At 28.5% G+C, this 142,761-nt stretch overlaps 2 protein-coding genes across 3 annotated transcripts in view; both read left to right on the top strand.

The window, feature by feature from the left end:
* The first annotated feature begins 34,270 nt into the window (after positions 1-34,270).
* On the top strand, positions 34,271-93,160 carry LOC111685919 (protein dead ringer). Of its 2 annotated transcripts, none has more exons than XM_023448203.2 (11): positions 34,271-35,148; positions 59,156-59,319; positions 59,472-59,622; positions 59,822-60,086; positions 60,243-60,343; positions 78,705-78,777; positions 84,003-84,186; positions 89,944-90,091; positions 90,168-90,655; positions 90,760-91,397; positions 91,553-93,160. In XM_023448203.2, the coding sequence occupies exons 1-11, from the start codon at positions 35,074-35,076 to the stop codon at positions 92,023-92,025; spliced, it is 2,760 nt and encodes a 919-aa protein (XP_023303971.2). In that variant the 5' UTR covers positions 34,271-35,073; the 3' UTR covers positions 92,026-93,160. The 2 variants fall into 2 exon arrangements, with proteins under 2 accessions (XP_023303971.2, XP_023303970.2); XM_023448202.2 differs by having other exon boundaries at positions 90,757-91,397.
* Positions 93,161-112,815: 19,655 nt separating this feature from the next.
* Positions 112,816-142,761, top strand: part of LOC111676465 (high affinity cAMP-specific and IBMX-insensitive 3',5'-cyclic phosphodiesterase 8-like) — a 42,255-nt gene continuing 12,309 nt past the window's right edge. Inside the window, exons 1-2 of the mRNA XM_046954075.1 lie at positions 112,816-114,023; positions 116,953-117,005. The gene's annotated coding sequence lies outside the window, so the exon portion shown is untranslated. The remainder of the gene's footprint in view (positions 114,024-116,952; positions 117,006-142,761) is intronic.

Genomic DNA, 142,761 nt, shown 5'->3' with positions numbered 1-142,761 from the left:
AAGTAAATGCATCTGAAGATGAATGGTTCGAAGGCAGTAGTCGTATATTTTCCAATTCTTCAAGATTTTCTTCTGCATTTTCTGGATTAAAATATTGTTTGTCTTTGTGAAAAATTAAGAAGTTGTGCAGAACTACTTTTGCTAAAACTATTTTATCAACGTTCTTTGGGTAAGCATTAATTGAAGTGTGCAGAATTCTCCAACGGTTGGCGAGGATTCCAAAAGAAATTTCTATTCTGCTTCTAGCTTTTGACAAATTTTTATAAAATTTTCTTTTGTCTTCCGGAAGGTGTTTCCCCGGATAAGGTCTCATAAGGTTTTTTAATAGTGGATACGCATTATCTGCTACAAAGTAGTACGGAAACACAATATTTGAATTTGGTAATGATCTAAGATTTGGAACGTCAAGTTCATTATTATTCATAAAAAATTACATCACGAAATAAAATATAATAAATGTGTATTATTTCAAATAAATTTCTTGTACATAAACAGGCATAAAAGGATATATTTACTTATACGAATTGTCTTACTTATACGAAAGTCCAATGGTTTGAGATATAGAAGGTTTTAAATTTTAATGTTTTTAAAAATATGTGTGCCAAAGACAATTTACATGTACATATCTGTTCTAAAATGTATTAAAATATTCAGATTACATAAAATTTTATTAGAAACTTGAATGGAATATACCACTTTCAAAAACAATTCTCTAATTTAAAATTTTCTCCTAAAAACTTGGAATTAAAGGATCACATTTGAATGTGGAGTTTTACTTATTAGAAAATCCATAATTTAACATTGATGTTTATTACTTTGTAAAATGATTCCTACGACCTTTTCAATAACAGCGCTTTTGAGACTTCAATATTGTTCTCGTTGGCGTTATCGTCCAATATAATTTCTTCTCTTGGGTTATCGAAATTCCCAGAAATTAAATTAATAACACTAAATAATTGTTGATTTGTAAATATACATGCCGTAAATTGTGTGTATAGAACTTTTAAAACACAAAACACTTGTAATAAATACAAAAAAAACTTCTAAATTACTGAGCTAAAAGTGAATGATACCGAAATAATAAAATACCCAATAAACATCGATTCAAACCTGTGAATATTTTTAAAAATTTTCGTAACTAAATAATGTATTTTCCAAATTGTTTTCAAATTTTAAAGTTTAGCCTTTGAAATAAACATGATAATTTCCAAAAACGTTTAAAAAAATACAATGTGTGATATTTATAAAATTTTCAAAGTTTTGTTTGAATTGAACTTAGAAAAGTTTCTTTCAAAAAATAAATTATTTTAGAAAAATAAAAACAGAACATTTTTTCTACAGCAAGGGAGCGAAAAAACGTTAAATATAGGAGAAATAATCGGAGATATAAAAGAAAAATATGCTAAAATAAATGAATGAATTTTTTATTTTCAGGTGATGTAAAAAAAATATATGAATTTTGCAATAGTTAGCATTATAATTAGGGTTTGAAATATGTATGAAAATAATAATAAAGAATACTTGAAATACGTTTGAAAATTTTTTTAGTTTCAAGCTTCCCTCTAACCTTTTTTTAAATTTGAAATACATTTGAAAAATACGTTTGATTTCTAACTGCCTTTTTGTTTGAGAAGGCCATAATTTTCCATTTGAAAACAAAATTTTTCAAATTTGTTATCAAAGGCTATGTATGAAATTAGAATAGGTTTTCAAATACATATTTACATCATTTCAAAGGTTTTTGCTTATTGGGTAAAAACTTCAATCATACATAAATAAAACCAAAATTCCCATAAAATTGCGTTATTCGTACTATCGAACAGAAAAATTGTGTCTTTATTTTGCCATTCGTGTTATTGGACATTCGTAATAAAGAGGGTACGTACTATTGGACGTCCACTGTATTTTTATCCACTCATTTTTGTTAGGATTTGATGCATATATTTCATGGAGGCTATCCCAGATGACTTGACACGTTTCATAAATGATCTCTCTCGTTGTAGAAAACCCTATTTTGTATGCCCAAGCCAATACTTGGAAATTGCATCCGTGGGCTAGGTATCTAGAGTGTATAAATATTGGTATATACATTTGTATGAACAACATTATTAAAACTCAATACGTACAGTATTGTTATTGAAAACTTTCTTGAAAACTTCTGCAATTTTGGTTTTAGTAATGTAAGCAACCAGGGTACACTAAACAGGTATATGCATCACTACAACAATACAAAAACAACATGTATTTTGTTTTTGTAATTGTATGAGCTCAATGTCAAAATAAATTAAAATATTTTTTGATGTTTGTCTTTTAAAAAAATTCTTAATTTTATTTCAAAAAACATGCAGTGATTTTAAATGGAATTTTAAGGGATATGCATGTTTATATACTTATATTAAGGTGGATGCTATTGGTAAATGTTACAGAGGAATTGGCAGAGGACCTGACAAAAGCAAGATTTTGGAATAACCTGATTTGTGCCACGAAATTTGTATCTTTAGCTACAAAAGTTTGGCAAACGAAAGTGGGCGAAAACGGGCGCAATACTAAAGATTGTTGATATCTGAATTGGCCTGATTTGTGCCAATAAAGTTGTGTTGTGGCTACCAAAGTGTGGCTAAAGACAACAGCCTTCTCAACGTGCGCAATACGGGGGATAGTTGATATCTGGAATGACCTGATTTGTGCCATTTAAGTTCTATTCTAAACGGATGAAGTTTGGCTAAAGACAGAGGACCTCAGAAAGGGCGCAATGCGGAAGATGGTTGAAATGTATTTTTTGTGCAAACAATATTATTTTTTTACAAACTAAACATTTTAAATTTTTTATTATTAAAATTTTATTTTGTTTCAAATAAACAAAAACATATTTTGACAGAGAAAAAAAATTATCAGCTGTTCGATTGCATATACCTGTTTAGTGTACACTGTAAGCAACATAATATATTTAGATACCTCCCAACCGAACTTCGGTAAATTTGAAAGTTCGGGCGAACCCGAACTTTGTTCGGTTTTCAAAGTTCGGTAAACACGAACTTTTTTCTTAAATGAAAAACTCATTTATGATTAAAAAGTAACAAATTTATAACATTTAAAACCAAAATATGAACATCCGCAAGATTTATTGAAGAGGGTCTTTAATTAGCAATTGGGTCAATTATCAACTAATTCCGAATTCCAGAGAGTGATAAATTTCTAATAACAAACCATTTTTGTGAAATGCATATATCTTAATACTTTTATTTTAGGGTTTTAAACTATTTATTGACAATGATATAATTCTTTGTAAGAGAACGCAGAGAAAAAACATGGTTGTGGTTAAAATTATGATTGTAGTCTAAACATATTATCGTCGTTGTAACAATTTTAAAATATCATATTATGATTAAATACCGTCGAAATATTTCATCATGATATTTTTGTATTTATCATAATATTGTTATACATGATCATTTTATTATTCAAGGTGATCAAAATTTCGTTTTAAATATGTATCGAAATCAAAATGAATTTTATCGAATTAGTAAAGTTACAGTTTCTAAAAAAATAAAAAAATATATGTATATAATATGTATATATGTATATGGGCATTTCCATCGTGACGAACGTGACCGTCGTACGTTTTAAACAGATGAAAAATATATACATACATATATATTTTTTAAAAATTCTTGTATTTTTATATAGGGCTTCAATAGCTCTATAACTGGTCGGAAGAAATTGAAAGATCTTAATGGCCCTAAGATATTAGTAGTTAAAGTGCGTGACGTGATGTGACAGAAATAGAAGTTGCTTATTTCTTTTTTGACAAAAATTTAAAAATCTGCGAGTTTCACCTGGCTTAAAAAATAGTGCATCTGGTAAAATGAATTGATTATCAAATTCACAAACCAATTTTAAAACTGTTAATGATGAAACAGAACTGGGGCATAGCGTTTTTTCCATTCAAATTGGCATTTTTTGAAGTCGTAGAATGCGCTTGTAAAAATAGATTTTATTTTGACAGCGATTATTTTTATGCTCTCATTTTGAAACTCCCATACATTTTGTAAATAAACTAAATGTTTTTGAAAAATTAAAGGAAAGAAACAAGATAAATTAAAAAAATCGTTATTTTTTTTATAAAAAAATCTAATAATATTATTTTAAAAACTTTTTGATGAAATGAGTGACATTAACGAAAAATTAATAGAAGAGGTGCAAAAACACGATTGCATATATAACTTGCAATCCCATATGTATAAAAATTTTTAGTGAACTTTTTTTTTAATACTTAACTTAAATAATGTTTTTATATTGATAAATGATGATGCATGGAGAGGGTGGAAGAGTATCCGCGACGCTTAAAAAAGGTACAAGCAAAAAGAAAATCAGCCTTGTAAACCTTACAAATACGCTGACAACCTACGTTTTTTAGATGATGTGAAATGCAAAAGGAAGTACGAATAAATACGCATTTGTATTAACAATATAAATACATATCTATGTATGTATACTTTCAAAACTATATCTAATGTGCCCGACTTATCGGTGGATACAACAATCGATGAAACTGACACTGAATTCATCACAACAACATCATTAAAACGGAAAAATAAACGAGAGGATATTCAAAATCAAATGGAAAAATTTTTAAATAAAGCAACAGAATCTATTGAAAATATAAGTTCAAAAATTAATCCAACTGCACAGCTCTTCGGAACTTTGGCAAATAAAATTCAGGATGCTAATCTAACGATGCAGCAAATTAATGAAATTGAAAGCGCGGTTTGTTCATTAATTTATTCAAAAATAAGTGAATATGCAAATTCATAAATATTTGACCATTTTTTTTAATTGCATTTGCTATATTACTATGTATCTATTTCTTGTTTGATCCCTGATAAAATAAAATAAGTTTTATTATTAAACAAAATACAGAACTTTTTATTTATAATGTTACTATATTTGATAAATAATTCTTTAAATTGTCCCGTAAAGTAAATGCATCTGAAGATGAATGGTTCGAAGGCAGTAGTCGTATATTTTCCAATTCTTCAAGATTTTCTTCTGCATTTTCTGGATTAAAATATTGTTTGTCTTTGTGAAAAATTAAGAAGTTGTGCAGAACTACTTTTGCTAAAACTATTTTATCAACGTTCTTTGGGTAAGCATTAATTGAAGTGTGCAGAATTCTCCAACGGTTGGCGAGGATTCCAAAAGAAATTTCTATTCTGCTTCTAGCTTTTGACAAATTTTTATAAAATTTTCTTTTGTCTTCCGGAAGGTGTTTCCCCGGATAAGGTCTCATAAGGTTTTTTAATAGTGGATACGCATTATCTGCTACAAAGTAGTACGGAAACACAATATTTGAATTTGGTAATGATCTAAGATTTGGAACGTCAAGTTCATTATTAATAATTTTTTTCCAAAATTGCTCTCACGAAATACACCGCCATCACTTTGGCTTCCTAAAGCTCCGACATCCACATACGTAAAAGCATAATTCGCGTCACATGCCGCCAGCAAAACAATACCAAAGAACTTTTTATAGTTATAAAATAATGATCCACTTTGTTTTGGACTTTTGATGCGAATATGCTTCCCGTCTATGGCGCCCAAGCAATGAGGAAGACCGGTTTCTTTCAAAAAATTTGAAGATACAGTGGACGTCCACTAGTACGAATTATATAGTGTCAGGCCTTTCGTAGTACCGAAATATTCGTATTACTGAACAACACATTTTGTATGTTTAAATTCAAATAATACACATAAAATATTGGATTTTTTATTTTTCATAAAAAATTACATCACGAAATAAAATATAATAAATGTGTATTATTTCAAATAAATTTCTTGTACATAAACAGGCATAAAAGGATATATTTACTTATACGAATTGTCTTACTTATACGAAAGTCCAATGGTTTGAGATATAGAAGGTTTTAAATTTTAATGTTTTTAAAAATATGTGTGCCAAAGACAATTTACATGTACATATCTGTTCTAAAATGTATTAAAATATTCAGATTACATAAAATTTTATTAGAAACTTGAATGGAATATACCACTTTCAAAAACAATTCTCTAATTTAAAATTTTCTCCTAAAAACTTGGAATTAAAGGATCACATTTGAATGTGGAGTTTTACTTATTAGAAAATCCATAATTTAACATTGATGTTTATTACTTTGTAAAATGATTCCTACGACCTTTTCAATAACAGCGCTTTTGAGACTTCAATATTGTTCTCGTTGGCGTTATCGTCCAATATAATTTCTTCTCTTGGGTTATCGAAATTCCCAGAAATTAAATTAATAACACTAAATAATTGTTGATTTGTAAATATACATGCCGTAAATTGTGTGTATAGAACTTTTAAAACACAAAACACTTGTAATAAATACAAAAAAAACTTCTAAATTACTGAGCTAAAAGTGAATGATACCGAAATAATAAAATACCCAATAAACATCGATTCAAACCTGTGAATATTTTTAAAAATTTTCGTAACTAAATAATGTATTTTCCAAATTGTTTTCAAATTTTAAAGTTTAGCCTTTGAAATAAACATGATAATTTCCAAAAACGTTTAAAAAAATACAATGTGTGATATTTATAAAATTTTCAAAGTTTTGTTTGAATTGAACTTAGAAAAGTTTCTTTCAAAAAATAAATTATTTTAGAAAAATAAAAACAGAACATTTTTTCTACAGCAAGGGAGCGAAAAAACGTTAAATATAGGAGAAATAATCGGAGATATAAAAGAAAAATATGCTAAAATAAATGAATGAATTTTTTATTTTCAGGTGATGTAAAAAAAATATATGAATTTTGCAATAGTTAGCATTATAATTAGGGTTTGAAATATGTATGAAAATAATAATAAAGAATACTTGAAATACGTTTGAAAATTTTTTTAGTTTCAAGCTTCCCTCTAACCTTTTTTTAAATTTGAAATACATTTGAAAAATACGTTTGATTTCTAACTGCCTTTTTGTTTGAGAAGGCCATAATTTTCCATTTGAAAACAAAATTTTTCAAATTTGTTATCAAAGGCTATGTATGAAATTAGAATAGGTTTTCAAATACATATTTACATCATTTCAAAGGTTTTTGCTTATTGGGTAAAAACTTCAATCATACATAAATAAAACCAAAATTCCCATAAAATTGCGTTATTCGTACTATCGAACAGAAAAATTGTGTCTTTATTTTGCCATTCGTGTTATTGGACATTCGTAATAAAGAGGGTACGTACTATTGGACGTCCACTGTATTTTTATCCACTCATTTTTGTTAGGATTTGATGCATATATTTCATGGAGGCTATCCCAGATGACTTGACACGTTTCATAAATGATCTCTCTCGTTGTAGAAAACCCTATTTTGTATGCCCAAGCCAATACTTGGAAATTGCATCCGTGGGCTAGGTATCTAGAGTGTATAAATATTGGTATATACATTTGTATGAACAACATTATTAAAACTCAATACGTACAGTATTGTTATTGAAAACTTTCTTGAAAACTTCTGCAATTTTGGTTTTAGTAATGTAAGCAACCAGGGTACACTAAACAGGTATATGCATCACTACAACAATACAAAAACAACATGTATTTTGTTTTTGTAATTGTATGAGCTCAATGTCAAAATAAATTAAAATATTTTTTGATGTTTGTCTTTTAAAAAAATTCTTAATTTTATTTCAAAAAACATGCAGTGATTTTAAATGGAATTTTAAGGGATATGCATGTTTATATACTTATATTAAGGTGGATGCTATTGGTAAATGTTACAGAGGAATTGGCAGAGGACCTGACAAAAGCAAGATTTTGGAATAACCTGATTTGTGCCACGAAATTTGTATCTTTAGCTACAAAAGTTTGGCAAACGAAAGTGGGCGAAAACGGGCGCAATACTAAAGATTGTTGATATCTGAATTGGCCTGATTTGTGCCAATAAAGTTGTGTTGTGGCTACCAAAGTGTGGCTAAAGACAACAGCCTTCTCAACGTGCGCAATACGGGGGATAGTTGATATCTGGAATGACCTGATTTGTGCCATTTAAGTTCTATTCTAAACGGATGAAGTTTGGCTAAAGACAGAGGACCTCAGAAAGGGCGCAATGCGGAAGATGGTTGAAATGTATTTTTTGTGCAAACAATATTATTTTTTTACAAACTAAACATTTTAAATTTTTTATTATTAAAATTTTATTTTGTTTCAAATAAACAAAAACATATTTTGACAGAGAAAAAAAATTATCAGCTGTTCGATTGCATATACCTGTTTAGTGTACACTGTAAGCAACATAATATATTTAGATACCTCCATTCTCGTTGCCTTAAAAAAGTGTTCTTCATCCTGGACTTTTATTTGTTCCATACGCGTCTTAAAAAATCCTATGAAATCTCGGGTCAAATTAACCGGCCTCACCCACCACCTTCGATTACTTCTCATCAGGGATTCCTCGTACAGCATGTACGTATTTATTGTAGTTTTTACAATGCTGGATATATTTTTAATCACGTCCATGGCAGTGATTACACTCATTTCATCTGTATATTGATTTATATTATTTCCTTAAAAATTTTGAAAATAATTTTTACTTTTCACAAATGTCATTCTGAATTAAAAGATGTATTAAAAATGACAGTATTTTAAGTTACTCCCAACGACTTAATTATGGGCCATTTTTTTCTGACAACGTTTTTGCTGTAAGTTACGGTCGTATTATGTTTCGGGTCAAATTAACCGGCCTCACCCACCACCTTCGATTACTTCTCATCAGGGATTCCTCGTACAGCATGTACGTATTTATTGTAGTTTTTACAATGCTGGATATATTTTTAATCACGTCCATGGCAGTGATTACACTCATTTCATCTGTATATTGATTTATATTATTTCCTTAAAAATTTTGAAAATAATTTTTACTTTTCACAAATGTCATTCTGAATTAAAAGATGTATTAAAAATGACAGTATTTTAAGTTACTCCCAACGACTTAATTATGGGCCATTTTTTTCTGACAACGTTTTTGCTGTAAGTTACGGTCGTATTATGTTTCATCATTTATTATTATAAAATACTAAATATTAATGTTAACGCTTTTGTTTCTGTACATTTACAGAAACGAACGAAAATTATAGAATAAGGGTATTTGATTCAAAGTATTGAATACTTCTAAATTCCAACTAAAAAGTTATCGGGATAAATCCTGTTCCAACTGACGAACGTGACATTTAAAAGAAAACCGAAAATTTGCCTTTTAAGGATCTTTATCTTTTTTATATTTCTATGTTTTAAGATAACTATTATTTCAACAAATGTTTTCCGATAAAAGTCCATTTAAATATTAGGCTTTAAAATAATAAAAACTATTAAAAACAAATGCTACTAAAGGTGCAAAAATATGCCTGAAATATTATTGTAACTTTTAATTCATCATAGTGGTTAAGCAAAGTTTTGGTGTCATTAATTTAATAAAATTTGAATCTTTTTCTATAATACTAGAAGTTAAAATTTTATTTTTGATTACTTTTAGTTTTTGAGCCAAGGTGGACTTCTCGGTGGAAATGTCCACTTACCACAATTCGCAAATTTCACTTTGCCGATTTATATAAAAGTTTGCTTCATAAAAAAATTAAGTATAATTTCATAAAAATACATCTTATAAAAACGGATGAAGTTTAATAATTTATAAGCTTCCATTATTCATGACTTTTTAAGGGTGCATTAAAAATTGAAACTTATAGATTATGTACATATTTTTAAAATTAATAAAATTAAATCATACTACATACATATTATATACAAAAATAGAGTTCATTATATACACACGTACATCTATTTAAAATTATAAAATTAAACCCTAAAAATGTATGTAATTTTTAAATAATTTTTCTGTATTAACAAAGTTTAAACAAATTTAAGCAATAATCATTACATATGCTGATGTTGTTTACTTGATTTTCAAAGACCAACTGAGAAAATAAAAGAACATAAAAATTAAATTCCCTTTTAAAGTACAGTTGACGAATTTCAAAATATAAACAGGTTTGTACATAAAAACAATTCTCTTCAGATTATGTTCTGATTTATCGGATATTATCCGAAAGCCATTTTATATTTTACTTCAGAAAATGTGCATACTATTCTCCATTATGTCTAAAGAATAATATAGGAATAAAAATAAAATTGTCCTTCGCGAATGTGCAGATAAGTCGTAACAATAAAATTCCATTTCGACTGATGTTAATCGTTTAATACTTCAGAAAATGTGGAGAAAAGTCTAATTAAAAGTTTGCCATTATTCTGTAAAATATCTAAGGGAAATTTATATTATTCGTTAAAAATTCAGATAAAGTATAAGAATTATTTCATAAAATTTCTGACATCAGACATGTCTGAAAAAATTGTTTACTGGGAACCTTCTTCTATGACAGCTCAAATGAGACTGTGTAAATTTAGTAACGGCTAAAAATCACTGTGTATATGAGTTGCCGATCGTGGCTTTAAATACATTTAAAAGCCTGAAAAGAATCTATATTTTAGAAACAAAAAATATTTTTTGACATTAAATTTTTGTTGTTAACACTAACTTGTGTAAGTTGTTTTGTTTTTAATAATAAATAGGAGCAAGTGAGAATACGAACCTGGGACTTCGATTTGTTAGTTAAATGTTCTACCCTCTGCAGCACTGCTTAGATATTTTATTGCGCGTCAAATAATGGTTTTCAGATACATAGTTAATGTTGTTTTCTTTTTTTATAAAACACACGCAATTTAAAATAGGTAAGAAGTTATAGTCGTGCGAGGCCCACCTATACGAATAAAATGTGATTTAGTTTTCAAAATAAAGCATTTAAGTTGAGTTATACCTTGCCTCAGATATACTAAAGCCATTTAATAAAACTGTGGATATTAAAGTAAAATTTTGATGGGGGCTTTTTAGAGGGGCTAAGGTCAAATGAGGCCCTATAATTATAAAATTCATCGCGGTCATCAAGACTAGTATAAAACTTGGTTTGCAGCTTTTTGTCGAGATACGAGTATATTAAACATAATTGTGAACTTAAAAGCCCTATTTGGTGGGTTCAGTTTTATGGGGCCTAGGTGAAATAATGGACCGATGTTAACTATTTTCAATAGGCTTCGCCTACAGTACCATAAAAGATCATGCTAAATTTCATTGAATTCTGAATTCTTCCGATTGGTGGGTATAGGACCAATATTATTGTGCGTTACAAACATCAGCACAAACCCAATATACCCTGCGCACAAAGGTGGTGACTTTTATTCAGATTAAAAGAAAGTCATTACTTGAGTACCACAAAGAAAAGCAGACCGCAAATAAATAGTCATTGAAAAGTATGTGGAAGTACAACCCATTACCGAGTTTTTGCTAGGACACATTCTTCTAAAATGTTTATAGATAAATTATGTCGAAAATATTTAAAGAAAACTGGAGGTTGAATTGGATAATTAACAATTACCTTGATTTTGCTTGCCAAATTTATAGCTGTTTAAAATAATTTAATTTTTAAAATCGTTAAAAATACTGGTTAAGCTATTCTCAAACAAAAATTGTGCCCAATTGTGCATGTTAAAATAGTTATCGCAAATTTCATATTTCTAAAAATACACTGATATTTCGAAACATTATTTTTATTTCTTTTGCAATTTATATCAAAACAAAAAATTTTGCCATATATTCAAAATATTTTGCTAAAAATCATCGAAATTAGGAAATACGGGGTTTTTAAAATGAGCATTTTTCGGCAAGTGTTATTATTAATGATATAAAATAAATGAAATAAACATAAATAAAACGAGAAAAATAATATGTATGTTTCCGCATTTTATTCGAAAATTTTTTTAGCCATTCCTTTTTATTTCATAAAAAATATTTTTAAACAAAACATAATTTTGCTTTGATTTTTTTCTTATAAACGTCAAAAAATGTGGTCTGCCGACAATTGCTTAATTTTTATTATTCGCTCGCTCTTTTTGTGTGATTTGTCGACAGCAGTTCCAATTGTAATTTAATTAAGCATTTAAACTGTATAATAAGTAGTCCGACTTTCACATATAAGAAATTGGTCTCTCACATGTACGAGTGCCGTGTAAATACGGCTCCCCTGTGAGAAATGTAAACTTGTCAAAACACTCAAAAAAACACTCGTGCGAAAAAATTACGATTAACCACAACAAATCTCTAATTTTTGTAGCCACCATCAATGACTTTAACGCCCATTTTTGGTATTGAAAATTCGAACAAATTTCAAATTTTTTATTTTGAAATGGTGTAAATGTGTATGTCAAAACATATTTAAAATTCATACATAGCCTTTTAAAGCAAATTTAAAAATTTTTGTCACTGAAAACTAGGAATGTCAAACGGGAATTTTGATTAAGAAATAAGCAGGATCATTTCGGCCTATTTTTATATCGAATTACATTATTCATTGGGTAATTTTTAGACTATCGCATATCTAAAAATAAAAAGTAAGATATTATGACTTAGTTTTCATAATAAAGCAATTTATTGTTAAAAACTAATTTTCTGAAATATGCTTTATATTGGGACTTCCCTCAAGCCCCCTGTTTAAGGCAATAAAATTTGGAGGATGAATTTACGGTTACATAAAATGTGTATATGTATGCTGAATTTCACTATGGCACTAGTCCAGATATACGCGAAGAGCCACCTTAAGAGCTCTCTGGTTTCTCTTCATTTAAACGTACGTACGTCATTCTCTTAATTTTGAAGTCTTTTGATTGAGATACACACAGAGAAATCTCTGATGTTAAACATGAATATAAGTTCCTGTTTCCCGAATGTTATTTTATCTGAGTGAATGAAAATTTTAAAAAAAGTTTAATCTTCAACACAAACTCCTAAATAAATGTAATGTCCGCTATTATGTTATTTCCTGACATATAAGCCGATTTCCGGCACGAAATTCAACAGGGTCTTCAAGGCTAACAAGCGGCACAACTAAGTTTTTAGTTGTGCCGCTTATATTATTAAACATAATTATGAGCTACTCGTTGCAAACCCACTAAAGTGGTGTAGGGTATAAAAAGGACAATAAATAGGCATTGATACTATCAAATATGGGTATATCAGAATCTATAATGGCAGACAACCTGTTAATAAGATGGCGAGATGATAATTCTCTTAATTGGGTAAGAGGACACGATATATTACTGGAAATAATGTTGCTAATAGCTTGGCAAATGCCTGAACTGCGATGGCTATACTTGATATAGACCAGTTTTGTAGTGTTTCCCAAGCGGCCACTAAAAAACATATATCAGATATTCAGCTCAATACGGTTGGTAATATGAGTGGTGTATCTAGATTCTAAATTCTAGAAAGCACTGTATTTAAATAACTATTTTATTATATTAAGTACTTTGAATTAATTTGTTTTCCAAAAATTTCTCAAACAAAAACGCAGTTAGAAATCAAGTATATTTTCTAAATGTATTTCAAATTTAAAAATGGCTAGTCGTAAGCTTGAACTGAAATTTTTTCAAACGTATTTTAAGTATTCTTTATTAGTATTTTTATGCATTCTTCAAACCCTAATTATAATGCTAATTATGTATTGCAATTTTATAGATTTTTTTACATCACCTGAAAATAAGATATTCATTCACATATCATTTTATCTTATTTTTCAATCATATCTCGGATTATTTCTACTATATTTATACCCTTCCCCTACGTGAGAAGGGTCATGCCCGTCTGTCTGTATGTATGTTGAAATCAGTTTTAAGAAGATCCCAGATTTTCAATAATTCTGTTAGACAGAATCTTAAATAATTGTGTTGTTAAAAACAGCCTGGCTTAAGTTAGAAGCCATAAAAGGGAACTTTTTGTTACTTTTTCGTTTTCTAAAATGTACTTTTTGAATTTTCTATTATATTGAACCTAAAAACATGAAATTTAGCTAGATAAGAACACATAAAATTGGACTTTTTGGTACTTCCTTGAATTTTCTATAATATTGAACCTAGAAACATAAAATTAAGTATGTACATTGATTCGGAATTAGGTGAGAACTTTTTGGTACTTTTTCGTTCTGCAAAAGGTACTTTTTGAATTTTTTATAATATTGAACCTAGAAACATAAAATAAATAGTGTGAATTTGGTGAGAATCTATAAAAGGGAACTTTGGGTTACTTTTTCCTTTTTCAAAAGTTACACTTTTGGATTTTCTACAATATTGATTCTAGAAACATGAAATTAAGCATGTTGAGCCCGAAGTAAGTGATGTAAAAAGGACTTTTTGGTTTTTTAACATACCATGGTGAAGGCTATATATGATTCGGTACAAACGAATATAGAACTCTTACTTGTTAACGTTTTTTTTCGCTCTCTTTTGTAGAAAAAATGTCCTGTTTTTATTTTTCTAAAATAATTTATAAAAAAAAATGTTCTAAGTTCAATTAAAACTCAATTAAATTTTATAAATATCAAACATTATATTTTGTTAAACGGTTCTTGTAATTATCTTGCTTCTTTGAAAGGCTACACTTTTTAATTTAAAAACAATTTGAAAATTACGTTATTTAGTTAAAAAATTTTCACAGGTTTGAATCAGTGTTTATTGGGGTGTTAGGTACTTTTTCACTAACACACAGACTGTTGTCAAAGAGTCGGACTACTTGTTACACTTTAGTTTTTAAGATGAATAAAATGTTTAAATTTTAAGTTGTGGAATATTTGTTTTTTTTTAATATCACACGATTTCCACCTAAAATATGTAATTTAATTTCAACTTTGTTGTAAAATTAATAAACACAAAAAAAATCTAAATTTGATTACAAGATTCTTGAGAAGTTAGCGACCCGTCCTTGTTCATGCGGGAAGGGAATATATTTAATTGAAAATAGCTATTAGTTATTTAAAGCGCCTTGATACGAAATTAATTTTCTCAAAATCAACAAAAAATTATTACCCGGCCATAAAAAACGCAAAATTGTTGTTACATTTGTTTACAACCATATTTATTTCCTACTAAAAGTATTAATGAAGTTATTATAAGGATTTTTAAATGTCCAAAGCCTTGTGGCTCTTGTTTCAAAAGCTATGTTCACACCTATCACATATTTACTGAAAATGTCGTGACCCCTAAAAAATCGACATTTGGATTTCCTTTAAACATATGTATATATATTTATTTTCATGAACGTAACATATCTTTGACATCAGTTTAGAACGTCTTTATTATTTGTTTCGACATTATTTGTAATTACAAAAATCATTTAGAATCGAATGGAAATTTAAAAAAATAGTGGTTACGTATATCAAATAATTACGTGGTTTTCCGTCAAATATTTGATAGGACTGAACGTACCTTAAAGGATGGTTCTATAAGTTATTAACCGAGAGTACAGTTTTGAAGTTAATGAAAAACGCTGGTAATTTTTAATTTTAAAAATTTTAGATGATGAGAAAGTTAAGAGATAAGATGCTAGTGGTCTGCAATTTTCGACATACATGAGTATGTCGAAATCATCATTCTACACTTTTACATCCTGATATTCAATTTTATTGTTTTTAAAATCTTTTTTTATTCAAATTTTAAAATTTTATTTTCATCACAAAAAACAATTCAATATTTGCGTTTGATTACTGTCAACGTATTTTACATATTTAAGATAAAAATACGTTGTTGATATTTACATTAAAAAAATATGAGTAGTTCACCGAATTTTAAAACTGAATTTTAAAACATGGCAAAAAAATCCTTGTCAGAATTTGAGAAAAATGTGTTTTATCCAAGAATCTATTTGGGCTCTAATGATAGTCACGTTTCAAAATATCATATAACTTATGTACATACTGTACATATATGAATGTAGTTTATTATGGACCGCACTAATAATGTATGTATGAACGTATATAGTCGTGGAAGCGTATATGAATCTATGTTGTATTTTCTATGATGAATTAAACCTAACGGATGTCAGTTTATTATTTTCTAAACACATACACAAAACAAAAGCAAACTGTTTATATGCCCAAATATTTAAATAGATATTTGTCGGCTCAACAATACCAATTATTGTTAACAATCATTTAAATATGAATGAGGTGTGAAATTGCGATTGAAAAGTATTAAATACAAATACATACTATGTACATATGTAAGTATATGGATACATGTTTACGTACGTACAAACGAAAATACACTCACAATAACAAAAAAATAATAACAATATTTGACAGGAAATATATTGATGACGAAACGAGAAATCGTGGGATTTTTTCTAAAAAAGAAAGAATATGAATTAACGTAATAACAGAGTTATTAATGTCATATCAACAGGGTGAGGCTAATATTAGTACCGTGTTTAAAAAGAAATAAAAGGAATGAAACTTTGATTTTCTTGGGCGATGATACCATATTTTATATCCCGAAAGATTGCTCATGTTGGTGGATTTAAGTACAGAACAGGTTTAATAAAATATTTATTATTTTCTAAATCGGCCCAGTAAAATATTTCCGAATATGGGTAATGAGTATTGTAGAAAATGTAGTTATTTCATATATTACTTGGTAATTAGTTGTCGTTAGTAATAACGTTAATAAAATGATAAAATAACCTTTTAATGGGGCATTTAGTGATATAATATAACTGTAAAACCATTTTTGAATCCGGAAAAGTCGGGTAAGCAGATTTGTAGCCAGTCATTTTTGATCAATAAGTAGTTATTCACCCACTTACATTTTTTCAAAAATTACTTGCCTACAAAAATTTTGCTGGGAGGTTATTTTTAACCGTCAAAACTTCAATTGAAAAAAGTTTCAAACATTATTATATTGATTGTTCACAGAAATAAGTTTCAGCACAAATATTATGAACTGCTTTTACTGACAAAAGTTAATAACATTTAAGAATAACTATTTTAAACTTGATAAATTACAAATATTTTAAATCAAGGGTATTAGTTTTAAAATATTTAAAATTTATTGTTAAAGTATAAAGTGGGGAGGGTATATTGGGTTTGTGCTGATGTTTGTAACGCTCAATAATATTGGTCCTATACCCACCTTAAAGTATACCAATCGGCTCAGAATCATTTTCCGAGTCGATTTAGCCGTCCGTTGGTCCGTCCATGTTAACCTTGTAATCAATCCACAGGGACGAAGCCTATTGAAAATGGTTAAGATCGGTCCATTATTTCACCTAGCCCCCATACAACTGAACACCAAAAAGGGCTTGTAAACCTTTTAATCAAACTCGTAATTTTGATGATAATTCAATGAAATAAATAAATAAATAATAAATAAAAACAAGTAAGAGTGCTATATTCGTCTGTGCCGAATCTTATATACCCTTCACCATAGTGTATTTTAAACATAACTGATCTTACAGTCTTGTTAATAAAAACATTAAAAAAATTTGAGTCGATTTAAGCCGAATGTTTCGGCGGCGGCTCAAGCAACTAAATATAGTTCGGCGGCGGCTAAGCTCCGACTAGAAGCCGGTCGATTTCGACCTCTGATTCATTGCTGGTAAACATTGACGAGACGTAGATTTTGTTTTTGTTTATCGTAAAAAAAATTGTTTTCAAAAGCACTTGGGAAAAATTTGTGTTAGTTTTAAATTTCAAACTTACATTATTCGCATAAAAATTATTGTACAATAACTCACAATCTACTCTCATATAATTGAAAACGTTTTAAATACTTTTTTCTATTCATTAAAAAATATATTTGCAATACAAAAGGGAATATTATTTTATTTTAACAAAAAATGCAAATCATATTTTTTTGCTGTGTATTTTTTGTATGTTTGGATTCCAAACAAAACAAAAAAATATACAGCTGAATAAAACCAAATACATATACACACACACATGTAAATCTTTTTCTATATTCAGTGTTGTTGTTGCTTTTATAACAATTTTTTGATGAAATTTTCAGAGGTTGTCTCGGATTTTTGTTCATATCTCCGTTATTTACCGACCGATTTTGCTGATTTTAAATAGCGATCTTCTCGAAAGCATGTCTAATAGAATTATTGAAGATTCGGATTTCGCCGATATCTGGGGTCCACTAAAAACTGATTTCAACAGACAGACAGACAGACGGACATGGCTTTATCTACTCCGCTATCTATAAGGATCCAGAATATATATACTTTATAGGGACGGAAAATTATATTATAGAAATTACAAACGGAATGACAAACTTATATATACCCTTCTCACGAAGGTGAAGGGTATAATAAATACATGAGATTTGTAAGAAATAATCCTGCCAACTATGTTTTTGATGAATATGAGCTTGAGATTGTAGATAACTTTTTGGATCTAGGAGTTCTACTTGCCTCCAAACTAAATTTTATTTCGCACATAACTATGACGGTTAATAAAGCTAGAAGTGTACTTGGTTTTATAAAACGGTGGGCAAAAGAGTGTAACGAACTATTGTTCAATTCAAAATCGATGTTGTAGCGTTGTATGCGTTGTATGTCAGCAGCTGCTACAATAGTCATAACAATGTTGTTGGTATTTTCTATCCAAAAGCTCTATACAACTCATACGACAATTTTTCATATGTTTTCCGAATGTTGTAAGAAATTTTAGTGTTGCCAATTGTTTATTTCAACAAACGATTCAAACGATTTTAGCATAACAAACGATAAAGTAGTAACACTGAAGTCAGAAACAAACAGCTGTTTATAAAAACAAAAAAACTAAAAATTTATTAAATTTTAAATTTAAAATGTGGAATAAAGAAAATAAAAAAATTGAAAATTCAAAGAAATTAATTTGGTTTATTTCGCATTTTTAATTAATTTAATATTTATTGATTTTTTTCTTTTAACATTGTTATGTGTATTTGTTTTGATTGTTTTTTTTTCATTGAGAACATAAACTTATGACTTGCTGCAAAGATCTGTTCATAATCACTGTTACTACACTTTAGTGATACAATATAAAACTTGATTGTGAATTGAACATATGTTGAATATCTCGTTAATTTACAATATAATTACTGGTGATATAAGCTCCAGTTTTTTAATCCATAATATTACGTTTAATGTTCCTCAACGTCCGTCACGTCATTTTCCCCATTATGAATACATTTTTTTAGATCCAACTACGCTAGCGCTGATCCATTATGGGGAAAGTTAATTGATTTTTCTTTATCAAATAATGTTATAAAAAATAATGTAATCATTTATTTAAATTCATAGTTTTTAGAATTAATATCATGTATTATCACTTAATATGCCTGCAAGGAATATTTACATAGGCAAATAAATAAATAAAATTTGGCATATGATCTTCTATGATACCGTAGAAGCCTATTAAAAATCGGTCTATTATTTCTCCTAGCCCATATACAACTGAACCCGCCGAATAGGGCTTTTAAGTTCATAATTATGCTAAATATACGCATGTCTCCACAAAAAGTTGCAAAACTAAGTTCTATACTAGACTTGATGACCTTCACGAATTCTATTATAATTGGTCCTCGTAGCCCCCATGAAAAGCCCCCATCAGAATTTCAATTAAATATCCACATTTTTATTTAACAATAAACGGCTTAAGTATGTATATCTGAGGCAAGGTACAATTCAACTTCAATGCTTTATTATGACAACTAAATCACATTTTATTCTTGTAAAAGGTGTGGGGTATTATATGGTCGACTATAATATCATACTTGTTTTTTATTTGTTAAATAATGTTTGAATTTTTTTTTATAAAAAATGTCCATCTGTAATCAAACTACAGGTCGTAATTTTGGACATAATTCAATGAAATGATTTTACTTGTAAACAATCAAACTACAGGTACCAATTTTGGAGATAATTCAATGAAATTTGATACATAATATTTTATGGAACCGTAGACGAAGTCTATAAACATCGGCCCATTATTTCACCTAGTCCCCATACAAATGAACCCGCTGAAAAAGGCTTTAATTTCATAATTATGTTATGCAGCAAAACCAAGTTCTATACTAGCCTTGATAACCCTCATGAACATTTTAATTATAGGGCCTCATTTAACTCTAGCCCCCTTAAAAATTCAACTTAAATATCCACAGATTTTTTTTAACAATAAATGGCTTAAGTATATATTATAAAAACCAAATCACATTTTATTCGTACATAGGTGTAGGGTATTATATGGTCGGCCTCGCCCGACTAATACTTCTTACTTGTTTTTATTTTCCAAAATTCGCTAATATTGGATTACTATTTTGTTACTATGTTAACAGTATAGTAAATAGTGGACTTTTATGCAATGTTAACCATTTTCAATAGGCCTCATCTACGGTACCATAGAAGATCATGTGACCGGTTTTATTGAAATTTCTTCAAAATTGCGACCTGAAGTTTGATTACAAGACACGGACAGGTGTTTTAGGGGCTAGGGTGAAATGAGATCCTTTAATTACAGAGTTCATGATTGGACCAATATTATTGTGCGTTACAACCCAATAAAATATTTTCAAATTTTGGTAATGAGTATTGTAGGTAATGTAGTTATTTCATACATTACTTGGTAATGAGTTGTCGTTATCAATAACATAAATTAATTGTTTTGAATAGAATTTGTAGTCAATTGTCTATATCGTATGTCCAATAAGGAATTAGTTCTTATTTCTAAACGTAGTCGAATTTGGAAATTTTTTCAAGAAATGTTGATTGTGTGGAAACCATTCCAGATAGAATGATAAAATAACTTTTTAATGGGGCATTGAGTAAGAAAATACACTAGCAAACATACAAATAACTGTAAAACTTGTTTTTAATCCAGAAAAGTCGTGTAATGAGATTTGTAACCAGGTTTTTTTGGTCATCGTCGAACAGAAATAAGTAGTTATTTACCCAAAAAGTAACTATTTACACTTTTCTGCAATATTACTTACTACTTACGGGGTAAGTAAGCTGGGAAACATCAGCACAAACCCAATATACCCTCCACACTAAAGTGGTGTAGGGTATAAAAACAATAAAATGGCTAAAAATTCGCAACCGCACTCCTTTTCTCTTGTAACCAGAAAACGCAACCGCATAAGCATTTTTTATATTTCTACTCTAAGCCAAAGAACGATATAAAAGCGGAAACGGTATTGTCTTATAAGGACAATTATGATATCATATTTTATTACTGAAATCGATATTGCTACAATATAAATTGTGAAAATTATATGATTAATTTATGGAAAAACGATACAAGAACAATAATCAATAATCACTATCATATAGTGTTATCGTTTGTTTTATTGGGACAGTACAAAAAGAAAGCTAATACATTTGTGTTAGAGTTTTTTAAGATTTTTGTATTTCATATGCGATTTTATATAAAACTGGAATAATAACGAAATACTGAATAAACACTAAATAAAAACCGGAACATTTTCACTTTTTTAGCAAAGAATAATTTATACAGAACAGGGCTCTAACATACAGTACTCTTCAAAGTAAATTAATAAAGTAGCGACATCTTTTGTTGTTCAACAACATCTACAACAAACACATGTATTTTGATTTTAAAATAATTTAAGATTTGTCAAAATAAAACAAAAATTTCCTTTAACAATATGAAATTTATAACACTTTTAAACTACTTTAAAAGCACTTTTAATTCACTTTTTTAACTTTTCATAAATTTTAACAAATAGCAAAACACAATTTAAAAATGGCAACATAAACAATGTTACAAATTTTCAAAATAAACTTTGACAACTTGTTTCATTTATCTAGTTAAAATGAAATAGTTAGCTGTTCAAGTGATGCTACTTTATTAATTTACTTTGGTACTCTTTTGTATAATAAAGAACTTCTGTTTTCTTTTATGAAAGTTTTTGGATTGGTACTACGGTTGGCGTAATTATTTTGTTTAAATTTTTACTCCTTCACGCATTTTTTGATAGACCGAAAACTGGTGAACATATTTTAAATTCAACTTCAGTACTACAGGAAAATAAAGATATGGGGAATTTCGTGTCAAGTGACTTTGTGTCAAGTTTTATTAATCTAATTTAAACATAAACATTAATTTTTTTCAAATTAAAATAGATTATTTTTGTGTTTATAATAAAAAAACCGGTTAACCTGTTTTTTATGAATTTGAAAAATATCAACCGTTTTTTTCAAATATCAACTATTCGAAAACCGGTTTTTAGAAAATGTCGACTAATCAATCACCCTAGCTACTAAACAATTTTTGCCGAATGTTGTATCCAAATTCTATCAGAATTCGTTCGGAGTTGCCGGTCAGAATTCGGTGATGTGAATTCCTGGAGAAATTCTGAAGGATTTTTTAATTAAAGTCAGAAAAATAACGGATAAAATATATGACACTCTTCCGACAGTACAAAAATGTGATCAAATATTATAAAGTCTGATTAATGTCGAACAGATGATTGATGTCCGACAGTTCATACAAAAGTATGATCAAATCTGAAATGTCTTCCGAAGTTCGTAAAAAAACTATTCTGTTCATCATATAAGAAAATTTATTTTTCTATATATACACTGACACAAACAGTTGTGTCAGTGTATATGATGTCAAAATTTTGAGATTTTTGCATCACCGATAAAAAAATATTTTTACTTGTAAAAAATTCAAAAATTAAAATTTTTAGTAATTGATCTGAATATTATTTATATTAGCATTTTTTATATTTAAGGCCATCTTGCTATTTAAGCCTCCAAAGTTTTGGATTGGGTATTCAATGATATCCCTTGTTTGTTCATTATGATGCATTAGAAGACGATATTTTTATTTTTATAGTAATTATTTCATTACTATAATTGCAATCCTTTTCGGTTCACTGTCATTTTTAAAAACTTATAGCGTTTATATTCGATATTTAATGACGATTTCAAAAAAGTAATTTCTTTAAATGCAAAATTAATAATATTTGTACTAGTAGCGAATAATTAAAACAAGTTTTTTGATTTTAATCTTATATTACACACTTTTAAATACTATATACATATAAGCATTAAATTGTGACCCATAGAAATAACTTAGCCTACATATCTGTTCCGAAATTGGTTATTGTTCAAAATAATAAGATTTTTATATTAAATTATGTTCAGTTAGTGGTATAAATACGAATTGAACATAAAACATGGTTTTTATATCGGGTATATCAAGGCATGATTAGTAGCATTTTTTATACTTTGTAGATCGGAGGATTTGAAAAAATTGTTTAAATTAAAGGAAATATTTGGAATTATTAAATTTTTCAAGTATATGTTGTAGGTCTTCGGAAATCGGAGTAACATTTCGGATTATAAGAACTTACTATATTCAAAATGGTGAAATCCAAGCATATCACATTAATTTTAAAATAAAAACTTCAAAAGTTAAAAATTCAACTTCTAATGTGCCATTTGGAAGGCCAGTGCCGCCAGATCCAAAATCCGGGGTCTAAAATTTAACAAATTTCGTAGAAATGAGAAAATCTGTTCTACTGTTTATTTCCGAAGCAAATCGGCCCAAATTTAAAGATTACGATTTTAAAGGCGATTTTCCAAGTTATTGTTAACATCATTAAACCAAGTGTATACAGAAATGATCTGTATACTTACTTTTGTGACGTTATTTTTGCACTTTTTTAACTCCGCCGTAAATGACAACTCAAATAACAATGATATCAGAAAAAAATAACAATAATTATCATAATTATTTTTTAAAATGTGTTACTTTTTTGTTTTCCTTTTTAATAATATCCTTTTTTATTTATTTTTGAGATTAACTGTATATAGTTATTATATTGTTTGCTTCGGATTTCCTCCTTATTAGCATTTGCTTTCTTAATGAAAAAAAGGTAACAATGACGTCATTTTAAAAATACCCATATAGTTTTTATACAATTAGCAAAATAGTTGTAAACTAGAACTAGTTTCATTCCGTTCTGATTCCCTTTTATTCAGTGATTAAAAGAGGGGGTTTGAAGAAACAAAAAGCGGGATTATGAAAATTGTCATTAATTAAATCCGAATTTAATTAAACTTATTATAAAAACATGTATGTATAAAAACTAAACCGAATCGTACATACCCATCATCAAAATCTTATACCATGTTCGGCTTCTGAATGAAGATAATCAATTAACTCACACATTCGTAATTCGTTTTGACAGTATATCGCCATGTTGTTTTTTTCACTCATTATTTTGTCATTTTAACAAATTAAATTATATATTTTCTATTTATTTGCATTTTATTATTTGTATCCAACCAATGAAAACAAACAGCAGATTTTGATAAATACTCGATAAAAATTAGAGATGACAGTCATTCGTTTGTAATGCATAAGGTAATTCAAATTGAATTACGTACAGCTTGTGTAATTCGCAGTAGAAAATTTGTATGGCGAATCATGTAATTCAGTACGTAATTGGGGGTTGAATGATGAATGAGAGCGTGAATTACGAATAATTGCATCATATGAACGGGGTATTAGCATACATACAGTGTTGCCAACTCGTCCAAGAACAAAAGCGTCGTGAGTCAAAAATAAGTAAAAATATCCAAAAACGTGTGTAAAAAACACCATTTATAATTTCGAATAATTTTACAAAAACCGTGGACTTTCAGTAGCACGAATGCTCTTCATTACGAATGACCAATAATACAAAATTTTTGCATTATCTGCTCTATATTAAGAATAGAGGTAAAATTTTTCTATTCGGTAGTATTAATATTTCAGTATTGTCAAGTATTCATTACAAGTATTTTGTGTTTTTAAATGTCATAAAAACACAGTTTTCCACAAGATCATTATCCAAATTAACTATTAGATTTTCTTATTTTATTTAATTGAAGTCTTGATGATCCGATAAAAAATATTGAATTGGATGATTAACCCAATGAGGAAAGTCTTTTATTTATTTCTTATACTAACTCCGTTGAGAACAATATTGAAGACTCAAAAACGCAGTTATTGAAAAGGCTGTAGAAATCAGTTTACAAATAATAAACCTCGATGTTAAATGATGGATATTGAATAAGAATCAGTACCATATGCAAAATTATGCATTAATTTTATTTTAACGGAAAACCTAACTATTAAATATTTTTTTGGATTTTGAAAATTATAAAATGGTTATTTATGATTAATACATCGTTTAACAATTTGTTAAATGTTTTACATTATAAGAAACCCGTATGGAGGGAGTTACGCATAAGATTCGTATATGTTCCTGTATTTGTAAAATCGTATGCTTTATTTTTAATTTCTTATATACTTGAAGATACATATCGTACACAACTCTATACCAATACAAATGTATTTTGATACTTAAACTTTCATTTGTTTCAATTTCTTTGCCCTTCTCATCATGTACAAACAGTAATTTATCTTTGAAATAATTAATCAATGTTCGGTTTGTGCTTAAATTTAATGTGAGTAGTTAAATAGAATTCCTACAGTAAAATAAGGATTGTTAATATATTAAAAGAGAATATTTGTAGCAATTAATGGATTGTTGAAAAATAATTTATTTAATTATCCATTTGCTTTCTGCATCTGAGTATATGTAGAGCACCATAATAGTTTGTCTCCCGATTTCAACTTTATTAGTGAATAACTTTACTCAGAAATTATAAAGTATTTTCAATTTATAAGAGAATTTCTAATACGCATGAACTCTTGTTGTCAAGTGCATATCTTTTAAAACCCACTTAATAAAATAAATTTAAATATAAAAAAAATTTAGTAATAATCAGGTTTCACTATTCGATGCACAGCATCCATAATAATGAGCAATAGTAAGCAAATTCTTATTAAAAATCCATCATCCATCAAGTTGTAATCTAGTGGCTTGACTGAAAAGTTTTACCTATATTAAAGTAGCCTGCCTATTCACCATATATCAACCCCAGATAAAATCTATGGAAAACAGTTATTCAAAGATATAGACTCAAAAATTGTCCTTTCAGGTCTAATTGGAAGGATGATTTTTAGGATGCGGTTATAAGGGAATAGCTAAATTTTTCAAATGACTTTAATACAAAAGTTTCGATTGCTTTGTCCATGGTATAAAAAATATTTGAATGTAGTTTCAATTTCATTTAAGCCGGTTTTACACGATCACACAAGTAATATGATCTGTCAAAATTTTGTGTAGAAGAGTACGGATTGGATCGTCTAAACGCAATATGTAATGAAACCATCATACATTGAGAGAGAATATAGATGGAAAATTTGACAGTTGTATGGCTAATTCAAAAAACAAGCCGGTCTCATTAGATCAGGGATGTATTTTTATGTAAACACGTATAAAAAAGTGAAACAGCTGTTTCCATCTGACTTTTTAATTGTTTTAAACACAAAAAATATAAATCATACGACTTTTATTCTCTTTTTTGTTATACGGATGGAATTTCATTTTACTTTTTCATTAGACTTGTCGTACGTAAAGTGTGATCGTCTAAAGGGCCCTTTAATGTCAACCTGATTAGTGATCTGACATGAAATGAGATTTAAAGTTTTTGTAAAAAAAAAGGAGATAATTCATTGAAATTTGGCGCATGATCTTCATCAGTCATTGGTAGACTTAAAATATTTTGGGAATCTTCATTAAACTAAGCAAGGTAAATTTTTAGAGGGGTAACAAAAACACGTTTTTGCTTTCCATACAGAGTAAGTCGGTCTAATGTAAAATAATTCGGTTCAAACAAAATGTAGTTATAACATAAATTTAAGATTAACTCAAAATAATTATAAGAATACAGATAACAGAAATAATATTAATTTAGTGTAACATTTAATAAGTACAAACTATATTGTATTTTTTTAGTAATCATTATCTGACTCGAATACATATTCGTTTCCAGTTTTGAAATTTAATTTTAATCACACATATATGAACGACCGTTCGTTTTGCTACGAGGTTCTTTGCAACCTTCTTAAACCCTTCCTTTCAATGTTAATTTTAGAGCATTTATTAAATATTTTTTTCCACTCGGATGGACATTTTTGTTTTTTTGCAAATGTTTTCACCACCTCCAGTTATCGCTTAACTGATAGTTTTTTCTTTCAGTTAAGACAACGAGAACTGTCAATATAACTAGACATGATGAAAATTGGGGTTAGTGTACATACTTAATTTTAGAATCAACAATTTTTACGACCATACATATGTGTAGTCTTAGTATATATGCATTTAACTGTATCGGAACGGATCGGACCATCTTAACCAAATTTCTATAGTATTTTAATTATAAAAAACGTTCTAAGTACACTTAGACCCATTATTACAACTTATAACCAATAACTAAAGTTAGGATTTTATAATGCCAATTGTTTCTTGTTATTCTGTCTGTGCGGAAAGATAAACTAGCGCAAGCGGTAGTTTATTTCGGTTTCTGTGTTTTCAGAAGATACCGTCAAAGCTTGTTTTGTCTCCTTATTTAGAGTCATTCGTGTAGTAACAGATTTTGCTCTAATGAACTGAATGGTAAATACGAAATACCCATTTTCGGATTATCAAATTATCTTCGCGTTGGCCCTTATGTTTCGGCCCTATCGAGCTTTCAATGGAAAACTGCGTACATATGCAGGTATGTATGTAGTTGTTTGTGATATGACTTGTGGAAAGATTAAGTTATTCTTGCCTTTAAAATAATCAACAATTTTAAAATAAAAATTTATTTACCATATTTAATTTATATACCTTTCACCGTTCTGAATCGGCAATTTATAATTTTTCGACAGTATACCTTTAGAACATATATACATATGTAAATATATTCGATGTATAAGTCCTCCGGGAAAAAGTTCCAATATGTTTTGTGCAAAATCAAATCAATCTATAAGCTTTTCGAATAAGCCTTTAATTAGACATAGGTCCAATGCATGCACTTCCGGAAATTACTTAATAACATTTGGTCATATCCAAATAATTCCCATAGCTCCATAAAATAATTATTCAACGCATAGAAAGAATTCAGTTCGAAGCAACTGCCATTTCCAAAATTTAAGCTTTGAAAAATGTAATTAAAATTCTAATGTCTTAAACACGAATTAATAGGATAAAGTTTTAAAGATTCGACATAGCCGAATATAGCCCTCTAACTTGTTTTTAAATAAAAAGCATTTGATAATTTTTTAATGTGATGTTTTTTTTTTTTTTTTTTTTATTTTTCGAACATAATATAGTATCGTCATCAGGTGCATTCATGAAATGTCGCTCAAATTAAGTTTCAAATGGCTTTATTGCATGGTTTGTAACCGTTATCGCTAAGCTACCGTTACCGCTAAAATACTAATACAGAAATAAGTCTAAATACGGTATAACAATTATGAAACTATGTATATAGGTACATACATATTACATATTAATATGTAGCTATACATGGGCATAGAAGATAGGTATAGGTACATATTTGTAAATTATTTAATAAACATGGTGATTGTAATAAGAGGCAAAAAAGGTGCAAAAATATTATAATTAAATGTCCACAAGCGTATGTACAATGTACGTACATACGCATATACATATTACGTATGAAGTATATAACAAAATAAAGGGCGTTCTGTTTATTACAAAGTTGAATGGATTTATATGTTTTTTATAACCCATAGAACAAAAACTATATAAAAACAAACGTACGTAATATGTATGTACAATAGGTTTATGGATGTCTGAATTTATCAACATACCAAGAGATAGCTTAACACACGAAAACATTGATTGGCACAACAAACAATAACTGTTGATAAACGAAACGTACGAAGCGGGAGAGGCGCATAATCGCGAGAGCACAAATTTCATTTTTTTTTTATTCATATTCATGAAAAACATTACAATTTCCAATTTGAATTGATGGAACGCAATCAAAAGCAACCAGCAGATACAGCAGCTGCAACAACAACCAACCAACTATCTCAACCACCACCTGGCTGCCAAACGAAATAACGAATTCCGATTGGCTGCGCAACTATGAAATAAATTTTATACAACAACAAGAACAATAAAACGAAATGATGATAAACACATCGAAAAAGTACCGAAGGAACAAAAATGTAGGAAAGAAAGAGCAGACATGCGCTAAGAGAGAAGAGAGCAGAAAAAAAATTAATTTATAACAAACAAATTGTATGTGAAAAATACTAAATAATAAAACAACAACAGCAATATGAACGATATTAAACAGCAAATTCGTAAAAAGTGTTTTTTTTTAGATGCCAGTGGTAATCAAAAATTGATTTTTTCCTACACTCAGTTGGTTGTTAAAAGTATAAATAAATAAATCGCAAACCAAAAAAACTACCTCAAAGATTCATGTTTGAAAACGAGAGGCAAAACATGAAAAAAGAAACACACATGCGAGTTAGACCGACAATAACAGTAGTGGGAATTGAAAAAACAAATTGCAAATTTTTAAAGAAACAAAGTGGAATTAAAACAATTTCTCGTAGAAGTATAAAACAGGTTTTTATTCAGGAAACACAAAAACAGGGCTTATTTACTACAATACTGACATAACTCAAAAACATAATTTCGAGAGAATGGTAACTTTAATGTACTCGTTGCTCTGTAATATTATATTATTTTCTATTCACAGTACTTTTTGTTTGGGTACTACTCAATGCTTTTAACGGTTTTATTTTAACTTTAAAACGATGCCTTAGTAAAAAAAAGATAATAGTCTCTGAAAGCTGCAATGACCCATTGTATATGAGTCCGTTAAAAAATTTAATCATATGCCAATCCCTTGAAGAATGTGTTTACTAAAAACAATACAAAATGTTTCTATTTTTTGTAATATTATATATAATATGGTTCCACGCACAACAAAATTCCGGTATAGATAGAATAGATGAAATTACTACCAAGATGATAACCATACATGAAAACCTGCCTAACTGAAAATTCTTTTTTTCATCTTATTGCATATTAACTACATATTGGAAATATCACTTAAGTGAAATATATAGCCTTTATTATCAACACGTTTTGAATAGTTATTGCTTGAGTCCCATAAAGAACACCTTAACGATAATTACATTATCCCTAATCATAGGAATATGGATAGTACATCGAATAACCACTCTCATTTAGAAGGCCTTCGAGCGCAAGTTATATTGCTTAGCGCTATTCATAGATATTTCGATAAAGTCTGACACGATGGACTAATACACTGCTCAAATCAAATCTAAAGATGTGATCACTTCGTTTTAAAAAAATATATGCTAGAGTGCCGCAGGGGAATGTCGAGAGTTTTAACGTGAGCACCTGCCTTGACGGCCTTATCTCACGGTGGTCTTTTTCAACCACTGGGTAGACTTGAGAACGGTCTACCATCGCCCCTTTGTTCTTCAATGAAGAACGCAGGTGGCAATTTTTGTACATTGGTTCTGACCGGCCCATGCACAAGTACTTCGCTGGAGTACTCGAGCTATCTAATCTCTTGACCATTGGATGACCTCTGTTGATTCGGCAACAGCACCTAGAGACGTAACCGGTAGACCGAAGTACGATCATTAATAAGTCGTAGACATTGTTATTTCTCACAGGTAATTCTGATATGAACAGAGTAAGGAGTGAGATCGAAAAATTCTTAACACACGTTCTTCATTACATTTTTCAACCAAAGTATTATTTGATTTTTTTTGATCAAGTTACCTTTTAAAAAGCATGTCAGTTATTATGTGTAATGTCAATTATATTAATTTTTTTGTTAATCTGATTAAAATGAGTGACCAGAAAGAAGTGCGTACTGAAATTATTAAATATTTTCAACTAAACCCAACTTGGTCTTACAAAAAGTTGGCCAAGCATACAAAGGTCTGTCGTCAAACTGTTTCCAATGTTATTAAACAGTACCGGGAGAACTTGTCAGTTGATAGAAAACCTGGTTCAAGTAGAAGGAATGGTCCACATGATGTTTCTAAAGCCAAAAAAATAGAACGCATTTTCAAAAGAGCTCCCAACACATCCGGTAGGAAAGCAGCTCGGTTAGCTCAGTGCTCCGACTATTTGGTACAAAAAGTTAAAGCTAATGCAGGTTTAAAAACATACAAGGCTCAAAAAGTTCCTGACAGGAACGCTGCTAAAAATTTAGAGGCCAAAAACAGAGCACGGAAATTGAAGTCAAGTTTTATAAAAAAATATTCTTGCTGCATAATGGATGACGAAACGTATGTTCTGGCAGATTTTTCGCAACTTCCAGGTCAAAAGTTTTAAAGTTTTTCCAGAAAGTTCTTGGTATGGCAAGCAATATGCAGTTGCGGCAAAAGAAGCCAATCATTTGTTACAACGGGCTCTATTTACATCAAGGAATGTTTACAAAAAAGGCTGCTTCCATTCATAAGACTTCATAATGTGTCCACTTATTTTTGGCCTGACTTGGCATCCTGTCACTATGGTAAACAAGCCCTTGAGTGGTACAAGAACAATAATGTGGTATTTGTACCAAGAGAGGCAAATCCTCCAAACTGCCCGGAGCTAAGGCCAGTGGAGAGATATTGGGCTCTTGTTAAAAGAGAATTGAAGAGTACAAAAAAGGTGTCCAAAAGTGTGGTAGATTTTAAACGGAGATGGACTACATGTTCGAGCAAAGTGACAGAAAGCATTATAAAAACGTTAATGGAAGGGTTTCCGAAAAGGGTTCAAAATTTTATCACTAGTGATTAAAACTATAAAAATATTTTTTTTTTGTAAATTGTAATAATAATTTGAATCAAATAAAAAAAAATAAAGCTGTAAGTTTAGTGGTTTCTTTTTTATAAACATATATGTATGTTAAGAATTTTTCGATCTCACTCCTTAAACCCTGAACATATCTGGACAAGGAAGGAAAATTCAATGGTATCAAATGTATATGATACCTTTCATCCATCATCATCACCCAACACACATCTCATTCATACGACACATTCATAAGGGAAAAACATACGACACTTTCTTTAGGTAGACCTCAGATTCTTCCCGTGCCATATACAATTAATACCAACTCATTTCCAACGCTTAGTCGCAGAGTCACTCGACTGCGGGGTATCTGTTGTTCTCGACAACAGCACCGAACTTATCCCGAAATATTGACTATTATCATGCATCAGTCTTTTAACCGCCACCCGTAGTACCAGATTCTGCGGTGCTCTGGTCTGACCTCTGGCAATCTATGCAAGAACTCAGCCAAACAGTAGACTGTAAGCCACCTCTTTATACCTCGGGATTGCAATAACACCAAGGCGGAGGTCTCGCCAAGGTATCATACCCCCGGGGTGATGTACCGTAGGGGAATATTCTAGGTCCGCTTCTATATATTTTATATACTTCAGATATGCCAACAGGAGCAGTGACTCACACATCTACATTTTCGGATATCGCCATTCATGAAAAACTCCAGTCACACATGGCTGAACGAAGGGAATATAAAAGTCAAAGTATAAGTAAAATGTACTCATGTTACATTTACTTTAAGACGAGAAAACTGCCCTGAGACATACTCAATAACAATATTTATAGGGATCTCAATGTCTCCATAACAAATGAGGAGATCAAACTCCACAGTTTTACATACCTTTCTAATGGATCACATAAAGGAAGTCGCTGTTATTTAAAGATCGTAGACGACTGAGAAAAAAAGTAAACTGTATTATGCCAGATAATCAAATTATCTAGAACTTGTTTTGAATTTACAGTGGTAATAATAACTTTAGTAATAGTTTACGTTAAGATTTTAATATTGTAAATTTATTGTAAATTTTTATACAAGAATGATACAATAAAATATATATAAATATTCAAAATTATGCTCGATTTTTGTTGGCTGTATTCCAAAATTACATAAATATGTAAATCTTACATAGTTTCTTACATAGGAGAACACAATTCTAAACATACATATTACAGGTAATTATAATTATTAATTATGTACTTATAATATATAAAAAGATTTTACATCAGATCCAGAGACAACGTATGGCGGACATAGGTCCATAATTGTTCCTACCCACAAAGAATGTATTCCTCAGAACATTAACGCTCATTGCGGATTTAAAAATTCGATGATATCAATGAAATTTGACATAAACAAGTTTTATGATAACAAAAATCGTTCTATCAAATTTTGTGAGCATAGGTACATAATGACCCCACCTCCCCTATAATACCCCTTTTAGAAAATAACGAAATTCAACATCAACAAGAAAAGAAATCTTACTGAATTTCTTATAACTTAAAAATATCAATGTATAAATGAAATATAACATTATCGAGTTTTATATCAAGCTGAATATTTCTAACCAATTCTATATAGATCGGTTCATGACAGGCCCTACCCCCTGTATAATCTAGCTTTAAATTTTATTAGGACCGGTCTATAATTGACCCTATTTGTCAGACATTGTCCTCTTCCGAAATATGCATTAAATTACCGAAAAACTTTATTACCATTTGTCAACCTTATCACGGGTGTCAACCATTGAATTTTGAACTAAAAAAAGATATTTGCGAGTCCGTTTCTATAGCGGAAAGATGTAATAGTATGGTTATAGCCCTGGCATAAACATACATATGGCGATATTAAGGATAGCAAAACTGGTGCGGTTTTAACAATTATCAAATTAGGTATTTTACCGACTTGAGTCTTTCATAAAATTGGTTTATTAACTCGGTAAAGGCAGCCAAATATATTTAACATGGAATACCAAAATTAACTTTTTGTAATAATTTCAATTATTAAAAGTTTACGATTATGATACAAATAACAACTTGTAACAAGTTATTTACAGGTGTACCCGCAGGGTATATCAAAATTAAAAATGTTAATTTAGCTGCAAAATTTTTAAAACGGTTGATACAGACGAAGTGTGTCGTTGACAGAAAACCAAATGAAACGGTATGGAAACGACGAAACACTTTTTTCAAGACAAATAGCAGAAACAAGAAAAACAATAAGTTACTGAAATCCAATTGGAATTTATATAAAGCAGTTATTTATCGTTGTTGTTGTTTTGAGTTTTATTCAACTTTTCAGTTGTCGACATTTTTTGTATCTTTTTGTGCGCTAATTCAATCGTCATCCACCTTAAATATATAAACAACAAAAACACAGCAGTACTCACTAACACCAATCCGATTAGAAGGAGAATAAGAAGAGTGTAAATGAATGAATGTGTGTGTTTCATTTCTCTATTTGATTCCAATTCGAATCGAATTAAAATTCTTGTTTTCCCCTTCTCATTCCAACCAATTGTTTTTGTCTTTTTGTTCGTTTTTTTTTAGTTTCATTTGCAGTCTGCTTCTATTTCTCATTCGGTTTGTGATCGTCGTCGTCCATGCAACGGCGTCGTTTTGTACGGAATTGATTAAAATAATTTTATTTTTATTATGATTCAAAAAATTGCATATAAATAAATACCCATAAATTATATGTAACATATAATAATGCTATAAATTTAATCGGAATCGTATAAATAATTAAAATATATTAATAAAGTAGTGCAAAACATACATAAAACGACCAGTGAAAGTTCAGAAATATATTACAATTATTGCTATATAACAATTCAAACAAATATTAAAAAAACAACTTTAGTGTAAACAAGTTATAATAAATTAAGTTAACAAAAAAAATAAAGTTCATACCTACAACATTATAGAACAAAAATTTGTTTGTATTGCCTTATTCCGACGGTATTTCAAAAAGACGAAAATAGAAAGAGATAAAACTAAAGAACAAGAAAAATAAACAAAAAACCCCTTTGGATCTTATTTAATTTGTTTTTAACGTGTCATTCTTATTAAAAAATATATAAGTTTTCATAATGCCTAACGGTTTACTCTGCCAACATATCCATCACCACTGACCTCTGTCGCGCTGTCCCCCTCTTCCTTGCTACTGCCGGCCACTCATTTTTTATATTTACGATATCAGTTACGATCAATACAAATTGTATTTGATTTTGTTTCTTTGTTTGCACGGTACATACATATTTTTGTGTATTGTTTGGCGGCATCAATAATAATTGCGTCAATAAGTGATTGAGTGTGAGAATTTCAAAATCTGGTTTGTTTGTTTATTTTTACAAGAAAAATTTAACATAAATCTATCAAAATTCTTCACCTAATGCAACTAAATACCATGGACTGCACCGGGCGTTCAAATTTAAATGAACGTGATTCGGAGCTAGGAGATGATATGGTAAGTTTGTTAAATTTTCCGTCGCAAGTTACTTAATTTGTATTAATTAGTGAATTAAAAATGCTTTTTTTAATTTTTTGCATTCAATATATTTGACAATTTTAAAATATTATTTTTCAAATCAAAAATAATATTTTCGTAGAACCAAATACAGTTGAGCTTTGATTAACGCGATTCTGATGCAAAATGCTAAAACATTAGATTTTTTAAAAATAGTGAACTACTGTTAAACAAATGTGTCTCGAAATCTTAATTTTTTATATTTTTCACTATGAGGAATAAAATTAATAAATTAAAAATCAATCAAAATAAAGTAAATCACAATTTTAAAATATATTCTAACAATGAAAAAAGTATAGATGGGCGTGGCCGACCATATGAAACTCTACACCAGTTATGAGTTTTTTCTTAATTTCAATATATCTATTTTTGTTAAAAAATGTTTTTCTGATTAAGGCTATATGTATCCACATAGGGCTAAGGGTCCAATATGAACCGATCCTAGCAAAATTTGGTGGTGGGATATGCTTGTATAAAATGTAGTTGTGCATATTTTTGTAGGGATATTAGTATATTTGGCATAATTAGGAACTCCAAATCCCAATTTAATCGTGTACTAAATTTCATCCAATTATCTTAAAAATTACGACCTGTAGTTTGATTACAAGGTTTATAACAGACAGACGGGCGTACATGGCTAATTAGACTCAGAAAATGTTACTGAACCTACTGGTTTACTTAAAAGACCATCAATTATATGAGTTATCAGCTTAAATCCAATATACCCTCCCCACTAAATTGGTGCAAGGTAAACAAAATCGAAATATACATATGGGCAATTCCTTGTCATACCTTAACCTAACCTTAAAAATCGATTTGTATTAAATTTGCAAGGTTAGTACTATTGGATTGTAGGCTAGACAAAGCTCTATCGGTCAAGAAATTACGGACTTAGAGGGGGTCAAATTTTTGTTTCAAGTTTTGCATTTTTTTTTTTTCAAAATGAACGTTTTCGTTATAGTTCTTTTTTCCCAGAACAACCCAGCAGTTCGACAAAGAGTCAATGCATACGAAAAAGACAGTCATTTCCACCAATAGTTACCCACCTGGATGATCGTAATTCGTATGTTTTGGGTCAATGTACAAATGTACCCTTTGTAATTGAGAATGAAGACATTCGTCACTTTAGTGCCCCCTTTGTAAGCGGGAGCGGAGATAGTCGTCTCTTTACTGTCCTCGAGATTATACTCTTAAAAGTTGTTTTTTTTTTGTTGTACTTCCGAAAGTAGTTATTTTACCCATCTTTTGGAGAAATGATTATTATTTTCTACTAATATGCCACCATCTGGTTGACTTAAATTTATAACTTTTGGGTCAATCGTCACATTATTGTCCCATAGTATTCTGGAGAGTAGACACTTGAAATTTTTAAATTTTAGTTCCATTAATATCTTACCACCTGGCTGACTCCAATTCGTATGTTTTTGGTCTTTCGTCACAAATTAACTCTTTGTAATCGAGAATGAAGACAGTTGTCGCTTTGGTGTCCCTTTGTAAGCAAGAGCGGAGGCAATCGTCTCTTTACTGCCTCTTTGTATGGTGTAGAGTGACGATTGACTTCCTCGTAGAACAAGCCCATGTTAAAATGGTCGGTCACCAGGGTAGGCAGGTGGCTAGGGGCCACCAGAAGTGGTAGGCTGGGTATGTATGTATGTATGTATGTATGTATGTATGTATGTATGTATGTATGTATGTATGTATGTATGTATGTATGTATGTATGTATGTATGTATGTATGTATGTATGTATGTGTATGCTTCTTTAGACACGAGTCTCTTTAGGCGCAAGTCGGCAATATATAATTGAATTTGGTGGAGTAGCAAAGTTGAATATTGATGTTATTAAATAAGATAATTTTACTTAGATCATATTAAAAATATTTAATGTAAATTTCTTGAAAATCAATAATAGTAATTTTTTGAATATGTATTGAACAAATAAACAGATAATTATAATATTCGATTAAAACTTCCCATTACCACACACAAACACATACTTATGCTATTTCGAATATTTAAATAAGAAATGAGTAAATGGTTCACAGCAAACTCAATTTTGTATCTAATACCTTCAGTAAATAACAATTGTTCATAAATCAAAATCGATTTAAAAATTCCCATACAATTAACAATAAAAGGGTATTGTTAGAAAATTTAAGAAAAAAAATATTATTAAAATTATCACTTAACTAAATTAGTAAACAAATTTTGATTTCTATGAAAATGATCATGGTAAATAAACTCTTTTTTTTATATTTTGTACCATTGCTTCTCAACTTTCCACCTTAAAATACCATCTAATGTAGATACATATTTATTAAGAGTCGATAAATAAACAAACAAATAAATCTATAAAATAGTGACGGTTTTAACACAAAGTAACAAAACATTTAAATTTACTCACACATGTGTAAGTACAGATCTTTAGCTATGTTCGATCATTCAAGCAAACAAATTACGTTAATCATAGTACGTAACTGAAAAATAAAATGGACTGTAACATTTGTATATACTTAATTTTTACAGGCATAATACATAATCGGAGATGAAGTTAACGGGTCTTAAAAATTTATTGTTTTCAATGAAAGTCATGATCTTTACCTTTAGAATAGTTTACCTTTAGAATAGTTTACATATTTATTTTAAGCAAATAATTAATATAATATATTTTTGATAGAGATTCCCTTATCTTAGCGTCCAGATCTCCAGATCTTGCTTTTCATCAAACTTACTATACTATTACTATACATACTAACTATACTGTTGCATTTGGATAGAGTTTTATAAATTGTTAATATTACATCGTATTACTCAGTAACGATAAAAAAAGATCCCAAAGCGCAAGGAATTGTTTGTGAGGTTTGGCCAATAGTGTGTAACGAGAAACATTTTTTTGAGGGTCTGATGTAAGCACATAAGACAATAACCTACAAATTGTCTAAATTTACTATTTTTGTGCTCATTGTGCATTTTTAGATACATATAATCTAAAACCTTAAAAAACTGCCTAACAAACAGTCTACTGGAAAATCCGCCAAATCAATGCCAAACCCGAGTTTCATTGCCTATCGGGTTGCACGATGACAGGAATTTTGTAACGAACGATATAAATTTGTTGAGAGTAAGCATTTGTAGAATAACGCCAAGCGTATGTGATCATGCATCGAGAAAAGTCGAAAGTGAAAGTCCATTTTGTAAGAAAAAGTTGATAAGTCGAATCGTGAATCGTGAAATAGTTGATTTAAAGATATGATTAAAATATGTTTTTTTTTGAATAATAACTATTGTTACAATAATACATAATAAAATCAAAAGTTAAAAATCGAAGACTGAAAAAATCAAATCTTAAATTTTTTATTTTTATTAAAAAGTTGACATCAAAAAGTATAATATTTTTGTTGATACACAGTGTTTCTACTCCTATTATGCAATATATTTTTAAGGGGGTCCCATAGTATGCTACAATATAATGATTTATCTCTTGCACAAATCCATACTAAACATCCAGCTGTTCGGTTGAGCCAACACTTATTGATAATTTGTGAAACTCGACTATTTTCATCGGTTTTATTTTATACCTTACTACTAAAGTGAGTTTGTTTATATGTATGCTTATAACGTATAAACATATTGATCTTGGTATATGAATTACTTACTAAAATAGATAAGGACATGCTCTTCAGCCTGGCCGGTCATTTATGAAATTACTTACACAACTGCGATGGTACAAATAACTTTTATATAAACATAAATCTCTCCATGTAAATCCTCCATGTTAACACTCTACAGATTAATAAATTGGATAAACATATCGAATTGGAACATGAATGCTTTGTTATAACAGATATACAATATTTTTTAATAAACTAATAATTGACGTAGGGTATCATATGGTCTACCAACTTTACTCTCTTGCATTTTCATTTGTAGGTATGTATGTAGGTATTTTCATTATTATTACGACGAGTATGTATAAGTTTTATCTTAATAATTTTTTGTTGTTGATGATGTTCACACGTAAATTAATTGTTCAAATATTTGAATTATTTGTTAGCAACTTAAATGAATATTAAATGGGAATTGATTTTTGTTTCCTAATAAATTTAAACCTCTGCGCTGTCATTGTTTATTATACGTCTTATAAAATTTTAATAGCTTTTTCTTTTAAACAATATTTTTTTGTTAAAAAAATTAAGTTAGTATGATTTAATTGATGAGTAATAATTTTTCATTATATTTAATTAAAAATAATCAAATTAAAATATTACTGATTGAGTTGGTGGCCCCAGAATTTTTAATAAAACAACATTTCAGAAGCAATATTTAATTATTAATACTTAAGAAGTCTGGTTAAAATTTCATATACATTCGTACGCGGCGTTTGTGATCAATATATCGGACCCACGTGAACACATGTTTATATAAGTTTATAATGAACAAAATTCAATACCGTACGCGACACTTAAATTTAACTAAAAAGAAGTGGTGATGGTGTACAAAGATCTTCAGAAGATTAATAATAAACAAATTATAACCAGCAGTACGTCCGAATACAAATGGCAAGTACTGAAACATCAACATGCTAAATAAGAATTGATAACCCTCCGATGATTGGTTTATGATTAAAACATGGATCGTAAAAACTCCTTAGAACCATCGAAAATTCCAATATAAGATGTTAAACTATATAACACTATCAAATTAGTGTTATTATAAGATATCTTTTATCTAGTTTTTTTTTTTTTAATTTTACAATAATTGTTATTACTATTTGCATCAGGCACTTTTCTCGATAGATTAAAATCAAAATTACAATTTATATCCAATTAAGTGTACTGTACAGCATTCTTAAAGAGTTGATTGAAAATAATATTAAACTTCATTTATTCATTTGCTGGCATTAAATACATTCTAATTAAACACTAAATCTTATTTCCGTTTTATTAAGTACACATATCGCAGTGCTTTAATTAAACATCTCTCCCACATGTGAAAGATTTTAAAGAAAAAATCGATTGATTATAAATCTTTTAAATTTTGTGGGAATTTTTAAGTTCCTCATAATATACGGGCAATGGGCAATATACTAAAATTAACATCAACACCCTGAGCACAATCACACATACATAAATGCAAATACTGTAAGAATTAAACTCGTGTGTTAATTATAAAATATTTAAGAATTTTTATATAAAATCACCACACAATAATAATGAAATAAAAATGTTTATTTTTGGCAAAAATTTTCATTTAATACTCAACAAAAATACTGGCACTTAAAAACGCATAAATTTTTATGGTTGATATTTTACTTAATTTCTAAGAAATTATAAAATAAACAAAAAAGAAAAATATAGTAAAATACCGAAATAAACTGAAAATATTAAAAATTAGTGTCGGTTGGCATAATTTATAGTTTTAATCTAGTCACAACAAATTTCTATTTGAATGAGTAGACGAGTATGCGACCTGAATTTGTTTTAGTTCAAATTCAAATTGTTCAAATGCCTTTTTGATTTTCACACATTTCTACGTATTCAGTTAATTTTCTGGAATATGACTTTTGCAAAGAAAATCGGCCACTTAGTGCCTCCAAGTAATGTGGAAAGAAAGCCAATCGTGGAAATCATTTTAATTCAAAATGAAGTCAGTCTACACTTTAGTGTCTCCAAGTAATAAATAATCACACTAAAAAAATATTAGTAATAATGTTCAATATAGAAATCATAGAAACATTTTTGTTAGCTAAAATTATTATTTTTGTAATGTATAGAGTGCCAAATGAATTCCTGCCATTACAAGCTCATAGTAAAATAACTATTCACCTCGCTAGTGGTAATTCTTAATGGCATGTAAAATTTCTCGTTCGGAACAGTTTCCTCAATCTATTTGAAATATTTTATTACGATAAACATCGTTCTGTATGTGTATAATTTCAATCATTAATGATGATTTGATTTCTAATCGGTTTCTTTAGATCACTATTTAATAGTTTTTATTTTTCATTATACTAATAAATCTTTAAATCGTAAAACAAAAGATTTCACATTCTTAAATTTATGAAAATCTTTCTGTTGTTAAAAGAATTTTCATTAGACCATTTAAATCATTTTTTGACCAGGAAGAAACCCATTTAAATTCTTTGAGAGAGTTGTGAGAGTCGAGTGAATAGGAAAGAAACGAAAACAACAACAGAAAACAATAATATTGTTTTGTTTAACAGCAACATTAACACGTGCTGTGCGTCAGTGTAAACAGTTCCCACATTAAATCTTCAAAATCTTGCATGAGATTTTAAACCAAAAATTCATTTAGATTTCAGATACTTCTGTACTTGTGTATGGGTATGTGAAACTGTATATGTTTCAGCATTTGTAACTTTCAATGGGGTTTTCTTCTTTCGATTAGTATTTTGACTTTTCGAATTTGTATATGAGTTTAACGGTAAGATTTTTATTTGGGTTGCATATAGTAATAGTAAATACTTATTTGTTAAATGTATTTTTAAATTTGTTTACCTTTAAATTTGTCATACTCTTTCTGTTTACTGATAAAATCGCAAATAATTCCATTAAATTATCGATTAAAATTTGGTTAAATGCGGAATTAGTACGAAAGAAAGGGCAGATAGTTCTGCCGTATTTTGTATACGAACCGCCAACGCATGAAATCAGAGGAAAACGTTGACATTGGAGGAATCTACTAAACACAATTGATTACAAATAAGGAATAAAATAAATACATAACGTCTTACCTACGAACGGGGACATCGCATTTGTTAGTGAACTGTTGTATTTTATTATACGTAAAATTGTGATTTTCTCATACAAATACAATTTTTGTATAAAAACAATATCTTTATTAGACTCCTTATAAGTAATGCAGACGGTATGTTGTGGTCCATTAATTTTCTTCATAAGCAAATCAAATTGAATTTTTTATTTGAAACTATTAGTAAAGGTTTTGATAAACACGTTAAGAAAAAATTTTCTTTAAAAGCTGAAAAATATTAAACAATTAAAATTATAGATTTAAAGATTTCGATTTATGGAGCCTTTGTTTGAATACAGCGTTATGAATTGTTCCAAAGTACATCCTGTTCGATTCTATATACATATCTTTTATATTTATAAACGGAATCTTTTATATAGTGACATAAAAGCAGCTTAACCATCTATTTATGGAGATCGCGATATACTATAAAATATTGGTCTCATAGAAATAAGTGTTGCTATTTCGGCCACAGTGAAGACTTTAGCTTAAAAATGTCGGAATCTTGTTTGTCTTAACCGACTACAAGTACCTTAAAATAAAGCTAATATTGTATTTCATATTTTATAGAAATAATACTTTTTACTTTAAGAGTTACAACAGATATTGTCTTCAAAAAACGTGGCCGCGGTAGGATCATTCTTCGTATATTTAGATATTATATAACAAATGTTGCTAGTTGGTTAAAATTATAATGTACATAGATTTAGAATTTCAAAAACATGTTAAGTACAAAAATTTATTGAAAAATGTAAAAGTTATTAAAAAATTCCATAGACCATTAATGTGTCTTAGAGCACTTAATTAGAAAATGTAGAAAAAATTTAACTTATTTTAGAAAATATTCTAATAAAACTATTTTAGTACATAAAATATATCTATATTTACTCGAATATAAATTTTTGTCCTTAAAAGATATCTTTAACCTGTTCTCAGTTACGATAAGAAAAATATTTTTAAATCGCAATTTTGAAACTCCATTTTCAATTTTTATTAAATCTTTGTTAAGCAAATTTTAAAAATTTTTAAATATCACCGAGTTGTTATTTAAAATATAAAATTTTTGATTTTTTTTTTTTTTTTTAATTTTGAGCGACGGGCGGCACGTATTTACGTCTTTTAATCGATCTCAATATCTGGAAAGGGGAATCTTTTTGTGGGGTTAAGACGAACAAGATTCCAACATCGACGGTTTGCGGTCACTCTAATGTACATAAAGAAAATTATATATTTAGCTAAATGGAAATTTTAACTTCTTAGAGCGTGTTGATGTTAATCCCCTTTAATATTTTTGTGTAGGAAGCTAAACTACGCAGTGTTGCCATACAAAACAACAGAAAACACCACTGTTTGTTATCAAAACAATACATGTTTTATAAAAAAAGAAGGCAATTGTAAATGTAATATGAAAATTATGAAAACTTAAATTTAAAACAAAAAAATATATTGTGTAGCCCCCATAATTTATACTAATCAATAAATCATGTTATTGTTTATTTTCATAAATATTGTATTATTTTTTCATCAGATATGGAAACTTTTGCATTTGCTCAAGTTAAACCACCTTCATTGATCGCTTAAACTAGCAAACAAAATTAACCAATTAAGTACTTAAGAACAACTTTAAAGGATTAATTTTAATTTAATCCCTAATCCTTTACCTAAAGATTGGCCCTTAATCAACTAAAAATACTATTATGTTTAGAAATATCAAAAGATCTATTAAGCTTTGTTTTTCTAAAAATTAAGTTTCTTTTGCAAGAATTTTAACAAAAATTTACAAATAATTACAACACTGGTATTGCTTTCAAACTTTTGTAGAAATGTTGCTAATTATTTTATTCAGTATCAATAAATAAAATTAGTACATACATATGTTTGTGTATGTATGTATGTATGGACATTTATTGGGTTGTATGTATATACTATACATATAGTATCTACAATGAACATTGTATATCCATGTATGTGCAATATGTTGGCCGTGTTCGCATGGAGAACATAAAAGGTAGGTTTTGATGTTTCCACATCAAATAAAAACTTGGTTTATTTTAAAATACCAATTCTCAAAATCAATATTAAGTAATCTGGATCAAAGTATAAAAATATCCTTTTTTAAGAGTTTATTAATTTACTTTATGTGTCACGCAAATTAATTATATGGAGTTAATGATCAGGCAGAAAACGTAAATATTGGTATCATATTAAACACAAAATTTAACTTTTTGGAAGTAACATCAGAAACTTCCATTATGGGACCACCCTAATATACAAATATATTAATATATTCGCAAAATAAATGAACGAATAAAAATGCTAATTAAATGGCAACAGTGTAAAATAAAATATGAATAGGAAGAAGGAGACGAAAATAAATGAAAAACAGACGTTCAAGAAAAATCAACTACTAAAATGAAATCATTAAAAAAGTAATTATCAAAATGCTAATAAAATAAACATGCAGTCATGCACACACATGTTAATAAAAATATACATACACATATGTATGTATATATATTTTGGATGGAAGTATCTTTTATATAAGTACCAACTAACAACCATACTGGCTTTTTTATTCATCATACATATTTATGTATGTATTTATATACATACATATGTACACATAAATAAATTTATATGCATATAGGCGTGGCTAATAAACGCATATATTTAATATTTTGCACATGGATGTGCATATTCATGTATATCTTTATGCCCTACGTAAATAAACGAGTATACGGTACAAAACATAAAATAATTTATTAACAGAATAAAACATTTTACTTGTTTGTACTGGTTTTCATAATATAAAAACAACAAAACGTAGACTTCAGAATATTTGATAGAAATGTATTAGGATTTTCTAATGTCTATATGCGTTTAATGCGTTATTAGATCAAATAATCTAACATATTCTAGATTACTGAGGCCGACAAAATTTGAAAAAAAAGTCTGAATCCTTCATCAATCTTGTAAACTCTGGATTTTACAACTACTATAGTGCGGAGCATATTCCACACCTAAATGACGATGATCCAATAGGCTCATAACCACTTTCTGATTCGTCTTAACGATGTCTGTTCATCCGTCAACTTCAACGGATAATATCTTAGCAACTTTAAAGCAGTTTAAAAGGTAGGCATAGGAAAAAAATTATGTAAATTCTTTTTATACATTAGAAGCGAAATGCATGAAAAAATAGTTTTAATCAATTTATTGTTATAAAAAGTTTTAGGCGAAGATATCTCGAAAATGAAAGAATATATGTACATATGTTAGATGTTAAGCATTAATTTTAAAAACCAGAGAATAGACATTCAGATTATATACAGCATTTTATGAATGAACAGTTATATCATCTAAAAAAGACCGAAAAATGTGTTTTTTTCCAGGACATGATATCTGAGATTCGGATTCAGCGACACTCGATGCTTTAAAAAATATTGTCTGAGCAATTTTTATTCTGTAGCACAATTAAATAGCTAATAAATATATTTAAATTTCTTTTAATTTTAAGTCCCTATAACTCTAAACGATAGGGTTATAGGGATCATCACAAAATTGACCCTCACCCCCATGTCAGCTAGGCGAAATAGGGCACCGATGTTAACAATTTCCATTATGCTTTATGTACGGTATCATAGAATATCCTGTGACAAATTTCATTTAATTATATCAAAAATTGCGACCTGTAATTTGATTACAAAGTTTAAAAGCACTATTCCGGGGTTCAGTTGTATGGGGCTAGGTAAAATAATAGACCGGTCTTAACCATTTTTAATTGGGATAATATAATATCGTGTACCAAATTTTATGGTTTGCATGGACAGACAGAGGGCGAACTCAGAAAATGATTCTGAGCCGATCAGCACAAACCCAATATACCCTTCCCACTAAAGTGGTGTAGGGTGTAGCAACATGAAAAGCATAGATATATAAAAATCTAAGTTGTTATTATTATTTTTAACATAATAACATCATGTACCTTAATTAGAGTTAAATTCTAACAATTCTCCAATAAATTTTCGTGAGGGATATTATATCTGGAATAATACCACTCAAGGATCTATCGAAAGAGCTCCAGAGTTTCACTGTCCTTTCATACTCTAGATTCATCAGAATCTTTATGTCCTGTATTCCTTTGTGTCCACTCAGAATACGTACCATCATACTAGTCCGGCTTTAGGGTATATCTGTCGAGCCAACAAGACGTTCCAAAGTAAATTATACGAAACTTTGGCATCTAAAACGTGAAAAAAATAAACAAATATAGAAAACAACATGTCCGTCGTCCTGTTCAATAGTTTTGCCAATAAGTGTAAACTAACCCCTTTTATTCAAATAATATCTTCAATTATTTGTGCAAGTATCTTTTTGTTAAGTGCTAAATTTATTGCAATTAAAACCGTAACAAAGCGCGAAAATAACAACTAAAATTACGAATGCCTGTATGTATATATGAATACATTTAATTATTTATATACATATGTAGATATACACATATGTAGAGTTTGTGCATGTACACAAATACATTTGAATGTTGTATACCTATCATAAGTACATATTCCTGTACCATCATCCATCGTTTAGTCAAAGATAAACGAATGAAACGAGTTCATTTTAGACTCTCTCACTAAAAAGTATCGCATACATTCGAATATGTGAATATGTGTATCTTATAGATTGTATTGACTCTTTAAGTTGTATTTGGCAACACTCGTTTTTCAAAAGGATGATGATCATGGTGGCGGTAATAAAACAAGGGATATTTTTTTAAACCGGTTTTATTTTAGAGAATTTAGTTTTCACGTCATGTTTTAAATACCGTATACAAGCGAATATAAAATCCGCTACATATGTATCTAGATACATACAGCTGTGTTCAAAAAATTGGAGTGAGACAGAAAAATAATTGTGCAGCTTAATTTAAAAAGGAAAGATTTAAAGAAATCAAATACTTTTTTCATGATATTTATTTGATAAGTGTTTAAAATACAAAACAAATGTCATTTTGTAAATAGGTTCATTAGTTTTGTTGGTATTAACTTTTTTCGAAATCCATATCCGATTACGACTGTTCAAAAAAATAGGAGTACCGTATATTATATTACCTAAGTTAGACTAATTTCCTTTATTCGTGATAAATATTTAAAATATGATATAAAACTGTTATATTTAGATGATTTTGAGGTCAGTTCACTATTATTTCCTTTAAAATCCTGAAAGATAATGTCAGAATTGACGAAAATGAAATCTGTTCAAATATCTTGAAAATGATAAAAATATTGCGAACAAAACATGAAAATTCTCATGGTAATTTCATTAAAAGACTTTTAGAATACTTTAGGAAGTTAGATATTTGAAAATCTCTCATAAAAAATAAACATTTCATTCAAAAATTATAACAGCTTCCCATAAGCGCTTATCATTTTTTTAATTAATCTCATTAGGGCGCCCCAAACTTGTGAAACTAAGCCAAATCGTATCAATATTCAGTTCGTTCAGATTAATTTATAAACAAATCTTTAAATAAAAATTTGATTTCAGAGCATATAGTGAAACCCATTAAGTTTGCCAAGTAACACATTTAGAGGTGGTTTCATAAATGGATGAATTTTTAATGCATGAATACGACAACAAATTATATTTTCAAATCTAAATGACTTCAGAAAATACATTAAACGAAAAATATTAAGCTCTAATCAACTTTTAAGGAAGTTGTATAATAGGAATGATTTATGATGGGTCTTGACAAAAATGGTATGGTCTAATAAATTGTAAAATGGTATCGTACCCCAAATGTTGTAGGTACACATACTAGTCCAAGATATGCTCTCATATTCCCAATAAACAAATTTGATAAAATGGCGGTGTTGTCGTATAAAAATATTTTTGATTCTAAATTGGTGGAAGCTCGTTCCATAGGAAGTAGGTCATTACATAGTTGTCGACTTACTGATTCTAAATCAAAACGTTAAAAAACCTCGCGTATAACATCTTTTAAGGCTTTCTAAATAAATTACTGTATATTTGTTGATAATTGGCCACGACATGTGTCATCAAACCCCTCAAAACTGTTGTCGGAAGGACATCAAGTTCAGGAGGTTCATATACCCAAATTCTAAATTAAATCTTTACAAAAATGACTGATGTTGTACTGGCACACATTAATTAATAAGATTTTAGATGAAAATGCTTTCGTTTTTGTTTTTATTTAAAAATAGTTAAACTTAAATCAAATACTCCTATTATTTTGAACAATAGATTTTGTATATAAATTTAAAAAAAATATATTTTTTTTATATAAATTTCTTCAACATTCAAAATAACGGTTATAAAAATTAGAGAACAAGTTAAATAAATAAATTATAAAAATATTTAATTAAAAATGTATATCTTTCCCTAAAAAATTTATATTCAAAATTTTTCAAATTTTCACTCCTATTATTTTGAACACAACTGTACATGCATATATGTATGTAAATATTGTAAATTGTAAATATATTCATATTAATATATGTATCGTTTAATATGAATTGTTAACATCGGACTTCAAAATATATATGTAATACATTATGTCTCCAAAAAACGTGACCTGGTCGCGGTAGGAGCATACTTCGTATATTTCGATATTATGTGATAAATAATGCTAGTAGGTAAATATTTTTCATATTTTTCAACGTTTATTCCCTAATCTGTTGACCATAAATCAGCTGGTTATGCTTTAAAATTTTTGAAAAATTTTTAACAATGTTAAAAAAAAACTAAAAATTGAGTTTTGAAATTATTTTATTTTGATCGTAGCTGAGAACAGGTTCATGATATCTTTTAAGGACAAAACGTTATATTCGAGTAAATATAGATATATTTTATGTAATAAAATAGGTTTATTATTTTCAAAAATAAGCTAAATTTGTTTCCACTTTTTCAACCAATTTTTGCGTTTTACATCTTTTTGAAATAAATATATGTACGGTCAGTCTAATGTACATTGTACATACATATGTATGTATGTAATTGCCAAACTGCTGCTGAAAAATCCTTATTATAATTGCAAAGGATATTTTGCAACTACATATGTACATTTTATGTAGTTGAAATAAATATTTTGTCAAATATGTTTTTTTGTTGCTATAGAGCTCTTAATAGGCGTGAAAATCCCTTTATCGTTTTTAATTTTTCATGGTTTGTTACCAAATAGAAAGAGGACAACAGGAATGAAAATGTTTATCCCATCCTAAATCTATTTATCACATGACTACCGCATGTGCTACAGTTGAACAAAACAGTCAGTCTCACTCACACAATATCAAAGTGTGTGCATGTTTCGTATCTGTGTGCGTATCTATGTATGTCAATATTATTTTATTTGTGTAGTCACACTAATGAAACTCATTGATATTAAATAGGGAAAAGGAAAAAAGGATCAACTTCTAGACTATTGAACACAGCATGATCAAATGCATAGTGCTTATGGTAGAAACTGGTCGACACTCAAATTAAAGGCATTGTCGAATTATCATCTTATTTAGCTACTTTAGAACTAACACACACACATATACATAGATCTCAAGTAGGGGTTCCTTGTGTTATAATTCATATTTGTTTATTAGGATTCTTAGAAATAATTTAATAAACTGTGCGGCGCACGAAATTTACAAGGACAGCAACAGCATTAACCAGATTTGTGGACTAGAGCAGATTTTTAATAAAGAAAAATAATAAATTTTCGAGTGGAAAAACACTTTGCTGCCATAATGTCATTAAATGTGTTTTTCCTAGGATTAAACATATGATCTGTTTATTTTTTTTTTGCTTATATTCTTTTTCTTTGAAATTGAAAAAGGAAAACTGTCTGCTGTACATATTGAATGAAAACGCACTTATGAAGGATTTTTATTGGTCACAGGAAAAATAAATAAAACGATAATAATTTTATGTGTAATAATGTACATACATATATTATATACTTCTTATATGTTTAAAGAGTCTATATATATATAAAAAAGCCTCATTACATATTACGCCAAAAATGACCCGTAGTGCAATGTCTGTCTATCCGCAATTCCAGAATTAAATAGATAATCAAAAAATTTGTGTTCACAATCCACATCAACACTTTATCTTTAAATAATTTGAAACAATTTTATAATTTTCAAAATAATACAAACACTATGAAATTTATTGGAAATATTTTCCTGACTATGTAGATTATGTCAACTATTAGACGCAGATTGCACTATGGACTAGAGAGTGATACTGTGATAACGGATGTAACATAAATTAATTTTGTATTTTTAGCTTCTACTAAAAAGAAAAAATGTGACATTATCTATATTAGAGTTAATAATATTAAGATTTTAAAATGTCATTGCAATGAAAAAATAATGCACTGTACCTAGAAAAAAAAACGAATGTTATGCAAAAATATTCCTCAATAAAAATGTGGGATATTCAATCCTATATAGAAATTATAATAACATCAAAACGCGTATGACACATAATAAGCGAGATATTCGCTTAAAACAAATTTCTCTAACCTTTGACCTCCAATATCTCGCTTAGCGCACACGATATTTTCGTTGACTTTTATATATACTGCACTAGATCTCATGAAGAGTGTTTCCCTTTTTAATTTTGTCACACAAAACAAAGAAAATTTGGCTAAAAAATAAATTCTACTACTAAATTGTATAAAAATAAGTAAGAGCGTTTTATTCGACTATGCCGAATCTTATATATCCACCATCAAACCGTATCCAGTAAATGAAATGCAATCCAATAAACATTAGGTTGATCGTAGCTATACTCGCATTTTTAAGCCAGTAATGTGCGTTAAAGTCAATTTCTGAGGGGAGTCTTATATGGGGGCAGGGTTAGATATGGATTCTCATAAAATTCAGTAGAGATATGTGCTTATAAGAAACTTTCTTGTGTCGAATTTCAACGCTATGCTCGTATTTTTGAAGGGAGCAGTGAGCGTTTAAGTAATTTTCTGAGGGGACCTTTTATGGGAGGTAGATTAATTGTTTAACGATCTTTATAAAATTCGGTAAAAGATTTTTGCTTTCAGCGCTAAACTCGTATGACTGTTAAAGCTTTTTTCTGAGGACCACTTGTATGGGGGCTATACGGAAATGTAGACCGATATTGTCCGTTTTCAATACCAAACAAACCTTGTCTATAGGGAATTCTAAGACGACGGCTAGACTGTCTTAGAATCTAATAAGGACTCAAAATATATATATTCTTATGGGTCTATGTTCAATATTTCGATGTGTAATAAACGGAATGACAAAATCAATGTCCCCCCATCTTTTTTGGTGGTGGGTATAAAAAGTATGTTTCTATAAGTAAATTACTTAAAGAAGAAAGAAATCTGTTTTTTACAAGAATGCAACAATTTTTACGTATACTGAACTTTGCTTCCTTGGCAAGAATATACCGTTGACAGACAAAGTTAAGAACTAAGGTTTATTCCCTGACCAGAAATTAAAATGGAGACGCCACATAGAGGATATGATATTAGAGTAAATATGAAAGCCAGAAGGCAATTAGGGCGATATCTTAGACCGTGTTGGATTGTAAGAAAGCTTTAACTGAATACTCTCCCAGAGGTTAGGTTTACAATTAAGTTTCTAAACATTGGAAAATAATACATTCAGTGAACAATTTTTGTTCATGAAAAGGAGCGCACAGCAGGCCCAATAGTGACCTAGGTATATTTTCGGATACATCCTCCTATCAACCTAACTTAAATTACTTACATATATCAAAATTGGTCTAAAATTATACAAAAATACTTTATCACCAAAAATTAAATAAATAACACTTAAACCTCAATTTTCACCACCTCTAGACATCGTTTAACCAGTAGTTAACCAGTTAGAATGAAAACTGCCAAAATTTACAAAAAATAACTAGACATTGTGAAAATAGAGTTTGTTCTTATTTTAGTAAATTCCAGATTTAAAAAGATATTCTGCAAATATTAATTAGGGAAAATAAATATTTTATAATGTAATATAAAATAAAAAATAAATACATTTATGTGTGTATATACATTTATGTATTTATAAATTACTAGTAAATATATCGATGTACATACAACATTACATATGTATTAATAAGTATAGGATTCTTATAGGGTGCAAATGAAGCGCAACTGTGACTATGTATCGCGAATTGAGAATTTTCAATTTAAACACAACCAACCATTGCATTAGTCTTAACACCACAAATCAATACCGAAAATTCTAAAGCTTAAAACATTAATAAAAAACATTAACAACATTTATTGTTCATTGTTTCGGTTTGTGAGAATTTCTAAGAAATCTTTGATGTGTAGCGAACATAAAATAATATGAAACCTGCCTGCAATCGTCAGATAAAAGTATATTTAATTTACTACTTAGTAGATATGTACATATATGTATTTACACGTCATTATGTAGTTATGATGGATGTACTATGACGTACTTATGTATACATATTTATGTATGTCATGTTATTTCAATATTTCACTATTTTTCTCTTTAAGTTATCAACGAAAGGATCCTAAAACGTAAAAAACAATAATGAACATTTTTATTAATGTGTAGTTAAGTATTAATAATACACATATTTTCCGGGAACAATTGTAAACTGCACTTAAATTTGTAAATTGTATATTGAATAGCAATAATTACACCGACCGATTGACATGTTTTGACTAGCCTGTACTCCGGTCTAGTGTTCCTAATTTTTGAGCTTAATAAAGCTTAGCAAACTAGAAGAAGGAAAACCACTCATCCGAACGTTCATATACATATGTATATAGTATAGACGATCCATAACATTATCCGACGATATTCAACGATAAAAACTGTATCTAAACGAAATATTTTTTACTGTTTGCTGGAATCTGGGCTTCATAGAAGGGTGGCTCTGGTGGATTTCCTTGGGATGATTTCAGCTAGGGTCGAAACAGATATCCTTGTGTACAGAACAGACTTGTATACAAGTCTGTTCTGTAAATCTATACGGTTTAAAAACCGAGAAGCTTTTAAAACCGAATTGGGTGTTCTGCAAATCGAATTTTTATTTCAATGTAATATTCAGAAAAAAATCACATTTTAAATGCCCATATCAAGTTATATTTATATGAAAAACACAAAAATATTTGTTTAATTTATTTCAATAAAATTAAAATCGAGTTTACTTTCGACAAGATTCGTGTACTCGATTTTATAACGAGAAAAACTATGAGAATTCGTTTTTGAATAAGAAATTTGCTCAGATTCGGTTTATCAAGCGTTATGATACTGGGCAGCAATGGTCAGAGATAAGATAGCTCGAGTAGTGCTTGTACAGGGACCGCCACAACCATGTACAAAAAGAAGCACAAAGAGGGTCATTTATATAACATTATGTTAACGTTAAATTTAACATTGGATGTCAATGAATATTTTTTGGGAGGCTTTAAGTATTTGCTTATTCATATAATCTACGGGGGCTAAATGTGATGAAGATATCACATTTCCACTATGATATTTCTTATCCTAATTAATTTTGTGAGTATCGTAAATTCGGACTTTATTCTGCACCATTATGGATCCCCCCGGGGGCATGTTACCTTGGCGAAGACCTCCGCCTTGGTGTTATTGCAATCCCGGGGTATAATCTGGTACTACGGGTGGCCAGTTGCCCGCAGGACTATGTCCTGGCTGGTCAGTTGGTTGAGGTTCTTTCGGGATCCACGTAGTGGCTGTTGGTTGAACCCAAATTCGCGGGAAGAGAATACGTGGCGGTTAAAAGACTGATGCATGATAATAGTCAATATTTCGGGATAAGGTTCGGTGCTGTTGCCGAAAATCAACAGATACCCCACAGAGGAGTGACTGTGGGACTAAGCGTTGGAAATGAGTTGGTGTCAATTGTATATGATAAAGAATGAATGTAGAGGTATGCGGGACTCATCCACCCGTATACCTAAATGAATGTGTCGTATGTTTTTCTCTATGAATGTGTCGAATAAATGAGATGTGTGCTGGGTTGAATGATGATGGATGAAAGATATCATATGCCGATAATTTTCCTTCCTTGACCAGATATGTTCAGAGTTTACTCTGTTCATATTCGACTTGCCACAGCGTGTCGCTGTGAGTAAGAACGATGTCTACGGCTTATTGATGGATAGTGCTTCGGTCCACCGGTTACGTCTCTAGGTGCTGTTGCCGACTCAACAGAGCCATAGTAGTGTGGTTGTCTTACAACGTGACTACTTTGGCAAGAGATTAGATAGCTCGAGTACTCCAGCAAAGTACTTGCGCATGGTACCGGTCATAGCCAATGTGCAAAAATTGCCACCTGAGTCTTCATTGAAGACAAAGGGGCGATGGTAGACCGTTCTCAAGTCTACCCAGTGGATGAAAAAGACCACCGTGAGATAAGGCCGACACGGCAGGTGCTCACGTTAAAACTATCGACAGTCTGCACCATTATGGAAAACTGTAAAATCTCAAGTCTCTATAAAAGTTAGGTTACGAAAGCACTTAGAACATATTTATTTATAACGTCAGATATCATAAAGCACCAATGAATGTATTCTTACTTATTTTAAAATATACATATTTATCAATTAAATACAAAGTAGTAAATTACATTAGAAAATGTAACGACACGAGTACAAATTTTTTTATTTTTTTTCTAATTTTTGAAAAAAAAAACATGGAATAATAATATAAACTAAACTAATTATAATAAATCAATTTTGTCGTCAATTCTGTAGACACATATTTGTAGATACACATGCATGTATGTAAATACTTATACATACTTACACATAAATATTGATTTGTTGCTGCTGAATTTCTTTGTTTTTTTAAATTATTTATTTAGTTTGAAAATATGTATGTCTATTGGTGTGCATGTGTATGTATAAAAATTTTAATGACAATTTTTAATTGAAATTTTATCAAATATTCATTCCTTCATTCGTCATTTGAAAATTGACACGAATGTTTTACACAAATACACATGTACTTACGAACGCATACAGAGGTAAAAAAACATAAATAGGAACATGTACCGCTATATTTACATAATGTTTTGTCATTAAATACATTCGTACATCGATGCATACATTTGTAAAATATAAATTTGTATATGAATTCGTATAATAAATACATATGTATGTATATTCGCAAACTGTGGGTTAAATTATATCAAATAATTATTTTCATTAGGAATGAGAAAACACGGGTGGAATTGTGCAGGTAGCGACTTGTATGCGAAAAGGCATTCATCATTTGCCACTGTGCATTAACCAAAAACAACAGCACTATCAACACAACAAATACACAACATTCTAAGAAATATCAGAGCACATTTAAAGGAGTGAATTCATTTTTCATTCTTGGAAATAAGAAATAATGCACTTTTAAATATTGTCTACACGGAGAAAATGATGCAACTACTTAAATTTTTTCGACCACATTTTGGAAATTATTTAAAAAATATTCTTGATATATACACTAAAAGCAGACATGATGTTAGGAATTTTGCAAATGGTTAACGTACTAAAATTAATTCTTTAAATGATCTGTATATTGTAGTAAATTCATTGCAGAATGCGATACGTAACATGACACCTACAAGTACAATAACAAAAAATTAAAATTGTACTAACAAACTTACATACATTTTTACAACAAACTTGTAGTATACTTGTAGTATACGTACATACATACATAGATACGTACATTCATATTCAGGAATATAATAAAATAAAGAATATTAAAAAAAACATAGTAATACAAACGATAAACTTATAAATTTCCGTGTGTTAGTCGGTGGTAGGAATGTATAGATTTTTTACATTAACAAGAATACATACATTAAACTGAAAAATGACATTAAATTGTAATTACTTTTGTTTTGTATTACGAATAGTTTTTGTTTATTGATAAAAATATAATTTAGCTTAATGAGTTTTGTTTTTTTTTTATTATAGTTTGCATTGAAAATGGTTTCCAATCAATTTTAATAATAGTGCATACGAATATTAATTATTTAAACTGTAAATAGTTATCATCACCTTTGCTTTATTTTTTAGATGTAAACATTTGATGGGCACTTCAAATTACATTACAATAATGTAAAATTAAAAAAAAAATAATAATAAAAAAATTTGGTATTTAAATAATTTTAAAATAATCTAAAAAATTCTGAAATGGAGCAAGCCAAATGCTAAACTATTTTTATATAATTTTCTATATAAGCCAAAAATTTCGACAATTTTGACATTTATTTCTATAAAAATTAAAAAAAAATGTTAAGTAGAAATTTTGCTTATATGCTATGACATTGAAAAAAAATATTTTGTGAATCAAGAAAAAATTATTTTTACCGTAATCAGTTCAAAATTTTTGGTCCTATATCTGCCTAAAAGTTTATATATCGACTTAGAATTTCTTTCATTTCATCGATTAACACACCTTTCGATTTCGACATTTTAGCTCATAAGAACGCCAAACATACTAAAATATCTTCAAAAATCGAAGTAAAATTGAAACTTTTTTTTTTTTAAGCCCAGGTTAAATATACTTTCCTACTTATTTTACTGAGTGTTTTCGGCAGTTTATTCATTTCATTAATGACTTTAATATATTTAATATTTGCTAAACAAATATTAACACAATTATAAATTAAAATAATATCGTCCCACGACCAGCATACTTGTTGATTCTCTGATCAAAAATTTCAATGCCGTCTGTTAACATGTTAAAACTTGTTAAAAATTAAATACTTAACTGGAGGATAAGTAGCACATCTGGTAAGAGGAAGTTCATGTATAAGTATACGCACAAATATGTATAAGTATGTGTAAAAATTATCAAAACCTACCTACTACTAATGGATTTAAAGTCGATTAAAAAGAAAAATGGTAACTTGCAAAATTAAATGGTTAATGAACTTTTAATTAAAATCGTCTGAATATTTTTGTAAAAATTCTTAATATAAACTTAACTCGATTCATTACTAGAGGTCATAACATGTTTCTTTTTTAATGGGTTAAGTTCCTAATTAAATAAATTTGAAATAAATATATGGACATTGGCTTGGAGGCTGATATTTTTGTATAAATATTGTATGTGTATTTCAAATACAAATTTAAAACTAAATGGTGGGGAGATACGAAACACGACACAACTGGTTAAAATAAAAACAATACTAAATTTAGTTTGAAACATTCATTTATCATATTTTCATTCATAATTTATCCAATTCTAGTGAGATGGTTGAATGAATAAATAGCTCAATATAAGGCATCGTTCGGAAATATTTTAATGAATGAATCTCATGGTTTCCACAACTACGATATGAAATAACCGATCATCTAAACGTTTTGTAAATAATAATCAATCGATCATTAATTCGATCGTTTTAATGAATCAAATTAACGAAATAAACCAAATAGAACCGAAGTTCATTGTACTGCAAATGGTTTTCAGCACACAAATACATTTTGAAACCCCCTTTAAAATATCAGACTTATGTAAATTGTTCAATCATTATTTCCAAATATATATTTTGTTTTTTATTTATATATTTATTTTGAATTTCATAAAACACTCAATCGTGCTAATACAAGAACCAAAGATTATAGAAAATAATACATTACGGAAATATTAAGCAACGACTAAGTAACAATTTATTAGTTTAGTGCCGATTTAATACATTTTTACAATTATGTATATTTGTCGCCTTTTATTTTGCGACCGATCAACCGAATATTCCAAAGCACGATTAACCAAGATGCACTTTAGCATCTCGAACGCGTTTTAGATTTAATGAATTAAAGTCACTTTATAGAAAATTATCCAACATTATTTATGGTAATAACATTGATTTGTTGGACAGACAAATGGTCATCCAAGCCAACCAAATAGGCAAACATACATATTTACATAGTTAAACACGTAAAAATTCTGACTACAGATCCTTAAAAGAAATTATTCCTTCATTATAGGCATAATAATATTTCACCTAGAAATATGACTGATTTTAGTTCAAAGTTATTTGCAATAAAAATTTCAAGAATGAATTCTTCAATGGACTGTGTAGTTTAACAAACAACAATAAAAAAGTGTGAGCGATTTTAAGCAAAAAAGCACGTTTTTAATTTTATTTTTGATTTCCTTAAGATGTGGCGCATAAAAATGAACAAATGCTGTGAAATGCTCGTACAGAACACAAAAATAAAATAACAACAAACAAAATTTGTAAACGTCATGTTAACCCAGCATGTGACATACTTTGTTGGGATTTGCATATTTAGCTAGCAAGAGCGATTCAAAATAAGAAATCTTAGTTCTGCTGGAAACAAATATAAAGAAATAAAAAATCAAATAACACCACAATACAATAAAAAGTTTTGTTGTCATATCGTTCAATCGATCGATTTAGTATTGATCATTGATCGTTTTACGCTAAAAATTCGCGCGTCGTCCACATACATTTGGTTACACTCTCACAGAATATTGTAAATATTTTCAATAACAAAGTTCAAAGTTTTTTCGTACAAATTTCGGTTCTGAAGTTGGGAAATGAGTAAATCCAATCACGGAGTAACATTTTTACACTTTTATCAGTAATTTAATCTATTTTACGCTTAGGAGTTGCGATACCAGAAGTATCCAGACGAATTTATACCAAAGCCGGTTAAAGATACTGTATTCGCTTTGTACGACATTTGTTTTCCAAATTAAAATTACGTTAAATTTCTTGATCAACAGTTGAACATTTTTTTTCATGAGCGTAATTATTCGACGTGAATATATGTATATATAAATATGTTTGTATGTATGTATGTACCTATGACGACGATACATTAAATAGCGAATGACTCTATTTGGCGCGATTGTGCCCCACCACCATTTGAATGTTATTGGTTGGTGTTTGTGGTGCCACGTATAATGACTTTGATCGAAAGTAAGTGAGCTTCGACAATAGTAGTACAAGAGTCGTAAAAGAAATGAAGACGAAATAAATGTTGGTCATAACATTTTTACTTGTTACAACAAATGTTGCAAATTAATATCGCCTATTTTATTTATGTATAACAAACAACACTATGGTTGCACACAACACATTTATTGCGTTGAACATTAATGATTATTTTTTTATTTTTGCAGTCACATGATGATCATTCCGATGATGAAATGCGTGACTGTGATTCAGTTGAAGGGGATCACATCTCTAGAGTAGGATCGCGCTTAAACTCATCTATGACAAGTAACGGAGCGGGAACGGCTGGTGATATGAGCGGTCCTGAACACCCCAATGATATGGCCATGAGGTTAGAAAATTTTATTTGTTATTATTCATTTCAAATAAATACAAATTAATATTGATTATTACATAAATACATATATATGAGTATTATTGATAATGTGTTTGTATATTGTTTGTTTAAATAACATTTTAAGTATTTTTTATTCTTTTGTATAGCCATCATCATCAATTTCCATCAAACCACCCTTTAAATGCCTTGGGTAGTTTTATGGGCATCGGTAGTTTACACGGTATTCCAAATTTGCAGCACAATGATGTGTTGGAGAAACTTAAAATGCAAGTTCGTGATATGAAAGTAGGCTTAATGGTAAGTGTAAATGTTTTATCTTTAGAATGTAAATCTTAAATAAAAATCGAATACTTAGTAATATTTATATTCTCCACCAACGAAAATGGGTTTATTTTGATTTCATTATTTTAAAAATCGATATAGCGTTAAAAATACGTGGAAGATAGTTTGCCGATATTTCCTGTTTTGTACCTTTTTTATTTTCATATTTTTATAGGATCAAGAATATGCTGCCGCTCATGCAGCTGCATTTGGATCTAATGTGTTGTCATCACCAATAAATACAGCTTTCACATTACCACCCACAACAATGGCATCGTTTACACATGCCGCACAGACCCTGGCTGCTCAAGCCGGTAACAATATAAATTCACATTTGAATGCAAACTCTTCATCGTCTTCAGTCGGTGGACCTTCGGTGCCCAATGGCAGTCATAATAGTTTTTCATTTACCTCCCCAACGGCACCCAGCACAAAAGATGGTAAGATATTTTTCAGTTTCTTAATACATATTGTGAAATATTTCATATTTTTTTAAACGGTATTTTTATTACGATTTTAGTTCCTGCGTTTAATTAAAGAACAAGTTAATTTCCAGATTAAGATTTTTGGTAATTATTTTTTATTTTATTATTTAGTAAATCCTGCCTCGAATTCATCAACATCCAGTGAAACATCAAATTCTTCACAACAAAATAATGGCTGGAGTTTTGAGGAGCAATATAAACAAGTTCGACAGGTAAATCTTTAATATATGTTTATAACCACATACATAAATCGCTAATTTGCTACAAGACTGGCATAATTAAAAACCTCCATTTCGAGAAATAGCGGCTTTGAATGTTGGAGTACTTAGTTCATAGGAATTTTGAGCTATACTTGTAGGTAATCAGCTTTTTATTTTTGGTATGAAAAAAATTAAATTTACTCAAAGAAATTCTCTGTTTATAATTTTATTATATTTGTATTAGAGTATCCCTAGGAAAAGAATTTTTAAGAATCGCATGTACCTCGCAATAAATGCGTGTAAATGTACTGAACACAAAAAAAAATAAAATAAAAATAGTTGGAACGGTTACAAGTTCCCTACGAGCGATTGAAATTCTAGTGACAAAGAAAAAACTTTATTCTTTTTTCCTCGATTAGTTTATAATTGTGGACTTTTTAAGACCCATCTCGAAAATGTTGCGTAAAGTTTTTTTTTTATAATATTGTATTCAGGTCAAAAACAAAAAAAAGTTCTTTCAAAAGAATAACATTTATCACCACATGAAAAGTAGCACTAAGTTAATTTATTTAACTTCTGTGGAAATGATGTTAATTGACTTCCAAAAAAAGCGAAAAGAATCTAATTTAGTTTAAAATTAAAGGTATTGTTTTAATTAAATCCATTTTATTTTCCGAATAACTTCCAAAAAATAACATAAAAATTACTTCCTGAGAATGACTTCAGATGTAGTGAATTTCTTTTCCGCTTCTTTATGACTTCTTTTTTTGCTGGGTACGCATTGTTTGGGAGGTATTTTTTCACAAAGAGTGGTCCACGGGAAACCCTAACATACATACTACTTATATAAATATTAGAGTATTCAATTATTCGGGGTTTTGTCTTATTCGGTTTATTCGACAAATGATTATTTGTTGGTCGGTTAATAATCGGATAATTTAAAATTATATATAAATAATTTTCTTCCCATAACACACAAAATTATAATTTTACACTTCTTTAAATGCAGTTCTATTAAAGTTTGTTAATTAAGTTTTTTCTCAACCATTAGAATTTTTTATTTTTACTTGAAATCCTCATATATATAAAGAAATTAAATTTATTTAATTTATGTTTTTGAGATTTATCAACGAGTTCCAGAATTCATATGTTCCAATGAACTAGTGTATAACTATGTGAAGAACTTTTAAGAAATACTTTAGAAACACAACCAAATCTGAATGTAGAAGTAAAGGCGATGTCATTATTTTCAAGATTTCTTTTCAGTAATCTGAAATGTTTCTGCGTGAGCCCATTCTATAAGTAGGCAAATCAGAACAACTCCAATAAATATTCTTCATTATAGAAAAGTAATTAAGGAATTAATACATAATGAAAATGTATTATAAAAATAATGAATTAAGTTTATGTATACAGTAATTTTACTGTTAAATAATAAGTTTTTCTTAATCGGTTATTTGATATAAATTATTCGGTTTATTCGTTTTTTGAAATTTGGTAGTTTTCGTTTATTCGAGCGATTAATCGTTAACCGATCAACGAATAATCGTTTGAGTACCCTAATAAATATACTAAAAATGTACTTAAGATATTTAAACCGTTATGGTTTCGTATTTTTGTTTTATCTCTTAAAAGGTGTTAATTTGTCTTCAAAAACCAGTCTAGACATGTTTCTCACAGTTATACAGCCTCACATTCCATCATTTTGATCTTTAAAGATCATTATTATCAACATCTATTTAAGGGTTTCTCATTAAGTTGCATATACTTCATATACATACTTACATACATACTTAAGATTTCAATGAAGCTGCTCAAATCAAAAACTTGTAGTAATTAACAAACAAGTCTAATTATCTCATCTTTTCGTACTCCTCTCTAGATAAAGAAAATGTTTGTCGTACCACAAGTGTGATTTAATGTATAAAAATTATTCGAATGGTGAACATTGTAAAAGGGGTTGTAAACCCAGTAGAGATCATAAGTTTATTTACTTGTTCTTTCGATTTAAATAAATTACAAACATATTACCATATAATTTCTTAAATATCAGTTGTTTTCCTGTCACTTTAATTTTAAAACAACAACCAATACTTTTTGCTAAGAGGTATATATTCAACTATGTAAAATTTTGTAGTCTTAGAAAGATAATCCTAAGAACTTGATTTGTATAAATCAAGTTTTTAACGCACTGCATGGAGTGTCGAAAAGTATCCATAAAAAGGATACAGTATTCAATACACACACACACACATACATACATACATACATACATACATACATACATACATACATACATACATACATACATACATACATACATACATACATACATACATACATACATACATACATACATACATACATATTATAAACGTTTTTAATTAATTCGTTTACGTTTTAATATTAATTCATGGCTATAAAAATGATTGTAGTTTTTCCCCTGCTCGAAATGTCTTTCGCAAGTACTTGAAGAAGTGTGAACTGAAACAGCTTACGGGCATTAAAATACCATAAAGTGGTAAAACTACGAGTGTACGAGTATAAAATTACAAATTGCAAATTTACCAACAGACATCAACGATTCATTCACTCGCACGGACATCAAATATATCTAAATGATACATTGTCCATGTATTGATGAGGCTCCAAAATGAGCATATCATCTACAAATATAAACACACATTTTATACTTACATATATTATATGTTGCTTTACAATTGTGTTCAGAAAAATAGAAGTGTTGTAAAATAATATTTTTTAGCAAAAACTTAAAAATATATATAAATTTACCATTTTAACGAAATTTACAATTCGTTTTTAGAAATTTGACCTTTGACCACCGCAATTGGTAAATGGGTTTGTGTTTCCTGACTCTAGTGAAATTTATATAATATATAATAATTTACTTTTCTGATGTTCTTTAATAAGCATAAACTCAACTTATTCCATTTAAAAAAATTAAAAATTTTATTTAAAGTGTCAAGAGAATTAGACCTTTATTGAGCAATTGACTCTGCAATAGAGTAATTGTGGTGGGTTTAAAAACAACTTTGAAAAGCAAACCAGAAAAATCTTTACTTAGCCGGTAAGTAGGCAAGTAATATGGGAGAAATGTATAAGTACTTTCTTTTTAGATGAATAATAGGATTGTCAATTATTCGCGTTTAAAATTATTCTAATAAAAAATTATTTTTTTTGTTAGAGTAGTCGACTAAATATTAAAAATATTTCGATTATTTGAAAGAAAAACAATAAACATTTTTATTCGAATAATTTAATAAAAAATAAATAAAACTGGCCAAACACCTCAAAAATTTTAAGATACTAGTAAAAAACTAGTAACTTAGTTCAATCTCAACCTATTTTAATTGTTTCAGTTAAATTAAAAGTGGAAGGTTAGACTTTTATAATGATATATGTTTAACTTAAGTAGAGAAATATGTGTACATTCATCAGCTACTTAACATGTTCTTATACAATTTAACATAGCCCCCCCAAAATATTTTCCTTTTAGACATTCGCTCTAGATAATTGGCCATAAATTCTATTCAACAAATGAATTAATGTTATTGATAACCACAACTCATCATTGCCAAGTAATGTGTAAAATAACCAGAATAACTTGATTAATCATTGCCAAAATTTCCATTTGGTGCGAACTTAAAACATGTTGTTTAAAATTATTATATTTTCTGGATAATTTTAAGCACAACTGTGTGTATCACTACCACCTTAAGTCTACATTGAAGTAGAATGTGCATGTATTTTTTCACTCACTCATCTTTAACAAATAAAAACGTTTTATTCATGGACTCGATGAGAATGTGTACTATTATTGTTTTTGTTAATTTAGTGAAATATTCTGCAGATTGTTAGAAACTTTCACATTTATTTATATTTCTGCAATAAAAGTTTTGCAATTTTTTTTCTAAATTTTGATTCGGTTTGATTGTGTGTATATTTGTATATTTTGCTTTGTTTTTATTTTATTTGCCATAAACTAGAATTCGTTCTACACTTAAATGAAAATGACCCTGATGAATTTTGTGCGTTAATTTGTTTTAAGGAAAATTTTACTAAATGTTAGTTGTTCTTGTACACTTGCATACATACATATATACCATAATATAGGAGACAGACAAGTACGGGGCATACAAATAAACCATTGAATTTATATGTATGTATATTTGTATATTTTTTTAAAAGTTTGCCGCTAAATTGATTTATACGATTTGTCTGATCGTTGGTATAGTCCGGAGCAATGTCTTAAAACCCACCTTAACACCTTTTGCGGTGAAATATTGTGGTTCATCTTGTAATATGTATCTGCTAGAAAGCGGGAAAATTTACTTTGATTTGTATTCGCCAGTGAGTATGTGTGTGCGTGTCAATATATGGTCCTTCAATCGCGCTCTTGTATGTAGATCAACATCTTTTTGGCAAATGTGGGTGTTTCTTTTGTGGCAGAATAAATATGAATTTTATTACATGCAGGTAAAAACGCGTCTAGAAACTTACCGATAGATTTAAGTCGCGTACAATTTAAGTCGTTAATATTGTTATTAATCCTTTTAGTAGGAAAAACCAAATGGATTTATGTTCATACTAATATGTTTCTATGAATTTTACACTCTGAGTTTTTTGTATGAATTTCTACTATAAAAAATTTTCTACCAAGAATTTGCTTCAATATACAACGAGAATAGTGATTAAAGATGACAACTAGTTTAATCTGACAATATACATAAATAATATTTGGTATTGTTTTACCGAATTGAATCTATTATATAAAAATTAAAAAAAATATATATGTGAATTTAAGTTGAGCAAAGAAAGCAACATCATTTAGAAAAGAAAAATATTTTTTTGAAAAATGTCTTAGTTTTCTACCGCCGATTGTCCAAGCATACAATATTTTAAAAACTATTTTTTGCAATCTTTTCGAAATGTGTCTTAAAAAAGTCATATTTTAAAGCATATGTCAGTAAAATTAAAGTATTTTTGATCTGTAAAGTGATTTTAACTGAATTAAAAGAAATTATTTTTATAAATTATTTTTCTTGTGATCAGTACATCAATACTCATCGATTGAGAGGTGTTCCTATATGAGGCTGTTCCTCCGATCATTCTATTATACATAAATATAATTTCAAAATTCATCCATTAGATCCACTACCAATAAAAAGAACATCTTCAAATACCTAAATCAATTCTAAAATGAATAAAAATGTAAAGACATAGAGTAGATAAATCTTATTAGAGGATTTGCTCAATGGATTGCCCAAAGCTTTCATAAAAAGTCTTATTAGAAAATCAAGTTTGAAAGTTTACACTTTTATATTTGTTTTATATAATTGTTTTATTTCTGTTTAGTTCATTTTTTACAAACAAGTGTGTGAATTATTGAATAAGTGAGTTAATCATTTACATTAGGGCGGTCCACTTTGTATGAATAAAAAATAATGTTCCCACCGAAAATAAAAGCTTGCTTAATTCAAAGATACCATTTTTCATTTTTTTGTCCTGGGGTTTATATTAGGTGAATTGAGTTAAAGGATGTAAAGCCTCTATTTGAAGCTTTTCCAAAAGAATTATATGATTTTTTTAATCAACGTTTGTGCCCAAATATGACTTAATTATTCAAAATCTGATTTACAAAGAATGCACGACATTAAATTCTACGAGTAAATCATTAATCTGAATAATTGATAAAACAAATTATCCAATGAAATCATACAAAAAATAAAAACAATTTTTATGTACATATATATTTTTGTAGTCGCACATAAATGTTTGATATAACATTGAAAGCGCCTTTGTAAGACCTTCCATATAAGAAATTTGTAAAAAATTATAAAATCGTTACAAAAGGAATATTTATCCTTTGATTCAGTTTATCAAATATGATGGCAGGCCATAAAAATTGAGAAATATTAATATTAACATCAGCAACATTTATTTTTGAACCACCCTATTGTACATAGGTATGTGTGTGTTTTGAAGGCGTTACCTAATAATTAATTACACATTATTTTTAATTTTATTTCTGTTTCATTTTCTGTTACTTTTTATTTATACTTATTATTGAAAACAAAATGCTTAAGATAAATAAATGTTCACACACAAATTGTAAGATGAAAAAAATACAACAATATTTTTGCTCTAAATATTAAAAAGTTTAATGATGTTTTATGCGCCCTGAGCTATTTGGGGGTTTTCTTTGATTCTGTCTGTCTATATTCGTAAATATGTATGTATGTATGTATGTATGTATGTATGTATGTATGTATGTATGGGTAAGTTTTCATCTAATTTATTTGTTGTTGGTCGTTTTAAACAAATAACTTATCAATCAAAATAACAACTATTTTTAAATAAATTAATGATGGCATTTCCTGTGTAAAAATACGACAGGCTGACTGACTGTTTGACTGTATGTCTATCTGTCTGTCTATCTATCTATCAATGTATACTATATTTTAGTTGTGGACTCGTGAGTTGCTCTCCTTTTAAGATTTTAAAAATAAATTTGTATGATTTAATATTTGCGCCGTAGTAATGCGACTTCTTCAAATTTCTTGTGTTTAGATTTCTTTAATTTCATTTGCTAATATGTAATTTGAAAGTTGTCAATGGTTTTCTTGACATCTTCATTTATTCGGATTTTATATCCAGAATTTAATACTTTATATTATTTTTGCTGTTCAATAATACTTTTTGTTAGGTTTCAACTAGACCTGTGACGAATTGTGTCATAAATTGAACATGATAAAGTTTTATATGAACTTTAATCTTAGATTTCATTTGAAATATTCTTAGAAGGATTTATAAATTTAAAATAATTTTTAATTTTTAATTACATGGAAGTAATGAAAAATCAACGATACTAAGATAGTAATCTCCATCGTGTCGTTTCAGCAAATTCCGAAAAAATCGGTAGGAATCTGACTCGAGTCCCCATATAGCCTTAGTAGCCCTTGAAAGTTAATTTTGTCCCATATAGCCGTAGTAGTCCTTGCAAGTTAATTTTGTACGATTTATGATTTTTAATAATTTTTAAAAAGACAAACATTTTTTGTTAGTTCGCAACAACATACATATATATGTATATAGTTGTGATTCCCTATAAAAATATCATTAAATAGTAATTTTGTATTTTTTATAAAAAATATAATATTTAATTAAAAAAAACATATATGTGGACACATACTTAAAGATTCAAGAAACATACATATGTACATACATATGTATGTGCATAGTATGTATCTATATAAATATATTTAAGTATGTGCGTTTATAAAAAATTAGTCTTTCATACAAACAAAAGTCAAATTGAGTTGATGTATCTGCGAGTATAAATCTGAGAAGCATAAAAAAAATAAAAACTGAAAGAGATGTCGGCCGATTCATGGTTGGTTGTTGTCTGTTGCTGTTTGAAAAGTTCGGAAACAAATAACTTGGTTCATATTCATATTCACTGTATTGTTGCTTTTTTATTTTATTGTTACTTTTTTCTTAATATATAATTTTTTTGTTAAAGTTTAGTAAATTGAATTTTAAATTTCCATTTTTAATCTTAAAGGGAGAAAATATCTACTACATATGTACATTCAGCCATCCAACATGACTATTTTATATACATACATATACATACATGTATATATGAATATTGTTGTTTATGCGTCTGAATCTTTTTCGAATATTTAAATATTTCTTCTTTTCGTTTTCATTAATCAATGTCAATTTTGTGTAGTTTAGTTTTTTTTACTTCTAGTACTCGCACAAAATAATTATATTTTTTCTTTAATTATAGTTTTTACTTGATTTCCAATTTGAAGTGCATACGCTCATGCATACATGTATTTTCTTTTAACTTTAATTTAATTGAATTGAAAAACCATTATTTATTTATCTTTTAAAGTCTATACTTTCAAAATATATGTATTTCAATAATTTAAATATAAATTGGTCAAAAAAATTTTAACTGATCTACACATCAATATAGAAAAACAATACATATATAATTTTGAATTTAATTTCACTTAGAACTCTTACAAATATCATTCCGGAATTGCTATTTTACAATATTTGGAAAAATGAAGATTAGAATCAGGCAATTGACTATACCCTCCATATAAGGACTCTGTACCCTCCATAAAGGGTCTCTTAAGAAAATTACTGGATTTTGAGATTTGTTTAAATTTTTTAAGTAGTACTAAACACTGGATTAGTTTTTTTTTTTACATTATTCGGTAAAAGTAATGAAGTGATAACACTTTAACATTTTAATCTCATGATATTCAAAAATTATTTCTAATAAGTGCTATATGCTTTCTTAATTTAGATTATATATTCGATTATTATGGATCGATTCTTCTTTTTTTAATAGACAAATGATCAAAAGAAACATTATTGAAGATTTTAATCCTGAACATATATTGGTCATAAAGACTCTTTTACATATATGAATACATACATACATATATGTGCATCTATATCACTCCCTATGAAAAGTAAAGTAGTGTTCTTGTTACCTCTCTCAAAGTTTTCCTGTCTTTATTTGTAAGCTGGACCAAATTATAAATAAATATTTTTAAAGTGTTTTTTAAGATTTTTTCAAGAAGTATTAAATTTGACATATAATATTTTCTAAACTATTCATTCAAGTTTAATCCTTTTAGTTCCTAATTAAAGCCTACGTTTCGAGTAAATTTCCTTTTTGTAATAATCCACATAATTTTTCATATAAATTAATAATGTTAGGTCGTGTCCTCTTTAGGATATTTACTTGAAAACGGCCCAAACTATTTATATATATTTTTATATGTATATTCTCTTCTAACGAAGTTTAAATTTATAAAAATATGTATTAGTTGGGAAATGCAAACATACACAATCGTTAATATCTGTATAGAATAATATAAAGGACAAAATTAAAAACTACATTTTACATAAAAAAGATATATTTAATGTAAAATGAGATTACACAGACATTTGGTGACAAATCTGTTTAACATATTTTTGTATTATTTCGTTTTATGTGTGTATTTTTACTTGTTAAAGAAACAAAAAAAAAACATAAAAAACATATTTAAACCTCTTGACATTTTATAAATATACTTTTTGTACTGAACAATGAAGAAAACACTGTTAAAATATGAGAAATAGTAACGAAAAACTTCAACTACTTACTAAAATCAAATAACAAAGATTTAGATATTCAGGTACTCGAACGCTAACGGCTCTATCCAACATTTTTAAAATGTTACAGTAGAAAATACAATTTTTAATTGAATAGTTAGATTCAGTAAAACCCAGTCTGTTGTTATGATAACTAACAAAACTGTGTATAAAAAAAGTTTAATTACAATTTTGTATATAAGGACGTTTATTTTACATTATCGTAATGTCGCAAACGAATGCGGAAACATGCCTTAACCCGTTCAATATATAGAATCAAAACAAAAAAGGTTAAGAATGCCGTATAGTACATACATATGTTTGTATTTAGTATATATACATATGGGGAATTTCGTGTCAAGTGATTGAACTTTTACAATTGATTTGGATGAAATTCGCACCAAGGTTAGTATTCTGGGATAGTAGGCAAGACACAAATAAGTGAAAAGTTACAAACATTTGAATAAAACCCTGTGTGGCCAAAATGAACAACTTTGACCCAGTCTAAGTCCGGCGGTCCTTGAGCGATAGAGCTGAATAGTACTAACCTTAGTACAAATGGTCAAAATTGATTTTTTAGTTGGGTCACTTGACATGAAATTGAACATATGTTTGTACATACATAAATGCATTCATTTGTGGTGGGTGCATAAAATTCGGCATGTTTCCAATTAAAATTTTTTTGTTCATACCAGAAAATATAACTACATACGAAGCATGGAGACGAATAAGGGCATATAAATCATTTGGGAAATTATAATGGTAAACATAAAAACATTATAAAACTATAAAATAAAATGTTTTTGATAAACTTTTTTAATATATCCTTAGATATCATTTATACATATCCGTATGAAAAATTTCAGTAAAAAGTTTAAATCACCGAAAGAAATGACAAACTATTTTTTTAAATTTTTTCTGCAAGCTATAAACCGTATAAAACATTTGGGAAATTATACAGGAGAGCATGGAAACATTATAAAACTATAAAATAAAATGTTTTTGATAAACTTTTTAAATATATCCTTAGATATCATTTACAGCTATCCCTATGAAAAATTTCAGTAAAAAGTTTAAATCACCACAACAAATGCCAAACAATTTTTTATATTTTTTCTATTAAATATAAATTATTAAAAAAAGTCAAAGTAATATGCCTTTCCAATCTACTAAAAATTATTTTGTGGACCAAAATTACTCTACAAAAATTTTTAAATTATTTTTCACTTAATCAGTTCAAAATTACAAAATTTTTGAGACCCATTTCAAAATAATCAAAATTATTTATGTATTAATTTTATTCGAACTGTATGAATTTATTACTGATGAATAAATTATTACTTCAGTCTCGAGTTCAAGTCCTACCTAGGGCAGGAAAATTTTTCAAATAGTATTTTTTAAATGTCAAAAAAATATCATTTTCTGTATTCTAAAAATATAATCAAAAATATTTCATTTTTTAAAAATTATACTGAGGTCAGGATTCTCAATATTATATTTTTTATCTTTTCTCGTGTTCAGTACATTAATACGCATCGATTGAGAGGTATTCCTACATGAAATTCTCGGACACTTTAATATACTTTTAATTATGGTTAATGTTAAAATAATATTTTGCAATCTAATTAAGGTTTTCATAGAATTAGAAATTATGTAATTGATGCAATTACATAATTATTTATAACATTTTTAACAAAAACAAGTATGAATATATAGTCAATATGTTAAAAATGTGGGTTATTTGTTACAAAATAAAGCATTTTATTTGTTTTTTAACCGTATTTGCGAGTAGGGGTAAATATGGGCTTAACCTTTAAATTTCGATAGAGGAACTTACGTCTACTTCAAAGTTATTTGTGTAGATTTTAATCGTTTTATTAGTAATTATAAGTGAATTTTAACTTTCAAGTCATTTTCTGAAGGGGAGTTTATATGCCTGATAAGGTCAAATGAGGCCCGATTACTATAAAAATCAGTAGTGTTTTTTATCGTTCTATAAAACTAAGTTTTGCTGATATTTGGTGACATATTAGAGTATTGAACGTAATTATGAGCTTAAAGGCCCGATTCGGGGGTATGGTTGTATTGGGGCTAGGTGAAATAATGAACCAATTTCAACCATTTCAATAGCGTTTCTTGAACAAAAAAGAGTATGTGCACAAGGTTTACATGGACACACAGACAGACGGGTGGACCGACGGACGGACAGACAGAAAGTGATGTAGATGTAGGGTATAAATACATGATAATTTCGATATTTGTACCTTCAATAAGAAAAAATTTTACAAAACTTTGGATTTTTCAAAAATATTTATACCTTACAATTCTAATATTTTTGAGTTAGAGGTCTGGACAATTTGATTATAGTTATTAGCAGAGCAAGGATTTTCATGAACTAAAAAATTAAATGTAAGCTTATAATATGCACTATAAAATTTGAAAATGTACACTAAAAATGTGAAAAATATGCACCAAAAATATTTATTTGTAAAGGTACATATTAAGAGATATTCAGATCTTAAGTTTTTGACAACTATACAGGTTTTTAAGGACTGCTTTATGTACTATAATACCACTTTAAGGGAATGACGACCTTGAGATTGACAAATATAAAGACTAAGAAACAACTTTAAATAGTATATATTTAATTTCTGAAAATAGAAAGCTTGATAGCAATTCTAATAAAATTTGGTATTTTTGTATAAATTAAATTTCTTCCGAATTTTATCGTTAAGTAATGTTTTTAAGTGAATTTTGGACGTTCGTCAAGTTATCTTTTTATATGGACACACTGATGGACACACTCAGAAATTAATACTGAACTGATACTTTAAGGACAAATATTTTGGACGTTGCTATTATCAGCACAAACTCAAAATACCTTCCGCACTATTGTGGTTTTAAAACTTAAATAAAACTATGTAAAATTATATTTCATAGAACCTAGTATTTTGTTGCTTAATCTAAATTTGTTGATATTAATCTAAAAAATTTAAAAAAAAAAAATGGATACGAATAAGGGTGCCCAAATCTCGTTTTTCGACAGTACAGATTTTTTCGAAATGGGCTATTCACATACATTCCTGTAAAGGTTTATAATATTACTTTTTATTTAAGATGAATAGATATCAGAATCATCAAGTATTTTTTTTTTTTTTTTTTTGTTCAAAATCGTATAAATAATTATTATATTTGCATGAAATTTACAGAATTTAATTCTATTGATTGATTGAATTCAATCAATAGAATCAATAGAATTAAATTCTGTAAATTTCATTCAAATATAATAATTATTTATACGATTTTTAACAAAAAAAAATACTTGATGATTCCTATATATGACATACGTACATATTTATATGAAAGATTAGTATAACTACTAAGTATATTCCCGGAATAATTAATAAAAATAACATACATACATATTTGTTTATGAGCAAACACAATATAATCAAACATTAAACATGAAATTGTAAAACGACAAACATATTTAAATAATAGAAAGTAGTGGATAAAACTGGTCGTTGTTATGATTGTCTTTTCCAGGAACTAAAGTATCAAATCACATGTACATACTTCAAGTACAGTGTCCTATTTGCTCTCTTTAAAAAATATTGTCCTATACATACATACAAATTCGTAACTAATCGTCGTTAATAATGTTGGAAAATATAAAATCCATTCGAATGCATGCAAATGTACTTGTATTTAGTATACATTAATGCATGTATATTTGTATTTGTTTGTACATGTATGTAGGTAGCAAATACGAAAATAATAAAACGATATACAACGGTTTTAAGTTGTATATATTTTTATTACTTTGGCAGATTATATTTCATATTTATATGCATATACATATGTACATATGTTCATATGTAGTATACACAGGAATTACTCATTTCTTTAAGTACTTTGTACATCCATACGTACGTAGATACATACATATACATATGTATCTAGATATTTAACCGAATGATGTAAAATGTTAGAGAAAACCTTTTTACGATCGTATGAGTACTACGTTTATGATTGGTCTAAATTTTCCACATTTAATATGGTTTTCGTATTTATATTTCATTTTTATTACTCTTCTATTGTTGTAATTATACACATTAATATCTTAGTATCGTATCTACATACATACATATGTATGTATCTGTGAGTTTAATGTATCTCTTTATTTGAGGTAGGTTTAGCTCTTATAACAAGGGTAGTTAGTTATAAAAAAACTAATAATAAAATAATTAATATTATCTACACTCACACTCACTCACATGCACATACCACATTAAACATGTATTTTGTATCTAAGAACTAACAAAATTTCCATTTTAATGACACAAAACCCATGTTGATTTATCTAGGTATCTATAAAGTACTGGTTTTATTTTTGATTTGAGCTCAGGTCAATAAAAATCATGAGTATTTGAACGTGCCACATGTGTTGGTATTTATCTGTAGCTGTATTTGTGTGTGAAAGTGCGTGCGAGCACGCAATTGGATGTGAGAGTGCGTTGTGTGTGAGAGACTGTTGTATCTATGTGAATTTGTATAATGTTTGTTTGATTGTGCGTACGTTTCTCTATTTTTAGTCGATTAAAGACCTTTGATATTGTAACATCATCGAATTATTAAAAGCGGTTTAACAATAATAAAAATAATAAATAAAAATATCCAACGAAAATAAAAACATCGTGAAATTGTGTACAAATAAAAATAATTAGAAATTCATTAACATACAAATATGAGAATAAATTTAAACAAAATAAATAAATAAGAAAAATATAAGTGAAAACAATCTTAATTTGAAATAAATTAAAGTGAAAAAGCAATTATAAGAAATAAATAAATAAAAGCAACAACAAATAAATTATTCAAAATGTTGATTTCTGAGGATCAAATTCAAGAGGTAATTAAAGCTGGTGTTAATACAACATTCATAAGACCTTAAGAAGTTTTTGAATTTCTTGAAACTTAATGATTAAAAAAAATTTAACATAAAAACAAAAGAAGGAACATAACTCCACTTTATAGTCTCAGGATACTTGTTTTGATTGATATCAAAGTGTTACGCCTACAACACAAAAGTGCAACGGTTAATCACATACATACAAACTTATGGAATAATAAAAAATAAATAATGCGAAAATTTTAAATAAAAATGAAAAAAATAAAAGAAAAGAACTCAACAAGTTATAACAACCGCCCCAACATATGTGAACTAACTTGTATCAAACCATATAGTCTGTCCGTCTATCTGGACCCGCTCATTCACTCACATACATACTTACGTTACATTTTATTTTACTTCTTTCCTCCATCGTAGTAGACATCGCATAATGCGAGAATAGTATTTGTTGCATTCAGCAAATCTGTTGATGTTCAAAATAAACAACGTTTTATGCAACACACTGCTTGCTGCACACGTACATTCATCATTTTTGCAACATTCATTTTATTACAACAAAACATAAATATATCATAAAATGAAGGAAAAAACAAAAGTATAAAAACTTGGCATTTTATTTTTCATTATTTAATACATTTAGAAAATTCTGAAAATGACCACAAAAAACTGAAAAGAAAAATCAAGAAAATCCCAACTTTTTTAAGAAGGAGTTAAAATCTTCAATCATAAACTTATATTAAGGCTCATGATATAATATTGCGCATACATATGTACATAATATGTATCTATCTACCCCACTAACTCTAGATAGACCCCAGTGCAGCAGCTTAAATTTATATGTTCATTGTAGTTTTACCATTTATTAACTTATGCAGTTGATCCTGCCCATTCGTAGATCATTGTTTTATTTGAAATAGAGAAAACAAATCCAAATATGTTTCTCAATATTATACTAGAGAATAAAAGCCGTGAAAGATTTTTCAGTTAAGGATCGCTTTAATGTTTACTATTCATATGAAGTAAAGTTCCTACAAGTAGTTAAATTTATACATTATTTGATATTCTATGTCACATTCCTGAACTTAACTATCCAAACTGGTTCCGATTAGATTAAATTTAAAGAATAATTAAAGTGGCAAAATTTTTTTTAAACAATGAAAGTGGATCAATTTTTTAAAATCACTTTTTATAACAAATATAATTTGCATTGCAAATTATTATTTGTATTGCATTGGTTATTATATTTTCCAATAATTTTTATTACCCAACTATTTATCTAAAAAGCTTATTCACACACAATTACGACGTCTCTAATAATAGCATTTGTCTTCTGAATTAGAAAGCAAATAGTATTTACATATTTCCGGAATTAGACAAATAACTGATAACTAAATCGATTTCTAATATCAAAAATTATTAAACTGTTTAAACGACTTACGATTTGGTAAAGGCCTTTTTATTTCAGACTTTAAGTTCATTCATATGAGTACCTTTTATACATTAAATTCAAACGTAAGTGTTGCTCCTCCCAAAGGCATTATAAATATTAAAAAATATATGTATATACAATAACGAATATAGAAGAAACTATAAGAAAGATTGACTTTTGTATTAGTGTAAATCTCTTTCATATTTATTTTATTTTATTTATTATAACCATATGGATGGCCCGTACTTGTAACCATATTTGTATTTAGATACACCATAAATGTATCTGTGTATTTAGCGAAAAGCATAATGAAAAAATAACTAAATTGAACTTTAACAGAAACAAGGTACGAGAAAAGACTTCGTAAACATGGTACTTAAATGTTTAAAAGCCACACACACATAATTACATGCATATACATATGTATACAGTTTTACCTTTTAAAGATCGCTTAAGAATCAAACAAAACTTTAAACTTTTCGTTTTTGGTTTTTGGGGTAGTGCAACCAACGAGTATCACTCACGATGATGACTGACTAGTGGTGGTGGTGGTACATTAAAAAAATAATAATAAAATGGTAATGGTGATGCATGCCGCGAGCTCATAAAATTTAAATTGAGTTTTGTTTTATTTGTATTGGAAAATACCACCCAGCAAACAACATGCTTATTAATTCAGAAGGGTAATCTTAATAAAGTGGCAACAGAATATTTTTGTTATATTTGATGGGTTATTATTATTATATATTTTTAATTCATTTAAGATACAAAGGGAACACAATTCTTTCCCCAAAATTGTTATTATGATGTAATTACTTTAACCTTTTACTATATCATATAATCTTATTTAAACCTTAAAACCTTAAACTATAGGAAAAATCACTTTGCCGAGAAGTGCCACCAGAACTACAGGGTATACTAAAAAAATACGTACAGATACATATGTAGTAATAAATTAATTTTACTTATGCGTTCGTCCACCTTTTTTTCATATATCTTCATACAAGTTTACGATCATATTTATCATAAAAATATTTGTATAAATATTTAATATTAAAAACAAAAAATTTTTCAATTAATTACATATGAAATTTAATGTTTAATTAGATTTCAATTAAGAATTCTTATGTTGTTTTTATAAAATTTTCATTAAATTACTTATTATCAAAAATATTCATTATCAATTTAAGTTTTCAATAAGTCTCAATTTAAAATTCTTATTTATTTTTTTAAATTTAAAGTTTTTACAACATTTTCGATATTTTAATTTAAACAAATTTCCTTTTTGGGAATTTAAATAAGATAATTTGTACAAGTTTTAATTTTTCATACTTTGGTTGGTAGGATTTGACATAATTTGTACAAGTTTTAATTTTTTATATTTTGGTTGGTAGGATTTGACATATCTGGGAGTAGATCTTGAAAACGCTTTTTTATACCCCAAATTTATAAAAATATAAGTGTTCATATAAGTATTTATTTATGCATATATGCACAATCTTTCAAGAGATCGTTTATAAAGACATACAAGTATTTGTTTTTATTTGTTTAGCGAATGAGTAAACTGAGAGGAGCTTTTTTGATTACAGGGTTCATCAAAATACATATTTACTAAAAGCAGTCAGCTTCAAATTACACTCGTTTAAATACTCTATAGTCGGAGTCAGATGATGATGTGCGTGTTGCAGCAAACAACATTTATTTTATAACCGGTAGCTAAGCACACGTTATGACCATAATTTGCAGTTTTAACACATAATTGAGACAAATTAATGATTTTCAAAAATATTTTTGTCTTACTTTTTGTTTTGTTAAGTACAACTATTTATTTATTTGCGTTTACGTACGATTGGTTTGTTTGCCATCTACCATCTCCCTACAGCATGTGTATGTGTGTCGGAACAGGCAGATCATTTGATTAGTGTCATAACTGACACTTAAGTAGGTGATCCTCATTTATAAGTATAATCCTTGGTAATGCCACCCTTAATTAGATGTATTCACAATGTTGTTATTAGTTTTGTTTGTGTGAAAAGAAAATATCACAACAAATTAAAAATCATTTATGTTTCCACACCTTTTTTACGGATAATAACTAGTTACTCGTACACAAAGGTAAAAATCTACAATATGTTGACAACCACCAATGATCTTTGTTTTTCTCGTTCTCTCTCTATATAAGTCTATACCTTTGCCATTCTAAGCACTAATGTTGAACATTATTGTCAGTACAACTACCACCCTGTGAGCAGTATAAAACAGAAAAACAAGATTAAAAATAAAAACCCCTGCGCTACCGTGGTGCTCAACTGATGTCGGTATACATCAGACTCTGTTCGATAATGATCTTATCTTTTGGGCACAAAATGAATATCTTGTCATGAAATTTGCGGGTTATTGTTGTCGTATTTTTCTTTTGTTATCTTGGTTGTTGTGATTGTTTTGAGTGTTTAGCTCACCGAAAGATAGATAGATACAACAAATTACCTTTTATTGTTTTTGTTACTGTTGTTTCATTTCATTCGCATCTCTGTTAATTCATTGATTTACATTTTTTTACTGAATGCACAGAATTGGCGCACGCTGACACTTGAGGGTTAATAATGATAATAATAGTACCATTGTGTACTTTATACACACATGCATACCATTTTGTACATTATTGACTTGTGGAGGGAGGGTCGGTAAAAAAAATAATATTAATCATTTATCTATTGTAATTGAGTGTTTATGCTTCTCAATTCAATTACTTATATAATACGATGTAATATAACATAAATATTATTTATTGATCTTTATTAATTTATACAATAATTATTTATAATTTTCTTATTTTGTTTTAATTATAGCTATACGAGATCAATGATGATCCCAAACGTAAAGAGTTCCTTGATGATCTATTTTCATTTATGCAAAAGAGAGGTGAGTTTCTAATAAATATTGTATTTTGTTTACTTTTGATATTATAAAGAATTTCAATGCCATCAAATATACAGAGGAGGGAGAAAAGAATATTGTTTTTATTGTCAATGTTTTGGCTTCCCTGCCAAAACATTGAATTTAGGAATGATCGAGGAAAATGTTTATTTAAAGGCGTCTGTCTCATTATACATTTCATGCATTTTTATTATGAGTATTATGACTGGCCATAAAATTATTTATAAATGCATTAAATATTACTGTTGTTTTACATTAAACAAAAACAACATTTATTCATTCCACAAAAAAAAAAAAAAAAACAAAATAAATAAATGAATAATAAACCGCATAAATGATTAGTGATGTTAAGTACTTTTATCTCGGTATAAATTCTGATTTTTTATTTAGTACTTAATACATAAACATACTACTGGTGCTTCAACACTTTAACACACATATTCAAAATACTATTTCTTTGTCCTTGGGATTTTTTGTTTAATTTTCAAGAAAACTTAATAGTACTTTTATAAGTCCAACTTCTTTTAATTTATTTTAAGATAAGTACTAACGTACAAAAAGGTCGTAACAATGATCATCATCAGCAACATCAGCACTTGCTGAGTTTTCCTTTTTTGTTTTTTGGTTTTATTATTTAAATTATTACTATTTGGATATCTCTTTCTTTCTTGTACGTTTAGTCTGTCTAATGTGGACATATATTCATTCCTACATTGGGGGGGAAATAAAATGAACATTTTCATTAAAATCTCAAGCACATCAACGTCAACATGATTGCTAATGACATGATCAACACTTGAACGATTCGTCACTTCTAAAGTCATTCATTTCATTCTCTGTCTGTAGGTTCGTCTGTCCGTCATTGAATTCGTTTTTATTGCCCAACGTGCTCACACTCTTAGGCATTCATTTATACATCGTTTTTGGATTTTTGAAATACGGTTGGATGCTGCAAGAAGCATTCATTCGGTGGCATTTCAAATTAAAATAATTTCCAATGTACATTCTACAAACACAAATACATAATTGTTGTAGTTATTTCTCTTTTGAGATGTTTTTAATAATAAAAATTATGTTAATTAAATGTCAAATGAACGTTAATGTTCACTTCGTAAATGTGAAACAAAAACACACAAAAAAAATATCAAAAAATAAATAAATACATAATTTTAAGATTTTTAAAAATATTTCAGTCAGTTAAAGAGGAAAAGAAATAAATTTATTTTCTTATTAATTTTTAAGTTTAAGTGTTTTATAATGAATTTTGAACGTGACATTGCAGCAGCTCATTTCATTTACTGATTATTAAAATGTAGTTTATTATTATATTCATTAAAATTTACATATAATTTCATTGATTTATTTGCAAAGTCGTTGAAAGATAAAAACGATATTTTTTTAAAAAATAATATTATTTTTTCACAGAATTAAAAAAAAATATTTTAAGCTACATATGTGCATCCATAAGAAAAAAATTATTTGTCTAGCCTATAAAAGTTTTTTTATTGTTTTCAAACTAATTGCCTACTGCTGAAATCATAAGACCTTAACATTACTTTTATAACATCTTTATTTATTGCACCGAGAAATTAAAATCAAATATTTATTATTCATTTACAATATGTGTAAATACTTTATGTAACTCTATGTAAAATTAATACATAAATATAATTAAAAAAAAAAACACATTGTACATCTCATTCACATTTTCACTATTCAATATTGTATCCATCAGACCATGTGACATAATATGTCACCTCATAAATGTTAATTTCAAAATGTTTTCATATTAAAAAACTAATATTCTTTATGACATTTGATGCATTTAAGGAAGATTTTGTTCGTTTAATAAATTCCTAAAAAATACATATTCATAATTTATACATCCATACATGCATACTTTGGTACATACTATACAAATGTAAAAGAAGAATAAAAACAGTAATTAAAAAAACATACAATTTTAAGTGCAACCTAAAATACAAAATTTTTAATGGTTTACTAGAACTAAAAAAAATATTCTTTATATCAATCAAATTACAAAATATAATGACATTTTGACAATTCATTGAATCGTGACAACATTTTCTTTATAAATCCGCCATTAGTGTGTAACATACATATATTCATATAACAATATCTATTCTTATTACTTAATATAATATTTCTTTTGGCTTTAGTAATTATATCTATATTTGTGTGTGTATGTGTTTTGTAAAATCGTAATTGATGCTGCAAGAAGAAATTAATTTGAACGAATGCATGAATAAAACACATGTTACACATCTTGTCGACGTGATGGTTCACGATCACACAATTACTCCTGCCACTACTGCTCTGATGACGATTATTTTTTGTTGGTTCCTTTTCAATAAAATAATGATTGAAATGACACATTAATGTCTGAGTGATTGTGTCTGGGTGTTATAGGTTTGTGTGAACATGTACAAGAAACATTAAGAACAAAAATTAATGTTTAATTAAAATAAAAACACCTCGTTCCTACAAATAAATAATAATACTAACGAATGTGTGCAAGACCCCCTTTTAGTTGAGTAGTTTTTTTTTAATTTATGTTATTTAGCGTATTAAATTTCATTGATTTTATTTATTTTGGGTCTTTGGAATCGGTACTGAATATACTCTTGACGTAACCAAATACAGAAGGACACATACATAAAAGTATAAAATACTCGTGAATGTACGACCCTTGAGAAAAAGACATCAAAGTCTTCTGATATAAGTTTTTAGAATATTCCTACTGCCTGCTACCAGTGATTATATGTCACACAAAAATGTCGTATAAAAAATACCATATTATGGCTTTTTTTGTTGGTATTGTAATACACTTTTAATTTAATAATGATTGTGTAGTTTGTAAAATGAAAAAAATATATATTAGTTTCTTTGCCAGGTTATTTCTCGATTTCTGAAATATCAAATAATTTAGTAATTGTTAAAGAGATTAATTAATAATTAATTTCAATAATAATTATTATTCAGCAAATATTGGCACACGCGTATAAAAAGAACTCGAAAGACTAGGACTGGTCTAGAACTAATTGAAATATATGAATAAAGACTAATTCCAAACTACTCTCTTGCTAAAATTATGGAAATGTGTACATGATCCTAGGTATGCCTCTATGAAATAGATCATGTAGTTTTATAATGTTTACTAGTTTTGGGATCACCTAAATGTTATATTAATAACACTGACATCTTTGTTCGAATCTAAAAGACTTTTAAGTGAATTTTAAATCGAATTAAATTTAAAATGGTTTTAGGCGTCAGCGCCATCTATGAATAGAAAAAAATATTTTGCATTTAGGTACTTATAAGAATTTTTATTAAATTCGAATTAATACATTAGAGATATGTATTTATGACAATTATGAGCTCAAAGCCATATTCAGGGGTTACAGTTGTATGGGAGTTAGTAGAAATAATAGAACGATTTTAACCACTTTCAATTTATTTTATACTAAGAATGTAATTTAAGTATTTTTGGATATAATAAACATTATAGGGCATAAAAACGAAAATGTATTAATATAATTAATTTTTACATATAAGTAGGCTTATTATAACTACTTGTCAATAACTAATCTAGAGGGATGATCTGATCTCCCTACCCTTTATCGGTATCATTTTATAAAATATCAATTATAAAATAGAAAAACACATCGACACTACAAAATCCTAACTTAAGTTATTGGTAAGTTATAATAATGGGTCTTTGTGTAATTCAAACCATTAAAAGGTCAGAAAGTTTACCGCAATTCTAATGATCCGCTCCATAAACAAAATTATTATGGAAAACTAATAAATAACATACAAACAATTGTAGTATTTATGTATGTATATGCATTGAAATACAGATCATTATTATATATGTAGCTATAATTACTTTTTTACTTTTGGTAATCATTAAATAAAATCGAATGATTAAATATTTAATTATTTTCTGTTTTTTTTTACGATTGCCAGCAATTGATTGTTAATTGTTTTACTATCTCAGTTTTATATTGTGCGAGTGTTTTGTTTAAAATACATTTGTTGGTGCATAAATTGACTTTTTATATAAATATTTTTTTTTATTTTGAAGTTTCTGAGTACAACAATCAACATGTCCATCAACCTTGCTATTTCAGTTTCAGTTATTCATCATTAATATTTAGTATGATCTTCATATGCACCACACACATGTAGATACATATAGTTGTACTCATTGATTTATTTCCATATTTACATTCACATGTATGTATGTAAGTATGTATGATCTACAAACATATTTTGATTGATACCTTTAGGGCCAACTCCAAAAAACAACATATATCACGAGGAGTACATATCACGTCAAAATACAACCATCCATCGATCGAACGATTCAAACTGCCACACACACAAATACACTTGCAATATTATTGTTGTTTATACTTGTACGTTTTAAGTAGATCACAACTCACTAAATATTTTGAGCGATGCCAAAAAAAAAACAGATCGAAAAGACAAAAAACATAAATGTTGCACCAACAACAACACCAAGTTCCCTGAACTGCCTGCAAACGTTTCATTTCATTTGTAAAAATCAAATGAAATAAAATGCAACTATTAAATTTTAAAGAAAAAAAAAAAACGTTTAACATAATGAAACTACAAATTACTTTTTTTGTTTATTATAAATTGTTTCTGTTTTCATTTCATTAATTTGTTGTTGATGTTTTTTGTTCTTTTTATTGTTTATCGATTTAGTTTATTGCTTTTATTATTATTGCTGTTTTTGTTGTTGGCTATAATGTGTGAGGGTGTTTAAAGATCTACTTAAGATCATTAAATTGTTTTTAATGTTTCTCTGATAATTTATACTCTTTTCATATTGTTTGGTATTAAATATTTTCTGTATAGGTACATATATATGAACCTATACTTAAATACATACAAATAAAATGATGATAAATTTAAAAATGTTTTTAATTTAAATGAGTTACAAATTAATCATATTATTTTTAAATAATATTTTTACGAAAACCATCTCCGTGGGAAGTTTGAAACTCGAATTTTACAACAGATATCTTATTATATATAGCTGTAATATGTTTATTTAAAATATAAGAATGATTATTTCTTTATTTAATACAATTATTTCCCAATATCAATATACATATTTGCAATTATTTAATATATTATTTTTCTTAAAAATTTTCTAGGCACACCCATTAATCGTTTACCAATAATGGCTAAATCAGTATTGGATCTTTATGAACTGTATAATTTAGTGATTGCCCGAGGAGGTCTTGTCGATGTTATTAACAAAAAGCTATGGCAGGAAATTATAAAAGGACTTCATCTGCCATCTAGTATAACAAGTGCAGCGTTTACACTACGAACACAGTAAGTTATATACATGTTTATATTTTGCCTTTTCATATTTTTAATATATACTATAGATATGTACATACATATGTATGTAGGTACTTGTACTAAATAAATGACAGTAAAATTTATTAAATAATGGGTAAATTTTCCACATCAAACAATTTTACTACATATTTTAATATTTAAACAGCAACAAAAATACTAAACTAGAAAACAACTACAAACAAAATAAAAAAATTATATTGTATTTCATGTAAAAAAACATGAAAAGATGGCAGATTATGACAAACCACAATGAAATTAGTTTTTAAACAGACGTTTATTGTCTAACAACAATAAAAATGTAAAATAATAAAAAGGTTACAGCAACAACAGCAGCAGCAGCAGCAGCTTGAACTAAGTTGGCAACTAAATATCATACATTGTACTCAACTCTATTGCTGTAACAATAAAACAAATCTCTGGCAAATAAAGGATTTTCTGGAGAATGTATGTAGTTGTTATTCTTTATTATTTAGTTTATATTATTGTTGTCGTCATCGTTATTATTGACAAAGCAGAACTTTCAAAGTATCACAACATTAATAGAAAATTACATTCTAAATATAAACTGATGGTTTCAAAACCTAAACCACAATCTTACGGTTATTTTGAAATGTTTACTATAACTATGTTCAACCATATTTTTTACGCGTTTTTATACGTTATTTCCATTATTTCTATTTTTCTTTTTATTTTTATAACACAGTTTTTGCTTTTACTAAATATTAAAAATACTAAAATTTAATTCATAATTTATAGTTTATTTCGCTCTTTTGCTGTATTAAAAGCAACATTGTAAAAAGGAACACAATATTAATAAATATTAAATCCCGTGTGCGTTTGAATAGGTATGGTGTTAGTAGTAATTGTAGTTGTTGTTGTGTCTTATAAATTTTAAGGCCCGCCATCGGTTTGTCAGCCAGTCAATCATGTTTCAAACTCTATTTTTATGCGTCTCTATGTCTCGGTCTATAACTAAGACCAACACCCAGAAAACGAACAAAACAATAAATGAGAAAAAAAAGAGGAAATACGAACTTTAGTTTTTTTGTCGATTTTCCATTGAAAAAGGTGGTAGTAACGGTGTAATAATAACACTGGAAATTATCAGAGGTGGTCGGTCGGTTGTTGGTTTTTTATAGGCAGTTTTTCGGATGGTTGATTGTCTAGTTTAGCACGGGTTGGTTGTATGTGTCAATGACTTGACGAGAAACACTCGTGGCAGATATTAGGTTTAGATTTAAGCAAACCTCAATGCTAAAGCTAGCTTTAGTTTTCTGTTATAGTGGATTTATGTAAAAAAACATTGCGGACAATTAAGGTGTTTTCTGAAAATTACAACCAAATCATCAACTCAAAATATAGATTTTATGTGCATACAATTAAAAGTAAAACTACCCATATATGTACTTACAAATGTGAATAAAAATGGCGTTCATAAAATTAATTATATTATATACTTTCATTTATGCTTTTATTTTAATTTTTCTATTAACGTTCATATATACATATATATTCACATTTGTTTGTATGATACATTCATGAATACAATTACGAGCTTAATGTAATTGTACTCATTTTATTTACGTGTGTTACAATAACCAACCAACCACCAATAGCTGCGCTTGACTCACTGAATAACAAGTTTATTTGTTAAATAAAAATTAAATATATTCATACATACATACATACATACATACATACATACATACATACATACATACATACATACATACATACATACATGCACTCATAGATACATTCATGCATATGTATGTATATTTATTGTATCCCAGCAGTTTAACCAGATTTACTGTATCAGTTTTATCGCCAAATAACTTGCTTGACTTCAATTTTCATATATTTAAGCATTTTTTTTTGACAAATAATATGACTGGAAATCAATTGCCAATTTAGTATCTTTAGGTATTAAATAATCGTATTTTAGAAGTTATACTTCTTGAAGTCAATTATTTAAAATTACAATTTCAAGGGAGCATTTCCGTTTACAATCTTTCTTATTTTAATGCCCATTTCATACTACTTACTTAAAAAAGTGTCATATAATATGTTCTACAACAAGGGGAAAATAATTAACTAAATCGCGACAATCTCTCCGAACTGCTGGGTTGTACGAGTTTACGTACGTGTAATGATGTATTTACTGTATTTTTTTATAACAATATAATACATACTCGTGTATATTTTCTCACAGTTTTCATTTTGAACTTGTGTTTGTACAATGATGAATTGAACTTAAACATTGAATAGTTCCAGTGCCAATTATTTTCATTCATTTTACACTGGTATATATTCCAGTTCACGTTTTACCATTCATTTATTGTGTTTCGCATAGTGCATTGGTTCATATACATATGTATATTTTTGAGAAGCTAATAGAGTGAAAACATTTTATAATTAGTATTTATATTTTTAGATTTTAATAAAGGTGTTAAATATAACCAGGAGATCATGTTATATGCGGACATACATATTTTTATTTATAAAACTTGAGTCCATATTCAAAGTATGTATTAAAAAATGTATAAATTTTTAATATAGGTCTAAATTTATGACTTATATTAGGATTTCTAATAGTAAACCGTTTATGGTAAAACTTCTATTTTCATGTGAGGGCTTATCTTTAAAGAATCTGACTATCATGATGACTACATAATTTGTATACATAAATGTATACAATAGAAAAATAATTCGGAAGAACTTGTACGAGGACTTAATAGATACAATTATAATACAAATGAATCATTTAGACATAATTTCCGAATTACAAAATTGTGTGTATACATATTTGCAGGTCCAGTTAAAAGATTGAATCTACATTGTAAGAAATTACAAAACAAAAAAAAAACATATTAATTTTGTTTTTAAAGCCTGCCCTAATTCAATCAACACTGTTTTCAAAGTCTATTACAATAAATTAGAATGTGTATGTGTAATACCTATAAGTGTATGTGTACTTAACTCTTTGATATTAAGCGTCACTGCCAGTTGCATGCATTAAAAACAACAATTTAAAAAATAATTTTCATAAGAATTTTATTTAACTTTTTTATGGTAAATATGAATTTTTCATAAATTTATCATCATTCGTAGACATGCCTAAATCAACATTACAACTAATATTTATACTATTCATACAAACATACTTACAATATAAATATATGTATTTATGTGATGTTGCACGGTGATGTTGCATGGTGCATTTTCACACACACACACACATATACACACCCTCTCATATACAGTAATATACTTGAAAATTCAAATGAAATTCATTGTACTCGAACAAAATAAAAAATAAAGTGACACAACAAAATGCTAATAAGATGATAATGATGACAACAACGACAATGATGGCAATGATGCGTTGTGATGATAATCTTGGTTGGTAAGATGTAATGGTTGAATTATTTTTACCTTTCAAGACTTTTTCATCTAGACACTTTTACCACAAATAATAAAAATGTACAATAGAACGAAAAAAATTCAACTCAACAAACAAATAAACGTTTTATTTAGTCATTTAAACATTTTGTATTTGACTTTGAAAAATAATTATTATTTTTGCTAATGCTATTAATTGCATGTGTGATGTGATATGTATATGATCAAATGTTATGTCCACCTAAAATATTACCCAGTAAATCTATCGGAGCACCCGTTCACAACTATCAAATATTTGACAAAAGACATTACAAAATTTTTTTATAAAAATAAAAACTTCGTTGGTATTTATTTATTAGACATGTTGACTTAGTTGTTTGCATAAAAATTACAAAACAACCATTACATTTTTCAAAACAAATCATTGTTTGTATCAAAACTTTTACTACAAGATATAGCCTTTTCTTATTTAATTAAGTTTTCAAAGAGATACACAAACATATTACTCAAATCTTATCGAAACTACCTTTTTGTTTTTTGAGTTGTGATAGTCTTTTTGCAAACGAGCTAGTTTTTTCGTATTTTTTTTAAGTTTGATTTTATGTATTGTATATGACTTGCAATGAATATTCGTAATCATGCTTATTAATAATTAGCATCATATCTTGCACTGTGGGCAAAAGTTAATATATTTCTTACATAAATTTTAATTATTAAAATTTTAAAGACTTTAAGGGGATATAAAGTGATAAGTATAAAAAATTTTAATTCTGAAACTAGAACGAGTTTTAGTGATGAGATGTGATGTTTTTGAACAAGAATCTGTATCTTAACAAATGAGAGACTTTATAAATTTATGCCATATTATTTGTTTTGGTACCATTGTGCAGTATTTTGGTGTTAATATAAAAGAGTTAAAGAAAAATCTTCCTTTTCAACTGTTATGTTTACTTGATAATTCACAGAAAGTGTAGTCATGAACAAACAACATTCTCACAAATATTAAAAAAACATAAAAAATACACATGCATTGCACAACCAGACACAAAGGATATTGATGCAAAAGGTACATTCATACGTACTCATTGAACGAACAAATGAACCGACTAACAGACAGACAAACAGTTAAACAACATCTTAAGACTTAAATGAATCTTGGTTTTTTGTTTTACAAATAACCATTATATGTATGTATATGAATATAATGAAAATTAAATAGTTTTTACGTATAACATATATGTATACAATCATGCATTCACACATCTTTACATACATATCTATGTTCATAGATACAAACATTTCCACACAAACACACACATACATATGTATGTATGTGCATTGTACATACATTTATTGATTGAGTTCTTAAGTGTTTATTAAATTAAATGCAAAATATTGCATGTATGCGTTGATGAATTATAAACAAAAGCCAAAAGCAAAGCAAATAATACAATATTAACAAAAACAAAGAAAAGACCAACAAAAAATTTACATACCTTTAATAATTGTGTTTGTCAGAAGCATAAAAGAATTCCCTCTCAGAATAATAATTTAATAATTAGTTTATTAAAAATTAAACTATGTTCTGTATACATACGGTCTATACGGTACTTCTTATATTCATAATGATCTTACTTGACCCTAGCTTTCTACATGAAATTAAACATAAATAAAAATAGATACATACATATTCATACATATATGAATATTTCATTACAAATTACATTTTAAACATACTTTTTTATAACTGGTGTGGAGATCCTAGTTTAACTTGATAAATAATTTCAAATCAGTGCAAACATTTAATTTTGTAAAAATATTTAAATATTAAATTACTTTAAATATGCTGCAATGAAGAAAACATGTTAAAACTTTTCGACTTCTCCCGCTTGTTCATACATATTTGAAATGATCATTAACGTAAAAAAAGCAGAGATGAAAGATTTTTATTTGTGTTTGCAGAAAAAAAAACGCTACAGGTGGTATTTTATCAAGCATACGCACGTACCAATTGACTGACAATGATAAAAAATTCTTTTTGCATCAGACTTGTGCCAATTTGGCAGTTTTTATAAACAAAAAGTTTTAAATAATTTTCATAATTAATTTTCGATTACTTTTTTTAATAGATCACAATAAACATTAGTATAATCTTTTAAAAATGTATACATTAAAAATTATTTATGCCAAATTTCCAATCTAAAAATATACACTTTTATGAGATAATTTAATCTAAAGCTTGCTATAGAGTGGCAATTTCTCACCTCAACGCAGGTTAAAATTCAAATTTGTTTATTAATTTTTTTTTATAAATTTTAATTATAGATATATGAAATATTTGTATCCCTATGAATGCGAGAAGAAGAATTTAAGTACCCCAGCGGAACTACAAGCTGCTATTGATGGAAACCGTCGGGAAGGTCGTCGTTCCAGTTATGGTCAGTATGAAGCAATGCACAATCAAATGCAAATGGTTAGTATAAATAAGTACTTTTAAATACACATTTTAGACTTACCATCTCCTTCTCTCTCTTAACCTCTTTGAACAGCCTCAAATGGCGCGCCAATCGTTGCCAGGCGGCATGCAACAGATGTCCCCATTAGCTTTGGTAACACATGCGGCTAACAATCAACAGGCTCAGGCTGCAGCAGCAGCTGCGGCTGCACACCACAGACTGATGGCACCTTCGTTTGGTCAAGTGCCGAATTTGGTAACACAGGAAATTGAGCAGCGTATGATCGAATATTTAAAGTTAATTCAAGTGAAAAAGGAACAAAATGCCATGAGCAACGGTTCGGGTCCTATGGGTCTTTCGCCTCACCATCAGCATCAACAGCAGTCACAATTACAACAGCAGCGTCAGAGATCCCAAAGTCCTGAGGGCAACCCAGGCATGAATGCGTTGGAAATGTCACGTGTGGCATTATGGCAAATGTACCAAAACAATACATCTCCACCAGCTTCTGTGAATACCTCACCACAAGGTGGCGCGGGTAGCGTAAATACAAATAATGGCGGCAGTCATGATGTTCAACGGTAAGTTGAAAATTTACAAATTGTCTGTCTTAACAAAGACAACAATCATTGAAATGTTGAATTTATTTTCACCTTTGAAATTTTAAACATTTTTATTCAAGTAGCGAAGCCATAAACCTGTCGGATTCACCACCAAATCTCACCTCAATAAAACGTGAGCGAGAACGAGAACCTAGCCCGGAAATGAGTGAACATAATGATTTTCACCACCAACCTCCTCCAGCAAAACGTGCCGGATTTCCTGCCAGTTTCTATTTACCACCAGGCATGAGCGGCATGGCTGCTGCCGCCGCTGCTGCCAACTTCCATTACAAAGGTGGCCAGCACGATTCTGATGCTGAGGCTGATGAAGAAAACGATGATGATGAAGGCGACCATAATACAACTGCAAATTCCTCGCACGATGACCCAAATGAACGCCAGCATTTAAATGGCAGTTCACTCCGAGCACCACGACACCATGGCAGCAATAGCAGTGTTCACAATGATAAGTCTGACGATTCAGCCATTGAAAATTCTCCCTCCACCTCAGCGGCATCGGCTGGCAATGGCCAAATTTCTCCGGTATCCACTAAGAAAATTCACTTGTCAAAACAGACACAACAACACCATGCTGCAACGGCGAACAACAACACTGGTAGCACACTTGCTGATAATATGACGACTGGTAAATCTACCTCGCTGGGTCCATTCGAGGCGTTGAACTTACTATCTGGAATGCAATTTCGTGTAACACGAAACGGTATGTATAACAAATCGTATACTTTGGAGGATATTGCAAACTCGATATCGTAGAAGCATTTAAACTATATCTTAAATCATTGTTTTTAAAAAAAATACATTCAGTTATACATTATTTGTGTTACAATTTAAATTATTATTTTGTACCCCTTTCAGGTACCAATTCTAATGGCGAACAAGAGTTAATGGTTAACCTTGAATTAAACGGTATTAAATACTCTGGTGTACTTGTTGCAAACACATCAAATCAAACAATGATATCAACTGAAACAACGACGTCGACATCCACATTGTCGGTAATCGATGACAACAGCTTCAGTAATAACAAAAATGTCAACAATTCTAACAAAAGCGAAAAAAACATCACAAACTGTAATCGCAAGAACGGCAGTCACTGTCACAGTCCCAAGGAAGACAAGGATTTAGTCGTTGCCATGGATGCAATGGAAGACACAAGTGCATTGACAATGCGTGATACAGAAACACCACCAAACACATCCATGACAACCACAAAAACAACACTATCAACAAATCAAACAAATGCTGTCATAGCAAATGGTCCCAACCCTAGTAGTAGCAGTAGCAATAGTAACTCTAATACACTCAAGGATGCCCTAATAACATCATAGAAACATACACACATAACCACACATACACACGCTTGCAAATAGACAGACGTATGTATGTATATAATCAAGTTGTTAAATAGAGTTAAATAAGGACCTTGAATACATTGTGTTGCTGTGCTGTTAAAAAAGGAAACGAACAAAAATGAACTGTCGGAAGCATGTAAATGGAGAGATGAAAAAACTAAAATAAAATAATATAAAAGAAAAATACAACATTAACAAGCAGGTAAACAAGTGACTGACAAGAATCAAACATCATTTTAAACTTGAAAATTTATTTAAACTACTATAACTATAACGACATCAGCAAAAGAAAACAATCGAAGAGTGCGAAGGATACAGCAACAAAAAATACCAACAAAGGAATATGAATAAATTCACAGAACCACACATAAACATGTATGTACTTGCTTACGTCACTTTACGCAAATATCCAAGGACGAACATAATGATCAAGAGGACTTGGTATGTCCAGTGGTATTTAACCTTAATGTTACATTTTAAAAAGGGACCAAAACCAACAAACGAAATGGACTTGTTGCCCTTAAGTGAAATACACACATTCAACGTTTACAATGTATGTTTGTTTGTTTGATGAATCGGGATGGATTTTCTAACTAAATACAAACGCACACTCATACTCCTAAAAAGTCCTTAAGAGTAGACGACATATCAACTCTACTCAAATAAGTTTGTACCAAAGGAAAGTTAGAAAAATAATAAAACTAAAATTATATTAAAACCTCAAGAGCAACGACAGCAACAATAACAACTACTACTAGAAAAACTCTACAGCATGATATGATTTTTAATTAAAACAAAAACAACAGAAAATTACACAAAAATGAAAAAGGAAAAAAAGTACAAGGGATCCAAATCATCCATCCAGCCACTCATTTCCACTTCATTCACATGTGGAAAATACACATGTGTATGAAACCCATTGACACACACATACATATTTCCAATGCTGCGATAGTATTGTTTGAGAATAAAAATTTTGTAAATATTTGTATTTGTTTGAAGGATCAAACAAAAATTGTATTTAAGTTTAAAAAACTCTAACCTTAATCTAACATTTTCAATTATTTCCATAATTAAGAAAATAAAGAATTTACACACAAGTTAAGCAAATAAAAACCGAAAAAAACATTAAATTAAAATATATCATAGACCGACTTTAAATCTATATAAATATATCCAATATACTACCTATATATATGCGATAAACAAAAAAAATAAATAAAAATAAAACATTTATAGTTTAATTAAGTTAGTATTAAATTAAAAATTTAATCTATATTAAACATTATTTAAATATTCTTATTATTATATAATAAAATAGATGATATACATGTGTAAGTACACAACAACTAAAAAAAAAACAACATTAACAAAATTATATTTGTCTTAATTGTTTGAAAAAGAAAACAAAGAGAGAAAATATATAAAATAAATACTTAAATAAATATAGAATGTTGTATAAAATTCAAATAAAATTTCAAAGAAAACAAAAATAAATAAATCCTTTGTAGATTATATTACAATTTATTTCTATGGTTAAATATCATACGATCTAATCGATATTTTTCAACATTTGGGATTATTTCGATCTGAAATTACTATTTTTTTTAACAAAATGGGCTTTTGTTCTATCTATTAAATAGCCCTATACCACCGTGCGACAAAAAATAAAAAAGTCGTTAAACACAAACTAATCCTATGCCCTTTTTAAATGACTTCAAAGTTTTAAAAAGTATATTTTAAAATTCTTCTACTGATAAGTTTCCTGGACGTAATTCTTAAGAATTTTTCAATCTTTGTTCGTTAAGGATTTTATATTCGGAATCATATTACTCCCAAGATAACTGGGTCTTATTTCGGCGAAAGCCGGACAATGGCGAAGAAAGTGCTTCAGAGTTTCGTTGTCACTTCTACATTCGTCTGAATCCGCTCGTCTATAAACCTAAGTGTCCTCTCAGAATACTACAATCAAATTAGCCTCAGATTTGTTCATTTTAAGTAGAAAATTAATATAGAAATTTTACGAGCTTGATTATTTATAAGGGAATACAACTAAAAAAGTATAATTTCATAGAAAAAATCGAGCTACCACATTTTTTGGAAAATCACACTTTTTGTTTAGTTTTCAATTAAAATAAAAAAAAAAAATTCAATTAAAATAAAAAAACAATCACAATAGTTGATTTTGTATGGAACACCTGTTCAATGTTTACAAAATTTCATCAACAAATTTGACAAAAGAGGAATTTTTTCACGACAAATAAGTTAGTGAACGAAAAAAGTGGAAAGGGAACATATTTCACGTGAAATGATGATTGGCGATAGGAGTGATTAATTAAATCTTTGAGTAATTTGCTTCCAACTTTATGTCTAATATTGACACCATTTTCCCTCGCATTGTTCAATATGGCTTTTGTCAGTAAGTGGAACAGAAATATGTGGACTATTGCAGGATATGCAAAGACGCAGTTTAATTTGAATAAATTCCATGACAAACTGGGGAAAATTTCGTGATTTAATGTAGTCCACTAGCCTTTATTATTAGATTGGGTTTCATGGGGAGATTAGGATTATCTCACATTTCTTTAGGAAATTGACTCGGTAAATCTTCTGGGTTGAAACCCTTTGAGAATTTTTTTTCTTTGTTCGGATACATAAATGTGTTGGCTTTAGTTTTATTCCTTGCGAAATTTCCTTATTCATAATAATGAACATATTTTTTAAACTTTTCCGCTTTGACCAAAAATGGCAATACCGCCCCAGCCATGGAGTAAACACGGCAAGGGGATGGGATAGATTTGTCATTAGCAAAATAACATAAAACAAATTTGCTGTTTTATACTTTATTTGGTTATATTGATTCCAAGCTACCTAAGGACTGTTTAGAGGATAAAATCTAAATAACTTCTGTTTCACTCAATAAGGACAAGATTTTGATAAGATTGCAATTGAAAAACACTTAACACGTGTCCTTTTAAGAATAAAACAATAAATTCTAAAAAGTAATTAAAAATAATTTGAAAAACCCAACGAAATTAACTGGAATTCTAAAATTTTCCTTACTTTATCGCGGCTTTATGATTTCAACATGTAAGTGTTTTGATCGTGCCATATTTTGGTTATATTAAAGTTACGCTGTCAGTGTGCTTCGTGAAAAAGCCTTTTTTCGATTTCACGTTTGTTTTTCCTACAGTGGCGAGCAGATATGGATACATATTCAACAAATATGATTTAAAAATGCAATAGTACACATAAGATAAAAGAAAATTAAAATAAAATTTATTTAAAATATTCAGTGAAACAATAACAAAAGAAAACCAAATTAAATTCAAGGATATTAAAATTTAACCCAAAGTTTTACGCGTTTTTGTGAAAAAGGTAAAAGTATCCACTTTTGCACGTTAAAAAAAATTCATATTTTTAATATTTTGTCCAAAGACCTTTGGCTTTTATAACACTTTTTATTCGTTTTGGCATACTTTCGACCAAAACCTCAATGGTCCGGTGCGGAATATTAGCCCACTCAGTCTGTACTCTCGACCAAAGTTCATTTAAATTTGTTGGTGGATTATCGTATTGAGCAAGGCATTTTTTTAACAACGCCCACAAATTTTCAATTGGATTGAGGTAAGGGCTTTGCGCTGGCCATTGCATAGTTTGAAATTTTTGCGCCGAAAGCCAATCCTTTACGATTTTTGCCGTATGCTTCGGATCCCCATCTTGTTGAAATATAATTTCTTCTTCTGGATAGGCACATTCTTCTACAAAATCTGGAATATTGCACTCTAAAATCCGTAGATAGTCCTCTTTTTTCATTATGCCGTCTATTTTCACTAAGGGCCCGAGATTCCACCAAGTAAAACAAGCCCACACCATCAAACTTCCGCCCCCATGTTTCATTGTTTCTTTTACTTGGTGTTTTTTAACCTTTCATAAGGACGGTGCCAGTAGTATTCCTTACCATCGGACTGAAAGCGATTAATTTTCGTTTCATCAGACCATATAACCCTTTTCCAGTCATCGACACTCCAATTTTTGTGTTCCTTGCAAAATTTAAGACGAGCCTTCACATTTTTTTCTGACAACGCTGGTTTTTTCTGCTTAACTGCTGATATTAGGCCAATTCTACGAAGAGCTCTTCGGGCTGTCCATTCACTTATTGGCTTGTCTATGGCGGCTGCAGCCTGTTTGGGTGTCTTTACCTGTTTGGAAGTCAATAAACGCTCCATAGCCCTGGCATCTCTCTCCGACAGCAAGCATGATCGACCTTTTTTTCCATCTGGTGTGCTTAAATTTTTTCTTTTTCGTACTTATAGCACTGTTCGGTGACATATTCCTAACTTCTTGGCTATTTGACGAGCTGAGTAGTTATTATTTGTCATTTCCACAACTTGATTTTCTAATAAATCTGATATTTTTCTCATTTTTACTTGAAAACGCAAATCTTTGCAAAAAAATTGAAATTTGTAATAAAAACCTTAGCTGCTTGTTTTGAAGTTTTTTTTTCCAAACTAACGATACTCCAATTCATTGCTTTGTCACTTTTATTGTGCTGCCAGATTAATTTAACTTAAACGTGCAAAAGTGTATACATTGACTTTTTTTAAAAAATCCCCTAAAACTAAAGATTAACAGTCAATATTCGCGAATTTCTTCTCGTTATCTTTTCTTATAGTTGTATAGATTATTTTAAGTAAAAAATATATTTTTTTTTGTATAATTTTGGATTTTATAAGATTTTTAATTCAATCATCATAGGTATGTATCCAGATCTGCTCGCCACTGTATACTTAAGCTTTTTCCTCATTGATACCGTTTAGAGCGCATTTTCAGATATATATCAAACGACGCATAATTACAATGTCTACTTTTTCTGATTTATACATTTCGCATAACCGACGAGCTGCAAATATTCTATCCAAAAAACTGCAAACTTTTTAAAATTATGTAAGTTTGGTTTCAAAACTTTGCGACTGCGTAATTCTTTGGCGCAACAATTAAATACGGTCATTCAACAAGTGTATACAGCCTACATTAGGAGAATTGACTTTCTCAGTTGTAAGTCGTATTCTTATATTCTAAAAGTTGTAAAAAAAACTTGTTGGTTTTAAGCTGTTTTTTTTTTTTTTGAGAAATTTTAACTTTAAGAGCATGTTATTGAGTTGGCAATCAAATGCCAATTAATAATCAGATTCGTTAATCTAAAAATAAATTTAATCTGATGTTTACCTCTTTTGGTGTTTATGAGTACAAGATTAAAATTCAGTTATTAAAACGAGGAATGTTTTGCAAAAATAAAAAAATGTTATATGAAAATTAATGAAAACTTAAATTTAAAACAAAAAAAATATATATTGTAATGTTATTAAATAAAACAGTTTAATGTTTATTTTTCTCAAAATTGTATTAATTTTTTGCATCAGCTGTTTACAGTTTTGCATTTTTTGCTTAAGTTTAAAACACCTCCAGTGTGAGCTTAAACCAGCAATTGTGTACTCAAAAACAACTTTGGAGGATTAATTTTACTACTCTTGACTACAAAATTGTATAAGTCTTGTTATTAAAATTCACATAATTTTCAGGATATTAGATGAAATATTTAATGCATACGGTGATTTCTTAAAATCCTAATATCCTAATATATATTATGAATTTCTTTGTAAGTTTGTTTATTTGTTATACCCTACATTACTATAGTGGGGAGGGTGTTATACGTTTGTGCTGATGTTTGTAACACACAAAAATATTGGTTCAATACCCACCTACCGATCGATTCAGAATCATTTTTTGAGTCGATTAAGTCCATCCGTCTGGCTGTCCATGTAAACCTTGTTCGCAAGGTACAGGTCGTAATTTTTAAGATAATTTGATGAAATTTGGACCAAGCATGTTTTTTGTCACAGGGACGAAGCCTATTGAAAATTGTTGAAATCGGTCCATTATTTCACCTAGCCACCATACAACCGTAACTCCCGATTAGAACTTTTTATGCCATAATTACGTCAAATATTCTACTATCTCTCTAAAAATTGGCAAATATAGGTTATATATGTATAATGTCACTGCAGATTTTCGTAATGATCGGTCCTTATTTGACCCTAGCCCCAAACAAACCCCCTTCAAAAAATGTCTTAAATGTCTAAAATTTACTTGTAACCATTTGAATCGTAATGAAACTCAGCAAAACTAACTGTTATTTAAAAATATACAGTTGTGTTCAAAATAATAGGAGTGAAAATTTGAAAAATTTTTTATGGAAAGATTTACATTTTTAATTAAATATTTTTATAATTTATTTATTTAACTTGTTCTCTAATTTTTATAACCGTTATTTTTAATGTTGAAGAAATTTATATAAAAAATATATATTTTTTAAATTTATATACAAAATTTATATACAACTATTTTTAAAATAAAAACAAAAACGAAAGCACTTTCATCTAAAATCTTATTAATTAATGTGTGCCAGTACAACATCAGTCATTTTTGTAAAGATTTAATTTAGAATTTGGGTATATGAACCTCCTGAACTTGATGTCCTTCCGACAACGGTTTTGAGGGGTTTGATGACACATGTCGTGGCAGATTATCAACAAATATACAGTAATTTATTCAGAAAGCCTTAAAAGATGTTATACGTGAGGTCTTTTAACGTTTTGATTTAGAATCAGTAAGTCGACAACCATGTAATGGCCTACTTCCTATGGAACGAGCTTCCACCAATTTAGAATCAAAAATATTTTTATACGATAACACCGCCATTTTATCAAATTTCTTTATTGGGAATATGAGAGCATGTCTTGGACTAGTATGTGTACCTACAACATTTGGGGTACGATACCATTTTACAATTTATTAGACCATACCATTTTTGTCAAGACCCATCATAAATCATTCCTATTATACAACTTCCTTAAAAGTTGATTAGAGCTTAATATTTTTCGTTTAATGTATTTTCTGAAGTCATTTAGATTTGAAAATATAATTTGTTGTCGTATTCATGCATTAAAAATTCATCCATTTATGAAACCACCTCTAAATGTGTTACTTGGCAAACTTAATGGGTTTCACTATATGCTTTATGGTCTGAAATGAAATTTTTATTTAAAGATTTGTTTATAAATTAATCTGAACGAACTGAATATTGATACGATTTGGCTTAGTTTCACAAGTTTGGGGCGCCCTAATGGGATTAATTAAAAAATGATAAGGCTTATGGGAAGCTGTTATAATTTTTGAATGAAATGTTTATTTTTTATGAGAGATCTAACTTCCTAAAGTATTCTAAAAGTCTTTGAATGAAATTACCATGAGAATTTTCATGTTTTGTTCGCGATATTTTTATAATTTTCAAGATATTTGAACAGATATCATTTTCGTCAATTCTGGCATTATCTTTCAGGATTTTAAAGGAAATAATTGTGAACTGACCTCAAATTATCTAAATAAACAGTTTTATATCATATTTTAAATATTTACTACGAATAAACGAAATTAATCTAACTTAGGTAAGATAATATACGGTACTCCTATTTTTTTGAACAGTCGTAATCGGATATGGATTTCGAAAAAAGTTAATACCAAAAAAACTAATGAACCTATTTACAAAATGAAATTTGTTTTGTATTTTAAACACTTGGTAATTTTGTGCATAAAAACTTATTTTTGGTTATTATAATGCGAAAATAGTTTCGATTTATCATTCTAAAATGTCAGAAATATATATTAGCAAAGTTGCGTTGCGAAAGTTGAAACAAACGGTTATCAAAAATTGTGCAAAAGGCGAAAAACTTGAAAAATCCGTACTTTTGTAAAATGTAAGAAATTTTTAGGTACTTTTTCGGATATATGCAAATACTTGAGAAGTATTTTGCTGTTATCAGTAAATTGGTTAAAAAGAGGTGTTTTTCACAAGGTTCACACCTTTTTTTAATTAATTTAAATCAGGGACCGTAACAGTTATAAGTTATATTAAAAAAGTTAATTTATAACAGTTATTTTGTGACTTTAAAAATAAATATCCATCTGAAAAAGTTATTTTTCAACCTAAAAATAAAAATTCAAATGAATCTTTAAAAAACAAGGGTTTTATTTTTTCGTCGGAAAATAAAACTCATTTTCAATAATAATGTATGATAAATAGATGTTTTCAACGTCAGTTCAATTCAACTATTTAATGGACTTAGTCAGATAAATTCAATAAAATAAGAGACTGAAAAAATATATAAAAACATTTTTTGATTTTTTGACGGAGAAACAAAATTCCCCTAATGAGTTTTATTTTCTGGTGGAAAAAATAAAACTCCTGAAATAATTCTTATTTTATGACGGAAAAATAAAACTCATTTTTAATTGTTTCAAACAGACTTTAATTTTTTTGTTAAAAAATAACAGTTATTTGTGAAGCTAAGATCGTCATATATTCTGAAAAAGCACATCAATACAATTATATTGGTCTACGTTGACTCCAACAAAGAGATTTTTTGGGTTAAAAATTTCAGATAACAGTTATTTAGCGTCTCTGATCTTTATTTCAAAAAATAATAAAATTATTATTTTTTTTAAATGAAGAAACAATTTTTCTACTTATATACATACATTTTAAAAATTAATATTTTAATTAACTAAAAATTTACAAAAGGGAAGAATTTTGTTTTGTAATCTTAAAATGACATGAAGTTTTTGAATTTGTGTGAATTTGAAATTTTTAAACAAAGAATAATAAGAAGAATAATAATTAAGTTAGTTGAAATATTTTTTTTCGTACCATACTAAAATTTACAACATTGTTCTCGTCTGTGAGAAGAGCGTAACGTTGTTGTTGTAAAAAAATGACAGCGTTTCACTTCTTAGTGTTCAGTGGTTCTGTGTAAATTTAACACACTTGTGAGAACTCAATTCTCTCACAATACTTCAAAACTTTTTCGCAAAAATACCGGGATAATAGGACTTGAACGACGTTTTTTCACAAACACATAACTATATTTTAATTTTTCACACAATTTTATCGCATTTAACAATCCGAAATATTTTTATTTTTCACAAACTAAAAAAAAATATTTTTTTAATTTTTTTTTTGACAATTAATTTTTGTGTGTTGAAATTAAAATTGACAAAACAAAGTTGTTTATTTTGGTATTGAAAATGAAAAAATTATTTAAAATAAACTTATTTTTTTTTGCAAAAAAGAGATTTTAAGTCCGAAAAATATATTTATTAAATGTTTACTGATTATATGTGGGCAAAATAAAATAAAAAATCTGCGAATGTAGAAATTTAAATGTTATTTATTTTTCCTAAAATTTTTATGTACGATTTAATGCAAGTATGTATGTTTGGAAAGTGTGGTGAAAGTGGTTGGAGCTCCAATACTAATACAAAAATTCTACCAATACTTACTTAGAGTTAGGTACCGAATGACAACTCCTTTACATACCAACTGACATAAACATTATTTATCACACAAGTAATATGATCTATCAAAATTTTGTGTACAAGAATGTATGACCCTTCATACATTAAGAGAAAATACGGATGGAAAATTTCGTATGTGATCTACAGATTTAATATCACAAATCATTTAAAATTCCGGCAAAGCCGGTTACCAAAATGAAACAAGTAAGAGTACTCGACTATGCCGAATCGTATATACCCACCATCAAACCGTAAGCAGTAAGTAGAATGCTTGGGTTAATCCTTATAAAATCCGATATATAGTCGACTTTTGCTCGTAAGAAACTTATTATATCGATTTTCAGCTCTAAAATCGTATTTTTAAGCCAGCAATGTGCGTTAAAGTAATTTTTCTAGGGGACCATATATTAGGGGAAGGGTCAATTAGGGATCGATGCTCATAAAATTTGGTAGAGAGAATTTAGCAAATATAAAACTTATTTCTGACAAATTTAATTGCTATACTCGCATTTTTATGGCTGTTTAGCTATTTTTCGGGAGGTCACTTGTATGGGGCTATACGAAAAAGTCAACTGATAATGGGCAATACCAAAAAAACCTTAAGTATAGGGATATTTGGTAACAAGGACCCGGAATAAATATACTTTTGTTGGTCTATGATCAATATTTCCATGTGTTAAAAACGGAGTTACAAAATCAATATAACCCCAATCTTTTTGGATGGTGGAATTAAGATAAGTTAAAATATACAAGTCTCCATCGAATCATTTTCAGTAGAATGTAGAAAAGAGTTTAGGTTTTTTTATAATTTTAACACGGGGCTATCAGATATATTTGACATTGAGCTATACACTATGAAAATTTATCTATCTATAACCTTTTGAAAGTAATATATTTTATTTACATGATTTTAAAGACAATATCTTTGGCTTTAATATGAAATTAAAAATTATATTGGACTTTAAGTAGTTTCAGATTTATGGGCAATTATGTACATATACTTTTAGGAAATTTTTTATTCTGCGTGCTAATTCTAAGAAGATCTAGCAACTTATATCTGTCTGTCGATTGAAAGCACGATAGTGTTTAAACAAAATATATAGGGGTTAAAGATTTACACAAATATTCCCTAAAGGTAAGATTTGTTTGGTATTGAAAATGGGCAATATCGGTCCATGTTTTTGTATAGCTTCCATACAAGTGGCCCTGAAAAATACGAATACGACAATGAAATCCAAATCTATCTCGGTCTATAATTGCCCCTCCCTCCATATAAGATCCCCTTCAGAAAATTACTTTCGACATAAACGATTTCAATAGCAACCAAAATCCCTTTAGAAATTTTAGGAGGATCGGTCCATAACTGACTCTAACCCTCCATTTATGCATGCCTTTAAAATGTGAGTACATCAATGATATTCTATACAGACATGTTTTATAAAAATGGAAATCTCGTAATCAAATTTTGTGAGGTTCGTTCCATAATTTATTTAACGTTTATTACTGGCTTAAAAATAAGAGTGCAGCAATGAAATTCAACATAAACAAGTGTATTGCGAACAAAAATCGCCTAAGGAAGCTTTTTATTTACAATATACGGTTTGTTGGTTGTTGGTGGGTATATAAGATTCGGCAAACCGAATATAACACTCTTACTTGTTAAATTTTCAAATCGAGATATTTTCCAAATCCAATGTAATAAGTTTCCATTCAAAAAGTCGATTATATTAGGAACATTTGACAAGGGGTCTAACCAGAGAACCACACAATGTCCTACTTGGTCAGTTAATTGAGGTTTCTTCGGGTTTAAACCCAAATTCGCGGGAAGAGTAATCGGCGGTTAAAAGACTGATTTAAGGAAAAGTCAATATTTTGGGATAAGTCCAAAATTCGCAGAGTAAGGGCGGTTAAAAGACAGATTTAAGGTAAAGTTATAAAGTTTATAGAATTACCACAGTGTGTCCCTGTGAGTAAGAACATAGTTCGGCTTATTCGAAAAAGTACCAAAAAACCCTTTCATAGGTTCTTAATCTACGTATGTATTTAATTTAATTTCATGTTTCAAAGTTCAATATAATAGAGAATTCAAAAAGATCTTTTGAAGAACGAGAAAGTACCAATTTCATTTGAGGAACTAACAAGAATGAATGTATACTCGGGCATGACCGATCATATGATACCCTACACCAATGAGTGTGTTACAAATGTGGATTATTTAAAAAAACGAAAAAATACCAAAAAATTTCCTTTTATATGTTCTTCCTAACTCCGGGCCATAAAACATTTCTATTTTGGCATCTACTGGTTTCAGCACATTTGTCATTGTCATATACTCTAGTTAAATGCCAGGATGCAAATGTAATATTTACTATACCCAAACCATGGAAGCGTAGCTATGCGACACCTAAGTCCTATCGACCAATAAGACTCTGAATATGGCCTTAAGCTAAGCTCAACCGTGAGGCCACAATGTTAACGGAAATCTGCCTTTCTTCCATCAAAATTTGATGGTATTTGATGGCTGAAGACATGAAGAATTTTTAGCCAGCAACACATTATGTTGCTTGACAGATAGCATCCTGGTTTCCTCGTGCAAGTGATCCACGTTTGTCATCTTGACATATCCGGTTGCGATTCGGACTGCATTATTTTAAGACGTCTGCAATACTCGCCATTTTGCGTTACTGAGATACGGGGTCCATATTGGGGCAGCATAATTAACGTCAGAGCGACCAATTGCTTTATTTGTCGCAGTTATTGTCTCCTTATCTGTGCCGCAGGAGGTTTCAGGGAATGCTTTTAGGACTTTATTTCGTGATTTTACTTTATGTTTGACGGGGTCCATATTGGGGCAGCATAATTAAGGAGAGAGCGACCAATTGCTTTATATGTCGCAGTTATTGTCTCCTTATCTGCGCTGCAGGAGGTTTCAGCGAATGCTTTTAGGACTTTATTTCGTGATTTTACTTTATGGTTGATTTAGGTGGCGTGCGAAAAGAAGTGAAGGAGACTGTCGAAGACAACCCCTAAGATTTTCAGTTTCGGAATCATAGGAATACATCTGTCTCCGACTGAGATATCGAGTTCCATACTAACTTCCTTTGTCCATGAAGTTGATTTTGAAGTTGGTAACTGTAACTTGCTTTCCTGAAAATAGTCTACTATAGTGGTCAGGTATTGGGACATTTTGGCACTTATGACGTCAAGTTAACATCAGATGAGAAAACAGTACAATCATCTGCATACGACACCATCGAGACAGCATGGGGTGGTTCAAGAAGCGAGAAAAAATAAATATTGAAGAGTATGGGTGACACCACTCCTCCTTGCAGCACGCCCATTTTTATCTTGCGGTAGATGGACTTCCGGCCTCTGATCTCAACAAACGTTTGTCTGCCACAGAGATAGTTGGCAATCCAGCGTTTGACATTGTTGGGTAGAGTCGAGGTCGAGATGTTATTAATCAGCATGGAATCATCAACCGTATCAAAAGCTTTGGATAGGTCCAGAGCCGCAACAATTGTGTGTTGACACGGTCGCTGCTGATTAAGGCCGTTAGTGATTTGGTTAATTATCAAATTGTGTGCCGTCGTGGTGGTTGGCTAGCGAGAAATGCTAATGCTTATAGCAGCTTTTTAGAACTTGGTGCACATTGGTCGATATGGGTTAACCATTTGTTGCTTTTTAGAACTTGGTGTACATTGGTCGAGATGGGTTAACCTTTTGTTGCGGCTATGTTTATATATGAGATTACTTATCTCTGCCGTCTACTGTATAATCCGTACATCAGATGGGTTACTAGCACCTTCCTGCTGGGATAAAACGCTTTGCTTTGAGAATAGTTTATCTCAAAACTTTGTGGCACATATGGTGGCGGCAACTGATGAATCACTAAAATTTGTAAAGCTATGCCAATTGGCTTTGTTGTAGTTAACAAACGAGCGTTTATCAGGCTCCATAAAGTCGCTAGGCTTCTCTACAATGACCGATGGGAATGTGGTCTGAGTTGAATACTGTCTGGGTTTGCAGGTGATGTAGGGAATCGTCAATAAAGTTTGTAAAGCCATGCCAGTTGGTCGCTATGCTTCTATTCAAGCTTTCATATTGAATTGTTAGGTAAATGTATTTACAACATTTTTTATAGTATTTTTTGGTATCTTTAGAAATAAAACCGTATAAAAAAACTAGCTGTGTAGTCATTTTTACTTGTAATTGTGCAGGAGGATTGCAAAAGAGAAAAACCATCAATTATGGCGATTATTTCAGAATATTAGAACTAGTATCAAACTGGTTCTAAAGAACCCAATTGGGTCTAAGTGTACCAGTATAAGTCTAGAACTAATGGTACTATTAATTTTTCAAACACACTCAATGTTAATTTAAGCATTATGATGGTTTACAGTTGGGAACCAGTACTGGTGATTTTAGTACTAGTTAAATACTAGTTTGGTACTATTTCCAATTCCTGCAGGGATTTATTAATTTATTATTTGGGATAATATAAAAAATTAATAACAATATAACAAGTAAAGATATGATAAGAACTCATTTTTAATATCTGTTTTATAAATATATTTTTTGAAAAACAAATTATTTTAAAATGTCAAGGATAAAAGATTGATAAACATTTATAAGGATATTTTGTATATGTTCTTATTTTTAAGCAATACGACGAAATGCGATATATAAATATTGGAATTGTCCTATTTCGTTTGATACCCATACTTTTATAATGTAGTGACTACAAATATTTAATATTTATAATAGTAAAGCTACGTTCAGTAGTTTTCCGATTTAACGAACCCATATGTTGTCAGGCCTGTTCGTAAAATTGAAAAGTTCGTTATATGCGGTACTAAGTAAAACGTGGGTTTTTGGTAGGAAAATAATTAAAAATAAGTACATAAAATATTTTTTAAATGTATTTTATAAAAATTAATTCTTTTTTTTTATAAAAATAGCACAAAACACAAAATTCCGAATCTTATATACCCACCTTCAAACCATATTTGTGTCGAATTTAATCGCTGTATTTTTAATTCTGTCATTAGCTTTAAAGTTATTTCTCGAAGTTCATCTCTATACTCGTATTTTTAAGCGAGTAATGAGCGTTGATGTAATTTTCTTAAGGGGGTCTGATATGGAGGGTAAGGTGAATTATGGACCGATTCCCATTAAATTCGTTAGAGATATCGGTTAGTACTCGGCGTACTCGTATTGTTAAGCGAGTATTGAGCGTTAAAGTCATTATCTGAAGGACGGACGGACATAGCTACATCGAACTAAAATTTAATAAGAACCCAGAATGAGTTACAGTTTTGGGTATAAAAGCACCGCTTGCTACAACTTAGGTTATTTGTTATTTTTGATAAATGTCATTTTATCTTAATTTAAATAATAATATTTATATTAGTTCGTTAAACAGAGTACAAAAAACAAGTTTTGTTCGTTATTTAAGGTAGTCAATAGGAAAAATTAGCTTGTTCGTTAAATGCGATGTTCGTAGAATTGAATGGTCGTTAAATCGGAAAACTACTGTATATTTAAAGGAAATCAAAATGTAGATTTTTTAGGGGTCACGTCTTTTTCGTCAAATATTTGATAGGTGTGGACGTACATTAAGAAAAATATTGTAAAAAAGCATTAAAAACATAAAGTTTCCTTTTATTTGATTAACCGAATAATTTTGAATTATCCGATTACAGTTATAACTATAACGAAAGTGTTTAAAAATATTATTCACCTTACCTTAACAAAATAATATTAATGATTCTAATTCCCATAATACATATTATGTTTTTAAATTTTGAAAAAAAAAACACTTTTCTTTGGCATCCCTTATATTAAGTAATAAAGAATAATAATATCCTTGTGAATGCACATGGTCATGTTAGTGTTTGGAATGTGAGTTTTTTATGTAGAAGCAACAGTTGTCATGCGTGTATATACATAAATATTAAATACATATCAACGTATATACATATTGTATACATATGTATACATAATATTTATATAAACATTAATACACAGGTACACAATTTACAAACGTGGATTATTTCTTCTTTAATGAGAGCATAAAATCCTCTTTCAAAATGTTTAGCAACATTTCGAAAAGGGGCTCAGGAAGCGCAAACTCTGATTGAGAGATTTTTATCCGGATCTATTTTTGGATGTAAAAAATATCATGGAATTTTTTGAATGCTGTTTCATGGTAAATTTAGTTTAATTATATTTAAAAATGTATTCATATTTAATATATTTTAGCCGTACACAGGTATTAATGTAAATATGTATGTATGAATGTATAACACCAAACATTAACTGCCTTCCATTATATATTAATACTACGGAAAAATCGTTAATTTTTATGCCCCACCACTATAGCTGGGAGTGTAAAAATATATTGGTCATATATCATCTTATTTGGAAGTGTACACAAAAATTGGTCATATATCCACCTTAAAGTCTGCTACCGGATTAGAATAACTTTCAAGTCGATTTAAATATTTCTGTCCATCTTACTGGCTATTCGCGTTATTTATAAAAACTCTAGATTTAGGATGAAAGTCATTATCCAACCATTAGTTTTGTTTGCTATAATAATTAAAAAATATTCATGAATTTTGATTTCGGATCATTTTGATGTGATTGACATAAAGGGTTCGATAAAAATTGTAGAACATTTTTTATAAATAAAAGCTGTTATAAGGAATTTGTTTTCCAATACCAATTAAATATTTATGTCGTATGTATGTTTATATTGGATTTATTTGGATTTCTCCCAAGAACGAATGCTTTACGCGGCTAAAAGTATGAAGTATCTGTGTATATTGTTGATGGGGCTATAAATTTATAGTTGAAATAAAAAAATCATTAGCTATAACAAAAACTAAGAGAAAATAAATTGTTTTCGTTTTTGAGTTAATAAAATTTGAAATAATTGCATATAACAAGTCGTAAAATTTTAAATTTGTTTTTAGCTATAAATTTTACGATTTTTCATGGAATTTAAATAACAAAAAAAATCACTAAATATCTGTTAATACGTGTTTATAAATGTAATCTTTGAACGAAATCCGTGCGAAAACTTAACGAAACAATTTAAAACAAGTAGAAAAGTATAGTCGGGAATGACCGACCATATGATACCCTACACCATGAATATATATAAGCTACAAATGGATGAAAAACTCATTTTCTGAAAGAGGCTTTATATGGAAGTTAGGGCCAAACATGGGCTGATCATTACAAAAATTGGCAGCGTAATTTATACGTATATACAACTTACTTGAGCCGATTTTTGGGGAGATGTGAGTGTATGAGACGTAATTATGGCATAGAAAGTTCGGTTGTACCGATTTCAATCATTGAGCCGATTTTTGGGGAGATGTGAGTGTATGTGATGTAATTATGGCATAGAAAGCTCGGTTGTACCGATTTCAATCATTTGGTCCAAATTGTAGCAAAATATCTTAAAAATTGTGCCCTTGCGCACAATGTTTGTATGGATAGGTACAAACCACCAAAAACGCATAAAGTATTTTTTACAAGGATTTTCACGGAAATTCGGGATTTGCTTCAAAAATTTTATTATATGTTAATATTCCTATTTTATTTTTGATTTTTCAAAACAAATATAAAATGATTCATTCTTTTCTTGTTACATACATATTCTTTGCCTGTAACATGAAAACACGAGTTAAAAGACTCATTCTATTTGAGCTTAAAGTTTGGACCAAAATTGACATAAGAAAACCAAATTTTGGAACATGATATTTATTTTTATTTAGGAAGTATGTAGTTAAAAAATTTTAAAAATTATGATATTCTGAAAATTTTTATTTAAAAATTGTAAATAATTGAATTGTTTTAACTTAAATACATCTTCAGTCTGCTAAATTAAAAAAAACTTTACACACACGATTTAAAGGTTTAAATATATAAAATAATTTCTGTAATCCCGAAAAATCCCGGGATTGCAATTTTCAAAATTTCAATACACAGAATACTATGAGTTAAAAGTACTATTTGTAGGTTTCAGTCCAATAGGCTTACATATGTATGTACATATATTCTATGGGAATAAACCAGTAAATTGGTCTAGGGTAACATTAAGGCCAATCTTTAGGTGAAGGATCAGGGATTAAATTAAAATTAATCCTCGAATGTTGTTTGTGAGTACTTAAAATAGTTAATTTTGTTTAAATGCCTAATAGAGGTGATTTAAACTTAAGCAAGAAATGCAAAAGTATAAACAGCTGATGCAAAAAACATTAATACAATTTTTAATAAAATAAACATAGAAATTATTGGTTGATCGATAAGTATAAATTATAGGACTTTACAATATACTTTTTTGTTCTAAATTTAGGTCTTCATTAATATTCATATTATATTTACAATTTTCTTCTTCTTTTTTATAAAACATGCATTGTTTTGATAAGAAACAGTGACGCTTCTGTTGTTTTGTATGGCAACACTGCGAAGTTTAATCTTGTACTCAAAAACTAATCCGATTTTAATTGGCATTGGATTGCCAACTCAAAAACCCGTCCTAAATGTTTTATTAAATAAGTAATGACTTGAAATTGATGTACAAAAATTGTGACAGAAATTTATTAAAATCATTTTCACAATGACAAAATTTGTTATTTTGCCGATTAAATTTGCATACAATTTAATGTAATTACCAATTATTTTTTTGTTTGCATCACATTTCGTTTTGTCGAATCAAATAATTATACGAATAAAAAGGCGTACAAATTGAGAAATAAAATCAAAAAACAAAAATATAAGTAGCAAAATAATCTAAAAATAAGTGAAGAAGAAACAAATATTTTGTCTAAATGATGTTCTAATGTTATCAAGTCTAAATAAATATTTCGGATGGGTGTTCTATTTTGTTTAAACAAACAGACATTTATATACAAATGTAGGTATGTATGTATGTATGTATATATTAATGTATCGATGTTTGTATTAATAAATGAAAACGAGAGTACTTGATGTTAAGAGAGCTACTTTTGTATAAAAGAGTTGAAAAGGAAAAACAAGAGAAGATTTTTTAAGACTTATTTACAACATCTTTGTACCTGTTCTAATGTGTTGAGTGTTGCCAAATTAAAAAAAAACTTCTACAAAATTTAACGATAAAAAATAAATATGAAGGATGGTCAAAAATTTAGACTCTAAAAGCGGGTTTTTGAGTTGGCAATCAAATGCTGATGTTAATACCCTTTGATGTTTATGAATACAAGGTTAAACTTCGCAGTGTTGCCATACAAAACAACAGTTAACGTCACTGCTTGTTATCAAAACAATACATGTCTTATAAAAGATGAAGAAGACAATTGTAAATTTAATATGAAAATTATTGAAAACTAAAATTCAAAGCAAAAAAACATATTGTGAAAACCCTATAATTTATAATATACTCAAGTTTAAACCACCTCCAATGGGCGCTTAAACTAGCAAACAAAATTAACTAATTGAGTACTCAAAAACAGCTTTCTAGGATTAATTTTAATTAAATCCCTAATTCTTCGCCTAAAGATTGGCGCTAAATGCACTAAACATAATCTGGTTTCGTTAACACTATTTTATTGATATGGCCGAAACGACTGCCTTTTCTGTATTTTATCTTGTTAGTACATTTTCTAATATGTGTTCTGGATATACCTCAGAAAAAACACAGTCAATATTTTTCTCAAAGCATCAAACATAATGAACACCTCGCGTAAAACGTCGAAAGGGGTTATATTTCAGATGCGGCTTATCAGCATCGCCAAGACATTAAGGCAATTAATGCCTATAAAGGTAATAATACTTGTCAAAAATGTGTGAATCTTCAGAATTATATTGATATTTTTCCTCAAATTAGGACACCTCGGCTATGTTAAATTTTTAAAACGATCTTATTTCTACATTTGAGTTCCGAAAAAATATTTCGTACATAGAATCTCCTCATCGAGCACTATAAAAAAGTCGTCGTAGCAGTAAATTATATGTATGTTATAGTTTAGGAGATATTCGCATTTGAAAATTAAAATTTTTACCGTCTTTACTTTAGTTTTTTGATAATAGCGGGTCAGAAAAATTACCGATTTTCGCCATTTTTTTTATTTGCTTAATATATCAAGCAGTGAAAGAATTATGTAAAAATCATGACTGAGTCCAAAGTTATAGGCATTTTAATTTAAAAAATTAAAAAAAGTCGATTTTTTGCCATTTTTGGGAAAAAAGTATCATTTTCTTTTTAAGTTATCTAAAAAGTTTCTAAGAAGATGTATATAGAATTTATACTTTTTGGAAAGCTGACTTTACATAAAATACGATAAATGAAACAAAACCTAAAAATTTTTGATACCGAGTGGACCAGGTCCATCCAAAAAAACCTATTTTTATGGAAAATTAAATTTTGAGCAAAAATTCTCAAATCGCATAGTCGATATCAAATTATAGTGACCTGTTTTATATGAACCAATATGTTCTTAATCATTTTGTAACGGGTTTCAATAACCCCGCCCCTGGTATGGATATAAAAGGCAAAAAAACCAAAACATCGCATTTTTGGGATTTTTAAAACTTTTTTGGGAATTCCGGGATTTCTAATAAGAAAATCCCTTTTTTGGGATTTTTAAACCTTTTTTGGGAATTCCGGGATTTCTAATAAGAAAATTTTTATTTAATTTTGGATTTTGAGTAAAAAAATCTACCTAACTGTAAAATTTTATTAAAAAATATTCATAAATAAAATTTTTATTGCAATTTGAAAAATTTGTATCTTCGCAATAACTGAATAAAAAACATTTTTTATTTTTTTAAAAGTATTCCGCGATTAATTATATACAGTTTTGAAAAATCCTTTCCATTGATATATAACATGCCTACCTAATGTTTTTTAAGTGACAAATTAATTAGGGAAAACTCAACATCTTTTAGATAAATTTACCTAGTATTTATTTTATGAAAAACTAAAACTTAATTTCCCATAAAAATACGTTCTGATGTTCCTCAAGGTGTCCGCAAAATAAAAAAGGTGGAAACCTCTTAGAGTTTTTAGAAATTTACGGCTATTGTTTAAACGAGTTGTTAACGTTTGAGCAACATCTAATTACAAGGATAAAAATTTATATTTATCAGATACAAAATGTTGAACAAGTGGCAGCAACAGATTTGCAACATGAAACAATGTTCATATTGGATTCTTTCTATAAGAATCAACCACCAACCGCAATTGGATTCTGTTTTGTTTGCATTCTTACTTGTGTTATTTAAACATCCAGATAGCCAACAAGCCAGCTGCCATCCGTCTCGAGCAACAAACACTTGTGCGAAAATCTTCAACATTTTTGTATTTCAGTTGCGTTCTGACAGAATTAAAAGATACACGCACGGCGCAGTGAAAAGAAAGAATAACATAAAATAAATAATAAAAAAATCAAAAAAGAGAAAAATAAAGAAAATAAAAATATTTATATTTTTTTAACAACATACAGACAGACATTAAATAAACCATCATGTACTCGGATTGATTGGTTTGTTCATACACACGTAAACAAATAGACGAGATACATTTTGTGCGAGCGGATAGATAACTGAATATATGGATGATAGTTGGATTGCCAAATAGAGAAAAGCTCTTTTGGCAAACCTGTCGGTACCGTATCGAAATAATTGTTATTAAATATTATTAAGTTTTGTCACATTAAATACATACTTGTATGTATATCTAAAATCATATCTGATAAATATGTATGTATGCAGATATTTGCTGCTTGTCGGTCTACTGTAACAACTACATACTTTGTATAAATAATTTCTGTATATAAATAAATACTTCTGCTGCTGCGAGTATTTTTGTATACATATTTGTTGGTTTGTTTCTGAGCGTTCTTGTGAGTGTGTGCTTATTATTATTCGTTGGTTAAATTTTTCCAAGTTTATTCACTGTGCCGTGCCGTCCGTGCTTTGCTAAGTTCGATCCAACATATACAGCGTTCGATGCTGACTGGTAGTGGTCGTTGTACGTTTGTATATATCGTCATTGTCAACATCGGGGTCGGTAGTCGATTGCTTTTACTTGACTGCTCACAATACAATTATTGAGCACGGGTCGTCCGTCGGTCTCTTACTGGGTTTGCGAGTTTGAGTGTGTGAATGCTTAAGGTATTCTAAGATTATTACGCTCGCGGCGGCGGTGTAAATATTTGTGCGTTTGTTTGTTGTCTGTATCTTTAGTGTGCACTGCGGTTTGATTCGGAACGACAAAAACGATTGTACTACAAACAGCTGGCACTTGAGAATCTGTTGATTCCAAAACTTAAGGTTAATAAATAAATATACAGTGTTGAATAAAGAGAATAAAAAATACAACAACAAAATTTGTAAAGAAAGTTTCGATTAACGTTACAAAACCAAACGAAAAAAATAACAAGAAAATTGTTAAAAAAAAAGAAAATTTAATAAAGTGTTTAATAAAAAATACTACAACAAAATTACTTAAAATTAATTTACCCACCAAAATATTTGCCCACCTCAAACGATTTAACGCACAAAAAGTTAGTATTATCACAAAAATTAAAAAAAAAAAAAAAAACACACATACACACAAATACATATGAATTTACTATATATGACGAGCAAACATTTACACATACAGTATTATCCAAAAATTAAGCTACTTTTTCTTATTAAGTAGAAGTTAAAATCTTAGTTTTATTTAAATAGATTTATGCAAAATAACCCACTTCTCATAAAGAGGACAAAATTTTAATTCTTATATATTTTATGTCATTTTAATTTAAAATAAAAACGATTTAATGTAATGTAAAAGGTATACATTTTATGTACATATATCAAGATCTTCTGTACAGATCAGAGGATTGCGCAGTATATAAATTAGATAACGTAGAAATAAAGAATGCAAGAACATTGAAAACGTTTTAAGTACTATTTGAACGTTTTAGTTTAGAGGCGTCGATATGTATATACATACATAACCGTTTTCTTTTATGTCTAACATTTGTTGGTATTACTACTAAAATATTACTACTAATATGGTTTGAAGTACTATAAAAATGCATCAATATGATGAAAACTTTGATGGTTAGTCCAAAAGACATTTTAAGAATGGTCAGACAAATTCCAAGAACTGACTAAAAGTTTAATATCGGAGTAGGAATCGGAAAAAAACAAATAGAGCTTAGTAGACAGATTTTGGTTGATATAAAACTCGATTATCGTCTTTTTTTCTAAACTGGCAATCTTCATGAAATTTGGTAGGACGAAAAAAGTTGAAGAAAAACTTATGTTAAATTTCGTCGCTGTACATGTATTTATGTCAGTAATGAACGTAAAAGTATTTTTTTAAGTATAATTATTATGAACCTATTCTCATAAAATGTGGTAGAATGAATCTTGCTACCATAAAACTTGCTTATGTCAAATTTTATTTTTATCTGAGATATGAGCTTTAAAAAAATTTTCTGAAAGGTTATTTTTATGACCAATTATGAACTTACATATGTCCGTCATATTTTGGCTCTGACTCGGTGTGTTTTTCCATTTTGACCCATGTACTTTTGTGACTTATTTTCTTTTATAGAAACTTGTTGTACAACGGTTTTATTTATGAAAAATTTAATTAATATTTAATTATCGGCACTCACAATAATAAATAAATACTTACGGGATATACTCTAGCCGATAAACTTGGCCACACTAATGATTAGAATATATTCATATTATTTTCAAGTCTAGTCAATTTTTCTAGCCTATATTCTAGTCTATATTCTTGACACAGTACACTTTGTAGTCTAATCTATATTTTTTATAGAATAACCGTAACGATATTTCAGAATTATCGGTATTTTAACTTATTTCGTTATTTTAGCGGTGATTAGACTGAAAAGGTATGTTAGCAGTAACGACAACTTAGCAAAAACGGTTGTCAACGTTGATAATAACATATTAAAAATAGTTTTTTTCATTATTTTGTAAAGAAAAGTTATTTTACTTTCGAACATTATTGTAAGCATATAACACATACCTTATGAACAACGTAAATACATACAGTCTCACACGATATAAGTTGTACATAAAGAAAACTATGTTTTGTATAATTGTACCAGTAAGCAGAAAAAATAATTTGCGATTTTACATTCAAAGTATCAATCGAGAGAGGGTTTTTGAGTCAGCAATTAAAGGCCAACCATCGTTTACCCAAAGATTGGACCTCATTATTTAACCGCCTTTTTGTCTATTCTTACATGCATGTAAGCATATCATTTTAACTTGTCTTATCATGTTTTTACTGAACCGATTTAACTATTTCTATCAGTATTGTAACGTACTTATTAACAGAACATATATGTACATATTTTATTATGATATATAATATATGTACATAGACAGATTTTCGAAAAAATGTTTATCTTAATTAGACCTACATACATAAAAGGTCGTTAGGTAATTTTCTAAAGGCTATAGTCAATGAGGGTCAAAAGTGGTCCAGTATTATATATCAAGCATCAGTGTCCACAAAGTTCTTTAACACTCTGTATAGGTATATGCAATATTTGTTTGTTTGCTTTTGTTGTGTATCTTATTCTTCTGTTCATTGTACAACTATGTAACAAATGCACGAATGTACCTACAAACAAACAAAAAAAAATATTATCGTACTACACAACTCTACTTTCTTACTCACTCATTGTTGTTATACTTACTAATTTAAATATATAAAAATATCAAGAATAATAATAAAATTAATTTTTTTTATAAAAAAAAAATGTTGTTGTTCTCTCAATATAAAATGTTGTTGTTGCAGCTACTGCTGATATTGTTGTTGCAGTTGCTGCTTCTAAGAGCGCTGTCGTTCATACGATACACAATACGATTTAAAGAAGACGAAAAAAGTATAATTTTTATTAATTTAATCAAATAGAGAAAGAGAAGATTTCAAAAATGTACATATAAAAAATAACAACAACAAACATACTAATAAACTGAAGAACAACAAAAACATACAATAAAGTAAAGAAAAGAAAAATAAAACAACAAGTAGAATATAGTATACTTGATTGAGATACTACGACTATACTTACGAACATACATAGATACATACATTCACATATACGTAAATACGTAGGTATGTATGTATATATACGTACATTTGTAGTGTATGTGTGCGTAAATACATTCTGAAATAAACACAGCAAAAAAAAAAAAGAAATAAATAAAAAACATCAATAAATCCAACAAAATGTGTATTAATGTTATTAAAGATTCTTTAATTGTTTTGTGCAAAAAAATAAATTGGAATGTTTTAGAACAAATTAATTCATTCTATAAGAAAAAATCTGTAAATCTTTTTATCGTTCGTTATCATTTTCTTGAATTTTGTAATAAAAAATAAAAATATTTTCTAATTTGTCTAAAAGTGTTTTTAATATCTATATAATAAGCATAAAATATTCCTAATTTTAGCACAAATTTCAACAATTTCATTAATAAATAAAATAAACAAAATAAAAACAAAGGTAATGAATATGTACAAAATTTGAAAATAATTATAATAAGTATATTAACGTATAAACATTTGTGGAACCAGTTCAACGTCCATAAGACAAGATAGAAATTATAAAATCTATACGAATTATAAACATACATACATATGTATGTATGAATATACATACAACATATGTGTCACATCGCCTATGCTGACCTATATTAAAGCTATATTAGAGAATTGTAATCTTTGTGATTTCAATTAGATTTTAAGAAATGATTCAGAGTATTTCTTGGTTTATAGTATATTTTCTTACATCCCTTCTTTTCCCACCCTTTTTCTTATTTTCATTAATGGTTTTTTAAAAAAAAGTGTTAAAAGCTTTTAACTTTTTTACATCACTATGTATATCCGACCAAAAATGGAACGGAACAACTAGAGATACCCTGCATCTTAATGGGTAGAGCAAAGGTTAAAGGTTGTTATCAGTGATAACTCTATTGATTCACTGGAGCACCTCGCAATTGGGGTGTATTTCTTCTGAAATTAGGAAAATTGCTCCGCATAACCTTTTTTTACGAAAAACACACATCTTTTATCAAGAACACATCTCTTTGAGGTCCACAAAACATGTTGCTGCAAAAATGTCATTTTTCAGTTGTTCTGTTCGAATGTGGAACAAACATCCTATAAGATGATTTAAATCAATTTAAATTATTTAATATTATGGAAGTTTTATTAAAGACATTTGTACTATATGCAGTATTTATTATAGTTCTTAAGGAGAACGAAGTATGTAAAGATAAAAAAACAAACAAGACATTTTAATTAACTGTATCTGAACGTTAACCCAACTTAATTATAAAGTGATAATTGAAAAAAGTTTCAGTGTCATTATCGGAGGAACATGAAAAACACTTTAAAGAATGTGTTTGATATTCAGCATTTAAGGTTGCACAATTTGTAAAAATTACAAAATATTTTAAACAATTTGGGTAATTTTATTCTTGTATATTGTATTCCTATTAATTGATGTAATTTAAAAGTCTTGTTTGAAAAACTGATTTTTATCAAAATTTCCTTAAAATATTTTATGTTTCAAGATACAGGAGGAGGTTGCTGTCATTCGTTGTTGTCATAGTTGCAAAAATGGGAAAAACGGGGTTTCACTTATTGTTTATTATTATGAATATTGCGATACTTTAAAATGTATCATAATTCCACTTTTAAATATGTTATAATGTCCATGAGCATAGTGGCATGAGGTTATCACATTTGGTATATGTGAAGTATAATATCAGATATTTCCTATAGTTCTTAGCTTTTAACAAATGCGTAGCACATGTCCTTCGAGGATCACGACACATTTCATTTTATTCCGCTGATTTGTTGGATATAGGCTTTTTCTTTACAAAGTTAATTTACTGCAAACATGACAATCCCGCCCGCTTCCAAGCGGCTCATATCTGCACTTTGAGCATATTTTCTTAACCTTAATCCTCCGATTTTTTTACTAAAGTATTTATATATGACTTCTCAGGATAATTTTAGCTTTATTTTCATGAAAAATGTATTTATGCAGAAACAAAGTCTACATTTAAAACCATAAAAGACAACGGATGAAAACTGACGAATTAGGCTGAGTTTTCAGGGGTATTGTATTATTTCTCGATCATCAAAAGGAGAACATTTTGAATGATATAAAGCAACGAATAAAAGTAAAAATCCCCAAGAATGATGTCAAATTTTAGGCCTGATATTATCCAAGTATTCTATAAATTATTAATTTTTAAGTGAAGTTAAATAAATTTTTGCCGGAAAATAACGCATGTACTACAAATTAGCGGAATAGAACGTGATCCTCGAAGGACATGAGTAACGCATAAAATAGAATTTGTTATGAAAGTTAAGAACTGTAGGAAATATTTTATGTTATATTTAACAGATACCAAATAATTATTCAGAATGATTTTCTGAGTCCGTGCGTCAGGCTTGCTTACTGGCTGTCTATGTTAACCTTGTGCGCAAGGTACAGGTCTCAATTTTTAATATAAGTTTATGAAATTTAGTACACGCTTTTCTGGGACCAAGGAAGCCCATTGAAAATGATTAAAATCGACCCATTATTTTATCTATCCCACTACAACATAATATTACATAAAATAATTATAATACGTTAAAAAAGTTTTTTTTTATTAAATTGAAGATTTCTTTAAGTATGGTAATATGGTGTTAATTGTTAAAAATGTTCCTGCATCAGAGGCGATGAAGTTTTGAATAAATATTACTTGTTTTAAATAAGAAAAATCAAAGAGAACATTGCTCTTTATTCACCGATAAAAGATATGGTGAATAAAGAAAAATTATCTAAGACCCATAAAAGTCTAGATACGAATACGATCTAGCCATGTCCGTCCGTTTGCATGTTTTGCATACATATTTTAGTTGATTTAGTTTGTGTGTTATTGATAGGGCAATATCAGTCTACGATTTCACCTAGCCTCCATATAAGGTGCTAGTAGAAAATTGAAATGAAACTCGATGTAAACAAGTTTTATAGAATTTGAAAAGTTTTTGTAAAATTTTTAGAGGATCGGTCAATAATTGACCCTAAAAAATTACTTTAACACTCATAACTTCCTTCAAAATGGCTGTACATTCAATTTTCAATCTCTCTGCCTAATTTTATAAAGAATAATAAATTCCTTGGGAGTTCGTTTTCTCTCCTATACCTAAGCATGCAAAAGGGAAAAAACTCCCAGGGAGTAATTGTTCACAATTAGCCTAAAATGATCAATGTTTTATGGGAACTAAAACTTTAAAAACAATTTCAAACCCCAAAAACTATATTTAGAAAATATGAATAGCAAAGCAATTAAACATAACACGTTTTATTGAAATCAAAATATTTGCCAAAGTATTAAACTTATACATACCTCCTATAGAACCCCTTTTATAAATAATAATTATAATTATTGAAAAAACGTATTATGATAACTACTATCGTGATGACATTCATACTAATTATTTATATACGCTATTTAAATTAAAAGAAATAGTAAATTGTGTTAATAACTAACAAAAAGATCTATTCATATAGTATAGGAACACTTTTCGAAACTTAGTTTAAATATATTGCACATGATTTGATGGTGGCTATACATATGTATAAGATTCGGAAAAGGCGAATATAACATTCTTACTTATTTTAATTTTTGTTTTTTAATTTTCTCTTAATAATATTATTAATACATGTATTGTATTCATGAATAGAACAAAATCAAATATATTTAAATTTTATTTTGTGTGAGGTTTTAAAAATTTGTGACATGTAATACACCATTATGAATCTAAAAGTAAATTTTTTATTGTTGCGCCAATACAAACTCTGCTATTTGTTTTCGATTTGATATAAGAATCTCTTGAAATGTGCATGTTGATTTTTCATTAAAGTTAGCAATAATTTATTATTGGCAATAAAATTTTATTTGTTGTTAAAAAGAAAATATCGATTTATTATGGTCATAACTGCTATGAGTGAATAGGACAAAATACATACATTTGTAGTAAGTGGTATTTAATGCAATACAGATAAAATTAATGAGGCACAATAATGATTTAGAACTTAAGTTAATGGAAGCGATCTCCCGTTGTTGAAAGCTCTAAAACAATATCGATAACGATAATTTTTAACACGTGCACCAAATATCGCACCAATATTCGAGCAATTGATACTATATCGAATTATACACATAAATATACATATGTATGTAGATTAGGATGTATCGTGGACTACTTTTTTCTAAGAATACCTCTTAAACGATGAGTATTAATCTACTTTAAATGAGTCTCAGTTCCCTACCAGGGATATGTTAAACAAATTTTCTGCAATCTTTTCGAAATTAAAATTTTTGTTAGACTATTCCCGGTCCGCAAAACTTTTCCATTGTTCTGAATTGAACTAAATTCCAAACCATTTTCAGCTAAAAATTATCAAATTTTCGACACCTATTTTTATAAAATGCGAAAATAGTATTCCTCCCAAACCAAAAATACTCTAACAAAATTTTTAAATTTTTTCGCAGGTATGGTCTGAGACCTTATCAAAAAATGTATATTTTTCTAGCGTTACGTACATAAATACGCATCGATTGCAATATATTCCTATATGACATTTTTTAAATGGCTGTTCCTCAGGATACTCTAATGTACCTCAGTATACTTTAGACAAAATATTTCAATTTGTTTCAAAAACATGTATTCGCACATGAATCGTTTTAACAAAATGTTTTAGATAGTTATGCTGCTTCAATGTTTATCTGAGTGAATTGGAGACCTCATTTCAATCAATGCGGAGAAAGTCGCTCACTACTAAATCGACTATCAATGTATTTATAAGATATCAATTTTTTTGTATTAACGCATTTATAAAATATACTAAATTAATCATATTTTACCAAATTGTTTGTTATAAAATAAATACTAACAAAACTTTTGCATGTATGTATATAAATATGTGGACAGGGATTTACAATATCCCATTTTGCAGAACGTGTTATACTTCTATCCAAGCAAATCAATTGCTTTCCTTCACACAATCTGATTTAATTCATACTTACCTACATCAATATGTATATCAACACACTATTCCCTTCCAAATACTTTTTCAATTTACACTAAATAATCCAAAAAAGCAATTTGAATTTAATAGGATTACAATATAATTTTGAATACATTTATTTTTTTCTCTCCCAGGTAAAATGGGGATTGTTTGTCAATTTTGAAACTTTTTTCTTTAGCTTTTTTTCCATCACACTTCCTGTGCCGTTAAATTTTTTCAAGTATTAACTTTATGTTTCTTAACATCTTATTTATTCTATATAAATATGTTCTTAATACACACACATCAGAGATGGAATTATTATTTTAATTCAGTATCAAAAGCATATTCGCACTTGTTCTTCTTTTGGATACTAACTTTAATTTCGTTTTTTTAAATTATTAATTTTAATTTTCTTTTTTAAAAAGGTTTGTTTATCAAATTTAATTATTTATTTTTTTTAGTAAAATACTAAATAAATAATTACATTTTATAATCAACATAAAACAGTAGTTTATGGGCAGAAAATTGTTCAACTTATAATTTTTTAGATTTAAATAGTCCCCAAGTGTTAAAGAGGTTGTTAGAATTGTGGCACCTGCAGTTACTACAAGATGCCGAAGTGCTTTATGTGAACAACTGTCACAGGCTTTGTCACCGGTTTGTATCATACAAGTTGGTGACAATTTTTGTACGAGGTTGGGAACCTGAAATTTCTACAGCATCAGTTGTAGTAATTCTTTCATTTTATAAGGATGGTTAGAGGCTGAGTAACGCCGTACAACCGACATCGGCGTTATGAATTTTTCTGAATATATGTTAAGATATAAAGTGGACCAAGTGTAAAAACTTCCGCTTTTTACGGAACGCGAAGACATCTTAATTTGTAAAATATGTTACATAATATGTAATACATATTAATTTATTGCAAAAGCAGGTAACATCAATTTGATAAAAGTTTAAATTTTTTCCTACTATGTTAGGGTAAATATTTATTCGACATCTTCGCAGAGCTTCTGAAATGTATATTTAATCGAGAAAAAATATTTTCCATTTTTCCATTTTACCACGTAGTAATAGAGCATAATTATTGTTATAACCCAAATGCACACATCTACATACTTATTTATGTATAAGTGTGTAACATACAACATTAAATGATATACATACATACGTATCCTAATCCTAATATACATATATTGTAAATCTTCTTGTAAGTCTGTTCGTAAGTTTGTTTCTTTGTTTGTTCGTCAGTCAAGTCAATAAATCCCCATGAGATCTCTTGAAATTTGGACTGGAAAATTTGCAATAACTTTTAAAATTTTCCAGCAATATCCTTTTTTAAGAACTTTCTTATCACATTTTACCAACTCTTTTAATTTTAAATGATTTCTAGAATTTTTTAATTGATTTTTTTATTATAAAAATCGATTTTTCATTACATTCTCATTAATATATATTATTTTGCAAAATACTCTTCACCAATATTTCAACGAAATTTTTAAAATTCTTGTGACAAGAAACCCATTGTTGGGATCTTGTGTGGAATACCAAAAACTTATTTATACGAAAATAACTAAAACTCTTAATATTGAATTTTATCATTCATTAACCATTTTTACCATAATTTTTCTTAATGAATAATTAAAAAAGTAAGAGTATTAAATTCGACTAAGCCGAATCTTATATACCCACCATCAAACCATATGCAGTAAAAATGGAAAACATAAGATATTATTGATATTATTATAAGAATTTGGGTTGTAAAAAACTTACTCCTGTATTTCAGCGCTAAACTCATATTTTTAAGCGAATAATGGGCGTTAGAAATTTTTTTATATGAGGCTGTATGGGGCTATGCAAAATCGATATTGCCCATTTTCAATACCAAACAAACCTTACCTAAAGGCTCTTTCTGTTTGATGGTGAGTATAAAAAATGTATGTCCTATGAATGGTTTTGCGTAAAGAGTTGGCATAATAGAATTTTTTGTTACCATATATGCATCAAGGACTACTATGTCCATCCCAATCAGTCATTCAATGTAATCAGTAGGGTATTCAAACGAATCGATTTATCATCACAATGGTCAGTATTATTACTATTGTACATGTAAAAGTTATTTGTGTGTTTTTGTACTATCTGGTCGGCGATATTTAGAGTAAATGTAGAATAATTTTTATGTTTGCAGAAATTATTTGTGTTGAATTTTATAATAAGGGTTTTTTGAAGAAATTTTTGGTAAATTCATTTAATTCTATTTCGTTTTTTATGGCAGATATTTTTAATTAGAATGTAATTAAAAAAATGAAACATATGTGCGATTTCAAAAATCACATTTTAAAATTTATAAAGTTAGAATAAAACGACAACCAGATTACGAAAATCAAATGTTCGCTTTATAAGTAATCTTAACTTTAGAATCGGTAAATTTTGTTCGTGGGCTGGCCTTATATGTATAAAAATGGAATTTCATTAAAGTTAACTATAAACAATGAAAACGAAATAAAAGTAAACGGAATCTCTAAAGATCAAAAATTGTATACAACTTTAGCCAAAACAGCAAAAATTAAATAAATATTAGAATTCTTTTTTGTGTAAACAAATTCATTTGCACATGTTCATTTACTTAAGAGACACACAATCATACAAACATACACATCAATCAACACATACTCTGAACTCACTTAAATGCTCGGACGAAGAAAAATTTTTATAAAATATTAATATATTTATGTATGTACATTGTACATATTTTTGTATCAATTTTCATATTCTTGGAATCGTTATAATTCAACGAAAATTCACGCCTGCGTTCCAATTGACAATTTAAAAAAGTTGTAAATTTCCGAACATCATTTGAATCAATAAAAAAATCACCTCATTTAACAAATATCGTGTTTATTTTTATTCACACTAAAATTCTATTTATAAAATAAAAATACATAAAAGATCTGTGAGTACTATTTGTATCGAAGATAATATATGTACCAATACATACATAGTATGTATGGATATGGTTTATGAAAAGTGAATTATATCGGAATTTAATTATAAAATTTGCCTTTATGTAACTTTGTAACTAACAGGTCCCAATTATTCGTGGTAAATAAAGTTTGGTACTTTATCCTCAGTTTTGCTATGAACGAAGCCTATATCAAATGTTTGGAATCTATCAGTTATTACAAATACGTTAATGTTACATACAAATTCTTTAAATTGTTGTTGTAGCTGTTGTAGTTCCTGCGATATGCGATTACACTGCTCTGCAAAGAAGTTTTTTTGCTTTCTTTTCAATTTTTTTTGCAGAGTAGAGTAGATTTAGTGGTCCTGAATCCACTTGTGGTAACGAAAAATTTCTATAACGTCTACTTTAAACGCTAAAATAATAACAATTGTAACAAGTAAAATTGACTATAGGAATTTCGACTTATTACTGTTCTTACTTATTACTGTTCTATTTTTGTATATTCATTGATGTTTCACGGCAATTAGATCAACAAAAGTCCAAAAATATTACGTCTGATTATTTTCCTTCATATATTTTTCCTATTTGTAATGTTTTGGTGGAACCTTTTGTTATATTCGTCTGATACTGCGCCAAGATTTTCAGGAAAAAGTGCAAGTCCAAAATTTAAATTTTTAGTGACAAATTGCATTTAAAAACTTTATATGCAGAGAGAAGATCTCTTTGTAGCTTTCTGCTACCCAAAAAATACAAACGATGCGTTATTAAATATTAATTTTGAATTTTCGAAACTTGAATTTTATTTTGAAAACAAATTTTAATTTAAAATAACTTTTAAAATTCTATCAAATATAAATTATATTTTTACTACCAATCCTCATTAGTAGCATTGAAGAAATATCTTATCTGCTTCACAATTATTATCCAAATATATAAAAATAAAAGAGAAAATTTCAAAATTCTCACTGCATACCAGTGTTATTATTTATTTCATATGTAGGCGTGTCATTTCGCCCAAATCATAACACGAAACCTACCATATAAATTAAATAAACTTCGATATTTATGAATCGATGCTTTTATTAACACCACCCCTGGGGCAAGTTTATTTGATGTATGACTCTCGGTTAGTCCTTGGTATGAATATACGTGAGGTCTAATCAGAACACCACATAATCTGGTACTACGCTTAGCCAGTTGCCTGCAGGACAGTGTCAGTTAGTTGTGGTTCCTTCAGGATCCAAGATATTATATAGCTCGAGTACTTGAAAATAACGTACGTAAATTGCCAACGGCAATTAATTTACATGATATTAATATGAACATCTAGGAGATGACAATTATCAATTAAAAACCGAGCTTTTCCGAATTAACTGGTTTCCTGTGAAATTTAGAAGACAAATTTAGAAATTTAGATTTATTAACATATATTTTGGTCGAATTTCAACGCTATACTCGCATTTTTAGACATTTTCTGAAAGGTGCCTTTAATGGGGAGTAGTGTTTTTAAGCCAGGTTAGACGCTAGAATATTTTTGCATGTGCCTTATATGTGGGATGGGACCATGTATGGACCGATTCTTATAAAATAAGATGAATTTTTGTTTCCGTAAAACTGGTTTATGTCGAATTTAATAGAGATTTTGATTTATATGAAAGATGTCTGAGACGAATTTTATCGATGTACTCGTATTTTTATGCCAGTAGTGGGCATAAAAAAGATTTTTGTTCCTTTTAAAATTTTTTATGACGAGTTTCATTTGCTGTATTTATATAGTTTTAAGACAGCAATGTGCGTTAAAGCCATTTTCTAAAGGGGAGGTAGATCCTCATAAAATTTTTTAAAAATTTCCATTCGTATAAATCATGTCTGTGTCGAATTTCAACGCTGTACTGACATTTAAAGCAGATATAACTGTTAAAACTGTTTTTAGAAAAATTGGTTTGATTTTGCTCTTTGCAGTTTATTATCGTGTTTTCAACAGATAGACATGGCCAGATCGCATTAGAATTAAATATGTTGCCAGAATATATTTACTTTTGTTGGTCAATGTGTTACATATGCAATGACAAAATCAATATACCCCATGTTTTTTGTGGTCATGAACAAAATGGGGCAGTGCCCCTTAAAATTTATCGGTTATTATAATCTTCAAAATTGGACATGAGTTTATAAGTGATACCTACTAGACACCTAATCAATCGTTGAGGTTTTTAAACGCATCTTTAATGTTTAATAGTTATTTGATGCATCTTAATATTATATAAACATGAGCAATTTCGTATCAAGTGACCAAACTCCAATAATCGTTTTGCATAAAACTTGCACCAGGCTTACTATTGTATACTGGATGAACTGTGTGACCAATATATCGCCCTTGACCTATAGAGCTGTGGTCTGACATACTATCGAACAGTAGTAACTTTGGTGAAAAATTCATCCAACTCAATTTTTTGAGTTGAGTCACTTGACATGAAATTGCTCACATGTACGAATATTATATGTATCAGATGCGAAGACATATAAAGTTAATAAAAAAGTCTAAATAACAATAATAAGCACGTAGTAAAATTCATTGTCTTTGGGGACATTGGTGTTGCACGTACGGTATTTCAATTGTTTTCAAAATATTGTCATTTCCAGTTTAATGCCAGTCATTTAAAATGAATGTGTGTGCATGTGTCTAGTAATAACCATGGTCAGAATTAATATGTGTAATTGTTTGTGTAGATTTCCAATAGTTATTGAAAGTTAATGTTTGGCATCGGTAGTGTTAATTTTTATATTAATAGACTTAATAAATATTATTTCATCGTATTTTCATCGATAGTTTGTTTGTAAAGAGTGGTTTCGATTTTATTCTGTTTGTAAATTTTTTTGTTCGTTATTCAGTCTTCATTATCATGTTAAGGGTCGTTGGATTTACTGAGGGTTAAATAAAAAATGAAAAGTTTTACATTTGTTTTGAGAACAACTAATCAGTGCTTACACCCTCTGAATACTTAATATATATAATTAGAACTTTATTTGGACGGAAATTTAATTAATTTAATATGGGAAACACTTCTATAGAAATCAAGTAAGAAAGTATAATCATGTGTGGCCTGTTATATGAAACCTTAAACCTGTTTACTATAAGTTTATTTCAAAACTATTTGTTTTTAAATGTATTAAACAGTTTATAGAATATGGAGGAGGAAATTATTGCAAGTTAGACAATTTTTAATCTTATTTAAGGATAGGCCCATATATACCCTTACCCCCCGGAATTAAAGCAAAAAATACTTACATAAATGTTTTATTATTAAAAATGATGGTCACTAAGTACAATTGATTGGAATTTAAATCTTACAGTTTAATTTGCATTTATAAAAAAAGTATGAACATCAATAACTGCACTAACTATGAACGTTTATAAAATACATAACTCTTGGTAAATATAACGGTTTCATATTCAGCATTCCGTTATTGGTATAATAAAAAATTTCCCTTAATAACTAGTTTCATTTTTATTGAAATTTTCAAACAAAAGTAAAAAGAAAATGAGAATTACTAAGTGAAGAATGAATAAAACGTCTTTTTAAATGAGACAATATGCAAATTGGCTGTGATTTAATTTGCTGAAAACAAATTATAATTAATGTGGTTACATTTAAAAATTATAATGAATATTTTTTTATTTTTCTCGGTCCTTTTATATTTCTTCAGTTCACATGAAATTAAATAATGAAAATATACTTACATACATGCATATCGCTCATTTACTACAAGAATGCCATAAATCGAATTCGGCTTTTTTGAGCAGAATACTAAAAATATATAAGAATTTCTAAAATGTTTCATATAAATTTGTCCTAATTTAACGATGAGAGCGTTTTTGGTAGTAAACATTTGATAATATTAAAAATTTATTTCTAAATTTGTTTTAATTTAATAAAATGTTATGAAACATTCAAAGCTGTTTTTCTTAAAATGTTCTTTTTTGTTTAATACAAGTCTTGTTGTAAATGAGCAATATGTAAAAATACAAGAGCTGAGACTATTCCGCACACGAGTGTAAAGAGTAGTCCTCAAATGACTGGATGCATCAGAGTAATTCCATGACCATCATTGATTTTAAAACATAGGATTTCCAATCGATTCTGATATTTTAAGTAAATTGTAAATATTTAAACATTTTGTTCGAAACGTATAGTATCTATGATCATTTTTATACCGATCATTACGAAAATTATTAGTATTTCTGAAATACTATTTCATGACCCAGGTCTAGGGTCATTCTATTTCTTAATTTTTCTTGTATGTCTATTTTAGTTTGTTGAACTAAGTCTTTGTCACAACTACGAATTTGCCATTTTTTATATGCAATCGGTAACAATGCTTTCAAAGCATCTTATCCATTGAGTGTTGACAAGCATTGAGTGTTGACGATTTTAACAGCATTTAAGTCGTTCATCATTGAAGGTGAGGCTCCGCAAATGCCACATTTTTGCTATAACACTAAACACTTTTCCATTTATCAAGGTCATGTAAAATTTTTGATACATTTGAATAAAGGTAAATTGTGTGGGCTTTATTTCCAAAATTTGCTTTTTAACTGCTTCAACTTCCCTACTAACTAATTCAGAGGTTTCTTTTTCGAACATTAATTTAATTCATTTTGAAGAAGGTCGTGAATTCTCCTAAAGAATAACATCCCACTTTTTATTTTCAATGGCACAATGCATACAGCCAATATGTTTTCATCTATTCGAAGAGATTCAGCGTCAAAAACTCGTGCCGATAAGTGGAATGTCCACTACTGCCATAACATCCAGCTGTAACTGGATCTTCATTGATATTCATAAAACACTCCTTTTGCAATTCAACTATTCTCCTTACACTATGGTCAACCAAGATCTGGAAAGTCACTTCTGCAGACCTATCAATAACAACAAAGTAGTTTCTATATGTTTGTAGGAAGTTTTTGAGAAGCCGTCCACGTATAGACCCAAAGCTTCATCGGGCGTATATGCAATAGGTTTACTAACCTCTGAAGCCATAGTTTTTTAATCTTAGCATCAAATTCTTTGTCAGAATGTACCATTGATACCCGCTTTGTGTATACAAACGAGGATATCCACTACATGCTCCTCAAAAGGGGTTTCATTCACAGGTTTCAGAACTGTGTTTATTTGGGTGGGATCGTTCTGCGAACTCTTTTGTAGGTCGTCCAGCATTATGACTTGTTGTGGGTGTTTAAGCAATAAAATTTCACACTGAGTAATTTGGCGCCAAATTTTTAAATGCAAAAGATACAACAAATAAAATATTTGACAGCTCACAGCTCTGCAAATATTAATAGCAAAACATAAGTAAAATCGTTAATATGATCAATATGGTATCAGTTAATATTTTAAAATTTCATAAATAGTATACAATTACCGATTTTCATTGATGCTGTAGCGTTTTAAAATATTAAAAACAAAAAAAATATCTTAACATATAATTTTACAGTAATAAAACATTAATATTAGAAATCTTGCTTTTAAATGTATTTTACATAGTTAAAGTTATATATTTTTTTAATTTTTACTTAATTTTAATTTAAGTCAACATTTTTTTAATTTTTACTTAATTTTAATTAAATTAATTTTAATTAAATTAATTTTAATAAATTATCTGTGATTTCTATTTACTTAAGAATTGGCATTACTAGTCAGCTGTATAAAATCATAGCTAGATAACATATAAAAATTGGCTTTCGAGTGCTTTTTTAGATATTTTTTTGATTGAGAGTAAATTAAAAATTTCTCTATAATAAAGTTACTGAATATTTTTTACTGTAAAGTACGCGAACACAGCTAATGTATTTTCATTTAACAAGTTACACCAGCGTTTAAATATGCAGCACTAGCACCACCTCTCTTCTATATGACTATAAAATAAATATGAAACTTTATCATTTTTGTATCACTTTGCTACTAAAAATTGCAGTCATATATATTCGTATTAATATAAAAATTGCAACTCGTGTTTGCAATTTCTAGTAGCAGGCAGACATAATTGCAGGTCAACACACATATATTTTTGTGCTTTAGCAGCGCACACTCTAATATGCAGAGTATTGATGTTATTTTTGTTTGCGTTTAGTTTTTCCTAGCAGCAATGTAACTTTATTTTGGTTTTGCTACTGCCAGTTGTAGTTTTATTTATTATTTTTTGGCAATATTGATGCAGCAATTTGTAGGTATGTATGTAAATACACTGACAGTTTTATGACATTTCATGAGCTTAAATTCAGTATTACACTTCACATTTGTACGCATTTAAGTATGTATGTATGTCGATATTAATATGTATATTTATTATCATCCATATATCGATGATATTCGACCTATAATATCCTGTACTGATTGACATATTCGACCTATAATATCCTGTACTGATTGACATATTAATTATTAAAATATAGTTTAAATATTCTCATAATTTCTGTATGATATAATACAGAAAAATACTACATTGATATTTGTTTGTTTTTTTCCTTAATGTATTACAAAATATTATTAACTACATTTCTTCAAAAAAAAAATATATAATAATCTTCCACATTTTAGCAGTGTGATTTGAATAATTTGTAAAGTAAGCTCATTAGAATTCAACAAAAAATATTTTAATTATGTGTGTTCACCCTGTTTTATACAAGGTGATTATAAATTTATTAATTTCTACAAAAAAATATTTAAAACTATCATTAGGTTATAAAATTGTTAGAAGTATAACCATATAATCTTACAACTACATTGCTCAAAAATGTTTATTTATTAGAACAAAATAATAAACACGCTTTTAATTTGAGTTGTGTTTTATGGGGTAGCCATATTTTCAATAACATGTACATATTTATTTAATTCAAATGGAGGTTCCCCTAATAAAAGTCTGCCCATTTTTTCCCAATGTTCATAATGATGTTAATGTTTTTCGTCAAAATTAGAAGATTCTGACTCTAATAGTATGGGAGGTAGCACTATGTATATTTTACAAACAATTTTTTATGTTGCGAAAAATAATTATCCTTATATAGCATGCTTATGCAAATATTGCGAATATTAAGGCGGCAATTCTATATATTATCGCCGGCTCGCTGAAGAGTTTTTCCCTTTCGACTTAGAATTATTATATTTTTACCCCAATAACATGTATGCATATCTATCATATTCAAATATTTTCAAATTGTAACATCAATATTAAAAAAAAAAAAAAACAATAAATAAATTTGCAGGTAGCAGTTGCAAAACAAAATTTAATTGCTGCTAGGAAAAACTAAGCGCAAATAAAAATATCATCAATACTAGCCATATTAGTTTAACAGATTTGAGTGTGCGCTGCTATAGCACAAAAATATATATTTTTTCTTGTACAACAAACAAGAGATTAATACTGTTCATTCGTGCTGCTAGAAATTGCAGTGTAACGTCGCAATTTTTCTAGTTAAACATAAAAACAGAACGGCAATATTAAGTAGCAATGTTATTTAAATCTGAAAAAGTTTAAATATTTTTAGTATGACGAGTGATAAAAATATGTATTTTGCGGCAAATGCTGACTAATATATTAGTAAAAGTAAACACTGAGTTACACACTGTTGTTTGTAACACATCTGCTGCGAAAAGTTCAGCTACATTCAACTTTTTACTCGTCGGCAAGTGCTCAGGGTTGTTTTTAGTTTTGTGTATAAGAAGAATAAACTAAAATAAATTTCTCCAATACAAAAAAATACAAAAACTTAAAATTTTGATTTTTAAAACTGGGGAAATGGACAATAGATAAGTGAATAAAACGGTGAGAAAATCTTGCTTACCCTGTGCACATTACGATTCCTTTACAATAAATTTCAAAATTTATTACTAAATGGCCAAATTTGAGCAAAAACTGAAAAAATCTTCATTGTAAATGCACTTGGAAACTTCATAGCCTTTGTGTCACCTGTTAACGTTATCCTATCAGCATAATTTTTTGTATGATATAGTTTTACAACCAAGAGAACAATTTGGGACGGTTTAAAATTCTTTTTGTCCGTTTTTGTTAGGATTTCTACAAAACTCAATATTTTTATTATCTTTTCCTCCTCAATTATTTTTCTAAAATAAAAAACAAAATTTTATGATTTTTATAACAATATTTCTGAAAATATATGGAAAAATTGATATTGCCTTTAGTTCTAGAACTAGTTTTGATGGACATTGTTATGTTTCTTAAAAAATAATTTCTAATTTTTGAGAAAAAGCTTAATATTCAAATTTACATAGAATTGAATTCCAGGAGCGAAAAATCATAATCTATATATAAAATTTAATGTGTTTTGTGTATTTGAAGTTTATAGACTACTAAACGGCTAAAACGATTTTCTTGAAATTAACACAATTTATACCTGTATATATGGAAAGGTTATAGGCTACTCAGTTTATCTGATATAATATAACAGTTAGAGTCCTCAAATTTTGTAGGAGCCAGTTTAGAGTCAATATGATTATTTAGGGCATGGCGTCTCCTATATAAATTAAATTCACAAATTCGTTTATCTTGGAAATTATTACAACTAGAATCTTAAAATTTTACACGAAGGACTTTAACATCCATGTTAACATTTTGGGTAATAAATTGACGGACTACCAATGAGGGTAGCGTTACCTCCCATACGAATTAATTACAACATTTGTTTATATGGGAAACTAATAGAAATTTTGCACGAATAAGGGGACTTGGAATCCCCATATAAATTAAATAGAAAGATTCGTATAGTTGAGAAACTATTAGAGCTATGAATAAAATCATAAAACTAGATTCTTAAAATTTTGCACGAAGAACTTTAATATTTATCTGAACATTTTGGAGAAAAAAAGCGGACTTTCATTTGGGGGATTGGAGCCCCCATAAGAATTAAATAGAAAAGTTTGTATATCTGAAAACTACAAGAGCTATAATAATCAAATTTTACATGAAGAACTTTGACATTCATGTTAACATTTAGAGAATAACGGTCGGACTTTTAATGGCACCTTCCATATAAATTAAATACAAAATTTCGTACATCTGGTAAACTATTAGATTATAAAATTTTTCATAGATTACTTTAAAATCTTAATTAATGTTCGGGAAAATTGGCGAAGTTACAAAAATTTGCGTAGCATCTTTTATATGTAACAAATTGTATATGTGGAAAAATATATTGTACTATTAAGTAGGTTTTTTATTTACATTGATTTTAGGGTAGCAAAGCACACTGGGTATAGCAAGTTTTTCATAAATAAAATAAAACAATGTCCCGAATAATTGAAAACCCTAGTAAACACCTAGAAATAACTCGGACACACGTTCCAAATATATAGAAAAAATATATTACACATACATACATATACCGATTTTGCTGAATTCATATCTGTCATAATGATCCAAGACGTGGATTTTGAATATAAAAGAAATTGCCATCTGCTGAAACAAGGACAGACGGTAATCGCTACAGCAACATTTCAATCTATATGGATTTAGACTCCTTACAGATTTTCTTAAATAAGTAACATTATATTTAAGGAATGTTTTGAAAGAATCATATAAATTTGGAGAGTTCTCAAAAGTAAATACACCCCTATCTTTATTTTTCATTTCTTCCCAAATTTTTTTTCAAACGGCAAAACGACAGTGAACGTTATTTAATATTTATATGGCGCAGTATAAAGCTAATCTAATGCTACGGTAACAATAATCCTCTTTCGAAAAATACTAAATTAAGTTATATCTTTTTATAGAAAAACTCAATGCAAAAATCGAATGCTTTATCAAACAGTATAGAACAGGTAATGCTACAATCGGAAGCGCAGAAAAAAGATAAGCATAACGATCCTTAAGCAGCAGAACTGAATTAAAAATGGATGAAATTGTTAAGCGAACAGACATAATTTAGTAATTATTCACGATTTTTATGCTATAAAACAAAAAAATATAATTATCTCAGTTTTGCCATCCATGATTGTAATACATAACGGTAAAGAAAAATGTTTAAAGAAGATACACCAGTGTTGGAATTAAAAGCTTGTACAATGTCACGTTTCACACAATTTACCTGTGCGTAAAAAATTACTAATAAAAACAACAACCACAGCAAACACTCAATGCCAAATAAAATATATTAAAAATACAAATTACATATTTAACTAAAATACAAAAAATAAAATATATACATATATATAAAATCATTTGCAAATTTACATACATATGTTTGTACATGCGGTGGTTTTCTGATTTAACGAACCTATATGTATATTGTCAGGCCTGTTCGTAAAATAGAAAATATCGTAATATGCAATACTTACTAAAGTATGTGTTTTTGGTAAGAATATAATTAAAAATAGGTACATAAAATATTTTTTAAATGTATTTTATAAAAATAAATTTCATTTTTTTTAAATAATACATAAAACACAATTCCGAATCTTATTGCAATTGATTAATTTTTTTTATTATTTTTGTTAAATTTAATTTCATTCAAATTATAATATTTTTTTATAAGTTCGTTAAACAGAGTAAGTACACATTTTATTTTCGTTGTTTAAGGTATGCACTTAATAGGAAAAATTGCGTGTTCGTAAATGCCACATTCGTACATTAAGAGAAAAAGCTGCACTACAGACGTGAATTTCACCACTTCATCAATGAAATTATTCATTATTTACGAGCTAACGTAGTCCTTCACTAGATTATTGGAGAATGTTTCATTAGTGTTATGCGGGTCAATTTTTGACTCCACTATTAAATTATTTTATTGATAAAAAAATTATATTTGTTCAATGAACATGTTTCATAAACGCCATGAAGCATTTTCATTTCAATAGTGAGACTATTTTATTGACGAATATAAACATTTTGGATTATACAAATAAAATATTTAATATATTTGATAAATAACATCTGATGAATGGATGTAACGAAAATTTTCATTTATTGAGACAGATAAAATTATAGCAAGTCACTTAACTTCTGTTTTTAAATAAATAATTTAAAATTTTCATAGTTTCTGAACATAGCAAATGATATTTCTTAACTACAGACTTTTTAAATAAAAGTAAATATAACATTACCATTGCAAAATTGGACATACATAAGTAACTTTTGTCGAATATACTCGACTTTACAATAGACTGTGTTTTAAGACATTTTTTCAGTATAATTTTAATTTTCTTCTTTTAGATTATACTTAAGACTTTATTATATTTATAATTGAGATGTTGAATGATCTTCCATATTTTTAAAGTATTTTTAAATCCAGTTTTAAGAAATTATCACTAATGACTACTTTGGAAAAAGTGTTTTTTAACAACATAAATGACCAAAAAATAGTATTTTTCTAGATCGGAATATACGAATTTAAATTGTATTGTATTTTTATAAGTGTAAGAAGATATTTTACAAAACAATATTTATAAAAAATATTGGTGGGACTTTTTGATGACAGTTTTTCAAATGTCGAATATATTCGACATTTAACTTTGATGTCTTATATTTCACTAGGGATAACTCTAATTCAAAAAATATTATTTTTTCCGAACAGGGTAATTTTAGAACAGGGTAATTTATGTAATACTGGTTAATGAGTTTGCATTCGATTAGTAGGAATATTAAATATTATATGGACCGATCCTTAAAAAACGAAATGACAAAACAATATACCCCCATCGTTTTTGATTAATAGACATTAATCATATATCAATCGTAAATGACTAGTGGACCCAAGACCCCACGAAAATCCTTTATTCGGAAAGCATTTTAAAACGTAATATACAAATGTTAGTTTTGCGCGTGCCTTTAAACATTTTGAGAAAAGTGAACGATATATTTTCTTAGTATTTTTGTACACATTGTATATGTATGTGGTTTAAAAAAATAGATTTGAATGTATTAGAGCTTTATGAAATGAATTAAAACACCGTTTTTCAAAAGCGGTCAGAATTAGTACATTTGAGCATAAATACCAATTATTTTCTTTTCTTAAGCCAAAAAATATCTATTAAGCTTTTAAAGGTTCGGAAATATGAATTAGCATAGTACTGTTGCGAAAGTTGGACCACAAGGGAATAAAAATAGGACAAAAGGGGGGCAACGGGCAAAATTAGTACTTTTAGACTAATTTTTGTCTGTTCTAAATCAGCGACATACGCTTTTATAGTATCTGAAATATGCATATTTTGTAAGCTTACCTAAAGGGGGTAAAACGGGTAAAAATGGAATTCTGTGTTTGCAGTAAAAAAGTCCTAAAGACATCAAATTTTAAATATTAAGAATTTAATGGAGCAAAGAACTAACAAATATCATATTTTTGAGTGATTTAAATTTAAAGAATAAAAAAGTATAATGATATGTTATTTTTGTACTTTTATGAAATTTCTTAAATTTACAATTGTCCAATTCACAACTGCTCCTGTATTTTGTATCATTTATTTCAATACAAAATTCCGATATCTGTTTGTGAGCGGAGAATTTTTGTTAAAAAGAAAGAAAAAACATTTTAAATATCTATAAAAATACAACTAAATTGAAAAACTAGCACTAATATGAATTATTTTTATTTTATTTCACTTTAAAGAATTTTATTAAATGTTTACTTTATGAAATTATTCTTCTTCCGTTTCATCTTCATTAAAATTGGTCATTCACATGAGAATGATATTTTGACATCGAATAGACCTGGTTTACATTAGGAAACTTATGGAGAAAAGTTTTCTTAATTCTCTTTTGAAGTTTCCTTAATGTCCACACATAAAAACTTTTGTTTCAGAAACTACGTATAAATTGCATTGATTTTGTTGTTCTACGAATGAGAAGCATAACAGAGCAAGTTTCCGAGTACGAGAAACTCCGCACGCAAAAACAAAGTTTCTCAAAAAAATTTTCCTAGTGTGGACCGGCACATACAAAATAAAAAACATATGAAAAACAAACGTAAAGTTATACGAGCTTTTTTAATGAAAACTACCAACAACATTTATACAAAAATGTAAATTAATAAAAAAATACACACGATACGTAGATACATAAGGCGAATTGGACAAATGATTTAAAAATTATGTTTTTGTAAAAGTAGGAGTTTTTGTAGTGAATGCAAACTGTATTAAAAGTTTTAAAGTTTCATTCTCCAGTAAAGGGAAAACTTTATAATATTTTAGCCAAAAATCTTCAACTATCATTGATTTAAAGTCCGGTATATATATTGTTAGGTATGTCACTCGATTTAGTAAAATTTTCTATGAAGCCAAATTTCAAGTATCTGTTCCAGAGGGCGAAGTCGACGACTCAAATTTTTTAATATTTTTCTTTGGATATTAACTAAGCTATAGACTGTAAGACTGTAATTATTTTTGGTTCTGAAACTAATGAATAATTATATTTTGAAAACGTACAAGATTTTTACAAATAATGTATGTAACAAGCGATATTTTATAATTTTCAATACTCCCGATACATTTTTAATATAAAAGTGATAATTTATTTAAATGATTTTCTTAATTTTTCAATTGCTTGCAATAAAAGAAAAATGTATGTCTGGCTAATTTAAATATTTTTTATTTCCTAATATGTCTATACCATCCAATTTCTTCATTAAGATTCAAGCCAGTGTAACTGAATATATTTAAGGATTATTAATATTTTAAGCAAAGAGACTTAATTCGATCGTAAAAAATTCTTGAAATAGAATTTTTGTATACAAAACTAATATTTGTGACAAATTTTGTATTTAGAGCATTAATGTGCGTTTAAGAGATAAATGGACCTTGTATATGAAGACAAAATTTCCAAATTCTGTATCTATATCATTATTTGAGCATTAATGTGCCTTTAAGAGATAAATGGACCTTGTATATAAAGACAAAATTTCCAAATTCTGTATCTATATCATTATTTGGTAATTAATTAATATTTTAAGCAAAGAGACTTGATCCTCAGTCTTTAAATGTTGATATTTTATTATTTTTGAACATAACATTTATAGCTTAAGTTTCCATAAAAACGATTTAGCTCAGCTGGCGCCGACAATTTTAAATCGACTTCGCCCTCTGATCTGTGCAATATTTAATTTTTTCAGACATTTTTACTTTTTCACTAACTAAACTAATTTTTTTCTTGAGAATTGTAATTCACATAGAATAAAAGTCAATGAAATTGTATCAAAAACGTATCAGCTATTACGTGCTGATGATGGTGCAATCAGTCGTAATTCAGGTCTGAGTTGGGGAACAACTCTCGCGTCATCGCGATTATTTCTTAAACGCGTTCAGGCTGTTCACATTTATATGTTGTCTACATTAACCTCGTGCTTTCGTATCACCTCAAGTGATGTTATGTTTTACTTGTTGAGACCATAGAATACTTAAACGTTTTTAACTGGTGGAGACCATAAAATACTCATGATATAACCTGGTGGAGACCATTTAAACTCAAATATATACTGGTGGAGACCATTAAAAATCTGGAACTTTTTTCTGGTGAAGACCATTAATACTTTTGATGAAATCAAGTCCGGATGCTCCAACTTCCTATATGAAGGTATAGGTCGGTTGGTAAGGTTTTCTCTGGACGAACGTGTGATAACCTTAATGCTTCGCCATCCTAATTAAAACCCCCCAAAAAAATGATGATTTAATTTTCAATGTTGAAGTTTTTATACCAACCATCAAAAAAGATGGGGTATATTGATTTTGTTATTCCGTTTGTAACACATCGAAATATTGGTCATAGACCCACAAAAGTATATATACTTTCTGGGTCCTCATTAAATTCTAAGACGATCTAGCCATGTATGTCCATTAGAGTGCTCCAAAAAAACTAAGTTTCGAATTTTGCCCGCCCCCCCCCCTAAAATTGTTCTACGGGTTATAAAAATAAGTCGTGCAAAAAATTAGGTTAATAGGACTACGTTAACTGGTGCCGCAACGGCTCTGAAGTTTGAAGATGCATTTACAAGGGGAAATATGCATTTTTTTTCAGTTTTCACAAAATTTTTGTCATTAAATAATTTGTTTTATATTTTATTGTAAAAGAATCGTAATGTACACAGAATTTGGGTTACAAAAAGATAAAAAACACAAAAATTGGTTGAAAAATGTAAAAGTTATAAAAAATTCCCCAGGCCATTATCGTGTCTCAGAGCACTTGAATTCGAAATGTGATAAAAAAAATAAACATATTTTTGAAAATATTCTAATAAAACAATTGTATTATTTAAAATACATATGTAGTTACTTGAATATGAGTTTTTGTCCTTATAGAATAACGTAAACCTGTTCTCAGCTATGGTCGAAAAATTTTGATATTTTTAACGGTCGTTTCAAAATTCAAATTTTAGTTTTTTTGATACTTTATTAAACAAATTTTCAATATTTTTGGGAGAACTCATAGGGATTTATGCACAACAGATTAGGGAATAAAACAGTAAAAAAATTAGGTCAATACCTCATATAGTTTGCCTGTACCTGCAATTTGAATTCAGCGGATTTCGAGAAAACCCCATTTTTATGTAATATTTTGCAAAATTAGCCTTTTTATTTTATTGTTGTGTATTTTAAATGGAACCTTTTGTAAATTCATTAGTCCACATATTTCTAAATACAAATCAAGAGTTTCATGCAATATGGACGCCATTAACCCATAAACTTCAAAGGTCAAATTTTGTAATATTTGCAATTTTTGATGAAAACTAGTCGAAATTGTTTCTATTTTTAGGTAGATTATCATAAAACTTTAGAAATTTATTTATTAACAACCGATATTTGAAATAATAGTGAAAAAAAATTAACCCTTAAACGGCCTTAGGGTCAAAATGAGCCCGATGTTTTAAAAACATGCCAATTTGGACATATTTCAATAAAACCCGTTTGCAATACCATTAATTCTGCTAGAAAACAAATTTAGGCATTAAACCTTTTTGATTATGGTGTCAATTTGAACCAAAGTATTTTTTAGTAATACTTTTTGTAATCGATGTAAATTTGGTATTAAAAACTAAGATATAATTTATATTTGTGATATAATTTTCCAGTTTTATTTTTATTTTGAAATATTTAATGCAAATAATATCTAAATACATTTTTTAGATTTCATTATTTTTATTTATATATATTATATTTTTTATAATACCCAATTATTTTTTTATCATTTGCTGAATTAATGGGATTGCAAACGGGTTTTATTGAAATATGTCCAAATTGGCATGTTTTTAAAACATCGGGGTCATTTTGACCCCAAGGCCGTTTAAGGGTTAATTTTTTTCACTATTATTGCAAATATCGGTTGTTAATAAATAAATTTCTTAAGTTTTATGATAATCTACCTAAAAATAGAAACAATTTCGACTAGTTTTCATCAAAAAATGCAAATATTACAAAATTTGACCTTTGAATTTTATGGGTTAATGGCGTCCATATTGCATGAAACTCTTGATTTGTATTTAGAAATTTGTGGACTAATGAATTTACAAAAGGTTCCATTTAAAATACACAACAATATAATAAAAAGGCTAATTTTGCAAAATATTACATAAAAATGGGTTTTTCTCGAAATCTGCTGAATTCAAATTGCAGGTACAGGCAAACTATAAGAGGTATTGACCTAATTTTTTTACTGCTTTATTCCCTAATCTGTTGTCCATAAATCCCTATGAGTTCTCCCAAAATTATTGAAATTTGTTTAACAAAGTATCAAAAAAACTAAAATTTGAATTTTGAAACGATAGTTAAAAATATCAAAAATTTTCGACCATAACTGAGAACAGGTTTACGTTATTCTATAAGGACAAAATCTCATATTCAAGTAACTACAGATGTATTTTAAGTAATACAATTGTTTTATTACAATATTTTCAAAAATATGTTTATTTTTTTATCACATTTCGAATTCAAGTGCTCTGAGACAAGATAATGGCCTGGAGAATTTTTAATAACTTTTTCATTTTTCAACCAGTTTTTGTGTTTTTTATCTTTTTGTAAAGCTAATTCTGTGTACATTACGATTCTTTTACAATAAAATACAAAACAAATTATTTAATGACAAAACTTTTGCGAAAACTGAAAAAATGCATAATTTCCCCTTGTAAATGCATCTTCAAACTTCAGAGCCGTTGCGGCACCAGTTAAAGTAATCCTATTGACCTAGTTTTTTGCACGTCTTATTTTTATAACCCATAGAACAATTGTAGTGGGGGGACGGCCTGTAGGATACAATTTTTTTTCCTTCATACAAGCTTGGAGCACTCTAATGTCCATCCTACCGTTAGTCTGTTGAAAGCACGATAGAGTCCGAATGGAAAGAGCTAGAGGGTTGAAGTTTCACATAAATATTTCTTATTGGTAAGGTTTATTTGGTATTGAAAATGGGCAATATCGGTCCACGTTTTCGAATAGACCTCATACAAGTGGCCCCTCGAAAAGCTGCTTTAACAGTCATAACTTGTTTAAAAATACAAATATAGCGATGAAAGTAAGTTTCTTATGATCGAAAATCAGTATGCAAAATTTTATGAGGATCGGTCCATAATTGACCCTACCCCATATATAAGGTCCAATTCACAAAAGGACTTTAACGCTCATTACTGGCTTAAAAATACTATTACATATGTAGATGAAATTCGACATAAGTAAGTTTCATACGAGTCAAAATCTATCTAAAAAATTATATGAGAATCGGTCCATGATTGACCCTACCCCCCCATATAATGTCCCCTTCAGAAAATGGATGCAACGCTCATTAATGGCTTAAAAATACGAGTGTAGCGATTAAATTCGACACAAATAAATTTAATACGAACCAAATTCTGTATACCAAATTTTATGAGGATCGACCCATAATTGACCCTACCCCCCTATATAAGGTCACCTTCAGAAAATTACTTTAACGCTTAAAGGCCTAAATATACGAGTATATAGATGGAATTCGACATAAGTTTCATTCGAGTCAAACGAGGTTTGATGGTGGGTATATAAGATTTGGCATAGCCGAATATAACACTCTTACTTGTTGTATTTTAGTTCTTAACAAAAACAAACATAAGTATGTTGAAAATGAAAAAAAAAAATTGTTTACTAAATTAAGAAATACATATTTCAAGATGAAATAAATGTGTAAAATATATTTTTAATAGCATAATGTTTTTTTATTTTTTGTATTATTTCGTTCGACTTTGCGGACAAAATA

Source organism: Lucilia cuprina, chromosome 6 (genome assembly GCF_022045245.1).
Source record: "Lucilia cuprina isolate Lc7/37 chromosome 6, ASM2204524v1, whole genome shotgun sequence".
Classification (NCBI taxonomy): domain Eukaryota; kingdom Metazoa; phylum Arthropoda; class Insecta; order Diptera; family Calliphoridae; genus Lucilia; species Lucilia cuprina.
The sequence above is the reverse complement of the archived record's forward strand: the minus strand, read 5'-3'. Positions and strand labels throughout refer to the sequence as shown.

What these genes read in the sequence shown, in the direction of transcription:
- LOC111685919 (XM_023448202.2), top strand. Translation starts at nt 35,074, where the DNA reads ATGCAACTAAATACCATGGACTGCACCGGGCGTTCAAATTTAAATGAA. An exon ending in GGCACCCAGCACAAAAGATG is followed by an intron (nt 60,087 to 60,242) that starts GTAAGATATTTT and finishes TTTATTATTTAG; the next exon opens with TAAATCCTGCCTCGAATTCA. An exon ending in GGCAGTCATGATGTTCAACG is followed by an intron (nt 90,656 to 90,756) that starts GTAAGTTGAAAA and finishes TTTTTATTCAAG; the next exon opens with TAGCGAAGCCATAAACCTGT.